We start from the raw sequence: 144179 nt of genomic DNA, 5'->3' as shown, positions 1-144179 counted from the left end.
GAGGTTTTATTGGGGACCAGTTTCCACATATGTGAGACAACCCCAGTACCAACTTGTACACTTTCTTAATAATATCAAATATTACACACATATCACTCTACCAGCATGAATTATCTTTATTACATATAACATACATGTTCCAAGTGTAATAGTGTAAGACCCTTCTCTTAGAGAGTTCTGTGATCACTGTGAGTTTAGGTTTTTTCATTTATTTTGAGGGAGTTTAGAGCAGCGGGACAGAAAGGTCAAGGCAGAACTAGTGGTGTTACCAATATAGGGAACGGGACATGCGTTGGCTTGTCTGGCCCCTGCTGCTGGACCAAATGGTGGCCACCGTGGTGTTCCATCCCAGGACACTTTTGGCTGGCTGGATGTTGCAGCTGGGCACATGGGGACAACCCAGGCAAGGCGGGGCTCAGGTGGCAGCGGGATGGAGCTTCCCCCGCAGGGGCTGCGCTCCTCAGGTTTCCCTCTGGTGGAGAAGCCTTTAAGGCTATGGTGAAGGACAGGAGTCGGTTCTGATGGAGGGTTTGATCCAGAGTTCTTATTCTGGCCCCCAGGCTTCTGAATGTAGCAGCAGCTCCAAGCAGAACTCTCAGACCATGTGGTTCCCTCTCTTTTACCTGGGCGAGGGGAGGGGAGAAGGGACAGGGAGCCACCAACCAGGTATGGGAGAGGAGGTCTCAGGGGACAAAGGACACCTGGATGGCCCAATGGCCCCGGGGGTGGAGGGCATCTTTTGAACCTGCCCAATCACTCAATGCCCTTCTGGAATGCCAGGAGTGACAGACAGTGCTGGCAGGGGTCAGGGTGGGGAAAGTAAGAGTGATGGACACACCTGGGCTAAGTCCAGATGCCTTCAAGGTGGCATCATGCTGTAACAGAGAATCAAGCAATAGCACCTCTGGGACAACCTATTTAAGAAAAAAGAAGTTATCGCACAGATGTAATTGCACAGATGTTATTGCACAGATGTAATTGCACAGATCACAGTCAAACAAGAGAGGAGTGAGAATATGTGAGAGGAACAATGCAGTCACCAGTCCCACTGAAGAAGAAGGGGGAGAAGGTCCTTCTCTTCCCTGCCCTTCCTTCTCCTCCCCTTGTTTCACTTCCTCCTTCCCCTCGTTTCCCTTCCTCCTTCCCCTCCCCATTCCCATTCCCATTTCCTTTTCTTTTTCCCCAAAGATTGCATGCAAGGAGAATTTTGCATCCACTCTGGCAAGGGGGACAGCCATGGGTGATTTTTCATTGCCAGTCATAATTTCAGAAGTCCTTCACACCAGCTCAGATAGGATTCACAATCTGCTTTTTAATTACTCAGTCAGTAATCTCAATAAATGCTTGTAGGACCTTTAAATTGGAGACAGACTTGCATGCCTTTGGCAGATGAGTTAAAGGAGAGAGCACGGTTTCCCTAGGCCAGGACTTCAGGATCCTGGGACCTGTTGAGGAGAGCCATCAACAGTGAGAGTTCATGACCTAACATGATGGTGATATTTTCTTTAAAGTTGTTTTCTGTAGGTGCAAAAAAAATGGTCTTCTTTTAGGGCTTTTAGAAAAGCCTATTAACCTAATAGAAAATATCTATTCTTTTTAAAGTAAGCTGTGTACAGAAATGGAAAGGGAAACAGCAATCACTGAAACAGAAAACAGCACTAAACTTGTTCTGAACACATATGTCACCATTTTTAAGATGGTGAAGGATTAAAACTTTATGGGGCTTTGCAAGACAAGACAATGACATAAACCCTTTACACCCTTTCCAAACTGAATGTTGCTTATTAGCTGAGGACAATAGGATCAAAGATTAAAGCAAAGTCATTGTCCAGTGTAAGAATGAATGATTGTATACTTCCCATTGAAAGACTTTTTGAGGAGGCTTGCTTATTCACAGAAATGGTTTTGAAAAAACACATTTTTTCATTGGGGGAGCCATGATGCTTTGATTCATTTTTGCAAGAAATGGACAAAGGAGAGAAAAGCAGAACTAAACTGGTAGCTGTTGTCTGATACCAACTCTATTACCATCTTGAACACCTAGAGCTGCATATGACACAGTGGATATTTAGGACTGGGTACAAATCCCAGCAGTTAAAAACTACTTTTAATTTTCTTACTGGTGCAGAGTAGCCATGGCAGCACGGAGCTTTAAAGAGAGTTGAAACCTGGCTTTGAATTGTTGATTTACCTTTGTGTGGCAGCCTGTAAGGCATGGCAGAGCGCCAGCTGCTCCATGAGCAGCTGCATTTGCTCTGGGACATCTGGATGTCTTTAAGACAGCAATGGCAGCTACTCTTGCCATCCTTACAAGTAAGTCAGACCCTGATGTTGGAAGGTATTAAAGGTCTTTGGGCCACCTTACCTTTTAAATTCTCTGTTTTCCAGAAGTTAGAAGCACCCCATTGACAAGTTAAATTTAAACCTGTGTGGGTCCACAAAAATTCTTTAGTATCTAGTATCTAAGTTAGACTGAAAAGCACATGAGTAGAAGCTTAAAGATGTTGTTCCAGAAAATTTTTTAGGTTCCTAAGTTCCCATGGTATTTTGAGATATCATTCATTCAGCTGTAATATAATAAATTCCTCTGACTCAGAACTGGCATTAAAATAGAAATGAAGACTCAGGAAGATGTTTTTTTCAATGGCTTGTCTTTGTATGAAAAAAGAATCTCAATGTTTTACTTTTTTCTTCTGGGAAAGATTTTTTTGAGAATATCTGTAAATTCTCTCTTCAGCGTAAGAAAGTAGTTCTTTTTTATTTTATTCTGTTGGGTTTTTTTTAATTTGGTAAATTTCAGCTTAACTTTGATCAGTGACATGCAAGTAGATTTGGTAAATAAAATTCTACTTTCAGCAGCTTAAGAAAATGACATTTGATTCACTGAAACAAACTATCAGAAATATTTTTACCTTCAAAATCACTAGTAAATTAATATTATTTTCCTGTGTTTTATTTCAGTACTGATTCATACAGATGGCTGTACCATGTAAAAGTGCCCATCATAATGCCAGGCATCTAAGAACAACTGAAATGAGGCTTCCCTTCTACTATTTTTATCAAAAATATTAGCTGAGACTTTAAAATCATTCCCTGAAATGAATGGTACAGTTGGACCAAATATTCTTTCCCTTCTACTGATTTCCACATGAGTTCCTACTATATTACTATATATGTTGCTTGCAATTTTTGCATTCTCAGAAAATAATTTCCAAGGGCTCCTAAATCATGTCATTTATAAATATTTGAACATTTAAGAAGAAAGTAATATGCCACCCATGTAAGGAAAGAAAAGGGGGTGGAGGCAGAAGACAGCAGGAAAATACAAGAACTAAAGGCACTAAAAATAAGATGGGAAGAATAATGAGGCAGAAGTTTGAAAAGTTAATGCCTGGTACTGTCACCTCCCTTCCTCTGCTGAGAGTTCCGACATTTAGCGTCCAGTCAGCAAAAAGTATGTACTTCTTAATAAATTCAATACAAAATCTTATTTTTAAAAGACCATAAAAATGGATTTCACTACTTTGCCAGATTTTGTTCTCTAGAGGCTCATGGTGTGACTTGAATTTCCTTCTGCTGGCACAGTGGGGTGACAAAGGAGGACTGAGGACTGTGAGCTGTACTGTAAAGGCAATGAGCATTGATTGGCATGATTGGCTCTTGTTAAAGGTGTAAGAGTCTCAACTGATTGGCTGGAGTCATTGTAATTGTGGGGTTTCTGCCATCAGTTGTTTATGGCATTCCCAGAAAAATACCCTGGTCGCTGAGTTTAGACGAGAGGAGTGATGGTGCAGCCCCAACAAGACCAGTGTTCGTGAAGATGTATATGCAAGCACTGATGATCATAGCATTGTCTCCCGACAGTGAACGTACATCACAGGAAGTGTAGAAGGATCACTATTATGAAAATTGAGTGACCTGGACTCCTTCTTGCTGAACAATATCTCAACCAGCTGTGGTCAAGAAAGATGGGAAGGCCTGATGGCCATTTGTTATAACCCTCTGGATAGTTTCCAGATTTTCCAGTTCATGTCTAGAGAGGGGATTTCCACTGCCATTTGCTAGCAGGAAGTGAAAAAGGTCTCCTCTCACTCCACAAAATCCCTTTGATCTCTAAAAAACAACACATCTGGTATAAGTACAAGCAACTTCTCAGTTGCCCAAGGTCAGCACCTCACAGGCTGCAGCCAGAAAAAGTAATTTTTCTTGGGTGAGTTATGGCCAGAGTTTGGAATTAGGAGAGCACATGGGCTGGCAGGGCTCACTTTCTCTGATGGTATCTTTTGACATCCTTCACATGGGATGGTGTCTGGGAGTGTCCTGGATTCTGCATCTTTGTATGGGTGGACTGCTTCTGTTTAAAGCATCAGTACTGATGTAGCAGGTAATGCTGAGGTTCTGGCCATTCATTAGGTGCTACTGGTATTTTTTTAGTAATCACTGTGCTATATAGGCCTCCCAGGGTTTATAACATAATTGAAGATGAAGACAATTAATAAAAAACATCAGCAGTCCCTTATGAGGAACAGAACCAACTATAACCATTACCTCAAAATGAAGGGTTAAGTTCTAACCTTATTCTAAGTTGGAAACTAGTCAATAAAATAAATCCTTAAGAATTTTATTCCTTTCCATCTTAATTCCCCTGTCTAGATTTCCTGAACAATAGCTTAATAATTTATTGCCTACCCACTCATTATTTTTTTCTTTTCTTTAACACTCAGGAGAGAGTATTTATGACACCCAGACTCTCCTTCCCACAACATCCTTATACATTTTTATTTAACTTAAAATTACTAACCCTTTCTCATTTAGTCTTCTGGTTGGAAAGAATAGTCAAGCCTGTAGGGCTAGTTGCTGCAAAATTAGTTCCCCTTGAACTAGTTACTCCCTTGCATATTCTGCAGGGTTCAGCTTTCAGAAAAAAAAGTGAATTTACATGGGTAGCTTTGTCGATTACAGCCTTATGTTCAGGGCACCACAGCAACGTGGAGGCATAGGCTGATATTCACTAAGGGGAAAGGTGAATGCACGATGAATAAGCCTGCTTGACATGACGGATCCAGAGCACCTAGCTTGTCTCTTGACAGGCATGTTTTGCAAAACATATCAGACATTGTATGAACTGTCACATTTTGAAACAGTCGTTTGTAAATCCAAGTCCAGTGCTCCTCTTGGTAGGACTCCAGGATCTGATATTATGTTAGAGAGTTCCATGGTCTTTGAAACTCATGTAAATCTATCAGCCTCTCCTGTGTCCTCCTGCATCTCTGTTGTTGGACTCCTGGAGATCCAGGATGAGGTAAATGTTACCAATAAAAAGGCAAGTTGTTGGTGTTTGTGTGACATGTGCTTGTATCACTTTAAAAATAAAAAAACAAAATTCTCAGAAGTGTGTGACTGGGAAGAAATTATGTGTGAGGCAGTACTTCCATTGCGCCTAAGCTCCATGAATGTTACCTCTATTTGAAGATGACATAGTTCAATTGCTTGAGTGAAGAAAGCAAGCACTTTTGGAGCCAACAGCTATAATTTCACATTTGTGGACTGGGCAGAAGGACAATTTTGTTTCCTGAGTATTTAATTATCACAGCACTTTCTTTTTGCCCATCTCTTTCACTTGCCTGTCCTGCCTCCCCTGCTGCCTCAGCCTGGTTTATTTGATTTATTGCAAAATCACTGGGGAAGCTCAAGTTACAGCTTTGAAGTACACAGTGACTTAAGGGTCCTTGGCATGCACACACTTCCCCTGTCTAAGTTGCATCAGGCTTTGCCCACTCTCAGAGAGGCCCTTTCCTGAGTAAGGCAACAGAGTTTTATAGCTCTTGATCTTTACAAATTACCTGTGGGGCATACACCAGACTTTGGATTTTCAACTCTCTAGATTTTTATTTATTTTTAGGTATAAGCCATGCATAGCAAGGTTAGATTTGAGAAAACTAAAACAACCCAGAGCTAACAATGGCTGAATTTTATGCATCTGTATGAAGTTATCCAATTAACATCCTAAGCAATAATAAAAGGAAATACATTATGCAAAACGATGAATGAGTTCCTGTTCTAAAAATTTCTCTTCTCTGTTGATGGGCACATTTGTTTTCAAATTCACAGATGAGACTTTCCAAAAACATAGCTGTCTTATAAATCTTCCACATGACTCTTTTTTTTGAAAACATCTTCCAGAAAACCAAAAGAAAGAAAAGGTATTTATATACACAAGTCCTCAGAGTAACATTGAAGGAGATTTACACAATTCAGGACAGCAAGCATAGAATTGCCATCATAACACATTTTTCCCCTGGTGAAGTGGTTGCTTTGGCAATTTTTTTTTTCTATTCTATTTAATGTGTAAACAACCTTTCATTAACAGTAGTTAAATACTCAAAATAAGTTACATACAAGATTGTTTTGTTGTCACTGCATATATATATATGAATAACTTTTTTTAGCCATATAGAAATATACAGGTTATGTTTACAAATGTGAATTCTACCTTACTCTTAAAAATCTGTAGATTGATTTTGGTTTTTTTTCAAGGTATCTGAGGTAGATGAAGTTGCTTAATAACCTCTCTAGCTCATTGGAACTGAACTTGTTATTATTCTCTTGAAACATCTCTTGAAAGCACAAAAACCTAATCTAGATTTTTCAATCCTTTGCCATAGCAGTCAAGATGTTTTGCATGACAAAACTTATTTCTGCTGATGCTTTTCATAAAAGCAGAGGCATGATTAGTACCACTTTGTTCCAGTTAGTGTAGGCATCATGTGGTAGCACTTGGTGAAGCGCTTGTAGGTTGGATTTATAACCAAATTCCAAGCATCAGAGTTCATGCTGAGGAGATATGGAAATATTAGAAGTACATAAGTACTTCTACATGAGTACATATTTCAAGAAACCTATTGTACTTTCCATGCATAAGTCCTTAACCTTGGCATAGTGTAATAGCTTTTCTCAAATGAATTGGCAGCCTAAACTAAATTGCCAGCCTATATAGATATTTGTACATAAAAATTTTATGTTGTTCACAACTAAAAAATATGAAACATTTGGAAAATACTTAGAAATATGTAAGTATCCCACTTACTAGCACTTCTAGGCAAATCATCAGTGCTTCCTTGAGTATTTGTTTCTTGTGGTGTACAAATTGTGTAGGGAATGCTGGACATAGCAACATTTGACAAGAACACTTCATCGGAGTCATGCTTTCCTGTCATTCAGAGTGCTTGAGCTTGAACTCTGCTGAGTTCAGGAGGCAGTTTGTTCTGGGTCTCAGCAACTGCATATGATGCTCCCTTTCCTTAAATATTCAAATAGCAATCGGCCTGCATGAAAAAGTCTAGGTAGCTCAGGTTAAAAAAAAAAACAAAACAAAACAAAACAAAACAGTTGTTTGTTGGACTCTGACTCCTATTTTTTATTTTTTAAAATACCCGACAGTTCAGGGACTAACTAATTTCAGAACTTCTCTGAGAGAACCCTGCTGAGCATCAAGCCTCTGGGGTGCGAACAACTTGCCACACACATACCTTCATGCCCACAGCACTCTGTGTACACAGCTATTGCTTTCAGAGACAAGAAGCTGATGTCTCTTGGAATCAATTTCTGCACCCTGGAATTATTGAAATACAGCCTGTCTTCAGGACCCTCTCCAACCTTGTGCAGGAAATGCTGAAGTGGCCGTAAGCATGCAGTAGTTTGAATGCCTCTGCTAATTTCAATGTTGATGAAACCTTACCTTTTTTATTTCCTCTGCTTTTTCCAGGGTCTGCATGGGCAATGGTGAATTATAGGGACTATCTAATTATTAGCTAGGGACTAGCTAGTTTAGCAAGATAAACTGTAATAAAACTAGAAGTGTAACACTTGGTTACAGGATGTAATGAAAACATAAGGACTGGTGACATACAATTTTTATGTCTTCAAGGTATGCTTAATATTTGAAAACATAATTTTCTTCAAAAGAAACTTGTTAATCTACTGTTAGTGTTCATCAAGCTCCATGGAAGCCAATGAAGATGATCATGTTCTCCAGTCTGACCTTCAAAATCTGTGAATTTCTGAACTGTCTTTTGTAGCAAGTGGTTATTTCACTCTACTAAACTAGTTCTAATTATTTATATTTATCATAATAGGTGAACGAGACTTGGTTTTGTGTGAGCCCATGAAACGAATCATCTCCTGTTGTGTCCCACATGATGTTGAAATCTCTCTTTCCAGAACTTTCAGAATTGCTCCTGAGGGCAGACAGAAGAAAAACCATGGGATGCTTTTCCTACAGCTGCCTAGCTTGGATTTCTGTGCCAAGCTGCCTGTAGGACAGAAGCTCTTTTCACTGAGGGAAAGCACGTGCTATTAATGAGATGTACAGTAAAGCATTTTCGATTCCAAAACTATCCCAGAGGGAGGTGCTTCAAGGATTAATGGAAAGCAAAACACTAGTTATCTTGTTAAAATTTCATTTACTATCCATCTTATCAGGACTTAAAAATATGAAAGTAATTTATGTTTTCAGGATGTGTGATATTTCATTCTCTGGAGTGGTTGTTCCTTGAAAATTTGCCTGATGAGGTAAAAAACAAAGACTTAATAAGAGAAGGAATTATCTTTATTTAATGGTAGGGACTTCCTCCTCAATGTTTGGGTAGTACTGAGGAAAAGCAAGAAGGATTTTTCCTTTAGTTGAAAGAAAAGCACTAGATAGTTAATTTTGTTTAACCCTGAATTTCTTGAGCACTCCAGGATAGCTCCCAAAGTTAGATAGGTCAGCCAGGAGAATAAAAGAAGCACATAACAGCCTTGCTTCTCATTTTCCCTGTTGTTTTCATGAGCAATCTCCTATCCCCTGTGATATCAGCTAAAAGAACATCCCAAAGCATGCCTTAAAGACTTAACAAATCAGCAGAGGATTGTTTTCCACTGAAATTTGCCTTTGGTCTTTAGGCTTCAGTTTAGCTGAGGAAAGTATACAAGATGATTTTTTTGGAAATCAGAATTTTGGGGCAAAATCTTTCAGCTTGAATCTTTTCAAAGTGTACTACTGCTTGTTTTCTTTAAACTATTTCCAAATAACAGATCTGTCAAAAATCAACATTTTCATGCAGATGGAAGCATGTTTTTTTCTATGAGAAGATAAAAAGGCCCAAGGGCATTCTCAGTAACAGGAAAATTATTTGCAGTTGGTCAGACAAGCTGTCTGACTCAGGTAATCTACAGTTCATTGGATCATATGGTTGAAACTGAAATCCAAGATGAGACACTCTGTTCAGTTAAATGATTTGTAATGTTTTTTTTGTGCATGTGTATGGACCAGCATGTGTGTTTTTCTGTGAGAGAATCTAGGATTATTTACTCTATGTGTGCTAAGGTGTCTGCAAAACCTTTGGACAGCAGCAAACCAAACTGAAAAACGAAGCAGACATTTCATTCATCAATCTACTTTAAGGGAGGAAAAAAAAAGGACAAACTCTTTCAGAAAAGAAGACACAGATGTTCTACATTAAAAACCAAGAGAATTGGGATAAATACTCCTTTAGCAGATGACTAGTGTCAAAATACATGAGACTGGTATCTAAATAACTACTGGTGAATAAAGTCACCAAACAACTCTCCTGAAAGAGGGTGAGAGATGTGTTTAGCATTCTCACTGGCAATCACCAGTGGTTGTCCAAGTGTTTTCTCATCAGCAGGGCTGGGAGAGGAAAGATTTGCTTTGTCATTGCTTGACTCTGGAAGTAACAGGAGAAATTTTCAGTTATTGTTTATACTGTAGGTGTAAACCATATATCCCCATTGGAAACCAAAGTCATGCAGTATTAAGCTGTGTGTCAGCACACGGTGCTAGATGATCCCTGTACTGAGATTTTGTTTCTAAATGAGGTTTAAAGACAAAGGCATGGAAGGATGTTTATCCCAATTGCTGCCCTGTGATTAAATCTCTTGGTCTCTCACAAATTAACCAGTGTCCTCACCAACTTTTGCAGGTGGTGAGACAAAGGAAAGTGTAAACCCAGTCTAATCTGGGTAGGAAACTATTCTACAAGACTGTTGTGAGGCAATCAGCAGAACTGACTTCTTCACCATAAAAGAAGTGACACAGCATTCCCTCAGCAGTACCCGACACCAAGCCACAGGCTGGGCTGCTGGGTTTTGCTGCTGCCCTGGTAGCAAATTGCCTCACAATGCAGTGGAGGAGGGCAGGAAAAGGACCAGGTCTTAAGCTTCAGTGATGCTGGTCTATTTTTTCTCATCTTTCCCCCCTAGCCAGGCAACTTCCCTGAACAGTTGCTTACAAAAAGGTCCAGCAAATCTTTAGTTAATGCCCACATGTGCTTCTGATTATCTCTTCCTCCTCCTCCCCCTCTGCTGAAAACTGCGGTTTGTATGCAGCTCACAGAAAGCAATCAGAGGAAGTACAAGGCTGTTTTAGGGAGCTGCTGATTTTCTCCAGTTGGTTCTGAGCATAGCAGATAAACAATACTTGTACATATATAACTTGTATGTAACTTTATTGAGCATTTCTTCCTGTGCAGGAAATTAGCAGCAAAAAAGTATGGTCACAGCAACAATGGCATATCTTTAATCATCTCCTCTCATTGCTTGGTCCAAGAACCGTGAGAATTTAAGCTCTGCCTGTAGACCACTGCCATGGGCACCACTTGGGAGCTCAGATCTGAGTCTGATCACTCACTTGAAGAACAGGAATTTTGCTTCACCGCAGCATCAGGCTTTCATCATATGTTCAAAAATTCCTGGATACCTCCAGATTTTTTTCCTATATTCCCATGTTTACCTGTGAAGTCGTCACCAGACTTTAGTGAAGTAATCAGCAATGCCAACTTCTTCACCAAAAACAAGTGACTTGGCTGCTCTCCATCATGTGCTTGTAGCAGTCACAGATACCTGGGAAGAGCCACAAGACTCCTAAGTCCTGACTTATAAAAAGCTATATTTGAAGAAGTGGCAGGTACTCATGCACAAGTTTTATGCTTGCTCTTTAGGAAAAGGTTTCTTCTCCCCAGGAAGGAAAAATTACCTTTGAGGAGGAGACAAGATTTGCCAAGAAAGAAAGATTGATAGGGAGTGATCCTGTACTTAAAACAAACATCTTGAGAGCTAGAACAGAAGTCAAAAGATTGGTGGTGGTGTGTTTGTATGCCCTGCATAATAAATTCCAAAACTGACAAAAAACGAGCTAAAGGTCACAAATGTCAAAACACCATTTCCAGTCCTCCCTCACTACTTCATTCCCTGTTCAGGAAAATAAGTAGCTGATTATTATGTTACAAGACAAGAGTCCAAGAAAGGTCCCTCTTGGGCAATTGTATCTCATCAGATGGAATTGCTTGGAGATAGTTTCTAACTGTTGCAGCACATGTCCTTCCAGCTGTATGGAAGTTTTCCCTGTTATTTGTATTATAATAACATTTTATAATATATTTTAGAAATACTTGGAGTCCCAGCTGTCATAAGATCTTCACCATATCGTTTGAATGGCTGGGGAGAGATTATCCTGTGGTTTTTAAAGCCTGCATATGAACAATTCAAAATACATTACTCAGGGATCCACTAACTCTTCCCATAGTATGGTGATAGCACTGGTTTCACCTGATCTTTTAGGTGCAAGTATATGAAATTACATTAACAAGAATTTTTAATCCACCCCCTTACTTCTGTGAATAGTATCATCTATAAGCACCACAATCTGACTTGAAACTTCTGATGGATTTTCCTGAGAGAAAACAGCTGTTGACTGAAATTTAATTCTTTCTGCTTGTGTTTCTAAAAAAAGCCTAAAGCCAAAAAACCTCTCAACCAAAGTTTTTGTTGTAAAATTTAAATACTCAAATAAAAATTTTTACTGGTTTACACTGAAAATAAGGTTTGTCAGGAGCTTCAATTTCATTTTCTTAAAGAGAGCATGAGAGAAAAAAATTTATGATTTCTACAAAAGAAAGAATTTTTTAAAAGTTCCATGTCTGTTCAGAATTGTACATTAACTTGTCTCTGGTACTTTCAGAAAATACCCATCTGCAAGTAATATGTTCCCTGGTGGAACTTACAGCCTGACTGGAGGGAGGGAGGGGATGGTGGGAAGGGGAGCAAAAGGAGAGTGGACATACTCTCCTCCAGTGATTGCCCCTGTTTTCAGTCCCAGCACTCAGTGCTCAGTCCTGCCTTGCTCCAGCCTTGCCACATGCTGGAGCAGAGCTCCCAGACAGCCTCACAAAGGGCTGCCACAGCACGTCCCCATCTGATGTCCATTACCGTGGAAAACGTGCCAGCCTTGTGCCGGCAGCAGCCAGCACCCTGGAGCTTCTCCTGCTCGACAAAAATACTGAGCAATCTCCAGCGCTGGACAGCATCCAGCCTCCAAGAGGGCTCGGAGAAGTATCCTCTTTGAAGATTCTGTAGGTTGCTGAGATGATGGATCCTTGAGAATAGCACTGTAAAACTTGCTGGTTTTACAGCAAGTGCTGGGGAGTCATTACCCAGTGGAAGATTTATGGCATTATCAAACAAACAAGCATTATAAAAATGGCATCATCAAACAATATTAGAGGAATGAAGATAAAAGTGAGCTTGTCCACACACCTGAAGTCTACCATGGCAATGCATTTTAAGAACTTCATGTACACCAGGTGTGAGTCATTTACTGTGGGATGGAGTTACTTGACAGCAGGAGGAGAGGAAGAGGAAGAGGAAGAGGAAGAGGAAGAGGAAGAGGAAGAGGAAGAGGAAGAGGAAGAGGAAGAGGAAGAGGAAGAGGAAGAGGAAGAGGAAGAGGAAGAGGAAGAGGAAGAGGAAGAGGAAGAGGAAGAGGGAGAGGGAGAGGGAGAGGGAGAGGGAGAGGGAGAGGGAGAGGGAGAGGGAGAGGAAGAGGAAAAGGAAAAGGAAAAGGAAAAGGAAAAGGAAAAGGAAAAGGAAAAGGAAAAGGAAAAGGAAAAGGAAAAGGAAAAGGAAAAGGAAAAGGAAAAGGAAAAGGAAAATTTCTGGCTTTGGAAAATTTATCTCTTTTTACTTGTCTTGAACCAAATTATCAAGGATACGAAATATTAATACGGGTTAAAAAGTCTTAGAGTCTTGCTTAAACAGTTACATTTACTTAATGGGGTCTGGAAGAATGAGAAAATACATAGTGATAACTGATTCTGTTATCAGGTGAGAACCTGGAGCATGACTTTCAATAGTGTCAACCCCTCTAACTTACAACACAGTCTCCCTTTTTCACTGACCTGTGTCTCTAAGTCCTGTTTTCGTAGCTGAAGAACTGTAAGCAATGGCTGGCTTTGCATAAAGCAACTGCAAATTGCACTGAGCCTGATAGAAGCACATTACACCCAAACTTCACTCCTTGAGTTCCTGACTCCCTGTGCTACTGCTGTAGCATCTGTCAACAGAATGACTTTGACGCTCCATAGAGAATTAATACCTGGGAGGCTGGGTTACAAAAACAAATGAACTTTCAAATTCTGCTAAATGGAAGAAACCAGATCATTAAGAAAGACAGATTAACGTATTTAGTCTGACAACAACATAAGTAGCCAGAGCATCATCTCATCCATTAAATGCTGCCTTCATTTCCATTTCTGCTATAATTCTCTTTTCTCATCAGTAAGTGCTCTAGTTTTGGTAGTGATACATAAATTTTAAGGAATTTAGAGATTTTAGAGGAGCTAAGATTTTAGTTAGAGATAAGCATTACTAGAGTTAATTAAAATAAATGAGGAGGCCTTGATGAAGTTAAGAGTTAGTAGTTAACTAATAACTGATTGCTTGTCAACACAATGTTTAGTTATCTGGGTTTATAATGAAAAACATAGAAACTGACAAATAGCTTTTAGGAACATAAGACAATTGTGGGCCTCCTCTGTTCTGAAACCAATTGAAGACAAGGAATGGGAGTTCTACCAAGAGTTCATAATTTGCATTGAAAAGGTAGAAAGGAAGACTTCATTTACTTCCTCATTTTGGGACCCCTCCCCATGAAAGGGACCACCGACCCATTTCAAGGAACAAACTATGCATGCTTAATAGTTTTTGGAGTAATTAGCATATGAAGCGGGGAATGGGATGTACCAAAATTATGAATATGTATTTGTATTTTGGGTATTCAATACTTGTATGGATAAAAGGGCTCTGTAATCACCTGGAAGGGGTGGTGTGTATTCGGGAGCTATCCCACACGCTGCCCGGCATCGAATAAACATACACTTTCTAACTTTAAACTGTTAGAGGGTTTTTGTCCATCACAGTTGCATATTGCTACTGGACCAATATTCATATTTCTTTAATAATAGAGATCTGTCAAATCTAAATTAAAAAGCCATCTATCTGATCATACTAATTATTAAAGTTTTTACAATATGACTCTTTAACTGTCCTAAAGCAAGATGGGGACACCTCAAATGCAAGTTTCCGAAAGCCTTTGAGCCCATACAAAAAGTAGAAGAATTTAATACTATTTTTTGTAGTTAACTATATGAACTATATAACAGGAGAAAACTTCCAAATAAGATTCAAAACCTTGAATGCCATAAAGGAATGCCCAGTTGACACAGAACCATACTTTGCCTGGCATGATCTCCAGAAACTCATGTTGACCGGATTTTTAATATTGGTATTTCGGGTCATGTCCAGCTTGTCTCAAGTTTTAACCTTCTGCTGTTATCAAGTGAAGAATCTAGTCTGAGGCAATGTGAAGGAAATAGCTTATAAGCACTGGGATTTATTGACACTTCCCTCCTTTTCAGGTGATTTCCACTTTGCACATTTTAGGTATAAATGCTATATATACCTAAATGCTATCAGAATTACTGTGCAGCTCATGCTGAACGTAATATTAACACTTAGATGAAAGACAAGCAGTGTGCATAACCTGTCTTCAGAGAAGCCTAAATTTAAGCATAGGCCCTATGACTACAGGTAAAAAAGAATTCTTGAAAAATAGAACATGACCTCTGCTTAATTTTTGCAAATCTGTGGATACCCAGAACCACCACACCACTAATGGTTCTCCATTTTCTGAGGAGCCAGTATAAGAGGGCAAACTGAGTTGGTCCTTTTCCCTTAAAGAAGGCATGAGTATAGTTCTTCTGCTTCCACAGGCTGCCCCTTTCTAGCAAACCAGCTGAAATGGAGGTCTGCCTTCTGTTTAATTCAGATGACAATGGATGACAGCCTTTAAAGCAGCTGGGGGACAGAAGCAGTCATTTAACTGTTCCCATCATGCACAGAGGGAATGTGATCACGTGCACTGAAACAAATAAACAAGATATGCATTTCTGATAATGTCTTTTAATTGTGCCAGGGTTGAAATATTGGAAGATTGAACTGGTTTTACCTCTACCTGTGAGATCTGTGCAGTATGGAAACAGTATTGTTACTTCACCCTTTTGCACAAAACATAAGTACACACAGAGAAACATTTCTTATTATACTTAATATTACAACACTTGGCTCCTGTTTGCCCTTATTCATGCTTAACATTGTCGTTTTAGGCAGCAATATGAATAGACAGTATAACAAAGGTTTCTCAACCATTCAGATTTTAAAACAAATTCTCTTTGACTGTCTCCAGCTCCCTATTGTATTAGTAAATGTTTTAAACCCAGATTTGGCGCAGGACTTAGAGACAAGCCTATAACAAAAAGTATGTTTACTTCCTAGTATCTCCAGTGCTTTTGAAACTAAGCATGTTTACCATTAAGTATAGGCATGAATCCTTCATGAGTGAGTGGTGTATAACGTGTTCCAAAGCCTTGTGGAGTCAACACAAAGAGTTACATTAATGCTCTTAGTTTCAAAACAGACCCTCAAAGAGAGAGCCTTGCTGCTTCAGTGTGGAATTTACCAGAAAGGAACTTCAAACTGCACAGCAAAAAACCCCAGAATTTCTGACGTTCTCTGAGAACCTGGGTTTGAAGTGATGATAAGACTGTCTTAAAGCACTTTTCTGCTTTATTTTGCTGTCTTCACAGTCCTTGAGAGGTGAAGCTAGAACAGAGTCCAGCATTTCTGGAAACTGAGTCTTCATAGTCCACAAGTAAATAAATTGATCACTTTTTCCTGTAGAGACAATCCACTAGAGTGCAGGCTTTATCCATAACTAAAAGAAAAGAAATAGTCAGGACCTCTTTGTGCTCCTCTGTTGCATGTAGAACAGCCAAAGATAACCAAATGACTCCATAGCAGAGAGAAGAGCATGGAGGGGCAGTGTACTCCTATTTCCAGGGAGATGCTGCTGCTGGCAGGTCCTTTGGCTGCATGCCACAGCACAGATCAGCAGCCTTCTCCCACAGTGTCCTCTCTAATTTTAGGGTTTGTTGCAAGTTTTGCTAGGAGTCTTCCTCTGAGTCCAGCTCATTCCTAATTCCTCTACTTTGCTTCCCCTTGGTACAGGTCATGTTACCTATGGGTGTTGAAAGTTTGTGTTTCAAGTAAAATTTATGTATACTTTTGTCCAAAAACATTTTTGAGAAATGCAGCTTTGCCAAAACCCTTTGTTTTATGAAAGTACTTCAAACTCAAGAAAACATTCCTTTTTCCCATTTTAGAAAAGATACTGTAACCTTTCATTTCTCCTAGCTTTTTTTTTTTTTTTTTTTAATAAGAAAAATCTGCTTTTTATCTTTGTTCTTCTTCTACTTCTTGCTTTTTTCTAAACACTTATCTTGGAAAGTTAGGAAAGAGCGTTGAAAAACTAGAAGGAGAGGGATGGGAGTAAACAAAGAAAACGGGGGGGGGGGTAGGGGGGGGCGCGGGGGGGGGGGGGAGGGAACCCTCTCTCCTTTCCCTATCCTCTCCCCCATGATTTTTTCTGACCTGTGCTCTCTCATAGAAAAAGAAGCAGAGCCTCCAACATGTTTATAATTTAAGCCAGCTTCAAAGAAATAAATGCAGGGCCCTTCACATCTCCCTGCCCAGATGGGCAGAAGTGGGCTGCACGGCTACATAGCCCCCTACCAGACAACTTCGAGTCTCCTGGAGCAGTGACCTGGGAATGTCAACACCCCCAGTGTCTCAAGTATCTCCCAGGCCCGTCAGGATGTCAATTTCCCAAACTGGTCTTAGTCCCTCAGTCACAGCTCTCCTGCTGCCCCATATTCTTCCTCAGCAAGGCAGAATAAGGCCCCTGAACTAAGCCCACCAGGTTTTATGTAATCCCATTAGACGCACATGTAGTGTAATTTGCTGCCCTTGTGAAAAGTATGAGTGGTTTTGGATTGTGTGCCCACAAGCAGAATTTAATTTACAGGTCTTCTGGACAGTCTTGTCTGGCTATTAGTAGCCGTAGAAAGGATACAATATTCTGTGAAGCAAAATACTGTGTTTCACCTACAAGAGCTTCCTGCCATGGTAAATTTCAAGGCGACCAGAGAGTTTGGTTCAATAGAAGTACAAAAGCTCAAGGCAACAAAATTTCATTTTTCAAATAACAGTGAAAAAAGTACAAGCAACCGTGGGTAAAGTACCTGAACAGGTCACCATGACATGGCAAAGCTACCTCTATGCTTATAAAAGCAGTGGAAAATGAACTTTCATCACTGCCAGTTTATGAGGCTGCCATTAAAAAGTAATTTTATCTGGTAGAGTAGGTGTTTAACCCTAGCAGGCAGATAAGAACCATGCAGTCACAAGAGCCAGCTGCCTCTGAGGGGACGTGGAGCAGAATCAGAAAGAAAGGCAAAACCTGTGGATTGAGGTAAGAACCATTTAACTATTGAAATAAAATAAAATAAAAATAATATTGTAATGAAAAGGGTTGCTCTGGTGAGGAAGAGGTTAACTTTCAAGAAAGAAATGTGGCTGCAGATAGAGGGCTAACAAAATACTTGCAGCTAGCTTTTTGTATAATTAAGTTCTCAACTTTTTTTTCTGCTGCAACACTTTAGTGGGTGCAGCTGGTACCACTCACACACCATCCCGCTGATTCCTGTGATTTTGAAGCTCAGTGGATGGTAGCATTTTAGATCTGCAGCAGGCCGATGTGTGGGTGTGGAGCTGGCAGCAAGCTGTGAAGTGCTACCATTTGGTAGTCATCTTGTGGAAGCCCCATTATTAACAAGCATGAGTGCACATCTATTGTGCTACGAACATTCCTTGGATCCTTTTGCTAATTTCACACCTTGATTCTTTGTAATGATCAAGGTGCCTTTCAGATTTTGTGAAGTGTAGACTCTGGTGGTGCCACTGCTCATTTCAGTCCTGGTAGATAGATTTGAAACTGGACCATTACTTTCTGTTTTGGCAAAATTAATTCCCACCATTAACACTCATTGGCCACATCTGCTGATTTTATATCTCAGTTTCTTTCTATATTTCCATCATCTGGTTTTAAAGATCATACCTTTATGTTTGACTGTCAGTGATTCTTTTTTGTTTATATTTTGTTTTATTCTTCCACACAATTACTGGACTGCCACAGTTTGGGCTTGATGTCTCTGTTCAAACCTCCTTGCTTTGCAAATTGACAGAAGACAGAGAGAAAAGGCATTTCTGCTAACTAGAAGAGAATACAATAAAAATTAATTTTGCCAAAATTTCATTATTTTTCTTGTTGTCTCTGATTTTTAAGTTACTCTGTACAAACAATAGAACTTTGAGATGTCTTCAGGCTGCTTTAAATAACCATGCAACTTCTTGGACCTCAGGTACTCAAAGTGATAGGAAAAGACTATACTGAAAATTGTCTTTGAACAATTCTAACTGTATTTAGTGCTCTTGCATAGAAAACCTAGTGTCTTAAAATTTACCTCAGTCTCAAAGTCCAGTGAGACTGGGGTTTTTGCCTGCTGTTTCTATAGAAGTTCCCATTGTTACAATATGCATAAAGATATTTGTATGGTTTTATTCTACATTAGGTCATGGGGGAAATATTTTAAAAGAATGGGCTATGAAGACTACACATTACTGATTTTTGGTTTGGGGTTTTTTAAATGGAATCTACATTTCTAGTAAAGTCAATCTGTCTAACAGCATTTAAGACAGGTATTTTTACTGCATCCTGTAATAAGAAAGCCATATAATGTTCAGTATGTAGTTCTAAAATTTGGACTCCTAATGCCATTTTCTCTACTTCTGCTGTGCAGCTTTTTACTTGGGGTTCAGAAAAGCCAGCAGTTTCATTTTTTACTGTGTCCTTTATTACAAAGGGGATTGATGGCTCCCCAGTCCACCCTGGCTGTGTGCAGGTGAGCGAGCAGAGGAGGCACGGCTACCGAGGGATTCACCAAGAGACTTGCACCAGGCTGTGTGTGGAGGTGTGATTGCAACAGGAGTCTGGGCTGGAACAGAAAGCCTGCACATCTCCCCTCGTCTCTCCTCACTGCCTGCCCCACTAGACGTGCTGAGGGGTCTGATGGTGATAGGTACCAGCCCAGCCCAGAGACCCCTGCAAATGCAAACCTGCTGCAGATGCCGTGCACACACCTGCACTGAGCTGCTGGGATATAGCAGGCTGAAGCAGAAACAGACCTTCAGAGAAAAGAACGAAATTGCATGTTGTCAGGAGGGTGATGGAGAGGGCTGGAGAACAGAGGGAGAAAGCAGAACAGGAAAGCAGCTGGCTGCCTTTTTTTATTCTGCTTTTTTTTTCTGAATGGTTCTATGCTTCCTCCAGCAATGTAAGATGTGCTGCTGAGGTGCTGAAAGGGAAGAAGAAGGCATAAATAGAAAGGTGAAAGGGACGCTTGATAAAGGAAATTCAGACCAAGGAGAGAAAACCTGGAACTGTTTCAAAGCAAACCTTCCCCTAACTATGGGGAGCTGGCCTGTGAGTCTGAACAGGCTATGTAATTTGCTGTAGCTCATACCCTCTAATTTAGCCACTAGGTGTATTTGTACAGAAATACAGAACTGAAAGCAATTCAGAGCATGTCAGGAAGTGGAGTATGTGTTTCTTGGGACTTTGTCTGGTTGAAGTACACTTAAATACCTGTTTGGGAATATAGGTTTGGCAAACAGTGTAACCCAAAAAAGGAAGAAAATTTATTTTTACTTCAGAACTTCTCAGTCATTAGTGAACTGTGCTGGAAGTGTTAATGAATTACCATTTCAGAAGTTTGTTCAGAAGCTGTCATCAAAATGTAGCAACAGTAATGTTTAAAAACCAGGGAAAATTTAACTTTTCAACTTAAGATTAATCAGAGGAGTATTGAAAAATACCTGGAGGTGTAAAATCTTTGTTTTTTGCAGGATTTGCATTCATCTGTCAGGCTTTTATTTTTTTCCTTTTATCAAGCAGTAATTCATAGATACCATCATCAATCCTATAATTTACAGTGGGACAGCATACAGAGACCAGTGATGTTAACAGTATGATTATCCTGTGCTTCCTTCTGCAATCACAAATAAACCACTGTAGTGTGTATTGCAATGAGAGCCTGACACTGATTTTGTGGGGCTTGTCAGCATTTTGCAGCAGCATGTTGCTGCTGCAGGGAGGGATTATTTGTATGAAGCCAGTGTCCTCAAGTGTGCTAGATCCACACAGTGAGCAATGATGAAGGAAGCACACAGTAAAACTCATGTTTGAGAGACAAAAATGGAAGAAAGAAATAAGAAACCACAAATGGGAACCAACAGGAAAAGACTGCAAACCAGCAAGATCACATCAATCAGGATAAAGTGCTGTGCTTTTGACACCAATAACCTCACTCTTTCTTGGTCCTCCAGTATTACCTCTCTCAGTGTCATTTCCTGAAAAGGTCAAATTTCTTTACCTAAGTCACTCTATTCTCACAATATTTCACTCACAGATGTTGCTGGTGCTCTCCACATGGAAACGAGCACCCTGAGCCTTAAAATAAAGTCACCATACTCACCATCACAAGTGTGAAATATCAAGCACTGTCAAAGTGCTAAATGCATTCGACTGGAGCTCACATCTGGTTTAAGGAGATTGCACCTGGATCAGCTACAAGCTTTGAAATGGCTTATTACTGGGGGTACAGTTTGTGCAGGAGTGGTGGAGAGGTTTTTCATGTATCTATACACACAGGCATGGGATTTTAAATTTATAATAGATACAGGGGGTTGGTTTGTTGTGGTTGGAGCTATTCTGTATTATTTTTTAATTTTGCTGGTGCATGCTAGAGGACAATGTTAAATGCTGTAGCTTGTGAGAGTTTTTATAGAATTTAAATAAAAAACTCATTGAGGGGTTATCTGTCCAGCATGTCTGATTAGACAGAAATGGATATATAATTGATAATTTTTTATATCATTCATATATTGGTCCAAAGTTAACTGTTATCAATTTGTCTATGGTTTATAGGCTGTAGTTTTTATGTTGTATCGGTAATAAATTAATCTGTAGTTAATAAATAACTGACATAGTTGCAGTATGTGTTATTGACACAGGAATATTTGCAAATATTAAAGCAGCTTAAATAATGCCTGTAAAAGCTTTCACTTCCTTAATGTCTGGACTAAATGTAATCATGAGTCTCCTAATGGCCTGGAATAGTGTCCTTTGTACACCCAAACACATAAGCTTATGAAGACGATAGGTGAAGGAAAAAGTGGTGTGGTTTACTGAGGAATCCATTTCTGGCTGTTATGTTTACTTGTAAAAGATTCCCAACATGCTGAAAGGCAATTATCTGCCATTGGGTATGTACTGAAAATCTGTGGCATGGCAACAAAGACCATAATTTATATTTAAGAGGACAGGGTCATGGCTGTGGTCACTTCCTTGGGCTTTTGATCCGGGTTGTGGATGGAGTGGAAATTGCTGCAATGTGATGGATGATCTTGGGCTCCCACAGTAGGGACAAACATTAGTAGGGGCAAACATTACTGTCAGGGGGTTGGGGTCTGAGCATGGTCATTAAAATGTAAAATTTTAAGTACTTCCATGTCATCAGCAAGAGTCTAATAGCAAAAAAAATGAACACAGTTAGCTTTGCTTCTGCCTCTGTGAATGTGGAGACAAAAATGGTTTATGCCCAACTGAAGGCATAGTCAACCAGAAAGCATTCAAGCAAACAGAAGCACCAAAATTACTCCTTTGGTTTTAATCTCCATTCTTATCTACAAGACACCAGAAGAGCTGTTTGCTGAAGTTGTTCTAATGACAGGTTGATACTGTCATGATAACAAGAACCTATCCCAGCTTAAACATGTGAACTTGGGTAAAGAGCACCCCTACAGTGCAGGAGAAACTAATGGTCTTCCCTCAGGTTGACTGCACATCTGAGGATCTGGGTAGGTATGGCCTCCCTGCAAGGCTTTCTGGTTGTCATGTTGGTCTGAGACAGTATTCTCAAGGACTGCTAATCTCTCAGTCTTGCTTGCTTTCCTGAGGTTAGGGGATTTTGTGTTCTGTTATGAAATCAAGCTCTCTAAAACACCATGAGTTTTCTAAATCTAGAAAACTCAGATTTTCTGATGACACTGTGGTGCCATCCTAGGTACTGGGAATGTTCAGATTTGTCTCCATTCTGGATGAATTTCCCCTTCATTTCGGGATGATATGAAATATTCATGAATAAGTTAGTCCAGGCCAACTTGTAGCTAATGTGCTTAACCAATCTTTCAATATGTTTAATGTTCATCTACACCTCTTTTCTATTCAAAATTTGGAGCTCTGTTCCCATGCACTGGCTTCCCTGAAACTTGTGTCACTCAGCTGATCCCTTTTCCTTCTGTGTTTCACATCCCATGGGACAGTTCACAGTCAGAATGCAGAACAGCTATTTTTTGCAATTGTTCAAGGCAAAGATGTTCCTTCTCCATGCACAATTCTATAGTGAAACACCTGCAGCCTGGACAAGAGCATCCTGGTACTTAGTTCAGCCCTCACAGTGCTCTGTTTATTGAAGGCCATTTAAAATTATGAGGCTACAGCTAAAGCTTGCCTGAGGATAGTTGGAAAGGCCAGTTCTCTACACATCCTCATCTAGAATCTGCTCTTTCCAACAAGCCCACAAAGAACTTCTCACTGTTGGCACCTTCCCCATGTTTCCTGGGGTTGAAAGAGGACTTGATTTACATTGAGTTTCAAACTAAGCAGATTGACATCAAAGCAACGGAAATCAGGCCCCAGTAAGTGGTTTATAAATGCAGCCTAAGTGTTTTGACTCAAAACAGTTCTTTCAGTGAATTTGGAGGGGTACGTCTGTTGTCCTTATCGTTGTTAGTTTCTGCCTTGAAAACACTGAAAGGTCACTCATGTGAAAACCACTTGGGGGATCACTAGAAAAAAAGTTTCCATTCCTGAATGAAACCCTTACTGGTAGGTTTATCCTGTTCTTTTTTTGCATGGTATTACTTGGAGAGTATAGTAATCAGAACAAGAAAGGTATGTCTGGATTCTCTCAGAGAAGCCTCCTGTGGGCTGTATTGTACAATATTAAGGAACAGAACCTCAGTTTGTGCATGCTTTTCTCATCCCGGATGGAGAAGACAAGGCTTTGCCCTTCAGTCTTTGCAAACTTTGAGACTGCTTCATACTCCTGAAAAAAGAGCTTATGCAGGGGCACCCAGTGAGGACCAGATGTCTGATTCATAAAATACTTAACAGAAATAACAGCAATATATAAGTTAGTTGGATGCTCGTTTTCAGAAATGTGCTATCTCTAGGTGTGTATGTCTAAGTTCTCAATGACCACATTTCCTTCCAAAGCTGAAAGAATAGTGTCTTTTTGTAGTACTGGTGTATCTACTGGCTGCACCAAATAGCATAAAACAAATACAGTGTTACAAGGAAAGAGGAAGAAAAGGCCAACAACTTTTCACATAACCCTTTTGTGTAATTGAGTATCTGAAGCTTCATGGAGTACATGTATATAAACATAGTACAGAAGAGGATAAATGAGGCTTCAATAAATATTTTATGTTAAAATTTACCTAAACAACAGAATTATTTAAAATCCAGTCTTCATTCAGATTTGACTTTTATAAGTGGATCTGGGATATCTGATCAGCTGAACTAGAAACAGCAGGGTTTTTACTCAGGAACTGATGCACTGAGGTGCTCAAAAGAAGCACTGTGCCTCAGAACCGTCTTGCCTTCTGTCTTCATCTGCCTGAAATGGCTGAGTAGGCACAGTGATGTCACCTTGCTGATGTGACCAGCTGGAGAAGGAAAAAAAAATCCCAAAGGAAGAGCTTAGGCTTTGATAAACTGCAGTAAAGCATGAAGTCCAAAATCATAGACGTGCTTCTGTCTCTTTCTGCCATTGAAACCCTTCAGAGATGGACACCAAGACTGGCTTGATGGATATGAGAGTAAATGCAGAAGGTTGTGCTTGCACCAGAGCCACTGTCCACCTGGAGGGAAGGTGTCTGCTGAACATGTGCAGTGATGTGCTTTCTGCAGGAAACATGAATCTCCAGAAGCCTGCATCTCCATTTCACAGAAATATGTGGAATAGCAATATTCCATATTAACAGTCCTCTCCAGAATGGAGGCGGGTTTTCCCACATGCTATGGCAATAGTGGGACACTAACACTGTCTAACACTGATGGCTCTTATTTTCATCACAAGCAGAAAGACAAGATCTGCTCATCTGTGGCAAGCACATTTCTGTCTCTCTCAGGATATTCCTTAGATGTGCACAGAGAGAAATAAAGAGAAAATAATTTATCTTTATGTTCCTTGTTTTTCCCATGTGGAATGTGTTTGTAGAATTTTTTACCTGGGGTGAGTGCTTTATTGGATTCTGGTGAGGATTGTGTGAGCCTGATGGCCAATCCAATCCACCTGTGTCAGGACTCTCTAGAGAAGGTCACAAGTTGTAAGTTAGGTATGGTAGGTATAAAAAGTAGGTATGTAGTTTTAGTATCTTCCTTTAAATAGTATATTAATAATGTATCATAGGATAATTACAATAAAGAAATCATTCAGCCTTCTGAACTGGAGTCAGACATCATAATTTCCTCCCACCAGGTTCACTTGCATTTACAATACTCATCCCCACATTAACGAATGAACCAGGAGAGATTTTCTTTCACTCTACCAAACAAGCCTATGTAGAGGCTCGCAACAGGAAATCATTCTGGTACAGAATGAAATTTTCTGTGTATCTGTTCTCAAAATATTATAGATTTGGTAAATTTTTCTTTCAGTTGCAGTTTATCTTTTCAAAATGTAAACTTCAAACCGTTCTTTTCCCCTGAACTTGACTTAGGAGAGAACCTCCAAATAACAATAATTAAAAAAAAAAATCAGTCATGATTGAACCTCTTCTTTGAGCAATGTTGCTATTAAAACGTTACACTTTTTAACAGCCATAAGGTAATGTCATACCCTTTTTACTGTGGCTAAGAACAGTCAGTGCACTGGAGCTCACTGATGAAGTAAGTGAAACTGTATAAATATTTGGTAAATTACTCATCACAATGGGCAGTCTGTCTAAGTAAAAGCTTGTGTTATAGTCCAGACAATACTGAGAACTTTCTAGCACTGACCTTAGAGAAGACATACTGTGTAGCCCAAATCCAAACACAACCAAGCTAAGTGCAGGCAAACCAGGGATGCTTTCCTTTCATTAGAATTTCTCCCTGACCTCTGGATGACAAGGGCATAGGAAAAGGAAGCAATTTTTCTTCTGTCCTTGGGGAAAGAGCATTCGAAAGAGATTTCCTGTGACTGGTCTACATCATCTCTCTGGTGCCTGATGTGAAACTCTGGAAGACCACCTTTTTTAGCATCCATCATAAGCATTTATTCATTTTTTCTCCATGAAGGGCCCTGTAAAATTCACAAAAGCTTTAAGTGGGTACTGCAGGTAGCTGGATGGGATCAATCAAAATATTTTAGCACTTTGAGAAAAGAAGTGTCTTACTGGAACAATTGTTCCAAAGTCAATCCTTCTGATCTCCTTAAATTTTAAACTATTTGCCATATTTTTCTTGTCAAAGGGTGTAAAGGTCTATTAATAAAGTTCAGAGCTATATTGTTCTTCCTTTAAGTGCTTTGTTGAAAGTTTGAGAAGGCCTTTTTCTAATCTTATGATACATTTAAAATATATTTAGCACTTCCATTTTTGTCATTTTAGATTACCACATGCATTACAGAAATAACACTTCTTATGTACTTCCAATCCTTTTGAGTTGTGGCCTGTTTAATCATGGTAAGGCCATATGCCAAAATCTTTGTTCCCAGAGTCACAAGTTCTCAGGGAGCCCTTGGCTATGACCAGCAAGCCAGAAATCAGTACTGGATCTCTTCAGATTTCGCTCTCTGGTGATATCCACAAAAGGGCAATTCAGGATTCTGTATATCCTACCAGAAGGCCTTCCTAATGTGCAGCTTACTGCACATTAGAGCTTCCTTTTTGTCCTACCTGGATGAACAGGATTCTTCAGCATTCTCTGTCCTCTTTCCTGTTGTGCAAGTTCTTGTACTGTAAGGAAGCACCCACCAAGAGTATCATGGTTAACCTAAGTGTTTTACATGTTAACATAAGCAATATTATCTTACACAGAGTGCCAGCTGTATGAAAAGAGAACTGAGATCTTTTAAATATGGACTCATTTTAAACATGTTAAAATGAGACTAACATTCTAGTCTCGTAATATTTCTGAGAGAAACAGACAAGAATTACATTTAGGGGGATGTCAGGCTGCAGTTTTTGTCAGGGTAGACATTAGAGTCAACATTAGGGCTTCAAGGAGGCAAAGAAACAACAGGTAATGTTCACAGGCATCCTAATTTTTTCTTTCCTTAGTGCAAAATAGGAATGATAAGATCATAGTTTCAGAGGCTTCACAGATACAGCATTAATAATAAAACTAGTTGTAATTCTGGTGAGGTATCAGGATGGAAAATATGGCTTGGCTACAGGGGAAGTAAGGACCTGAAAGCAGATTGGAATACACTAACATTTTGAGTTTCACAAAGAAACAAATTTCTGGAACTTCTTTTAGGAGTCAGGGAGATGAGGAAATACTAGAGGTATAGTGAAACTGGGGAATTCAGGAAGGATCAGTGTGCTGTGCTGAGAGCTGCCATCAGCCTGGGTCCATATTTTCTGGTTCAAAAAATTAGTGGTGTTATAATACCAATACTATTACCAAGGCATCTTAATATGATTTAGGCAGCTAGAACCAAATGGTCACCTCTGATGAAGATGTTCAGGACAAGTTTCCAAAGGGACCTACAAAGAAATATGCATCAGTTACAAGGATACTTTTAGGTCCTCCTCTTTTAGTAGCCTGTAAGCTGTGTCTGGGGGATTATAATTAGAATTTAGACTTCATAAAATTGGTTATGTGGTAAGACAGATGTGTTTAGAACAATCACCTAATTACTTTTTTCTTTCATGGTTATAATGAGATTAGTGTCAAGAAAGAGACACTTGAAGCAAAGAAGGCATTTAAAATTTCCAGATAATCTTGTTTAGAACTATTGCTAGTCACTTGGCCCCAAAATTACTTTTAATTCTGGATTTCATGTGTATGACTTGGACAAGTGTCATGTGTCACATGTTGGTTTAGGTAGGTAAATGGAAGAAATTTGAAATAGATCCCTAGGTATGTAGGAAGTTAGTATCACCATGATGCCCAAGATGTTTTGCTCTGAGGTTCATACTTATCTATGATATATGGCTCATATTTAGAGTATTCCTAGTGTTGGAATTAGCACTGTTGTGGTATTTGAAGGAAGAAACAATCAAGGAAGTGTTGACTTCTGCTTTAACGTCACTGAACTAGAGTTTCACTTGCTAAAAATCCTCTACAGAGGATGATATTGAAGTTTGGGTTTCACAGAGATCACTAGACCAAACATAGAAGTGTTGCTAAAACAAGGGGTGTAATTAAGGTTGAAGTTCAGGGTGGGGATAAAACATGGAAGGAAAAGAAAAGTCTAAGAATAGGACAGTAGCCTAAGTTAGGACCTTCTGTGTCTTGCTGCATATTTTTATCTCTTGGGTTTGTGGTGTGGTTGAGGCTTTGTCCTAGATTGTTGGTGCTACTCCATTAGGAAAAGCGAGACAGGGAAAGACTACCAAAAGAAAAAAAAAAAAAAAGAAAGCAAAAACAGAAAACATAAAAAGTCAAGTTCAAGCAGCTCATGGACAGTGTTTGAACCTTGGCCAATGTTTTCTTGCTGCATTCTCCTACTCTGAAGCACAATCCTGGGCACCCACCACCCTCCCATTTGTCCCATGGCTCTTCCCAATTTCCTGGTGTTAGTGGCCCAGGCAGGGAGGATCCTGGGCTCTGCTTAGGAGCACACCTAAGGCATATTGGAAGCAGAATATATTTAATATTTTAATATTCCTCAAATATTTATGGATTAAAAATAGTAAGGGGACAAAATTTTGCACTATTCCTCAATTCTGCTGAGTTATGTATTCTCTGCTTGTGACTCCAGTTTAACACTTTACTTTGATTTCTGATCCTAGTTGTTAACTAACCCATCATTAATTTGATATGTAAAAACACTACAAGACAAGTGCTGAAGGAGCTTTTATGTTAATTAAATGGCCTTTAAGTATGATGACACTTGGTATTTCTGTTTATCACAGTCTTGAACCAAGACATAACTCTCATAGTACCCCTAGATACAGCTGTAGTCTCCAGACAGCTGAGAATCTCAAGCCTAAAATATGACAAAGATAATTTTGGACATCAATCCTCAAATTCTCATTGCAGACCACTTACCATCTTTTCGTTACTGAAACCTTTGAATAAGCAGTCCAACATTCTGGAAATCAGAGTTAAATTAACATAAACAAAAGATGGCATATATAAAAAGGATTTGAAACAAATGTTGGAGAAATATCCTTTCTTTATCAGAAATGTACTTGAAAGTGAATGCTGGTTAGATTTGCCACCCAAGCTTTGCCAATGAATGACAAGTTTAAAACTGAGACCCATGTTGTAATCAATCACAGATTTCCTTCTTCAAGATCTTCATGCTTTATGGAAAGACTAGCCCTTATCTGAGTATCAAAGCAAAGGAGGACAGGAAATTTAAACTATTGCATGCACTCTTGTTGGAAACAGCCCCCAGGATATTAATATATTTTTGCATTATAATGACTTCAGAGAAACAGTGTTTTTTTTTATTTCTTCCACGGCCTAATAATACCTAGAAAATCTAAGTTTAAAAGTTAATACATGCACCTGTTGTGCAAACAATGTTTTCTTTAGAAGGCAGGTGGTGTACTGTACAGGTAAAAATATTTGGGGATTTCTAGCAGGGAGGACATATTTCTCAGCCTACATTTAGACATGAAACCTGGAAGCTTGAAAAAACTAAACATGTACCAAAGTCCATGTATGTGCAAGATCTCAAACTCATCTGTTTTATCCTTCATTAACCAGAACTCCAATTTCTCATAGACTGAACCCTAACTCTGATATGAAGGTTAGCCTCCATAGCACCAAGACAATTTCTAAGATTCAGGGTGGATACATGAGAACCAAGATGGGTGAAATGTCATTACTCTTTCTGTAAAATTTGAAAAAACCTTCTAAATCCTCAAGGGGGCAAAAAGTAGCCAAAATCCTGCAGGGGAAAAAAAACAGCTCAAAAAGCCAAATCCATAAGATGCATGTCAAGAAGATGTGCAGGAGATAAGAGGGACGTTGTGTTCCTTGTGTTCCTCACTCTCATTTCTGTCCAGCAAAACCAGTGAGTCCTCCACTGGGCCCCATGTGACAAGAAGCTTTCGTCCTCCCTTGGTGGGGGAGTCCCTGGTGTTGGCTGCCAGCATGGGTGATCCATGCTGTGAGCAGGCACTCTCTGCATCCCCTTAACAAAGCGCATTCCCAGCTGGATTACTCACACTCCACTGGCTTCTGTTTTTCTTCATGTGCACTCATTTGCAAGCCATTAAACAAGAGACATAAAGCTATCTGTAAAATTGGGTCACGTGTGTACTGCCCTGTCAAGCCACTGGGTTTGCCAAAAACAGGATTTTCCAGCCATCATAATTGATATTTTAAAGCTCCATCCATGACAAAACTAACAACAACAACAAAAATGGGGGGAAAGGGAGGTAATGAAAAAAGAAAAACATCTCCCCATTCCAAAAACCTGTGGTGCCAAGAAGTAAATATGAAGTTAATATCCTGTGACATGTTTTTGATATACCATTTTGATGTACTGTTCTTCACTGTGACATCTAATTTCCAACACAAGCTGATGTTTCTTACTATGTTTAATTCTTTTCTAGCTAAGATGCATGTGGAAAGACAATTCTATTTTTTAAAGAATACTGGCTTCATGCAGCAAAAGCATCTTCTGCGCTGAACATGAACTGAGCCCTGGAATCAGAAACTGGATGAACATTTACTCAAATCATATGTCAAACTGGCCATCACTGACAGACTCTGGACATACAGCACCTCTTCCTTTCCATGAACTGCACATCCTTTCTGAGCTCAGGGATCCGTCTGGCTTTTGGGAAACCTGTGTCAGGTTAAGAAGGACTCTGGAATGATTAATCCCATGAGGCAGGAGAAGCTTTAAGAGCAGTGAGGGAATGAAAGCTTGCAAAAAGGGTGTCTTGGGAATATTTTTGTTAAAAAAGCAAAAGATTTATGCCCCTGCAAACAGGAGATTTACCCTGATAAGTGGGCAAATCCAAGCAATCTAGCTATGAGTCCTGCTAGCAAAGTAGGAAAGAGCCTTATACAGGACAAAAGGGAAGAATGAGACAAGTCAGAGGTTATTCTGACTCACACCTGGGAGACTTTACTTTGTGGTGGAGGAATGCCCTCAAAAGGGGAGCAACATTATCATCCCTGTGTACAGATTTAGATTTCACTAGAATTTGTGCGGAAGTAATGAATTAACCCAATAGAAGAGTTTAAAAAAATAAAACTTTTGCTGTCCCTTTAGGGTTGCTGTCACCCTGCACCAAGAGGCTGCGGGACTAGAAATATGGTGGGAGCATTGGGTCTGGGCAGCAGGACTGGTGCTGTGCTGCTCACCCAAGGTAATGTAAGAGCAGTCAGTGAAAGTCCCAGCCTGCTTTACTCGGAATGGTTATGTACTGTCTCTGTGCAGACTATGAACAGCATCACATAATTACTTTTAAGAACAGCAGTCTAGAACCAGCACTGTTAGATGTGTGCCTGTTGCATTGCACTACAGCGTTTCCCCTTTTCTGCCCGTCTGCTATCTCTGCTGCAGGACAAATGGAACAGGGATACCAGGCAGAAAGCAGTGAGGTCACAAGTGTTTTATCCTTCCTTTCTGTGGAGTTGCATTCTAGTTGGCTGGGACCACCATGGGAGCACACTGACAAGGTCTCCATTGTGAGCATGCTCTAGAGAGCCAGAACTGGCTGTTTCATGTGAACCTGGGCCAGATCACAACCATGGGCAGAAGCCATCTGAAATTTGAGATGTTTGGACCATTCTGATGACAGATCCAGCTGTAGGAAAAATTAAGATCTCGCTTGGCTCCCAGGCATGCATGTGAAAAACCTACATTGGCATTATCCAATAAAGAGATAAAACAGGACCATCAATTTAGTTTTGCTCCTCCTACAGAAACATGGTCAGTGCTCCTCCCAGTGAGGTGAAGCTGCTGCTGAGCAGGCATTTTGGTCTGAGTGATGAAGAAGTAGTCTGCTGCGAGTGCTATTTTAATTAGAATTAATGTTTTTGGCCTTCACTCTACCAGCAAGATACATTTGCTCTTTTATAAGGTAAGGACAACTGAGAGATCTGTGTAGCAGGACACATTGTACACATCATTAGCTCTGCGGTTTGGATATAATAAGCTAATTTCAGCTGCTGCAGCTCTGCCTCTGTTGCTTGTGGTAAAGTTACACTGGGATAAAATTGAGTCAGTGCTTTTAGCAGTATCTCTAACATTCTTTATTATTTGATGGATGGGGCTAGAGGCATAATACAAGATATTTCATTTTCTCACTGATTATTATTTCATAACATTCCTTTGCTAGGTGAATGTCTAGGTGGAAAAGCCAGACAGGGCTGAGCCTACCCCCACTTATAGCTCTCCCTAGATTGAGAGCAGCCCTGAAGAGAAGGGATTGGGGGTGTTGCTGAATAAAAAATTCTACATGATTCAACAATGTACACTCACAGCCCAGAAGGCCAAGCATGTCCTGGGCTTTATCCAAAGCAGGGCAGCAGGGGAGAGAGGCGATTCTGCCCCTCTGCTCTGCTCTGGTGAGGCCCCACCTAGAACCATGCATCCAGCTCTGGGGTCCCAGTACAGGAAGGACATGGACCTGTTGGAGTGAGTTCAGAGGAGGGCCGTAAAGATGATGGCTGGAGCACCTCTCTTATGAAAACACTTGGGAACATGGGAGTTGTTCAGCCTGGAGACGAGAAGACTTCAGTAGTAGCACCTTCCAGTATATAAATGTAGCCTACAAAAGAGTTGGAGAGAGACTTTTGACAAGGGCATATAGTGACAGTGATAGGATATGGGCAATGGCTTTAAACTGAAAGAAGATGGGTTTAGGTTAGATATCGAGAAATTCTTACTGTGAGGGGCTCAGTGCACTGGCATAGGTTGCTCAGAGAATTTGTGGATCCCCTGAAGGGTTCAAGAACAGGTCAGATGGGGTTTTGAGCAACCTGATCCAGTGTAAGGTGTCCCTGTCCATGCTGAGGCAAGTTGGAACTAGAAGATATTTAACATCCCTTCTAACCCAAACTCTTCTATAATTCCATGATTTTGGAGGGATGAGCACGCAGGTAGACAATGCCACAGCACACCTGCAATACCTCTGCTATAGTCCTGATTTTTCAGACTGCTCCTCTGGCTCTGCCACAGATGTGTGCAACCATGGGAGGATCACATACTCCTTGCTGTTGCTACTTAATTCCTGTTCTGCAACACGGAGCTTTGGATAGCCTTGGTATTCACTACTGAAAATGTTTAAAGACTCCTCTGGTTGAATGGACCATTCCAATGCCACTTTTTATTTTAAGATAACATTTCCATTATTTCTAGTATCTATGACAGAGGTCATCTTCCTGTGCCATCAAATAATAGACAATATTTTTTTTTCTGACATGAGAGGAGCCTGGAAGAAATCCTCATGTATTTCTCAAAAATTTGATAACAGAGTTAGTTTCTAAGCATGGAAATACATATGACCTTAAATGTCATTGTGGACTATCTTGCAGATATTAAACACTACTGCTGACTTCAGTGTGTAAGTATTCAAAGGGTTCCATATGGGGCATAACCTTTTTGGGGAGTGATTATAGAGCTTGTCTTGTAGTTTTCTGTGCTGTGCTATTGAAAGTTGGGATATGTAACTAAACTAAAGCAATAAATTTTTCGGTGAAAGAAACCTTACATGAGACTAAAACAGTCTCATGAACATGGTTAAAATACCTTAACAAGGCAGAAAGCCTGTGTCTAAATGTCTTACTGTCATGTATGTATTTTCTTTGTTGTTGCTCAGAACAAAAACCTCACAACACGCATGTGCACACATATAAACACATACAAACACAAAAAATGTTTAATGCTATTTCATTGTGAAATAATAGAAAGCATGCTACTCTTGTCCATGGGAAGATGGTCAAACCTGCTGCCAGGAAGAAGAAATGCTTTACATGTAGAAAGTGTAATATGTACCTAGGAGTAAATCATGTATGTCCAGGCGTACTGTAATATGCACATTTCCAGGCAGATTTTGCAGTCACAGTGAACAGTAGTAAATGTTCTGCTAATAGGAACAGGAACTGGATCAGACAGGCAGTGATGTCTTAGTATTTTGAGATTTACAGTGTGCAGGGTCTGAAAGAAAATAATTCTTCATTACTGCTGTGAATTTGGATATCATGCAGGCAAAAAAAGGGTGGAAACTACTTCTTGTGTCATCCTTTTGCGTTCAAACACTGGTCAGAGGCAGTCACTCCAGACAAAATGCAACCCTTTTAGGATATGTTTGGAATTTTTATCTAAAGTTAAACAGCTTTATCTAAAGTTTGTCCTCTGATCCCCAGAGGATTATTCTGAGAATGGTTATGAGCTTTAGGGTCTCCCAAAACTGATCCAGAGAAAAGTTGGTCACTTGCTTGGTTCTGATAGCATTTGTTTGACACTGCATAAATTCTTGGACAGCTGATAAAATACCATGGCTCAAAATAGAAATCTGGCAGTCCAATGAGATGGTCTGTTCCCCTTAAGTTGTTTTACAGGGTAGTTTATGATAACCACTGAGAAACCCACTGAAACCAAATTGTTGAACTGTGTAGCTCTCCTAGGAACAGTGTATGTTTATGACTCTGGGCCATATTCAGATTACAATTCTCTTAGTAGGATGGTTACAAAAACAGAAAAATTGTCTTTGGAGACATTCAGCATGACTTTCCAAGCCAGGTTTTCTGAAACTGCAGAATGATGATGATGATGATGATGGATGAAATATACCTGTCCATTACTAAGCTTGTGTGTGACCTTTGATGTCCTCATAAGGGAGAACTGGATGTGGGAGTGTTTGCAGAGCTCAAGCACCTGAGCACCATGCTCCAAGAAAGCTGTCAGGAACCTTCCAAGGCATATGGATCTTCCAGAGGGAAAATATCAAAGTTTTGTAAAGGATTTCTCAGCTGCTCTTTAGCTGATAGATGATATTTTAGCTTATTTACCATCTGCAAGGACAGAAATCTTTCTTTTTTTCCTAATTTTCTTATCTTAAAAATTCTCCTACTACTTTTTCTCATGTGTCACTTGGTAGTTTTTATGCCTGGAGGTAATTAAAATTTGTACATATATGCTTCTATTCTGAAAATGAGAAATAATACAGGAAAAAATAACATGTAAATATAAAATAAACATTATCTTTTTTCCATTTTTCAAATAATCGCTATGGGTATTTTTAAACTCATCCAGTTTTGAATAAGTATTCCCTTTTCATCTTCTTGAGGAACTGGAGAGCCTCCCTCTCCAAATTCAAACAAGCCATTAATAATGAAACTTACATCTGAAAGATCTTTATTTTAACATGTAAGACAAAAGAAAATTAACACTCTTCCTTCCCACATATATTAAACATGTGTGGCATGTCCCACCAGCCAGCTGTCTTTCACATAATTGTGTGTGTGCTTGGAGCCACTGATGCTAAATATGTGTTACCTCAGTGTGACTTTACCGATGGTTGTCAGTGCAAGGTTTACTGGGAGGGATGGCACCTCTTATTAGAGAAACACATCCACTACTGACCAAAAATAGATCAGGTGACAGGCACACAAGCTTTCTCTATATGTCTGAAACCAAAACAATAGACTAGATGCAAAACATATGTGGAAATTAATGTTCCACTTCCATAATTAAAGACATTTTTTGTCTGTAGCACAGGGTAATATCAACAAGGTTAGAGAACTCTTAATGTCTGGGAGGGGACACAGAAAAAGGAGGGATTCATTTTCACCTATAGCTAGTCATTTCTGAAGTGGTAAAGACCATATTTTTTGTTACATTTTTAATATAGATTGGGGAAGACTATAGAGGTGTACCCTACATTCTGCCTGAGTCAGTCCAGGCATTTCTGTGCTCTGAAACACATTTTTTCCAGACAGGAAGCTGAAACAACACGAGCTGATCAGATAATGTTCCCAGATAGATCATGTACATAGGAAATGGGTCATTAGTCATTATTATTCAATGATCTTTGCAGGACACTCCTTTCCCTTCTTCATCAAGGCTGCGGGTTTCATACGGCACATTCACTTCTGCACCGTCTGGGGGTCGGCATTCCTGCAGGGTAATTGGAACCAGCTGTTTACCTACAAAAAAGAGAGACAGAAGAGGTCATGAAAGTTGATTTTTTTCTAGCCAGAGATATCCCTTTGGAGATAAGGATGGCTTTGACAACGATACTTACTGTCTATTTGTCATTATAACTACTGCATCATTTTCTTTTCCTGGACATCTACAAGGACTGGTGGCCCTATTTCTGTGAAGAGAGAGTGCATTTAAACTCTTTTTGGCAAACAGCAATGACTTTTTTCCTTTCCATAAAAGCAAATCTGTGTGACTGCACTCTCAGTGCAGTTGGATGATTATATACACAAGCATTTTCAGGAGAGGTTGAAGAAGGCGTTAACAGTGAAAGAAGACACTTAAAGCTAAACAGATTCAGCTGGGGGACAAATCCCTCAAATTACTTGAAGCTCAGGAAGCCTTGTCAGGAATGTGCATTTGCTTCCTCACTTTCTGAAAGACAAAGAAAAGCTACAAGAAAGTTTGGAAATATTACCTGGCTTCTCCTGCAGACAACTAAGAGTGCTTAATTTAGAGAAGGTGCATTTGCACATAAGCCTTCAAACAGGTTCCAAATGATACAACCATCAGTTATTTTGTGCATGTCTTAAGGAGATGGGAGGAAATAATTTTCATTTTCATCCAAAAATTTGAGATATGAAGCCTGCCTAGGAGGTAGAACAGGGGACATAGCAAATCTGACAGAGTGGCTTTGAGAGGCAGTAGGAAGGAAATTATGGTTTCATTGCTTTGTAGGGAAGCAACTGTAGTGCCACTGCAGTATTTTCCCCTGGTGAAAATACTCCTTGGAACTTGCCTGGGGTGTTACAAGGGTCATGATGTATAGAGTGAGTGAATGTGCAGTTGGCTGGGCTGAAACCTCACATCTCAAAAAGCTGTGTCGAGACAGAGGATCTGGGAGAGTGAGGAAGAAATACCTGAGAGTGGATGAAATCTGAGCTGCAGCAGCAAAGCAGGAGAGGAGAGAGCTGTAGCCAACACTGTCTTGCCTGTACAGAGGAGAGCACAATGAGCCTCAAGCAGCTCTCAAACACTAGGTTGGATCACTGTTGGTCAGGACTACACTAGGAACCTGTAGACTCTCTCAGAGCTGGGAGTGGTGCTTGTCTGCCTCTGAGCCAATGAAATTCTGGTTAGCATCATGAAATGCATACAGATTTCCACAGCACAAATCAGGAGGTTTTCCAGACTTGGGGTGTTGTTGGGTTCCATCCTGTCAGTCACTCTGTGAAAGTGATTGGTCTCTTCAATCACTATGGTGGCCTCCTTTTTATTTTAGCAGCTTACCTTGTGTCCCTACAAGGGGACAAAACATTCCATGTTTTAAGGAAGAAGCACCATTGATGTGCAGATTTCTTTAAAATTATATTATCAGAGTCCTTAATGTTATGACATTTGTTCAGAAATCTCAGGAAACTTCTAGATGGAACTCAGTCATGTGGAATTATAATGTAACTGATTCCTGCTAGTAACTTAAAGAATCTCTGTCCTTGGCATTTTCAGCAAATTACAATCAGCAGTTACTTCAGCCTTAAAACCCTTACCTAGCCAGGATTTCTGAGACTCACCACAAACTTTGCTTTAGACAAGCAAAAAATTCCATGGGAAAATTAAGGAACCACCAAGCTTACCTAACTGTTTTTTCAGCACAGCAATGCAAACATCAATTTATGCTTTGAAAAGAGCTTGATCTATGTCTGTAACAACAGCTCTGTGTTTGATCCACTTCAGATGCTGCTTCTGAACTTCAGCAAAAGTATTCATCCATTATTGATTTTGTGGCAGCTCAAATGCAGGGTATTTTTGTATCTTCTCTGCTTTTCTCCTTAAGCATTTGTTACTTAGCCAAATTTCACAGATTGATATCACTCTATAAATGAATTCTGCAATGTATGAAAAAGACAGAAGATGATTGCAGTACTGAAGGGCAGAGGCCTGCAAATACTGTCTGCTATCCAAGCAATAAGTTAATCAAAACAAATACAACAGTTTATAAATGGCCCAAACTTCTTTTCAGTATCACTGATGCCTGCCCATAGCTGGCCTGTAACAGGTGATGAAACCATAGGCAATGACATGGAGCTGGAGTAGTGGGGTTGGCAAAGCTTACCTGCCAGGAGTGAGTTATTGGAAACAGTGGTCAATGTACCAAGGGATGCTGACATGGAATTTACATGTTTTTACTGAGTTCATGATATTTCCCTGAAATAGAAAAGTAGACATGAGTAATGCCCACAGAAATCACATACAATATCTGTCAGGCTGACTGATGCAGGCTGTATCAATATATTTTTCAGGGTGCCTTGTAGCATGCCTCTTTCTTATAAGTGTGGGGATTTTCTGTTTATATAAGTGATCTATGCCAGCAGCATTCCGATACTGTATGTGTATGTTAAAGAGGGGAAAAGTCTTCAGCCTGGTCTCAGCTCTGTAGCACATCCACCACAGGAGATCCCTTGAGCACTTGCTGCTACTGCAGGTGTGTCCCAGCTCAAGGGCAGACAAAGCATGGTAACACTCTCCTACCTTGAGAAATACCAAGACATTTTATTTACAGCAACCTCTTACTTAAAAACCTGCCCTATAGTACTTGAGGAAGGAAACAATGAAAGAAATAGTGTAAAATATTCAAAGAGGAAAGCACGAGACAGGAACTTCAGAAGTAGTTAAGTGGTTCAAAGCATGCTGCAATTACAATGGAAGTTTTAGAAGGAAGTGAATGAAAATAACTACTCTAGCATTCTTTAGATAGTCTGCATTACTTCAGAAAAAAATACATTGAAGCTATATCTTTTAATTAAAAATAATAAGATTCCAGGGAAAGGAAAACCCAAAAAAACCCAACCAAACAAACAAACAAAAAAAACCCACAAAAGAAAAAAAAAAAACACACAAAAAACCCAACCAACCAAATAAACAAACAAACAAACAAACAAACAAAAAACAACCCAGAAAAACCCAAAAAACCCCCAAAATCCCACAAAAACCCAAACAAGGGAGCAGGATGTAAGCCTAGCTGAAGTTAAATAAACAGCATAACCTAGGCTTTGTTTGCAATCCTGGAAGACTGAACACAAGATAATGCAATGTGGGTAATAACCGTTTAAGAGTTTCAAAAAATAATGGGTTTGGAATTAAAAAATAATATAAGGGTAGAATGTGATAAACCCATGGAGATCACTTAGCTCTGCACTTGAACTGTTGAATGCAATGAATACTTTATTCATTGGGACTATACTGGATAATTCAAAACATTATTACATTCCATATGTCTCTGTGCTATGTCATATGCCAAAAATTGTTACTGTCTCTTTAAGGCCTGTTAGCTGGAGAGGGAATTGTGGCACTCAGGAAATGCCAGACCTTTTTTAAGGTCAGCGGTGCTCAGGCAGGAGCTCTCTTGCCTTTATCTTTCATTCTTGTTGGGAAGCTGGGATGCTGCAAGGCACAAGCCTGTTTTTCCTCGTTCTGAGCTCCCGCCAGGTTGTTTCACGCAGGTTTCTGAGCAGCAACCCAAGAGTCTGAACCTTGCAACCCTGAACTGTTTCAGGCAGATTCCACAATCCCTGTCTGTAACCTGGATCTGGGGCCGTTGAGGGCCAAGCCACCATCCCTCAGTGCTGGGTGGGACCATTCCCTGTCCCCTGCAGCACACCAGCAGCTCGGCACCACTGCTGGCCAAGGGAGAGGCAGAGAGGCTGGCACTGCACATTGGATGAGTTCTTCTCTTCCTGACTTCCAGACACCAGAGCCTCTCTGTCTGTTCATCAGCAGAGAGACTGGCAGACAACAGCCACCACCAGAGAGACTGAGGGGGCATTTCCCTGGTTGTGGACTCCAGCTTTTCTTTTCATTTGGTCCTGTTTGCTTTTGTTTGGGAGTTTTAGTCATCTCAATGGCCTCTCCTTATTGGTATAAAGGGGAGTGTTTAAAAATAAAAGGGATGGTAATTAATTTTGGAGTGTCTGTCCCTTAAATTGTATTAAACCCAGACAGACAGACTGTACCCTAAGAGCCCAGAAATATTTAACATATTGTCCATATTACTACCCACTTGAATCCCTGCTATGCTTTGTGGTGTTTGGTATGTCAGATGTTTAGACCATTGCTGCTGCTTCCTTGTGAATGGCAGAGAGGTCACTTTCAGACCCACAGGTGACACAGATCCCACTAGTCCTGCTCATCATCCTCTTGCAGGCAACATTTCATAAGTGGATAATGGGGTGATGGTTGTTGTCAGGGCTGGATCATGAGCCTTGCAAAGTGAACAGATGCTACATCACCTACCTGGGTTTGAGAGATGTGATTTTGGACTGTGTCTTGTAGGTAAAACATCTGACAGTGTTTTTTTACGAGGGTATTGGTAAATCCATTGCAAAGGAGAGATGTTTTCGCCACTACATCACACAGAAGACTTCGGCATTCCTGGGGTTGCTTTTACTTTTCTGCTGAGTACTGATACCAGGTATGAGTTCAGATTCCCCTGTGCTCAATTTCCTACTCAATCAAAGGCATTTTTGTTACTCTGACCAAGGGAAAGTCCCAGCCTGGGAGTACACACAACTGAAAGTGGAAATGGAACAAGTCCTTGGCAAATTATGTTGCCCATCATGAAAACACTAGGAATAAAAAAAAGCCAACAAAGCCAAAACCCCCCAAGAATTCAAAAGCTGGAAAGTTTCCAAGAAGCTGTACCTCATTACTGCAGACCCAGGCTGGATGCTGAAGCTGTCAATCACATATTTTTCTTGCAAAAGTCATTGCCATCAAGCTATGTTACCTGTTGTGGTGTCAGCGTGAGATCAGTCCAACACCACCAACACCACCGCCATGGCCACAGGTGCTAATGGTTACCCCGATATTACCTCATTACTAATTAAATTGTGCAACAGGCTAGGAGCACTCACCTCACATCCCTCAACAGAGGCTTGCTTATGTGGATGGGTGCCCCTCAAGCTGTTTCTGCACTGGAAGGGAATCAGTGGCCTCATGTAAAAGACCTTCTTAGTAGGGTGGCTGCAGTCAGGGACACTAGAAGGCAAGTAAAGCAGATACAAGTCGATCTGTTCCTTTGGTCTCCCCAGATTTTTCAACTGTCACTCTATCCAACCTGCTGCAGCAGATATCATTCCAAAACACTACAAAAATCCTGAAAAAAAAAGCCTCAGGAGAGCTACATTAGAAGAAAACACCTTCAACAACTTTTGGTACTGTAGTGTAGTGACTTCCCTTTTTTTTATTTTACAGTTGCTAACCCTGCAGCAATTACATTACTCACATTTTTAAGTTTTTTTCACCACCTTGAACAGTGGAAACGTTGTAAAAATGCATTTCCTGGGGCTTCACTCATCCTCATTCATTCAGTGTAGCCTCAAGCAAACAGCTGCATTGGACACAGGACGAACAAGGATAAATACAACTCAATTTGGTAGAAAAAAAACACAGGGGGAAAAAACCCAACAATAATGTAAAAAAGTTAGTGTTTCTTTTCATTTTCAGTTTGAATTTTGGAGTACATTTATTCACCACTTTTGCCCACGACTGCATATCTTTGTGAAGGCTACAATAGCAGCAGCAATGCTGTCTGTGAAATTCAAGAAACAACTTCATGAGTGGAGATGGGCTTATGGCTCTGTACAGTACTTGAGAAAAGGTGCAAAACTTACCATTTTTGATGACAAGCAATCAGCTCAGTATCATAGCACCACAGAATTCTTCTGATTAAAATACATCAATCTAACAAAATCCATTTCTTACTGTGTCAAAACAAATATAACACCTTTGTGATATATTTAACTTTTCTAAAGAGTTGTTCAAATGGATTTGGATCTAAGACAAACCCTAAAAGAGATGTAGTCTCAATGGGAATTATTTTTTTATTATGTGATCTAGGAATTGCTGAATTTTTGAAAATATTTCTTACCATCTCTGTAGAGTTTTGACAAAAAGGTTCAGGACTGAGATGAGACTAATGTCTCCTGATTTTTAGGTGCTCCTATTAGTTTGTATCCAGTGTGAGATAGTCAGGATGTGAATTGATGAAGTGGTGTAGTTGCACTTGTGAAAATAAAGGACACTTTGAAATGTCGAATTTGGTGGTGGTAAAATAATGGATTTGGTCCTTACACAAGGACTGTCATGACTGTTTTATTACTCATTGCTAGGTTTCTTATTCCCTTTGCCCATTTGATCTTAATGAGACCCACATTGCAAAAACATCATGCAGTCTGTAGGGAATACATACAACCTTGCATGTTTATTTAATGTTAGTTACTTCAAGACCACTAAGGATGAGGAGAAAGAAGAAGGTTTGATTCCTGCATGTGCAAAAGTAAAGGCATATACAAGCTGTGTTATGAGATTAAGGATATACTTGGAATTAATTAGTTTCTGCGTTGCTTTGAGAATATTATATACTGGTCTTGAGGAGTGCTGCTGATGTCATCTGCCATGAAAGCACAGCTGGAGCACAGCATGAAGGCAGCAAATCCCTGAGACAGAATCACACTCCTGGTATTTCAGCCATGGCCACGTGTGGTTTTCTGGCAACTGGGCTCTTACAGAAAGGAAGTTTGTTTGGAAGCAGAGACACAGATCTGCCCCCACAGGTAGGAGGTATTCCTGTCCAAAGGCAGGGTGGCCCTCAGAGCCAGCGCGGTGCAGCCATGCACTGGCCCTCACACACTTAGTCAAGCCATGGTCTTTGGGGTCTGTCTGCACCTGCACGCTGACATTGGCATAAAAAACTATGAACATTTCTCACGTCTGTGTTACAGAGATGTCTCTGTGCCCCAGCAGGACAGAGGTACCAACAAAGCATGTGGAACAATAGACCAAGAGCAGCAAAGAGGTGAGGAATGATGGTCCCAGTTTAGCGACAGGAAGGAAAGGCTTAGGCTGAAATTATATCACTCCAAGTCCTGGATATTGCCTTGAAACACAGGCTAGGAATCTGAGCTCTGAATTATGGTAAATTCCCCACTTGGCGTGTAAATCCTAAGTCAAGAAGCTCTGTCCTAGGGTAGATCCTAACAAAGGAGTAGAGAGAAATACTTGGTTGAAATAAGGGCTAGCTGTAGGTTTAAAACTTGGAAAAGGAAAGTTTAGGTCAGGCAGAGCTCAGTATAAATCAGAATTAATTAGGCTGTACATTTATTCAGGGCAAAATTACAACTGTAAGGGCACAGCAGTTTTCTACAGTTTTGCTTCACATCTTGTTGATGAGAAGCATAGACCTTTCCACTAGTTTCCTTTTCTTATGACACTGCTGTATCCTGAGTCACTGTCTGAGTCCCATCTTCTTAAGACTGGACTTAAGACTGGACTTCCTCTAACCCCAGTGCAATAAAGAAGCTTTTGCCTAGGAGCCTATTAGTAATATGGTGGTCTTTTCAGAAGTGGAGGCAATTTTCTCCTGCTTCAGCCCTTTCATCTTCTAGATCTTGGACTGAGCATTCTCTATATTGTAATGTGAAATGATGTTAAATTCATTATATTGCAGAGATCTTTACTTGTTTTGATGGTTATGCTTTCTCTTTCCCCATTCCTTCATAAAAGAGCAGCATGTAATCTGTATTTACAGCTCAGTAAAGTCATCTTTCAATTGAAATTTGGCTGCACTGTGAATTGTTCTGCTCTTTTTTTTCTCTTTCTTTTCCTGCACAGCTGGAAATGAATTCCTCTTCAGTCCTTTTTGGGATGAGGCGAAGAGTGGTGAGAGAAAAAAACCCAAAACTGGCAAGGACAATACTTGTTCTAGATAAAGTGAAATAAGCTGAAGTTAAACCAGTGGTGTTTCCTCTTCAGGGTTAAGCTGACAGTTGCGTCAATACTGGACTCATGGAGCAGCAGCTGAAGTGTGGGGACATAAACTAGAAATGTTCAGCAGTTTGGTGAGAAGGGGGTTGGCTGCTGACCAAAGGTTTGGGCACAGGGCTGTGAAATGAGCACACACCCTCTTGGCCTAAAATGGGGGACAGAGAGAAACACCCTAGTGTTTCACACTAACTGTGGCTGACCCCTCATTTGCGCTCACTAGAGGTGGTGAAGCCGGGGTGTAATAACGCAGCCACCTCCCTCCCTCCCTGGGAACAGGGTAAAAATTACAGCTCTTAAAAGGCATTTGACACAACTGCAAATGATGAGAACACACACTTGAAGTGGCTGAGATGCACAAGACTCCTCCTGAAACATGGCTTGATGCTGCAAGGAAGCTCAGAGTGTGACTCAGAGGCGGCTCATCCCCGTCACCACCATCAGGGCTGCGGGACGCTCGGCAGGCAGCGATGGACTGAGTCACCAGCTCCCCCCCACTTTCATGAAGCTCAGAGGGGAAGAAATTAAATCAGACCACGAATCCAGTGAGGTTTTATTGGGGTTTTTCTTTTGGAAAGTATGCTGTCGGTTTCTCTTAGGCCTGAAGTTTTTCCACAAACCATCCAGCAGCTTCCCTGCCTACTTTTTCAGCCTGCTCATTGCACATATACTAGCTTGAATGTGTATTTTGCTACCAGCTCAGAAAAAATAAAGCTCAAAATTAAGATTTTAAACTTACAGGCAGCAGCAGCAGCAGAACCAGAAAAACAGAAGTACTGGCTTAATTACCCTCAAGCTGTTCAGAGTAATGTTAAGTGGCACCAGTTGTGAAGACTCCCAAGGTTACCAACACACCTCCTAATTGCTTTGAAATTCTCCACTCTTCTTGCAAGAGAATTCACATCTGCAAGGGCTGGTAAAAAGAAGTTTGAGTAGTCTTTCACAAAGAGTGAAAGGCAGGCTAACAAAATGGGGAAAACCTGTATCTCATTCAAGGCGGGACATGGTAATTAACAGGAAATCCCTGAGGTTCCATAAAGCTCAAAAAATACTAACTCAAACTTTCAAATTAAAAACTCTGCTATTTTCTTCTGTTGGGCAGCATACTACATGCTTATTAGGACACAAATCCTGTTATATGTAAATACTCATAATATTCAGTAGAAATTAATAGGAAAATGCACTACAGCTCTTTGTTCTTTCAGCAGCTCCTTACATTGGGAAAATCTCCTTGCAGTGCATACTTCTTCTTGAACCCCACAGTCTTGATCTGTGTATGATGCTTCCTTAGGCTGATAGGTAGAAATGGCACAAAAAGAAAATAAAAGAAAAATAACAGAATATAAGCAAGATCCAAAAACAGAAACTTGGTTTTACCCCATCTGCCCTCTTTGGGCTGTTTCAAGCAGTGAAAGGAGAACTAGAAAGTTTAGAAGTAAGAGATTGTCCATTCTTCTTATTTACAATGGTTCTATATTGATTTAATTGTTTAGATAAAAATATCCCCAAGCAATACTGGCCATATAGACAAAACATTAAAAAAAAAAAAAAGAGAGGGAAAAAGAAGCAGAAGTTACAGCTACTGGACTTTAATTAGATTCACTGCAGTGCAAAACCCTTTAATGGTCAAAGAGAAGGGGTTAGCAGTGAAATCTTGAAAAGGACTGAGATTCTCACTTGAGTCGACTACACTATGAGAACATATTGCACCATACAATGCTTTTCTGCCCTTTGATACAAGTTTTTTCTCTTTGTAACAGATCCATTTATTCATATGTAACTTTATAGTGTCATCCATAATTTAATCTATATTCTCACAGTTCTTTATTCCCGAACATGTTTACTTGCCATTTTTTCCCAGAGCTCTCCAACAAACCACTCAAGCAGAACAACATACCAACAAGCCAGTACAGTCATATAATGATAACCATAACTTAGAAGAAGTCTGGCATTCCCTGCTAAGCCTGTGATAGCTGTCCCCTGAATGCCAGCAGGAAAGGATAGGTATTTGTTTCTGTGACCTGTGTGTGACTGCCACACCACTTATTTTGGGTTCAAAGAAACAAATTTACACTGCAATACTGAATGTAAAAACTTGCCCAATGTGATATATTGGGTTTTTATTCTTCACCCACAATCTTAAAATCCTCACTGCATTTGCAAAAGTGCTTCAGACCTAAGATTCCACAGCTGTTTTGTTTCCTGTATCATCACCTAAATTACCAGTTCAACAGGTGAAACTGTTCAGCTGTCGCAAAAGCATAAAATAACTGGTATCACCCATGTGTGTGTGCAAGGAGATATTTTTCTACCACCTACGACATTTCCAGTTTGCTGTGTGTGAGTGCCTCTGGATTCACTCCCAGTAGAGGGCAGAAATCAGCACGAGGTTCACCAGGCATAAATTTGGTATCCTCAGGTTTTGCCAGAGATGTTCAGCAGAGATGCTCCCAGCCCAAGATTTTGCATTCAAATGAGATTTGAGAGAGTTTGGTGTTGCATGTGGTGCTGAATTCATTATTCACTGCAGTAGCAGTACTCTAAAGAAAAGTTCTTCATCCAAACATCACCAGCTTTTGAGCATATTGCAGTTTGAACTTGATTCTTGTCATCCAGGTCTCTCTCAGCTGTACAGTTCCTTGTTTCTAGAGAAGTGAAAAGCTTTTTTTTTTTTTTTTAAAGCACTTTTTGTAGGTAATGTATTTCTAAGTTCTTAGACATAATGCCATTATATGGTCTGTATAGCATACTGTTCAATGCCTCCTTTCAGGAGTATGGTACTTGTAGCATCTAGATCCTAACAAGTCAGAAAACAAAGAAGGAGTTATATTTCAGAAAACAATGTCTGTGCAAAGCAAGTACTACAGGGGCCCAAGCCTTTTTCATGCAAGCTATACTTCCAGAAAGCAAAGTTAAAATACATATGTGAGAAACTCCAACTTGGGAATGAGCTGTCTTTCAAAGCCATTCTTTTTCCTCTTCTTTTCCCATGAGATCGATTCCCCATATATCTTTGCTTTCATCTCCTGCCTACTGATGGTGACCCTGTCACCTTTGCACTAGAAAAATAAAAAAAACCCACAGAAGGTGTTATTTCTACCTCTGAGAACTACTGATGATCTCAGAGAGGCCCAAGATTCTCACAAGGGAGCAAATTCTCTCACCCTGTTCCCTGAAAAACATTTCTTCTATAATCTGATTAAAAGATTCGCACAAAAGGTAACACATGACTTGTATCTTCTCAAAAAAACCCTGAGTTTGTAAGTAAATTATATTTCTAAAAATTATCATAATTTTCTAAATATTTGGTTGTTATCATTAATATTGTGTATAATCTAGAGTCACTGTGGCTCTTGGTTTTACCTTCTCTGTGATCTTAGTCTTGCAGGCTTCATTTCATAAGAGCACTTTCTTGTTTAGGCTTGGCAAAATATGAGATGAAAGATGGACCTATGCATTTGCTTTGCAACGTTAATTCTGTGCAATTCTTACCTGCATCTCTTTACCTATGGTAATTGTGGCTGAGGAAGAAAATCAATAGCTGAACACCTTCAGCAGTTGAGGTAAGAAAAGGTCTTCAAATAGGAAGGAAAACAAAAAAACCCTAAAACGTGTCTACAATAAGAAGAGAAATTAACATTTTTCTGTTTTAGAATATAAACTGGGTTCCTCAGTTAAAATGAGGAATAAAACACCTTTCATCAAAAATTCTTATTTCTTTATATTTTACAATTGTTTTTTCTTATTTGCATGCAGCTAGACACTGTGTATCAGATTAGCAGTCACAATCCTCACCTGTAAAACAGAGAACTGTGGTTCAACAAGACATTTGGAAGGAAAACTGGGAGATGGGGTCTTCTTTGGTTCTGCTCCTATGGCTAAAAGCTTATTTCTGACAGCTTGAATGGCAGTGGAGTTCAAGCTGGGAACTGCCTCTTCTGAAATATTTTGCACATGTGTTTCTGGGGGCAGCTGCTGTTTGGAAAGAGAGGCAGGGAAGGCACTGCTCTCTCACACCACACACCCTCCATCCTTATCAGTGGCTTATAGATCTTGGTGACTGCATCTTCCAATTTTGCCAGGAAAACCATAGCCATAGGTGAGTCTGAAAGAACAGTTTGCCCACACAAGCTCACCTGGTTTAATCTACCTTTCTGCACAGTTTAGAGCAAGGGTCCAAAGGCAGCAGCTGAAAACATCTCTGCCCTCATATTAAATGCCACAGAAGCCTCACTGGCACAGGAACTGATACCTAATGTGAGCTGAGCTGTTGATGTCTCAGATACACAAGACTTCCTTTTGTGGTACAAAGACTCATGCTGCAGTGCAGCTCTGTGTGTGGGAAGTGCACTGTGGCCATGTAATAACCATAAGTAATTGCTTGGTCATACATCATTTTGCAAACGAAAGCCATTTTTGTTCTTCAGTGGCAGTAAGCTAATGAGATGGCAGGTGATTTGCCACATGATGCTAACCCATTTGGAAACTTGAAATGTCTTATAGGGTCTGAGAAAATTTATGAATGACATTATGTGTCTCTATGTCTTCCCATCTCAAGGATGATTAGACTTTTCCCTTCCCTTCCCTTCCCTTCCCTTCCCTTCCCTTCCCTTCCCTTCCCTTCCCTTCCCTTCCCTTCCCTTCCCTTCCCTTCCCTTCCCTTCCCTTCCCTTCCCTTCCCTTCCCTTCCCTTCCCTTCCCTTCCCTTCCCTTCCCTTCCCTTCCCTTCCCTTCCCTTCCCTTCCCACATAAGTGGGTGCTCCTCTTGCTTTTCTGCCCCTTTTGATGTATTTCACCCTTTAGGCTTTCTTCTGAGCGCAGGACTGGATCCATGGCAGCCTCCACTCGAGCAGGACTGCCTGCCAGGCTCGGGAGCCTTCCATCAGGGATAATTTGCGAGGGAGCAGCCTTTGTTCCATGGTGTGGGAGCAAGAGAGGGCCAGCCTCCTCAGGCTATGAGCAGGGCAGTAAGGACAATTGTAAGGGTGAGCTGTTTGCAAGGTTACAGTGATTTTTAGTGGGGACAGCAACCTGAACATGTATTGATTTAATTGTTTAGATAAACAATGATGACAGCAACCTCAAGATGTCTGAAATACCACAGGGATCCTGTAATGGGATACAGGAATGCCGTTATCCTCATTGACTGGCTACAACTGGAAAGACATATGATTTTAATTTTAGCTGGCTCTGCACCATTTCAGAAAGAGACTTACAAGAGTATAAATAGACAGAACAGCTCTGCAGACCAGCCCATTGAAGTACCCCAGAGCATAACCCTCCTCCCCCAATGCCACAATATAGGACCGACAATAACATCTGATGGAACACACAAAAACAACCACAGAAGGGTTTCATGCTTAACACATAAGATTTCATGTATTATTTTCCTGTCTGAGTACATTTGTGCCTCTCCACTGAACAGCCAGTGTAAGATAAATGCTGAACTAGGCATCCACAAGGCTTAAAAAAACAAAACAAACATGTAGGCTGCCTTCCAATGTAATAATTTTGTTGGATCCTATAATGGATATTTTGTCTGGGTTTTTTTTGTTGGTTTTTTTAATTATATTTTTTAGCAGGTGCTCTTTTAGGGTTAGTATGGAATTGGAACACCATGATTATACTGAAGAAGACAGCTGAAATAATATTCATATTTCATGTGGCCAAATAAATGATAGGCTGTCTTGATGAAGATGGCCCTACTAGTGCAAACGTGAATGTTTCTGAATACAGCAATGACAGAAGAGAAACAGAAAGTAAGTCTGTAGCATTAAGAGGATCCAATTTGGACTAAATTAGACTTATTACATTAGCAGAACAACTACAGAAGAGTGTCTGGAGGTCTAGAAAACCCCCCAAGGATAGTTTGTCATTGGTGTATCTCCTGGTGTCCAGAGCAGAAAGGATGCCGTATGCTTTGTGAATTAGTCCTGCTAGCCAGAATCAAGGCACGGAAGGGAAAGCATCTAAGTTCCATGAGACATTTTTAAGACATTTTTTATTTTATTTTTTTAACTGGCTGTTTTGTCTATGCAGCCAAAATCTACAAAACCAATAAATACAATTTTTAAATAACTTGTTGAAAGCACTGGTCAGCTTCCTCACTGTAGGACTTTCCAGTTTTTCAGTCATGGCTGATACATCTGACTGTGTAAATATGATATGGCTTTCTTGATAGGAACTAAATACTCTTTAAAAAAACAAAAAAAAAAAAAACAACCCAAAAAAAAACCCCACTTTTTTTTTTTTTTTTTTTTTTTTTTTTAATCTGACACTGGAGAAACCCAGAGCTTCACAGAGAAGACAAGGCTCAGTCTGAAAGCTCACACTGGAGCGAGACACTAGGCAACTTTGCCTCTGGCTGATATCTTGTTGTTTGGAAAGACATTTAATTGTCCTTAAATTTTATTATGAAGAATATCTTGAAACTGTGAGGGCAGAAAAAGAACACAGCAGGAGGACATGTGGCTCATACATCTTCTCAGTAGACCAGCATTCTGCAAAAAAATGCAAGCAAACAAGAGAAAAGGGGATTTTATTGGTCTTGAATTGCAAAGATCTTCTTTTATATCCCCCAAACTAGATTTGCCAACATACTGTTCTGTGTTTCCTTACCCTTCTTTTACTTTTTGTCCCTGGAAAGGAGAGTAAAAGATATATCTATCAACCCTTTGAAACTTTTTCAGCAAAATGCTACCCCACCCCCAAGCTTGGCCACTGCAGCAAAACTTAACCTGATGCTGTTGGTCACTGTTTTCTGTTGTATGAGGAGATCTGAGTCTCTATGCAGTACCTAGAGAGGATGACATAAAGATTGTACAGAGGCAAGGCACTCACCTACTTTCTGGACTTGTCTGGCAGGGCTCTTACTGTCCAGCATTCCTATTTCTTGCCTGTGCAAGAGGGGCAGTTGTGATGCTCTAGTGCATGCAGGGTTGTGAGTTGAGTGACATTGCAGGCATAAAAGCACTCAGACCCTGCAGTGAGAGAGGTCACAGTGCTTCAGACAGGTCAGCTAAGTTTAAAATCCTAAGGGAAGCCTTACCTTATAGAGACTAATAGGGATAAATAATGAATGGCTGCAACTTACCTAGGTACAGGTAGTGTCTAGTGTCATATCTGCCTCTGCAAAGCAGGGAACAAAGCAGCAACATACTCTTTGACATGTGATGTCATCTTAACTCAGAGTCATAACCCAGCGGGAGGATCCCTGTGGGAAGCTGGGTTATGCTTTTGTTTTTTGATCATGGAGATTGTGAAAGTGCTGCTTTGTGCACACTGGTACATATGTGTGCATTCAGAAGCACACTTGTGTTCCCAGAAATGCTGTGACCTGTCCGGCCAAGCTGGGGAGTCACAGGCCACTCTCAGTAACCCCATTCAGCAGGCAACAAGTAAGTGCCCAAGTGATACAAGAGAATTTGCTTCCTAGGAGTACTGAGTTACTTTCACTTCACAATTGGTCAAGTTTACCTTCCTGAAGTCCTACTGGAAAAATCAACAGAGTGTTAGGGGTTTGTTACCTTGTGTTCTTCCAAAGTATTATCTGGCAAAGCACAGCACCAAGCAGGTAGCTGCCTCCATGAACCCATCAGTAAGGAATATCAAACAGAAAAAGATAACTGATGTTTACTCAATATGATGTTCTATTTGCCATATTGATAATGCTTCAGTGAAGACAATGCTCTGTCTCAACAGTTACATTGCTTTATTATCTGAGCGCCAGCCACTGCTAAAAATGCAAAGACAAAGTCACTTTAGGCTTTCACAATTTAAAACTGTCAACTTTAGCCATAGCACTGCCGTACAAAGGACACCCTGAAATGAAAGTACAATCACCAAGATACCCAGAGAATGTCTTTGCAGCTCTCAGGTAATGGTTCCTTGGGTTCTGCAGGGTCCTGCTGTATTTAATGGTGGATTGCTGGAGGAAAGCACTGGGTAAAGAACAACAGAATTATGAGAAGTTGCTTTTGGAGGATCCTTCCTCAGTGCCTGATCACAAAGCTACAGGGCCCTCAGAGTTCCTTCTGATGGCCATCCCTGAAAGCAATTCAAAGGAATTTAGCTATCCAAGACAGGAAGCACACGGATTAGAAGACAGAGAACAATTACTTGCACTGGCAAAAAGCTCCACTGTAACCATTGAAAAGTAACTCAGGAGTCAACACAGCAGTGCAGGATCTCATAACAGTGTATGGGAATAAACTCACCAGATTCTCAGGTGCTGAAGCAGTGGAATCTCAAGGAGACCAGGAACAGCCATCACCCATGAGAACAATGCCACCAAAGTATGGCAGGTGTGGGTCAAAGTAAGAGGGAAGCAGTGTTCCAGTGTCATTTTGGACTTATTAATTCCTGAAGATATTAAGAAGGAAAACCTGCCTTAGGTATGTGTTATCTACACAAGAGCATTGTTTGTGACTAAATAATATATTTACAGCTTAGTGAAGTAGCAGCTATACAGTGTGAATTGGACTTCAGTTACATAAAAGACCTCACATGTACTGAGCACTGTACCTATTAGGTTTCTTAGGGAGAAAATGGGAATTATTTTTCTCCAGCATATGTAGATAGCACCCAGTAAGCTGAGGCTTGGTGACACAGCAACAAGAAGAGCTGCTGAGCTACTCAACTGACCAAAGAACAAAACTGTATTAGTGAGGACTACCACAAACCAAAAACTGGGGTAAACACACACAGATTCTTCCTCAAGGGAAAAGAAAGGAAGAACGGATGAAATGCAGCTGCATAAGATAATACAAATCAATAATAGTAATGATTAGACAGTGAAAAACTTCCTCTCATCTGGAAAAATGTTCTTCTGACCTTAGGTTCACTGCATGTTGAACTTCTCAGCAGCAGGTACACTGAGACCTTGCTTCCCTTCAGAACAAAAAAAAAAAAAAAGATGCAATGGTAAATAGAATAGTCATCTTTCTTCATATTTTGAAGTTTATAGAAATTTAATTACTAAGTTTCAATTCTTTTTGTATATAAAATTATATTTCCTGGATATTTTTTCATTAAATATTAGTATTCAATAACTGTAATAATTCTGTTCTCTTCTCCAATTATCTTTTCCAGTAAAGATGTTTCAGCGTCAACTCTTTAGAAATTAATCATAGGGTATTTCTGGAACAACCCGAATTAGGTTTATCAGTGAAAGAACAAAGGTGTCACTGCTTAAATTATGGCTGGAATTAAGATTAATTTGCAACTTGTGAAGGTCAGGGCTGTAGAGCAAAATTAAATGTGCCACTGCAAATCAGATCCACATTAAGTTTATGAGAGCAGACATTAGATTTTGCAATGAATAATTAAAGATTTTGTATCTCTGTCTCTAGGGCAAGCATAAGTTTAGGAATAGAGTTCAGGAAGAAGCAATCAGCATGCCAGTCAAGAGACTTCACAGAACAAGATCTTAGGTTTTACAATAACAAAATTAGGAACTAGAGAAAGAACTCAATTTGAAAGATCTAGCATTAAGTTTATTGAAGAAGAGAGTTTACCAAATAACTGTAGTAGAAAGCTGCACCATTTTAAGAGAGGGACTGCAGAAAATGAAGCAAACTATAAAGCAAATATTAATATTTAAAGCAGAAAAGGCAAGAAAAGACAAGAAAATAAAAGGCAAGATAAAGCAAGGGAAAGGCAAGGCAAAGACAAGGCAAGGCAAGGCAAGGAGAAAGAAAAAGGAAAAAGAAGGAGGGGGGAGGGAGGAAAAAACCTTACAATCAGACAGGGAGTTTTTAAAAAGTAAGGAGTTAGAAGCCAAAGTAAACTCTACCACTTTTCCAAAAGAAAACAAAGCAAAATAAACCCTTCGTCATTCAGAGTCTGTAAGAGTTAAAAAGCTTTCAAAAGGAAAACATGACATTTAAAAATTGAAAGGTTACTCAAATGAAAATACAGGAAAGTTTTGAAAAGGGATTGGGGCAAATAGACAAATGACAAGTCTGTCAGTTCGTTCTATAGTGCATAGGGAGGATGTCTGGAGCATCCCTGACAAAACCAGGTATGTTCCCACACCTCTTCTCAAAAAATTTAGGACAGTACATTTCTTTTCTAGAGTCTCTGAGAAACTTCTCATTCGTCTCTGTTCATCAATAAGGCAAAAGTTATATTCAATGAAGCTGAATCAAGGGGATATTCATTCATATATTCATTGTATTCTGCCCTGTCCTAACACTCTCTACCATTGTAAAAGTCCCTCTCCCTGTGTTTTATAGCCCCTTTTAAGTACTGGAAGGTGATATAAGGTCTTTCTGGAGCCTTCTCATCTCCAGGCTGAACATCACTGACCCTCTGAACCTTTCCTCATAGCACAGGGCCTCCATCTCTCTATGCACCCTTGGTGACCTCCTCTTTACTCACTCCAACAGGTCCATGTCCTTCCTGTGCTGGGACCCCAGGGCTGGATGCAGGGTTCCAGGTGGGCTCTCACCACAGCAGAGCAGAGGGGCAGAATCCCTTCCCTCCCCTGCTGCCCACGCTGCTTTGGATGCAGCCCAGGACACGTTTGGCTTTCTGGGCTGGGAATGCCCATGGCCAGGTCATGTCCAGCCTCCCACCCACAAGAATTCTGAAATGCTTCTTCACAGGGCTGCTCTCAGAGAATTCTTGTCCCAGTCTGTACTCATGTCTGGGATTACCCTGAAGACAATCCTTCAAGTAGAAGAGGTAGAAACTTCATTCTACAGGATACCATTTCAATTTATGCAATACTTAGCTTAAGATTTATTTTTTAATTTACTAGAGTGATATTTAAAGAAAATGGCAGCAATAAGGAGCAAGCAGTAAATCCAGGACAGTAGATTTCTGCTTCCAAAAGACAGAAATACAAATTTCACTAGGCATCACTCTGTTATGTCTGAGTCTATGTCTACTGTTAGTCCAGGTACATTAAAGAACAATCATAATAACAATAATAAAAATATAATGGGAAGCCAGAACCATAGATTAAAAGTTTGGGCTGAGATATATAAGTGCTCAATAGAGAAAACTATGCTAAACCCCTTTTGCTGACTAGTCCTCAAAGCATATTTAGAGTAAATTGCTTTTTTAGTATTGTAAGTTTAAATTTGAGTTTGAGTTATATAAAATGCAGAAGTTCTGAGAAAGCCACAGAAGTTAAGCTGTAGCAATTTCCAGAATAGTGAATTTATATCTGAGAATGAGGTGCTTGCCATGAGAAATCCAGGAAAGTAAAAACTCACAAAGTGACAAAACTCTCTTTTAAAAACACATCTAGGACACATGGATTATTCCTATGGATTACTATGGAGCACCAAATGGGCACACTATGTACTCCCCATAAAGAACTCCCTACACCACCTCTCTAGATCTTAAAGCAGTACTGCAGTCAGATGATGGCAATGTCTACCTCAATAAGGACAAAAGTTGCTATTGGTAAAGTATATCCTCAGTAGCAGAAAAACCTACATGGCTTCATAATCAAAAAATTGGCAAAATTCCCCAAGGGGCTGGATCTAGTGTTTGCTTCATGTTTCCTGAAGCTGTCTTCTGACTCCAAAGCAAACATGATTAAGATGGCTATGATATGTCTGCATGCAATTGCAGAGCAAACTGCTCTTAGTTTGTTCTCTGCCAGTCTGTGACTTCAAAAGGTTACCTTACATTTAGCTAAGACATGGAAGCTCTGTTGCACCAGGATTTGCATACTCTCAATAACTCTGCAAGAAATTATGTTCTTTGCCATGTGACACAGGAGGTTAAAAGCACAGGTTTTTCTTATTCCTGAAGCTCATTTTTTTCTCTCATAGCAAAAGCAAGAAATTTTAACTCTTTATCAACTGCAGCTGATCCTTACTATAGAATTAATTTCTTTATTAAACAAAATACTTTTTTTTTTTTGTTAGTGTTGTTTATTCCCCTCTTAACACGGGACATGTGGATTGGATCATCAGAGTAATTTTTTTCTAATACTGAGGGAAAACTTCCACCTACAGATTAGAATGGAAGGGCAAATTTTATGCAGAGCCACCCTTACAGTTTGCATCTAGTACCACTTGAGTCCAGACAACTCCAAAAGGGGTTTGTTGCTGTAGAAGCTATTTCTGTTGAAAGGTTTGTGCCAGTAACACAGGGAAGAGAATTTTGATGGAAACGTATTTTTATTTCCTAAAAACTGCCACCCTTTTTTTTTCCCCACAACATCATCCCATGTGACTGGAACTCTGGCTATGAACTTTAAGAGCTAAATGGGAAGCACAGATAGTGTCTAGAATATATTAGTCATGAAGCTACTCAATTGTGGATTATGAGTGTTGGTGCAGTTCTTATTTCCATATTAACAGTTTTCTCAGCATTCTTTCTCTAGAGCATTTCTTAGATATAGGATGCAATTCTAAGGTGCCTCAGACTGGGCAAGACATTAAATTAATATTGGATGAAGGGGACACAGGGAACTAGAAGGATTTGGACTTCTAACAGGAAGAAGAAACTAAATTTACTCAGAAACTTCCCATGATGAAATTCTGTAATTCTGGATTTTCTTCTGAAATTACAGAGAATTTTCTGTATCTTTTGAGTAATTTCAAGATGAAGATATGAAAATAGAGAAGGGATTTTTTTTTTATTAGACAGGAGCAATCTGTGCTTCCAGACAAATTAGTCTTATAGAATAGCCAAATCAAGAAGGATTTGTTTTGTCCTAGACCAATTGCAGAGTCTAAGAGATTCTGTTAGACATCTGGATATTTAACTGCTTTTCCAAACAAACTTCTTTTCCAAACTGCTTTTCCAAACAATTGTACTAAATGTATTGAGGCTACAGATTACTCCTGACCATACACAAATTGCTGCTGAAGTTAGATAGGAACTTGCTGCGTTCACATATTTGCAATTGCTCCATGTCCTCATGGAATGACAAAGCAACAGGACATTAAATCGCATTAAAAGTATTTGTGGAACTGTGATTTGTTACGCTTGTTACCTCTGACCTGCTCATAATTCATGCTGAAGGCATAGAGCTCACTCTTACCCATGACCCTTTCCTGTGGTAAGAGTCTTTGTCCTGTGTTGCACTTGCATGCATGACTTATTTTCCCTATACCTCAAAAATATTGTTGACCCGATGCAACATATTGGAATATCACAGTTCCTGAACAGCATCACATCCTTTATGGAGGAATCTTTAATCTAGAGATTATCCCATCCTTTCCTTGCTTGGAATGTGACTTTACTCTGGAACATGAAAGGATGTCATCTCCATTCCTCTCTGCTGTGTTCCTGGTCTGAACCTAGACTCATGTCAAGATGCTTTAGTGACAAAATTATTATTTTTCATTGTCTTTTATTCTATCCACCACTCATGAGCCACCCAGGGTAACTGAGAAGGAGCTACCTTAAATTATTTTTTCTACTTTGCTGCATGATAGTTGCTCTGTAGAACATGCTGTGACTCTTGGGGGTGGTGCTGTGCAGGGCTAAGAGTTGGACCTGATGATCCTTGTGGGTCCCTTCCAATTAGTATTGGAATATATTCCAACATATTCTGTGATGTTGTGATTTTGTTGCTTAGTTCATTATATCAATCAAATTACCAAAGTGGCTGTATCATTGAGACAAACAATATCCAGAGAAACAGACTTCTAACTTCTTTGTGCATGAAAGAGATTGGGCTTGTTTTCATCTTATCGATTCTGAGAATACTGAGAAAAATTTGGCTGATGCACGTGCTCTTAAGATATTAACCATTTTAGCTGATGGAAGGGGGAAAAAAAATGGTGGCTTGTATGCTGGAGGAAAATGACATGTGTCATAAAAGACATACAGCACTCCACTGAGTGAAAAACTTGCTTGTGCTAACAACTGGCAGCCGCTTCCTAACCTTCCTAGTTTTTGATAAAAGAAAATATTGCACATGAGCAGTTTTCACATTTTCCTAGTGTTTTGGAATCCTCATTCAATTCCTTGGTGGCACAAAGTTTCTGTGCAAATCTGTTGTGCAGAAGCTGCTGAGGTCATGCAAGTACATCAGCAACAGTTCTGCATGCATGCAATAGGCAGAGCTTTGTTCTTTGGGCTGAAGATCAAGGCATAAAGGAAGGAATGGCTTGTTTCTTCATGGATGAGCCAGAGACATAAAATTACCCTGTGTGTGCATTATGTTCAGTGCAGGATCATAAGTGCCAAAAAGGGGACTCTTGTGGTGTTCTTTGAATGAAGAACAAGCAGAAGGCTTATTTATATGACTTCTGTTTTCAAACCATAAGAAGATTTTCCTTTAAGAATCGGTGTTCTTGAAGATACAAGCAGAGGCTGAAAAATACAGACTATTTTCTGTTCTAAACAGGAGTTCCCTTCTGCTACTGACTGATTAAATACAATGGTAAAATACAGCAACCCAACTGTTTGGAGTTCTAAAGATTGGAAGGATTTAATTAATTTTGGGATAGTCAGTTATACAAGTGCAATGTATAAGTCATAATTAGTTGGTGAAGCAGTGAAGTAAAGCAGGAGTTGCATTCCTTTCTCCCTCTGCTAACAAGCTTCCACAAAATGAAAAGACTCAAGGCTGAGGAAATGCCCATTACAGAATGTGCTCACCTTTCCTTGCAATACTGTGTTTGTCCCACCAAAGCCAGGTGGTGGTTTGGCAGTGTTTAAGTGTTGGAAATATGAATGCTTGCAATGGCAGCTTCGCCTGTTGCTTCAGCATAAATAGAGCTTTCAGTCCTAGGTGCAAACCATATTCCCTCAGGGTCTGCTGCCTGTATCACAAGCTGACAGAGGAAAAATGTCCATCAAGCAGAACCACCTCCCACAGAAGTCCACATGTTCACCACATGTTTTCCTGCCTCACCCTTTGAAGACTCTGCTGGGAGCATCTGTAAATGTTTCCTGTCCATTCAGGGGAGGCAGTGAATTCTCACTTCCTTGAGTCAAATCCTGCAAACTTTGCAAGAATCAAAACCTGCTACTGGTACTGGCTTAGACCTCCAGTGTTAAGCAGCACCAGGGGATGGGCTGAGATAACCTTTCTCCAAAACAATGGACCTTGTGTTAATAAGGAGTTAGCTAACCTGGTGTACTGAAGTGATCACAAATGAATATGAGAAGCTGACCATCACATGCTATACATGTTCACCTGTTCTGTGAATTTACAAAATAACTGCTCAGAAATGCCACATTGCAAAATGGATGGGAAAAGGAGTGGATAGATGCAATAGAACTGCATCCACGGCAAGAGTTCTCTGTAACCTTGCTGGCTAAAAGTCAGTGGCCTTAAGAGCCATCATGAAGCTATGGCAACTCACCTGTCAGTGACTTGTGGCAAAGAAATCAGGAAGTGTATTTATGACAGTGTCCTCCAGAAGAATAAGCACACTTCTTTTGATTCTGGCAGAGGAATGCAGACAACACAGTCAACTAACAATAGCTGCAATTTAAGTTTTACTTGGATCTGCTACTATTTTATAATCAGAAAATTATTCTGTCATGTGAATAAAGAGGGGTTACAGGACTCCCCACAGTGATAGCAACTCAATGTGTGCTGCTGCCACAAGATAAACATATTCAGCCTACTATCAGGTGCATAGATAAGAAGAGGACCTTTAGAAGTAGCTTGCATGTGTTATTGTGATGGTTGTCTTCCCTTTTAGCTTCTCCCAGAGGCCCTTGAAAGCATTCAGGAACTTAGCTCTGCACATGTACAGCCCGGGCAACTGGAAGATGCATGATGGTTCACCTCTTCAAGAAACTACTAGATGCTGAGCACATGAAAAAGGTATGAACATAGGTCACAGCCATGGCATAACATCTGCCTTTCATCACTTGGCTGGAAACACTGGAAATTTTAGTTTGGCATATATCCTACCAAAGAAACATCTATGTGGAGTGCATGTACTGTAGGCAGCCATACAAACACAGGCTGCTGAGACAAGCTGAATGAATGAGTTCAACAAGGCTGAGTGCCAAGTCCTGGTCTTGGGTCAGAACAGCCCCCTACAGTGCTACAGGCTGGGGACAGAGTGGCTGGAAAGTGGGGTTGCTGTTCGGCCTCCAGCTGAACATGAGCCAGCTTGTGCCCAGGTGACCAAGAAGGACAGTGGCATCCTGGCCTGCACCAGCAGCAATGTGGCCAGCAGGACCAGGGCAGTAACTGTCCCTCTGCAATTGACACTGGTGAGGTCACACCTTGAGTCCTGTCACCAGTTTTGGGGCCCTCACTACAAGGAAGATGCTGAGGTGCTGGAGTGTGTCCCAGGAAGAGCAATGGAAATGGGAAAGGGTCTGGAGCACAGGTCTGATGAGAAGTGTCTGAGGGAGATAGGGCTGTTTAACTTGGAGAAAAAGATGTTTGAAGGAAACTTTATCACCCTCTACAACTGCCTGAATGGAACATGTAGCCAGGTGAGGCTTGGTCTCTTCTCCCAGGTGACAAGTGACAGTACAAGGGGAAGTGGCTTCAAGTTGCACCACATTCAGAATGGATGTTAGAAAAAAATTCTTCACTGAAAGGGTTGCAAGGCATCAGAACAGGTTGCCCAGGAAAATGGTGAAATCACCATCCCTGGAAATGTTTAAAAAATGTGTGGTAATGGTGTTTGAGGACATGGTTTAGTGGTGAACATGATGGTGGTTGTACCTTTACAGCTGGATGATTTTAGAGGTCTTTTCCCACCTTAATGATTCTATGATCTAGCCCTTCTTTAATGATCACTCCTGAGAAGTTGTGCACTGTGACACAATGAAGCAATGAGCTGTACCTAGGGACATTTGTGCTGTCAAAAGTGTAGAGGCAGTTTCCATACTTACACAGCACCAGTATTAATATGCACACTGACACTGTCCATCCCTGACAAGTCTTAATATCAATGAAAAGGAAAAGCAGCCACATTTTTAAGGGGTGTTTATGCTAAATCACTGTTTACTCTTTCTCAGCAGCACTTTTCTTTACTTCTCTCTTCCTTATTGTTATGAATAACAGCAGGCAAGCTTCTCTAGAACCAAAAGAGTCAATAAAAAAGATTTCTCCAAGCTATTTTAGAAGCTTTGAAAGCCAGTGATTTGTTTTGCATATATCTAAAGTGGGCTAAGTAGATGTATCTAGTCTGTACAGGGCTAGGCCTGTATTGAAACTGTTCACAAAACTTTCCATTGATTGCTACTTTTACTTCATAGAGTGCAGCATTTGCAGAAAACTTTTCAGATTAGATACATTTCACAACTTGTTTCCAGACATCATGGTTCTTGCAATCCCAGTTTGGAGGATTTTGACAATAACTTTGTGTTGTCAGTATGTTGGAGGGATCTCTTTTTTTTTTCTCAGCCATCGCTGCTGAGCTCTGCCACTGTTTCATTTAAGTTGTGGATGTCACATATCCTTAGCATTAGTGCTACAACTTTTTTGACTGCTGCTCTGTTGTTTTTCATCTTCTCAATACAGCTTGTATTACTGACATTTCTATTAGAGTGATATTAATGATATCTTGGCTAAGATCCCACATTTCACTGGAAATTGTATTAAGGTGGAACCAGCTCTGTTTGGAAGTCCCATGTATTTTTTTTATGTGTTTTTCTATCCAAATCTGTGGATGTTTTGCACCTTTGCTTTCAATACACCTATTTATTCTTTTGCAGATTGTCATTTGGGAGAAAGCTCTGTGTTTACCCACTCCACTGTAATTTCTGCTTCAATCATTGGTTCTTCACTAACTTCTTTTGTTTACATTTGCCTGCTCTGTCTGCTTCCTCAGGCACCTCAATCCCCCACCTGGAGTTTTTCAATGTGTTTTGCAAGAGTTTCATTGTGGTTTTTTCTTTCCTGAGGAGTTCTCCATATCTCTCTGTTTCTCCAGTTCTTGCTCACTAAATTGATACCCAGTTGTATCACATACAGCTTGATGTCTGCTGTATCAATTATTCTTCCAGTGTGCCTTTTCTCCTTTCTCTCCATTCCTTTTTCCCCATTCCTCACTGAAGAAGGAGCTTCTTGCAGCACTGTCTTTCTTTTCCAGTACATGTTCTTTCTTATATTACTGTATCTACTCTGCATTTTCCATGATATGACTTTTTTTTTCAGGAACCTAGCTGCAGTTTAACTCAGCTCTCTCTACCATGAAACACTCCTTAAAATAAAATAATTCATTTCTGAGAACTGACTGTTCCTCTTACTGTGACTGTAGGAACAAAAGTGCAACATGATCTTCTTTGTCACAGAAATTATAATGCCTTCTGGCTGAAGGACAGGAGTTCTGTTTCTGCTTTGTGGGTACTCCTGCCAATGCTATTTGTGCTGAGCAGTGTCTTGCTCAGCTGATTCTGGCCTTGAAATGAAAAGAGGAACCTCTTTTGAGAATGAGGAAGGGCAAAGGGATCAGTCCCAGTGTTATATATTTATTACTAAAGCTTTTGCTCGAAGTGCTGGACAATCTTCATGAGCCTTAAAAAAAAGAAAAAGACCAAAAACACTACTCCAGAACCATAGCATTAGGAAACTGTTCCATTAGGAACTCAGCAGGAAGGTGAAAAGTTTAAACAAGTGAAAAACAGGGTAATAGACAGCCGTTGGAGATTGTGGTGTAGATGCATTTGTGCAAAAATATTAATGAAGTACATTGTCAAAGACATAATACCTCTAATTCAGCCATATGTAAACAGGCACAGTTTCAGATGAATAAACTGAACTTCACCAACTTAAACTCTGATTTCTTCATGTGTTTGTACACAGAACCTGCATTTGAGAAAGGAGGGATTTTATTGGTGCATATTTTGATACATATCAATCATAGAAATCTTTGAGTTTATTTTTAAAGTATACTTTTATTTTCTGTACTCAGAGCTGGACATATTTTAGACAAGTCTAGTTTCTTCTTTCTGGCACTTGGGAGCTCCCCAGGTTTTCAACTGCTAGCTCTGACAGCAATTACATGGACAGCTTCGAGCAAATCACTAAATCCCTCATTCCTTAATGAACAATACACCTCTTCCCTGTCTACTGCTCTCTGCTTATTTAGAGTGAAAACTTTAGAAAGTATGAATATCTGTTCATATCTGGCACAATACAGTCCTGATCCCCTTGGGTGGAGCCACAGAGGCAGGAGAGATGCTGCTGCAGTAGAAAGAGTTTCCATATCTACCAGCAAAGGACTAAGATGCAGTGGAGGGTAAGCTAGCAGGTCAGAAAGAAACAAGCACTTTATTAGCCAAGACTCACAGGAGCTTTCAAGCAACCTATTGTTCACTAACAGCACAAGGCAAGGGCTACACAGGCTAAGATTAAACAAAAGAGCAGAGATGTATAATTCTTGGTGGATTTGGTTTGGGTTTTGGTTTTTTTCAATATAAACACAAGCCTTTAAGCACTGCTATGGTTTGGTCTTGTTTACATGTTTATAGCTCTCGCTCTCCCACTCCTGCTGATAAACGATCCGATCCCTTCTACCAAGATCAGTACTAGTGGTTTCCATCAGAGCACACCTCTCAAAGACCCAAGAAGGTGGTATTGTCTGCAAATAACACCGGAGGACATTTATTACAAGAGATATTCAGTATGACAGAGGTGTTTATTACACCTAGCTTGCAAGTCTCTTTCATAGTAAACTGACTGGCAACTTGAAGTAGATGCAGATAAAGGAGGTCGGTGTAATTTGAAAGGAAGAGACCCAAATGAGAAGGAGGAATGTGTGTCCTTTGGCATGTACATTTCTGCTTCAAGCAGTTACCTCAGCCATTGAAAGGCAACCTACCTCTTCTCACTGAAACGTTCAGATACACAAACCATGTATTCATCAAATCTTAATATGAAATCCAAAGTCTTTTACTTGTTTTGCCCTATAGGCATGACTTATTCTAGATTTATAGGGCAGGAGAGATTTATGGCATCACCAATTACTCCAGCTTTAACAAAAATGAAAGAGAAATAAGCTTGATTTTAAAATATTAATCTTAGGTGAGGTCTTCAGTTATGGTCTAAACCTTTTTTTAGAAAAAAGCACAAGTCATTTGTGCTGCCCCCACATTCCTGTAGCATATAGATGACTGGAGAGCACCACAGTTCTTGGACTAAATGGAAATTTTGACTGTTCTCCAGATAATGTTGTTTGCAAAAGGAAATAATGAAACCCATGGGATGATATTGAAGACAAAAGGCATTTTATAATTTATTGTTATTATTATGCTATACATTTGATTTTGCCAACTTCAGTTTTCTTGCTTTTTAATAAATTTTTGCTCTAGAATTTCATAACATTGCACAGCCTTCCAACATTTCTGCTGTATACCCAGTCTTTTCACGCCATGTGATTCAACAAAAGGCATCTCCTTAACACAGTTTTTCTTAGTGGCAGCAGCACACTGGCAGTGGTGGAGTCCCAGGAGAGTCTGATAGCCAGTTTTCCATCTTTCGTGTTGTCCCCAGCAGCAAGATATCCATATGTCAAGTGCTTCATGGACCAGAGGAGGGGGAATGTTCAGAGTCAGCCTGCTTCCAGATTTGCTGCACAGTGGAAGGGGAACTTCATGGGTCAGAGCTGTGCATATTTGATGGTTTCCTGGTTTTTTACAGTTCTGCCATCTGTGAGCCACCAAGTCTGCCATTGCATAGAGATTTTACAGAGTGGATGTAAAAGTGGGTGGAGCTTTTACAGAGTGGGTCCAAGCTGTGACATGATCATTCAAATCCCAGCATAGGATTTGTTTTGCTGTTGGAGATCAGCTGCCTTTTATTGGAGGCCCTTATTTTTCCCCCATGTTCTGTGGCCCTGCACCACACATTCTGTGTTCTTCATTGCTGAGGGTCAGGCGTGACACTTCCACTGCCAGTTGGGGCTGTGATGCCATCAAGGAGCTCCAGTTCAGGTCCTATTTGTCATTATGGCAGTTTGCACAGAGCTGGAAGTGTGCAGCACAGACTGAGACCAGGACAATGTCTGTGTCAGTAAGAGTGCATAGCAAGAGGTGGTAAGTAGTAAGGATACTCTATGCCAATGTACCTTTTATGTTATTTGAGACTCCAAGCCAGGAGTCACATGCTTCCAACAGCTAAAGATATATGGAGTGGCTGCATACCAACTGCACTTTTGTTGTTTGCTTTAAACTATAGTACTTGTGGGTTCCACTTAAAACTGATATTTCACTCTTCTGGAGACTGTCAAAACCTGATTTCTGCCTCAAAGAGTTTACAAATCCCTAGTGTTACTTTGACCAAGTTTTGCATTGATGCATTTAAATGGAACATTTGAAATGAGAATATGTATTTTTTGACTGGAGGTACTAATTTCAGAGTTTTCGAGGCTTCCCTCTTCATTCCATATTCTTTAAACCTCTGACCATGGCATGTTCCAGTAATCACGGGAGCTGTTAAGGACTGCAGCAGGTGCCCAGCTCAGAGATGGGTCCCAGAGCTGCACATACCACCTTTCTTCCCCATTTGTCCTCCCTCCAGCCTAACCTTCACTACTCCATGTTGATAAGAGTTTCTAAGGATGGTGACTTTTTAGGAAACAAATACTTTTTTTACAGGCAGCCATTCACTATCTGCCTGAAGATAATCTTCCTCCACATAAAATCCATATGTGGGTAGAAGAGAAGTACATTCACTGTTTCTGGTAGAGTCTTAGAGGCAGAGTGGAAACTAGAATGGGATGGTATAGATACAAAGAAGTATGTTCTCATCATGCCAAGGATGCTAAATTGAGCTTTTCCTGTTCTGCACAGGTTAGCATACTTACTATGAGAAATAACCTCTTTCTTGTACTCAGAGTATTTTGTATTTCCAGCAATATAAAGCAAATAAATTTTTGGCGTAACAAAACCCAAGCTCCTGACTCAGTAGGGAGCTGAACAGGCAAGTCCTGCTGCCTTTTATTCTCAGGCTTCGTCCCAGGGAGTACGGGTATTTGTTCTCCTGAATGGGCAGTGTGAGAAGTTTTGCAATTTGAGGAGCAGCACTGTGCACAGTCCTCGCTTGAATGACTGACCAAAAGAGAATCTGGAAAGCACCAGTCCTAAGTCACAAGGAGCACTTTGCTCCAGGCTTCCTGTGAATGTGCTAAAATACAAGGCTATATTCCTATTTTGAATATGAGACAGTCACACTCCTTTCAGGTACTAATGGGAGTCACAGGTCAAGCTACCTAGGCATGCAGACAGTGGTGCAGATGCCTGCATATAAAAGCCCCTTAAATTATATTGACCCCTTACTGATACTGAGAACTTGATTTTGACCCTAAACATTAACTCATCATTGCCTATATGACCTCTGTACTTTGTGGTAGTTACTGATTTCTGGAGTTCACACAAGCTACGCATGTGGCTGTGTGAATGACTTCACGGTCTTCTTATTATTAGGTACTACCTCTCCAAAAAAATGTAAACTTTCACTTAGTGCAGTAGGTAAAAACTTGGTTGAATCAAACTAGGCACCAAGAATGGGTCACAATTCAAAAAGGAAAAAGACAATAATAGGGTCCAGAACAGTTTGGCTGAGAATATATTCTTTAATGTGACAATTGTAAAAGTTATCCTAGAAAAGTTCAGGAAGGCATAATAAACCATGGTACTCAAAAGGCTTACTGAGCACATTGTACAGATTGTAATTTAAAATTTAGAAAATGTACACAATGTCAGTCCTCTCATAAATATTTTTTAAATCATTTTGCATCAGGATTTTCCCAATCTCTCGCACAATAGGTAACTTCATTATTCAGTGCTTACAGGATCAAATAATTTCACCTTATGTGAATTGCAAGAAGATTCACTACCAATCAACAGTGTTCACCCTTGTCTGGGGAGAGCCCAGAGAAGTGAATTTCACTTGACTCATCCAGCTGCTCATAGTCGTCAGATACACCTTAAAGAAAAAAGATAGATTCTTTGCAGTCACATAAAGGAAATCCTTTTTTTGTCATTGCAATTTTCAAAGACATGTATTTTTTACTATGTGTCAGAAAGTAGGATGCATTTCTAGGATGATGGATCAGTGACTCAAGATGGTACCTGGGGGACTTTTTCTGAAAATAATGATTATTTCTGCTTTTTTCCTGCTTATATCTTTTTCAGGCTATGAATCTTGTCCAATAAATGCCACCCAACTGGAAAGAGGCACAATGATATTGCTGTTTTCATTGATTCAAGCCTTACTCCACCTGAGTCAGGAATAATTTCTTTGACCAAGAGATTGGGTCAAATCCATGGCTTAAGCAGTTCTTCCCAGCTAGAACAAGTTCAACAGACAACAGTCTGAACAGGACATGTTTGTGAAGCCTTGATGTTATGTAGCTTAAGAAAGTGGACACAAGTGTGTGCAGTTCAGTGGTAAGGCTCCCAGTATACAGACACAAACAAGCTTGCACCCTGACCTATTTCTTCCCGTTCAACCTTACACATTTTGAAACTTTTTTTTTGAGAATTTTTGCTGAGAAGGGAAAACATCAAATTTCAATATATCTGTGTAACTGCTAAAGACCAAATTTCTGGTTGAGCAATTTAATAATGTGGGGTTTTAGACACTCACCTGTAAGGCAAATGCTTCTGCAGTTCCCATTAACCTTCACAGGACATGTATACCTACCTCAAAGAAAGAAGGCATCTTTGTTTCCAGACTTCTTGCACAGCTTATGATCTGGAGACTGAATTTTGGCCCAGAATGTTCTGTGGACAGGTTTCATAACAATTTTAAGAGATCAGTCTCAAGCGGTATATTAAAGATTTCCTATTGCATTTGATTATTGGATCCACTTAATGATCATTGAAATGGTGCATGTTCTTTATTAATTATAAAATAATTATAAAATAATTTTTAAATCACATTCATAAAAATTACAAGTATTCTGCTGATGTTAAGGTCAAATATTCAATTACAAGTTTGTCTCCTGATTCCTATAGGGAAAACAATAATGCCCATTTTTCATTCATTGTTCATTTTCTGGTTGTTAATTCAATCCCAAAACTAGTGAATACCTTTATCTATTCTACTCTATTGAATAGTAGTAGTGGGTAAAACCATACAACATGGGCTGTTTCTAATTATACTCTCATGTTTCCTCCTAATGAACAAAAAAATCTCCATTTGGTACGTTGCCTGTTAACCTCTGTAGAGGTAAGTGCCTCGTTCCTGTAATGCAGCACACCTTTTTCCCTTCCATTTAGAAACAGTTATTAATTTCTGGTAGGCATGATGTTTCTTGTTCAGACTGATGCACAATCAAGCTGGCCCTTTTCACTCAATATATTACATACTTATGTACTTGAAGGCTCAGGGAAAAGTAATTAAGTCTGACCACGAGTGTAATAGCTGCCACAGAGGTTGCCTTGGCTACTCATCCTTTGTGTGCTAAATTGATGACTGATAAAACATGTTTTCCATAAAAATATATGCTCTTGGCTTGCAGATCTTAAGCCATGGTAGAACAAGGACTTGAATTAAAATATTGCTAACTGTATGTATCAGCAACCTATATTATTCTGCCTACCAAACAGCTTATTTCTGTCATGGTCTAAAAATCCCAGTTCTGTGGCAGGAAATTTCAGCCAATATACTCTATTGCCAATTAACAAGTTGCTAGTTGCCGACTGCGTACTGTGAAATAAAACAAGCAAACATACAGAGAAATATCTCAGCTTTGGGCCTGACATCTCTCCTTCCCCTTTTTACCCTCTTTGCTGCACTCAGCCTCTCTGACACGTGGGTGATGACACAGGGGACTTGGTTGTTGTTCCTGTACTTTTGCTTTTCTCTCTCCTGACTTCACTGCCTCAGTGCAGGGTCCTGCACAGGCTGTATGCCCTCCTGAGCCTCCTCCCTGCCCCTCCTGGTTGACTCTCTGTTCTCTGCTGTTTGAGAGGCTCCAGAAGGGAAAAATTAAATACAAAAATCTAATGGGGCCCCAGGTTTGTTTTATGGCACAGCTCAAAAGCCAGAGCTGGAGCTATTTTTTGTTTCTCCCAGTGCTGAGGAGGTCACCATCAGGGCAAGTATGTCTCCCAAGAGTTCCTATGGAAATTACCATGCACTTTGAATACCTTTTCCTACTGAAAGAAAGGAGAGCTGGGCATCTAGAAATCTTGGGAAATCACAGTCCAAGCCAGCCAAAATCTGGCAGCTGGTCAAAAAAGTAGATGTGCCACCAAGAAAGCTATGTTTCAAAATATTTCAAAAATACTATCTTTTGAAAATATAGGGTTAGACTTCCATCAGGTTTAAAGTGGCTTTAGTCATTGAGGTCAGGGACTCTGTCCCCCTACTTTGCTGGCATTAAACAAATGGCTTTCTACTTGTTTTCCATTGAAGTGCTTACTCTCCCTGCCTGATGAAAGAAACACAAAGGAACTACAAGAACAATTGCAAACAAATGCTGCAAATACTACACGTGGTATTGTAAACACAAGCAGTGATTCAGCCCTAAATGGCAAAGGGAGTAGCAGGCAACCAGGCCTTCAATTATTAACTAACAAGGCTGGAATGACCCCAAGATTTTCCTCTGTGCTGGTGAGACAGAGCAGGGGCATTTCACTGGGTACCCAGGATCATTGACTGGGAAAGCAGTGCTGTGGCAGCCAGCCACCAGAGCATTCCTAGGGGTGCAGGAGCTGGATTACATGGGCTTTGCTCCTGTGGAGCTGAGAAAAGTCTTCAGATGTCTTGATCACCCTAGCTTACTTTGTCTAGGTAGGGAACTGAATCCAAACCTACACATCTCTTTCCACCTGGGGTGCCCTAGAGTGTCCTCTCCCCCTATTCCAGAAAGACACAGAAGGGTGTCCTGCAACTTGCATGTGTGCCCAACACCTACAGGATGGGTGTTAGATAATCCTAACAGTGTCTGTAGAACAAGTAATAGGATGGTGTGAATACCACTCTTATAGCTGGACATAATTTTCTGTCCTTTAGTGTCCCTGAGACATGATGCTGAAGTTCAGGAGAAACAAACATCACAGAGCATCCCAGGAAAAACTTGGAATGTTCTTCTTAGAGAAATGGAGTGCCTTGAAAAATGGGCTTCCAGCTCTGTTATCTGGTATCCATGTCTCCTGCCTTCATGCTAAAGGAGGGTTAACATGAGAATATCCCCCTGCTACCCGACTTCTGCTTCTTTCTTGGTGTGGCCCTGCCCCAGAAAGCAGTACCAGAGATAACTAATTCCTACCAACACCACCAGGGGTTTTGAGGAGCTAGGTGGAAAAGGAGGCAGAGGAGCCCCAGGGAAGAGGAGAACTTGTCTCCAAGGGTCTTGTGGGTAGTCTGCATCCACACTTGTTTACTTCTGGTTTTTCCCTCCTGTTTTTTCTTGTTTTGCTTTTTTGTTTGGTTTTTTGTTTTTGTCTGGTTTTTTGTTTTTATTTCTTTTACTCTAATTTTAACTTTCTTAATAAGTGCAACCTCAAATGGACTGAAATGGAAGTAAAATAAGAAATAAGAGACCTGGGTCACTTCTGACACTAGGGATTGGAGTCTTCCCAGCCTTTCGAAGATAGATGTATAGCAAAAACCCTGCTCTGACAGGAAACCTTTACTCAGTGCTATATTATAATATTCTAGATTTGATATTTTTTATTTTTCCCTTTAGGTCTGTTCAGACATGAGGATCAGCAATGAGGCACAAAGGATAGAAATATGTTTGTTACCAAGCTACACCAGCCCTTTTTGTGACAAAAAATGTCTGCAGAGCCACAGTGAAGATAGAGCCAGTGTTGGAGTAGAGCATTGGAGCAGAGGGAAAATTTACAGAAGAGACGTGTAAGCCAGAAAAATTAAGCTGCCTGTGGTAACATACATATGAAGTGGGTTCCTAGACTGTTCATTAATTAAGCTTGGAGACCGGAAAGATTATTGCAATAGGAATTATGGTTAATAAAGGAAGCATCTGCTCTGGCGGAAAAGTATATCTCTTAGTGCTCGATAGTGTTCCTGTATTTGCACATATCTGGAAGGAATTTCTCCCTGCATACCTACAGCTGTGATTTTCTTTTGTCCTACATAGCCATCACAGGATAACCCTGTTGACTATAATGGAGTGTCACCTGGAATATATTTTCCTGCACCTTGGAAGAAAGAACATATTGTGCATGGATTCCGCATACATTATTTAAATTAAAGAACTAGGAAAACAGCATGAAATGTATTTATCAGCTGGACTGACAGAGGTGTTGCACACCTGCAGGTCAGTGGAAAGTGGGGACAGAGGCATGTCCTCTTTTGCATTCTGAGGAATTCTGAGGTTACTGAAGGTTTTTAATAGTGGTGCAATCAAATCATTATAAGCAAAAAGCTACAAAATCAAATTCAGAACAATGAATGCATCAGTTCATTAATGGAACAGTTCCAGCCATCTGGTATTCATATGTTCTACACTGGGGCTGCTATTGTGCAGACATAAATGACCCAATCTTACCTTCCAGCAAGAGCTTTCATTAACTAAATATATCCAAATTCTTTATTGTTCAGCTAGGATTACAGGTCCTATCCTGTGTTTTAGAAAGTCTGCATGTTGGGGGATTTTGTTCAGTTTTGGCCAGTTAAATCTCCAATCCCACACTATTTTCCCCTTTGGGCTTGTGTGTGTGTTACCTATCCCACTGTGGACATGGCACCTCTTGGAAAACTTTTAGTGACTTCTGCTGCTGAATCTCTAGAAAAGAGAGAAGGGGTCAATTATTGTTTCAGTAAAAATAAAAACACCTAGTAAGAAATAGTGTCAGTAAAAATTAAGACACCTAGTAAGAAATAGTGTCTCTTGAAGGAAAAATTCTAATGTAGCACTGAGTTTTTCACTTGTCATTGTTTACTTTTTTCAAATTATAGCTCCAGCACCTTTTCAAAGCCCACAGAATTCCAGAATGGGTAAAATTAGAAAGGACCACAGTGGTTCATGTGGTCCAACCTCTCTGCTCAAGCAGGGTCATCCCAGACCACATAGCACAGGATTGTGTCTAGACACTTCTTGAGTATCTCCAGTGTGGGAGAGTCTACAACCTCTCCAAGCAGCTTGTTCCAGTTCTCAGTCACTTACAGAGTAAAGAAATTCTTCCTCATATTCAGGTGGAAATCCCAGAGCATCAGTTTCGATACTTTGCCTCTTGTCCTACTGCTTGGTACCACTGGCACCACCAAGAATAGTTTGTCTCCCTTCTCTTGGCACTGTCCCTTCAGACCCTGAGAGGTCTCCTCTCAGTTGTTAGTTCTTGAGGCTGAACAGGCCCAGCTCCCTCATCATTTCCTTGTAAGAGAGGTGTTCCAGCCCCTTTGTTGTCCTCTGCTGGACTCACTCCAGGAGCTTCATGTAAGAACTGGCATTTAAAAAGACCAAATTGATGTACAAAGTTATATACAGTACAGAGGCATGGCACTCAATTTTTTGGTGTACAAATATCATCCATTTCAAAATGAAGGGACATATCCAGGATAAATTATGGATTTTAGATGCAGTCTATTGACTCAGAATCACTGTTGGAGCACAATTTTATATTTATTGGACCTTGCAGTTATAGCCAAAGGGGCAGGTGCTGAAGCAATGGACCCAACAGCTGCCGCTGCACTAGCTGGAGGTAAAGTTTTCCTTGTTGCCCTGTATCCTCATTAGAAGGGGGATTTCAGTAATTTAATGGCAGACCAGAGCCCTGTGCTTGATGAAAAGACAAACCAGAACAGCATTCACTATCTAGTTGTCCCTTAACACCCTATAAACAAAGGTTTCTTCAACAACCTGGAAAACAGAAGGCTGAATGAGTAGCAGTATTCAGGCAGCATAAAGGCAAGGCTTCCCTGAAACAGCCATGGTGACCCAGGCCCAGGCTCCAGCACCGGTGTTCCATAGAGCTAAAGGACATGTGAGAGTGTTCAGTGCTGCAGCCATCCCGTGGGATGGGAGATGCCCACCCAGCCTCCCCCCCTGCCTTCCCTCCATGGAACCTGCAGCCATCCGTGAGCCTCACCACAAAACCATAGCTCCTCCTCACTGTCTCGCCTCCCTCACCACACTGAAGCCACAACCAGTAGCTTCCTGGCCTCCCATCCAGGAGCCTCCTGGCAGTCTTCTGCCCCCATGCACGCCCCAGACAAACCCCAGATGCTTCATACAGCCATCCGCTCTCTTTGATGCATCTCATGTGATTCGTAAGGCTCTTAACAGTAACACAGAGGTTTATGGTTCTGTATGAGTTGCTACTGGATTAGTTACGTATGCACTGACCTCCTTTGCATCTCTGGCGGTAACTACCTGAAGCATCTTGCAAACCCTAGTCCAGTCATCTCAAGGCAACACAGATGTTGCAAGTGCCAGGACAAACCTAAACCTTCTTTCATAAAGACCCCTGAGTTTTGGTCACTTGGACAGACGCTGCTCTTATTTCTGGTGTAGGCATTGTCTAAAGAACCTGATCTGACCTAGATTTTGCCACAGAAGCTATGAGAATCAACCATCTCCTCTGCTTTTGTGGATATAGTCCTAATCCTCAACATGCTCAGGCACCTATGGGCACCCATTTTTCCCTCAATCCTGGCCTTGCAGTCCTGCTGTTAGAGATTTGGCATGAGCAGAAAGCTGTGAAGACTCAGAGCTTGGTTTCCAGGAGCACAATGGTCACATTCACTTTTCAGCAATCTGCCACTCTTCAGAAGGATTAGGATATCCTCAGGTCCAGACAACAGGAGGCTGAACCAGGGAGAAACAGAGTTTCCATGGAAAAAACTGCTCTTTTGCTTTGAGAACTTAGCAGTTTTAGAGGAGTTTGTGGCTCACAGAACATCATGCACTGCTGTTGCATCATAGCAGGAGTCCCAAGGAGACTGAACCAAGGCAGAAGCACTGCCACAGAACAGTTCTGTGCGAATCTGTGAGATTTCTGATGTGTCTGAAGTTTCTCTGGAAACTTAGAGTCTTCTGCATCCTGTTCTGATCAGAGATCCCCAGCATGTGAGCACTGGGCTTCAGCGGGTACGTATGTAACAAATGAGCAAAAAGTCAAACTCCAGAGAGTGCTTTATTATTTGTGAATTGTTGAAGCTGTTCATTGTAATGAATACATGCTTTAGCAATCTGTGACTCCCAGAAATGGTGGGACTCTAAGAAATAAAATCAGATCAATAAAAAGTGAAAATACTCTTCAAGGTCTCTAATTATTCTAATGTCAGATAGTGTTGAAGCATGCCATTTTTTCCCACAGGAATTAGTAGTGATCTCATTGAACATTTTGTTCAAAACATCCATGGCACTGAAAATTTCCAATCCAAAATGAAATTATTCATTGCTTCCCACACCAGAGTATGCTGCATGGAGAAATGACAGAGTGAAGAGACACCTTAAGTGTAAATTCTCATAATTTTTTTTAAAAACCAGAACAAAATTAAGTACCAGACGTACTTTCCAGGCCCAGACTGAAGAGGAATTAGATGTTTAACTTTTATGGGTTTGTATGATTAATCTTGCAGCCACTCAGTTGAAACTTTATGAATGCTGAGAATGAAGTATAGGTATATCAATGTCTGCACATGTTAAGCACACTTATGATTTGAATCAATTCACTAAATTGAGCACACGGAATTTACATGGTTTGTTCTGAAAACAGAAGTTTTTCCAGACAGAAAGATGTGAAAACTACGTCCCTATCTAATGCAATTCAGTACATCTGTGTGTGATTACATAAACATGTCTCAGACCACAGAGCACCACAGCCAAGTCTCATAGCAGTTACATTCATTAAACATCAGACCATGTGATCTTCCCTGAACCTTCAATATTTGCCTGTTTGTAAGATTTACTGAATATTCCCTATATTTTCTATTTAAAGGAAGAGTGGCTGAGTGAGAATCAATGACATTATCCTTGAATAAATGACAAGTCAATGTTTCAGGGCTGAGCAAGCATGCCTGAAGTCACTAACAGAAAACAAATGAACTGAAAAAATCTTGCTGCTTTTACATCAGTTACTGAAAGAGGACTTAAACACAGTTTTCCTTAAACTGTGATCATTTAACCTTCATATAACTCCATCTCATGCACAGATCAGCCTTTTCCCATGAGCTCAGGATGCTACTTTCTGCCATTTTCCTTCAGGGATCAGTAGCTAGAGTTGCTGCAGAGGACATCCTAACCAGTACTTTTTGAGTAACCATAGGAATGCTAAGCAGAGGTGATTTCCAATTTGCAGATGTAGTAGCCCTTAGCAGCAAGCACTGTCTTACTGAAGAAGACTTCTACATGCCTGAGGTTGTAGGTCTCACCCACAGAGATGTAAATCTTCTCAGATCACCCTTTGGTTGAAGTTTTGATTGCTTTCAAGTTAATATTGGTTCTTATAGCAGTATCTGGCAACTGGCTGAGGACAGGACAGATTTTGTAGACAAGTACAGGCATTTTGCATCCCAAAAAGATGTAAAATCTGGTTTATAATGAAGATACAGCAGATATGCTGCCACAGGACTGGAACAATCAGTTCTGCATTCTGAAGACCTGCTCTCTAATCAGTGACTCATGTATGTCATCCCTTTTCTACCATCAGGAGAGGACACATGCAGTTTGAGCACATTGTTTCAAGACTGCAGTTGTCCAGCCATAGCCCGTGCATAGGTGAGAAAACTACTAAGGCCTGTCACTTTAACTGGTGTATAGATGCTAAGCCATCTATTAGAGCTTGTAACAGAACATGCTTTTTGGTCACTTCTTGCAAACACTTGGTAGCTTGCTTTGAACAGGTAGGAGATGAAATCCAGCACTTTCTGAAGTTAATAGCCTGCTGAGTACTTCATAAAAATTTTCAGCATTGAAGTCTAGTCTCAGAACAAGATTACAATGCTGAGTGCAAAAACCAAGGTCTGTGTGGTGACAACTTTGTAAAGAGAAAGCATCTCACCAGGCATGACAGCAAGAGACTTGCTCTCACTGATGCCAAAACCTTTGTTAATAACCATACCTGTGAAGCAATACCAGCAGCTATAGCAGACAGTGTCATCACTGTGTTGATGGCACACAAGCAAAGATCAGACTTGGGAATGGTCTCTGTTGCTTTCTGGTTGTTTAAGAAATATGAGTGCTTTAAGTGGGCTTGGTGCTTCATAACAGGCTTTTGTGCTGCTGGAGGCACCGATGGCTTGCATAGCTGTAGGTAACCTCCCTAGAAATTTCACTACAGGGTTTAGGAATGCTTAGCCATTTCAGCTACTGAACTCCAAGTATTGTGCAACATAGGTCTTTTCACTTGATGCATGTGTATGCAAAAGTGACCTCTAGATGCTCCAGCAAACCAATGAAATCAGACTATTTCACAGTAAAAACTTATGGAGGGCAGGGGGTGGGGAAGAAGTAATTTGAGCCTGGTTTTGTATAATAAAATAGTTCTAATCTGGAAAACTCTGTTGTGCAACCCTGTCCCTTTCCAAGGATGAGCGCTGGGTGAACCTGCAAATTGACTGTTCCTGTGACTGAGGCTCCCAAATGCCGATGTCGGCAAGAGATTCGAAAGTTTCCCAGGACCAGAACTGCGGCTGCTGCAGAAACACCTGCACACCACCACCGCGCAGACCGAACCCCGCGCCCTTGCCCGACGTATCCTCCGCGGCCGGCCGGGCTCTGCTGGGGAGAGCGAGCGGCCGAGCGCCGGACACGCGTGGGGCCCGCGGGTGGGGCGGGACGGGCACACCTGGGCCCGCCCGGCGAGGCGTGCGGGCGGGCGGGGGCGGAGGGAGCCCAGCCCAGCCCGTCCCGTCCCACTCCGCTCTCCTCTGCTCTGCTCCGTCCCTCCCCGTCCCACCCCTCATTCCTCCCTCCCTCCCTCCTTCTCTCCCCTCCTCCCTCTCCGTGCGCGCCGGCGGCGGCGGCGCCGCGCTCCCTCCAGCCGCGCCCGCGCAGCCCCCGCAGGTAAGCGCAGCGCGGCGGGCCGGGGGCGGAGCGGGGCGGGGGTCCCGCAGCTCTCGCCCGCGAGAAGGTGCCCGCTTCCCATTCCGCTTCCCATTCCCCGAGGGCTCCGTGCCCGCGGCGCTGTTCGCCTCCTCTCCTTGGCTGTTTTTCTCGCCTTTCCGAACCTGGTCTCCGTCCCGTGGTGCGCCGGGCGGCGCGACTTGTCGGGGTCCTCTCCTTCGGGATGGGCTCGAGTGGATTCGAGGCGTCGGGTTAGGCTGCTATTCCTGCTGAACTAACGTCTCCGGGGCCGGCCTGGAATAAGTGATGGGCACTTGTTTGATTAAGGAACACTAACAGGACTTACTTAGGATCTGGCCTCGTATTTTCTTTTTCCCTTTTTTTTTTTTTTTTTTTTTCCTTTCCTCACCCCTTCCACCCCGAAATCTCTTTGGATTTATTTATACCAAATTAAGGCAGTGGAAAAAGTCCTGGATAAAAAATGGTTGCCACCGCTCTCTCCTGACTTCCTCAGTCTTTCGGACGAAGAGCCTGCTCAAGTCCGATGGGAGCAGTGTCGGTGTATCCGTGGTGTTTACAAAGGTAAAGGACAGGGAGAAGATGAATGACAAGCATAAGGGTGTGATTTATTAGAGAAAGACCGGGGGCGGGGGGAAGCAGGAGGGAAGCTAGAGGACAAAAGCCGTTAGCAAACTGAAGTGAGAAGACAGAGGTGGAACCAGAGGGACCAAGTTTCTTCCTCTCACTTATTTTCCTATGTTCTTTTAAAATAGCTCCACAGTGGGAACCATCCCAAAAAACTGCTTCCTATGGAAATATGTGAAAAGTTTTCATTTTCACAAAAATGTTGGAATGTCTAAATTTAATTTTCTTGGGGGTATCTCTGTGAAACAAGCTCACACCTTCATGATTTCAGTTGTCTGTGAATGTTAGAAGCTGCCTAAATCCCCCTTTGTTATTTTTTTTCCATCCTTATTTGCTCCAGGTTTGGGTTGGTTTTCTGTGTGGGGTTTTTTTTTTTTTTTTTTTTTTGTGTGTGTGTGGTTTTTTGGTTGGTTGGTTGGTTTTTTTTATTGTTGTTGGTTGGGATTGTTTGGCTTTTTTTTTTGTTTGTTTATTTTTGGGGGGGGTTGGTTTTTTTTTTTGGGGGGGGGGTTTAAAGTTTTACGGTAAAGTAATTTGGGGGAAACCCTGTAGGCAACTTTTGCTCTCAAAGTGTGGGGGACTTGGGGTAGCTGCAGTCTTTTTGCCACTAAGAACTGTTGCAACTCTTCTTATCTTTTCAAAGGAAATTTTTGCATGCTAGTTCAGGTTTGGTGTGTTGTACCATTTGGTCTAAAATGAATCACTCTCAGGTCTGGGAGTCATGTTTCCATGTGGTGGCCAGGGCTGTGTGCCGTGCAGCCTGTTACTCTTGTGCAAGGATAGGCTATACTGCAGTACTAAAATAATATTTCTGGCAATTTCAGCAGTGGACTGAAGCAATGCTCTGTGCACAGGCGTAAGTGAAGCTCTGCCCTGCAGCTTGCTATTGCTGGCCATAGGCATGCCGCATGTTTTTCCTTAACTGATACGGGCTCAGACTTACAAAGCAACTTGATAGCCTGTATTTTACTGTTGTTTTTATTAAATATTAACCACACAAAATTAAGTGCTGTTTTGTTCCAGAATAGATTGACAATGTCTCATCCTGTGCAGTTGTACATGAACTGTGGTTGTTTTCTTTTTTGTACGGTAAATAACCAAGAAAATGTTATTTAGGAATACTAAAGCACTGCTGCACAATCAGTGTGGTGCTGTCTTTATCACTCCCTATTATAGATTGCAGTAGTTAGACCCTTGGCTGCTATAAACCTTGTTCTGAGAACTTAGCAGTAGTGGTGCTGGTTGAAGAGAGGAAATCATTGGCTGGTGTCTGCTTTCTCTTCCTTTGCTCTTCAAAACAAATATTGAGGGTCAAAAGGTTAAACAGCTTTTGAGACGAAACACATGGAAAATGCAAAATTAAAGTAATGCTACACTGTGTACCCAGCTTTAATATGTGAACTCCACGTGTAAGTAACAGACAATCTTATCACTGTGAGCAAAAATACTTTATGGTCATGTGGTTTTCATCAGTAGCTCTGGAAGACTGTTACTAAAATATAATTCCTTCTCTGCTTAAAAATGGGAAAATTAAAAATATGTCTTTAACTTGGTCTTATAGTGTCACACAGTTGAACTATTTGGGGAATCCTGGTTGTTGAAGAAAGTGTTTTGCTCTGCTTTGTACTTATATGGGATTCATTTTGATATCTCTGTAATGAGCCCTTAATAACACGTTAATGGATAGTTAACTGGTTGTCAGTGGCCTATCCATATTGAGCTTGCTTTGTCTCATATTCAGAGATTTAGATCAAAAGGCAAGTAATTTTTCTGAGCACTTTATTCCTTTGGGAGACCACCACCATCTTCCCTTTGAATACCCAGCAGTTTGAGCACTCTAAGAGGTGAGCTGGCTTCTCCAGATGTCAGAAGAGCTGGCTTTGAGCACCTCTAGGTGGTGACCTGCCAGCACTTACTGAGCAGTGTTGCTGTGTATCTGGCTTTTTTTGTCGTATTGACGCAGAGAAAATTGAATGCAGCTCTTTTGCCATCAGGGCTGAGTGGGGAATCTCTTCACAAGACATTGCTTATGGTCTTGATAATGCTCAAGGATATGTGAAAGAATTTGAGAGTGGTAACCAGTACTGTGTGGCAGTTGTCCTTTTCACTGTTGTTTCCATCACAAAATTAGAATTTGCTACATAAATGAAATTTCCTCTCTTTCAGAAAGAAAAGTGCATGTAATTTAAGGGACACTTAAATTCAGCTTAAATCCATCTAATTGAGATATTTGAAGTGCTCCTGCTACACATAATGCCAGGGTAAAGAAAAATAGAGCAATCGATATTTGCTCCCTCCAGCATCTTTAGTTATTGGATTAGTTCTTTTTATGTTGTGCATTTCACTGCTTCATCTTTCACAATAGTCTGTATTATTTTTTCTATCAGTTTAGTAGAGTGAAAAGAAAACCAACTTTCGAGAAAACAAAGTGTCTTTTCTTTTTCCATCTTCTCATGTCCTTGCCTTTAAGATTGCTTTCAATTTCAGTGTGGTCCTCATTTGTTGCCTTAGGAGTTCTAATAATTTCAAGGGAGAATGCTAATTTCTAGAAATGCTTGATCATGAGTGACTTGAGACAGTAATGGCTTCAATTGACAGTGGTTATATAGCATCTGATGTGTAGGTGATACTGTGGAGATGTGGCACTCCTCAACAATGCTGCATTAGGGCTGAACTTACACACTTCATTTTATCCCCCACGTGTTTGTCTTCACAGCTCAAGCAGAAGCTTCAGGTTTCATCCATGGCCCATAAATGTCAATGGCAAACCTGTATTGGCACTGAATGACTTTGGATCAGGTGCAAGGTTGATGGGTTGCTCTGACAGAAATAGAAAATTATTCCCAGGGCAGAAGAAAGTTCTGTCAAGGAAATGAGAGCTGCTGTTCTACTTACATATCAGGGAACTTGAATTTTGGCTTTCTTAATTTATATTTCAAGCTTAGTTTCTTTGAAACACATAGCAGCATTGCCTGTGCATACTTGACTTTCATTGATATACTGGTACAAATGACAGTGAACATCTGTATGTCTACTACCTTGGTTAGGTTTTTGTTGAAAATAGGGGAGAATTCTGAGAAGTGCTTGTCTTTGTGTACCCAGATCTCTCCTTCTCTCCTCCACTGGTGTTTCTTGACTGCCTGGCATGCTTTCCATACTCCCAAGCTGATTAACAGCACACCTGGCCTGCAAAATCTTGGTAATTGTTTGGATGAAGGTTGTACTCTAGGATCAGTTTTCATTTTTTAATGACTGCTGTCTCTAATTGTCAAAACACTGTTTCTATTTATGCAACATTGAGCACCAGAAAAGAAAAGAGCCTATGTATTGGTGCTGGTTTTGGTAGTATATGTGTGTCCCCATCTCACATGGCAACTCCATGACCATGACATTTCTCTTATAAGCTCTTGACAAACATCTTTGAGGTGGTTAAGGCATTATATTTCTCTACAAAGGAGCAATAGCCTAGCTTGCATTAGTGCATAGTGTCCAGAATTTCTTGATAGGCACAGCCTGGAATAGTTTGTGTACCATGTTTTTTGGTTCTGTCTTGATTTCCTACTGGATCTGGATCCTTCTTGACCCAGATACTGTAGGTAGTTAGGTTAGTGCACATAAAGAAGAGTTCATTGGTGCCTTTACTCCAGAAGTAAAGAAGTATTTCTTCTTAAAAAGAAAGTGAATCTTCTCGCTTTGCTTCTGGCAGGCAAAAACAGCCACAGACTTGTGGGGCTGCTGTGGTTCAAGCAGTCTGGGTAAGGCATGCCTGCCCCTGGCAGCAGCACAGCCAGAGGGAGAACCACATCCCTCCTCCTCAAGCCACTCCCAGGATAAATAGCCTGGACAGGGTTCTGGCCTGGGGTGGGTAAAGTGTTTTTCTTTTTAAGTTCCTTGAAGATTTGTTCTGGTGGACTTTGTGATGCCTGGCTGCTGGAGAAAAGGGAGCAAAACATTGTGCCTTACTGTTTACCACTCATACATTGCAATGTGGTCTGCTGCTGAAATGATGGTAGGTGGTGTAGATCAGTGGCACAAGAAATGCCTTAAATTGCAAAAGTGGGGAGTCTGGATCTCTTTTAGAAGGAGAAATATTTTTGGATTTATTTTAGATTTCTTTAACTTGAAAGGCATTGGAACCTCTTTTTTTTTTTTTTTTTTTCTTTCATGTGATATACTCTAGATAAAATTCAGAGGTCCTCTCATTTTGCTTTTTAAAAATACAAAGGTGATAAATATGAGAGACCAATATTATCTTTTTATCTTTCTGGTTTTGCTTCTGCTGTGACTAAGAGGCCAACACCTCCTGAAGTGGATATTTTAAACTGCTGAAAATAATGTCTATGAGTTTGTTAATCATGTATGATAATTCTGTTTGGTGTGGTCCTCATGTTGCCATATTACAGACCATTCTGGCTTTTCTGTAAGAATTTACATGTCACAGTGACCTTGGGGTAGGATGGATTTCACAGGCACTTAATGCAGTACATCCATTTCTTTGCCAGCTAGAAAATGTATTGCATATTGCAGTGCTTGCAGGAGCAAGCTTGAAAGCATTGGATTGACATCAAAGGCAAGATCTTTCTGTACAGAATGCTGGAGATTGTAAGAGGGGTAAAAGTCTGGCAAAGGAAATACATACTCTTTTTCATTGCAAGCCCCTTTCCCTCCGTCCTCTCCACTTTTTTAGGGTGTGTATGGCACATATGAAATTGTGCTGGTACATTATTTATGGGAGCAGACATTTTTCTTAGAAGATTTTTTTTGCCATTTGAGGATGATTATTTTCACCCTGGGTGGAAACATATAGCTAAAGTAATATCCATTTTTTATTAAGAAGAATTTGGCTACAGCGATAAATGTTGGATGGGTATTGAATCTTTACAGCATACAGAAATTTGTATCTTTTTTGAGTAAGTGGGTGATTATTTAATAGCAGTGAGCTGAACATGAATTCTAGCAAAAACTTACTGGGATCCAAGCAGAGAAGAGAGATGCTGTACAAGTCATACCTGTATTTAAGGTGGTAATACTTCAGGTTGGTGTTTGTAGGAAAGGAGAAAGACTGATAAACTCTCAAGCTTTCATAGCTACATAGCTTTCAAATGTGGCAATTGTTATTTTGTCTACTGTGAAGGGGTTTTGATAAAGGGGATGTAGCCACTGGATTTCACTAAATGTTTAGTCTTTGATAGTGCAGTCTGGTTTTGACCTGTTGTGGTTGTTAGATCAAGGGAGCTGGGGTAGCATTTTATAACTGCAATGTGTGAAGGACAGCATGCCTCACCCAGCCAGGATGTGGGTGTCCACAGCCAGGGTGCTTGTGCAGAAGAAAACTCAAGTTTGTTTGCTGCTCCATTCTGAATTAGCTTTGCTGGCATCTAGTGAGGTGGAAGGGCTGAAGGAGGGGTGGAAGGCTCTGTGGGTGCCACCAGTGCAACTTTCACTGTCCCTTCAGCTCACAGCACAGAGGCCCAGTGGGTGGTGAGCATCCCTACCCTCCTGCTGCTTGGGATCAAGGACAGGCAAATCATCAGCGTGGCACAGCTGCAGCTCCTGCCAGTTGGATGGCTGGTGGCAGGAGACCTCGGAGGAGGACTGCAGGTTGGTACCTCAACCCAATGACAGTGTCAGGAAATGGTCATCTTGCCCCTACGTGTTGCTTTGCACTGGAGGGACTGTGGTGGTCATTATTATGGTCAGTATTTTTTTGTGTGTGCCTGCATTAGGTGCTCACTGATTCTCTTGGTGGGATAGGTTTTCTTGTGGTTACTGTTTTTTTTTTGCACTTACTGCAACAGTGGTGTCACTTCTTGAGTGCTGGAGCTTTTAAGGTTTCATGGTTGCGTTACTAACCATTTTTGCAGTTACTTGTAACCAATATGAAGTATTGAAGATATGAAGCAGCAAAGGATGGCAGTGTGTATGTGTGCTTGATGTTCTATCTGGACACTTCTGAGCTCTTTCATTGATACTCCAGCTAATATAAGTAATTTGTGCACTTTTGTGCATAATTGAGTTGTTTCAATGCCTGCTGTGACAAGTGTGTTTTCGGTGATTGTACATATCTTGTAAAACTACTGATCCAGTCTCCACAGACAATCTTCTTATGAGTTACAGTGGAAAGCATTTCATGAGGTAGTGCAGCTGTAATGTAGGATGTAAAGGGAAAATTTGGCTAAGGTTGTGCTTATAGGAGTAAACTTTTTGGCACGTTTCTGTAGTTGCATGCTAACTTTGAATATATAAAACTAATTATTGAAGTAAAAAGCATTTGGGAAATTGGTAGGGGAATGTTAGAGAAGCATAAATTCAGACTGATAATGATAAGCTTGTCAATCCCAAAGGAGAGTACAGTGCAGCAAGGTCTGTATTGCTACTGTGTTGCATCTCAGTGACTATTGCACTTGGAAGGTGTCTGCAAATGTGTACACAGCCCTGCTAAAGTGTTGTGTGTTGTACTGGCAAATTTTTAGTACAGGAGAATAGCCTGAACAGTCCCTGCGTCCGTCTGATGATGTCTCCAGGAATTTCTGTCTTGTCAGGATGACCCCCACTACTAGTAAGTGCATGATGTCCTGTGTGCCACAGTGACACTGGGGTATACTTGGAGTAGTGTTTGAACAGATGTTAATCATCTACATAAGCATTAGATTTGGTTGAGGAGCAAAGCCTGTGCTTTCAGTAAAGAATTCATTGGGTTTTTCAGCTGTTTCTATCCACATGTATCCTTGTTTGTTGTTACATTCCTGCAGACACAAGTCCAGTGCATCAGTAGTCATTGCCTCTTCATTCCTCTTGCCAAGGAAATGGAATTCACAAATTGTTTTCCTGAGATACCACAGTGAAACTAACCACTTCAGGGAAAAGGATGTGTGGATAGGTACCTAGCATTCACATCTTGAATGTGAATTGTTCTTGAAAGATACCGTTATAAATGTCTATCGAGTTTATTGGTCTTTCTGTCTTTCCTTTTCCTTTCTGTTCCTCCCACAAATGTGTCACACGTGGAGAGCAATTCTGTGGAAATGAGCCAGGTATCTTTGTGCTGCCGTGGGCATGGCTTCTGCAAGGGGCTTTGAGAACTGTCCCAGTGTAGCAAGCAACATATCAGGATTGCTTTGCTCCTCCTAAATATTTTGATGGAACTACTGAAAACTTTACCTCAGAGCAGTGTATTTCCCTGTCCAAAAGCTTTGCAAACAAAAGAAGACTTTTCTGAATTAGTATTTGCTCCCCATGTCTTTTATCTTCTTGTTTACAGTAGTTACAGTGTCCTATTTCAAAAGTCTCTGCTAGTGGGACTGAAAATTGCTGAGACTTCAGGGTATTACTATAATCAGAACAATCCTGGTATTAATGAATGGACTAAAAATGGGTCTTTAGAATTACTCAATTTTGCAGTTGATAGGAGTAGCATAGGTTAATGCCTGCTTCTCCAAGAAGTACAGTGTTTCTGTTTCCTGCTTTGGATTGCTTAAGTTTCACATGCAAAAGCATCCTAGGAGGTTCAGCCTAGAGGAAAAAAAATCAGGGGGAGATGTGCAAGCTGATGACAATCTGATGATAGGAGGGAATTACATGACTGTAGAAAACATAAATGTCTTAAAAAATATATGCCTAATAATAATATGACCCTGCATATTTCCATCTCCAATGTCTTTCCCACAGTTTCTTGCCATCAGTTGCACAGATTTTTATAACCAAGTTCTGTTTGAGAGTCTTGTTTACAGCTTTTTCAGTTCTTCTTTCTAAATTGTTCCTAATATGCTATGAATATTAGGAGGGGATCTGTCTTTGATATAATTTGGTAAAGGTAACTGAAAACAGTTACTTTTTCCCTCAGAAAGTGGCACAAAAATGTAGGAACAGCTTTGGCAAAAAAGCCACACCCTGCTCCTTTTGCATCATGAGAGAAAGGAGAAGGGGGCGAAATACTGACTTTTCTTGGAGCTCCCAAGATGAGGTGACATTTCTTAGTTGGTAAGAAACCCGAATGTGGACTTGCCATGCATCTGCCTATTGCAATTGTGCCAGAAGTCATTCTGTGCTCAGTTTATTCCCCTTGTGGTTTCTTAGCAAGACCCTGCAAGTGTCATCTGCTTGTATAAGCTGTGTCTCCACTAGAGGGGGGTGCCAGTATTGCTGCAGTGGAAAATTTTGAGGATTTGGTAAGTTGTGGTGCTTTACTCTTCCTTCTTGCCTGGAAGTGTTGCTGTTGGGTTAAGTGGAGTATTCTTGGAAGAAAGCTGCTTCAAGACTGAAGACTGAACCCAACGCCAACTACGAACCAAGTAGTAGGCGTTGGGTTACTCCAAAACACTGTCAGTTCTGCCAGCATGCTATAGTGCATTTTTGTATAGAATTATAGAAGGATTTGAGTTGGTGGGGACCCAAAGGATCAGCTAGGTCCCAAGCCTCTGCTACAGACAGACTTTCCACTAGACCAGGTTGCTCAAAGAGCTGTGCAGCATAATTTTGAAGAGTTCCTGGGATTGAGGTATCCACAACTTCTCTGGGCAACCTGTTCCAGTGTCTCATTGCTCTCACACTAAATAATTTATTCCTAATATGAATCGATATATACCATCTTTCTGGGTCAATTACCCCCTGTCCTATCACTACATACTCATGTCCCTTTCCAGCTTTTTTTTATAAGCCCTCTTTAGATACTGGAAGGTGCCATAAGGCCGTCCCAGAAAACTTGACTTCTCCAGGTTGAACAACCCCACTCTCTCAGCCTGTCTTCATAAGAGAGCTGCTTCAGGCTTCTGATAATTTCTATGGCACTCTCTGCACTCTTTCTTTTATTCAGAGATCCAGAGCTGGATGCAGTACTCCAGGTGGGATCTCCTGAGAGGGGAGTATAAGTTTGGCTGACCTAGGAGAGTCCACTCAGTAGTGGGAGGCTGAAAATCAGACCCAGCATGCCTAAGTGGGCTGTGTCAGGGATGAGAATAGCATTGCATGGGCCTCAAGCTTTGGTGTCATGGACACAGCTGGTGTGTGCAATTGTGGGATGCCTAAAAAGTCTGGTTTGTGGGTGGATTTCAGTACGTTCTCCTTTTGCGGCCTGAATCCCTTGAACTTCTTAGTTTATTTGTGTGGTCACAAAAAAAAAGTCTTAGTGGTTCCCAAGAAATGCTTTATGGCTTATGCTTTTGTTACAAGACTGTCTGAAGAAGACTTTGAAGTGTGTATGTGTTTAAAGTTTGTACCCATGCTAATGTGCACCAAGTTCCAATGGAAGAGCCAGAGGCAAACTGCTAGTTAGTTCTTATTTTCTTTTTTATTTAAGAATAGTCCATTGATATGGAGTTGTGCTTTTGTCCAATAGGATTGTTTTTTTGCCTTTCCTACTCCTTAAAAGATGTGCAAAAGGAGTTTATCTAAAAAATGATGAGATAGTGCTTGGACACTAGCCTTTCTGTCATCATATGTGTTAGAAGATAGGGTTTTTTGATTTTGTTCTGTTTTTACATCAGTTCCATTCTGCCTCCTGGCTTTCTGTTTTCACTTGAATTTGTGGCATCTCCCAAATATTCTGATTGGATATTTGTTGCTTCTGTTGGGCATCGTATGTATTGAGGACCTAGTCAGAGAAGCTGAATAATCGCCGAAGCATGGTGTGAATTTACAACAGCCTACTTAATTCATGTGACCTCTTGCATGCACTAAGAGCCTGTCTGCTAAACACAACTCAGAGTTAATCCAAGTCAATTCTTAAAGTGAATTAGTCAAGCTGTGAGCTAATCCTCTGTATTTACCTGCTTGTTCAGATAAGCAGCAGCCTAAGTTGCTTTAAACTCCACTTGATAATTGAAAAAAGAAGGGTCAGAGGGAAAGGTGATGAAATCTTGTTGTTTTCTTCATATCTCTGCTTTGAGGATATATTTCAGTAGTGCTTTGCATTTATAAATCTTGAATTTATAGAAAGATCAGCATAAGCTACCCAAGGCCAAAACCCAGTACTCTGCTGCAGTTCTCTACTAAACATCCCTGACAAAGCCTGCTGCTGCTGCCAGGGTATTTTGCAGAGTGCGTTTCTTGGTCAGTCATAAAAACTATCCCACAAAAAGTCCAACCAGTTGAGTTGGCATACTGTAGACAGTAGGGACCATGATGCAGACTGTGAAGACTAGGAAGCCCTGTTGACCTCTGCCAAGGAACTATTAACCAGCCCCAATTTTACAGAAGGGATTCACAAATTGAGTGTATTGTTCTCAGCACACCAGATAGTTGCATGATGGACAATAAGTAATTCCCTTTCATTTGTCAACATCGGGATTTTTGTTGTCTTGAGCTACTCCATTTTGACAAGATCAAAGGTAAGATCTTATTTCTGGGTCACTGCTGTCCATCAGATAAGTTTGTTTGTGGCCTTGGGAAAGAGCAGTGACGTGAGAATAGGGAATTTAAATCCTGTCATTAAAATAATTCTTCCTTATTGTTAATTCCAAGTTATTTCAAACTTAATTCAGGTTAACTTTGCAAAATACAGTACTGCAGAAAGTGTATGGAGAACAGTCAGTTGAACCAATGCATAAATATTTCTGAAGGAGAATGACTGTTATTTCTGGTTTGAGGGATTGATAAATAGTTCCAGTGTCTGCATTGGTGGTAGCCTGAACCATGTTAAGCTACTGCCTTACAATCTTAAATGTATTGTTGTGAGTGGGGGTAATAGTTGGCAAATTTCTATTTCAGATAAACTAAATTAAACTCCTGTTTGTGTATCATTGGTCATGGCGCATGCAGATCTATACTGAGGTGGTGCCTTTGTAATTTGTGATTTGGAGTTTGGCATACTTAATTGTGAACTTCCTTGGCTTCAGCATTTCCAGATTATTGTATTTTGTGGTGGTTTATATTCTGCCTGAAGATTGAACATCTGTTTTGTGGATGTGGGGTAAAAAGGAAGTATTCGTTTTAAGGCTGGCCCCCTCAAAGCTGCTTAGAGAATTGTGACATTTTGTTATCATCCAGCTGTTTTTTTTTAATCTAGCAAAAGGATATTTCCTGAATGTTTAAATACAAACTTGTTTCGAAAGAGTGCCAGCCTATTACTAGTTTTCTGAGTTTGAAACAAAAGGTGGAGTTTACAAATGGAGTCTCTGTTGCTGATCCATAGAAGTGTTGAATTTTAATTGCTTTGTTATTTCTTCTTGGAAACAAATATTAAAATTGTTTTTGTAAGTTGTTGAGAAGATTAAGTTCTTGTACTTTTTCTGCTAAGGAGTGATAGTTTGGAGAAAAGCATCCCTATTTCTGATATGGTGATTTATACCTCACTAGAATCATAGTCATATTATGACTTGGAAGAGACCATAAAGCACATCCAGTTCCACACCCCCTGCCATGGACAGGGCACTTCCCCTAGACCGGGTTGCTCAAAGCCCCATCCAGCCTGACCTTAAATATTTCCAGGGATGGGGCATCCACACCTTTCCTGGGCAATCTGTGCTAGTGCCTCACCACCTTCACAGTAAAGATTTCTTCCTAATATATAATCTAAATTTACTCTCTTTCAGTTTGAATTCATCCTCCCTCCTCCTGTCTCTAAATGGTCTTGTAAAAAGTCCCTCTCTTTCTTGAAGTCTCCTTTCAGGTCCTGGTAGCTGTAATTAGGTCACCCTGCAGCCATCTCTCTTCCCAGCTGAACAATCCCAATTCCCTCGGACTTTTCCTATAGGAGAGGTGCTCCATCCCTCTAAACATCTCCTCTGGACTCAGTCTAACAGGTCCATGTTTTGCCTGTGCTGGAACCCCAGAGCTGGATGCAGGGTTCCAGTTGGACTCTCACCAGAGCAGATCACAGGGGGATCTGCTCACAGGAGAATCCCCTCCATCCCCTGCTGTCCACACTGCTTTGGATGCAGCCCAGGACACGTTTGGCTTTCTGGTCTGGGAGTGCTCGTGGCTGGGTCACGTTCAGCCTCTCACCCACCAGCACCCCCCAGTCTTCAAGCAGGGCTCTCGATCCATTCATCCCCCAGCCTGTGTTGATACTGGAAGTGTTCTGACCCAGGTGTAGCACCTTGTTCCTGGTCATGTTAAATCTCATGAGATTTCCATGGGCTCACTTCTCAAACTTGTCCAGGTCTCTCTGGATCATATCCTGACCTTCAGGTGTGTCAACAGCACCACTGAACTTGATGTCATCTGCAAATTCGCTGAGGGCACACTCTATCCCTGCAGCTCTGCCATTAATAAAGTTGATACAAAATCCTTTGCCCACTATTATCTTCTTTAATTGTTTTAATTACTAAGCAAAACAATAATGAGAATATTTTTGGAGCAAAATTCTGTCCACAACCCTTGCAATTCCAGAGTTCAGAATAATTTTAATGAGCAGCTCCTTGATCCGACACTCTTTTTCTCTCCTCTTTTTATTTCTTTTCTTTTTTAATAACAGAAGAAACAGAAGAGGACAAAAACGTACCATACTTTCTTTTATACACACATGTGTACACACTGCTGGCAACAGCTAATAATGTATCTTAAACGATGAGCTATCTATAGTTACTTTGAACTTTTCTCCTCTTCATTAACTACAAATTTCATGTCTGTCAGAAGAAATAAACAATTTTAAAAGAGTTTCATAAACTGCTTTGAAATTACTTCTTTGAGGAGTATTTGGTATTATAGATGTCAGTATGATGAAAGTGTATATTTAGAAAATAGTCACATGACAGCAGCTTCATTGTGATTGTGCTATGAGAGACCATCCATATTGTTGTGACTTGTTTACATAAGCCTGAGCAGTTTAGCATTATTTTCCTGGAGTTGGTGTCTAGGTGTATTTTAACTCTTTATTTTCTTGTGATTCTAGAAGTTTAAAGTAGTAAGAAAATGTTGAAATCAGATGATTGCATGAATTATTACTCTGAAATCTTTTTAGTTCTTTAAGTTGCTTGAAATGCAAAAATTAAAAATTCACGTTCAGGGATATATTACTGTTCCAGTATTTACTAATTAAAAAAACATTATGGAGCTGCTGCTGTAAGTTGTTTCTTGAAGATGGTTCTGTGGCTAGCAGAGATGTTTTAGATCAATTTTTGTGCGTCTGTGTGTTTGGTGTGATTATTTTACACTGACCTGTTCATTGTGCTGAAGAAGCTCTTAATAAGTCCCAGGAGATATGCATCTACCAGCCAGCATCCCTTGCATTGAGGCAGATGTTCATTCTTTTCCCCAGAGGGTGGGAAGAAATTCTCCAGCTTCAATGAGTGGCAAAGAAAGAATCATCTCTAAGCAATTCCTAACAGGCAAACACTTATGTAAGTCATTAGAAGAAGCTAGATAATGACCGAAATAATTCTAGAGGTGCTGAATAGTAATGGGAAGGCAGACTGATGTGTTGGCTTTAAAGGGCAAACTGCAGGAAAATGAGGAAGCCATGTCTGCATGACTTTTTTTGAGTTTTCAGACAAAGCTCTGCTTTTCAGACAAGTACAAGGCTCCAAGAGAAGATGAGGTATCGTTCTGGGTTTAAAAAACAGCAACAAAATGCTCCCCAAGAGATGGGTGTGGAATAGATACAATATGGAAATAATCAGGAAAGGAGGTTTAGCAAGTGAGAGAATTGCAGAGGATGGTGCAAACTGACCTAGGTCAGGGAAGTATGGAAAGGATTCTGGAAAAGGACAACTACATAAAATAAGTGGAAATTTTGTCTGTCTGCAAATGAGATTAAGTGCCTCAATCTGTAGCAGAGAAAAAGGTATCCTGTGTTTAGCAAGGAAAAGGAGTATGATTAAGTTTTTGAGAGTCATGACAGTTCTAGCAAAAAAAAAAAAAAATTGAGATGTTAATAGAAAATTAAAAGTGTTTCTCTTTTGTTTTTTTTTTTCTTTATTTTAGTAAATTTTTTTTCATCAGTATGCAGAGAAACTTGATAGATTAACTGCTGCTGATGTGAGTCCAGTTTGTATCATAACTGACATGACTTAGGGTTAGTGTGTTCACGACTTCACATGTTACAATGCCAAATTCTATGGGTTTGTCCTTTCAAAGTATGTTTTCTGTCACTTAATAAAGTGTGACATTTTCTTTTCTCTCCAAAATCCCAAAATAAGAAAATACACAACTCCAAGACAAAAACAGTTCCTGAAAGAATGAACAGCTTGTAATTTTGAGAATAATCTACTCACTTATCATCTGGAGGTCCTTTCTAGGCCAGAACCTCAGAGCATGTAAAGGAGAAAGGTAGATGTGTAATTTAATTGCAGTCTCTTGAGTTGTCTGCCCTTAAGTGGAACCCAGTGCATGACTAGGGTCAGTATGCTTTTGTTATTCTCAGAAGGGGTATGAGGCAAATTAGAGTGGCATATAGAAAAGACTACCCTGCAAGGTAAAGGCTTAAGGATATTATACTATCTACTTGTTTGTTTGGTTATTTTCATTGAAAATCTGTGAAGAGAGGTTTCTGTCCTTTTATACATTCATATTGCTCTTCTGCTTTTATTTGGGGATATGGGCAGGCTCTCTCTCTAACCTTGCCCTGGTGGGGTCACTGTAAAGGATCTTTGCTGAACCACGTTGTTCATGAGCAGCAGATGATTTCTCTGAGGGAGTTCAACTGCGTGATGGTACTATTTTTTTGTTGTTGTTGTAAATTAATTCACTGTGTGATAAATGATTAAGGTGACAGGTCATTTCCCTAATCTTACAGAGGGGAAAGAGGACAGTTTCACACCACATTCCGTCTACAGAGTTTGTGGAACTATTTTGGTTAAGGAAGCTCCACTTGGGCATCTTTGCTGAACTTGCAGGCTCTATTCTGTCATGGTAAGCTTTAGCAGGAATCTTGTAGTACTCACATTATTGAGGCCAGAACAATGATCTTCCCCAGATTAGCCACAGAGCTTCTATTCAACATGGTTTGAATGACGTGATTATTTTTTTTTCTTGTTTGAAGCACAGACTGCACTGTGAATGCAAATGGATTATTTGTGATCCTCTGTGGAACCTTGTGTTGTGGAAAAGTCCTACTGAATTTAAGGGCAGTTTTTAAAATTTGTATGGAAATAAATTTCTAGCCTCATCACTACTGAATTCTTCATCTTTTTTCCTTACCTAAGAAAGGCTAACAGCTGTATTTTGAAAGTAAAGACTGAGGTAATGGAAACTGGAGGTCTCTTTTAGCCCCAGGAAGTTGCAAACTTCCCTGCAGAAGCTTTTAGAAAGTCTGAAAATCTTTGAGGTATACAGGTGTGATTTGGTGGAACGCAAAAGAAAAGATAGGAAACATGAGTTTCATTTTTTTTTTCTTTTTTTCTGGTTAGTAATACACTTTGGGACTTCTGCATTTTAGTTTGATCTTTAAGTGAGCTCTTGTGTTTGTTTTGGTTTGCGTATTTTTGTCACATGCTTTTCAGGTACCTGGGCATCTTGAAGTTAAATTTTCCAAGGTGATGTCTGTTATTTCATTTTGATTTGCTTAAATAAAAGCTGAGTGTTCTGGCCAGCTGATGTTGCTTCAGTAGAGCAATCTGCAAGCTGATAGACAGCTAAGCATGCTCCTGTCCTGCTTTTAATTCTGTTCATGGCTAAAGAGGTGGTTGCACTTAATATTATAGCTGAATGTATGCTTTGGTTGACAAATTGCAATCAAATCAGGCATCATACCAACTCAAAAGTAGATGTATAACTTATGTGGAACCATAGCAGAAATAAATCTCTGACTATTTGTTATATCACTGAATCACTAACAAGACAATTGTTTAGGACATTATCATTCCAAAGTGATAGCAGTGGTGTAGGCATTGCCTGTTTTGACATGTTCAGTGATTGGGTTTGATGTGTAACTGGAAGTGTTTTTTGTCCTGTTTTTCTGGTTGCTGAAGTCTTAAGTGCTCAGATTGCTGAAAACAAAAAAAAAAAATCCTACAAAAACACACACTTGTACACACAAAAACCCACAGAAAAACAAGAAAAATAAACAAACAAATAAAAAACCCCTCCACAAAGCACAATTTTAAAAATTATTTTTTAATGACAATGAAATATTTAAAACATTAAATTATTCTTGTTGCAGGTCTCTTTCCCTCTCCTTCCCTCCCTTTCATGCCTCAACGATATTTTGTTTAGCCAGTTTCTCTGTTGTGTATTTATTGTTTCAGGTTGGAAAACGATAATTTTTAATAATTGTGCTGGCTATGTATGTGCTCAAACAGTGCAATACTTCAACAACAGGAGTTTTGTGAGCAGAAGTGACCTGGATAGACATTGATGCTGTTGGATTAATGTTCTCAGACAGGGAAAGAAAATTCTGATCTCTTAAACAATATCTGAAAGGAATTTACATTTAATGTAAAAGTGAATTAATTACTGACAACCACAAAGAAATTACTAGGTAGGTCCCTAGGGGGATTCCTCCACAGAGACAGGGATTTGATGGAAAAATGTTTATAAATATAAATTGATTGCCAGTTGTGGTTTGGGTAAATATATTCACTATGTTTTGGGGATGAGGTATTATTTATATAAGCATCTTTTATTCTGTGTAATTACTGCCTGTCTTCAGTGCATATGTAAGAGCTTTTGCCCCTATACAGCATGCTAGTCCAACAGCAGCATTGTTTCCTGTGAGTATATCAGATTCTTCTGCAGAAACTTATTTGTTAATAAGCTCAATTTTGTTGTACATTCAGTCTGTCTTTTAAGTCTTAAACTTAAAAATCTTGCCAATTTCTTAGGGCTGATAGTAACTTTTGTTAATTTTGTAACTTTTTGTAACTAATACCAAAAGTATCCCACTTTTGATACTGGGAAATGGCAGAGTCAGGTATGTTTTACTATGGGTTTTGGTTTTGTTTTGCTTTTATTTCAGTATTTGCAAGGTAGAGATTTCCTATTGTGTCTGAACCTTTTCATATATTAGCAAATTCCATTCTATTTTTCTAGAAAGTGAAGTTAGACTAAAGAAATGTCTGTCTCTACTGGCAGGGACTGTTTCCAGGGGAGTTTATGGTGCAGCAAGCACAGGAAACATGGTGAGCTTGTCCCTTGTTTTTGGCACTCCCCTTCTAGACTTCCACGACCCCTCAGCAATACTTCACAAATCCATTTTCACAGTGAATTTATTCATTCTTATGAAGAGCTTCCAAATGGCAAGAAGCTATAACTCTGTTGTTTTTTCAAGCAGTCTGGCCAGTGATTAGAAATAGCAGACAGGAAGGCTTTAGGGGTGGACATATCTGTAGAACTGGTCTTCACTGGGATGATGGAGGTGTTGAATGTGCTGTAAGAAGAGGTGTAACTTGTGCATTTGGTTGGTAGTTGTACCAGTTTGATAGTGAACCACTGAGAGATTCCAAGCCAGAACTGCAATTTAATAGGAAAATTGAAATAAAGGCAGAAAACACGGCTTAAATTGACAGAGTCAGAATACAACCTGACACTGGTGGTAGCAGTCCAGTTGAATGGTGGATTGTGGTTCTGTTGAAGTGGTGATCCTGAGTAGAGTCTTGTCCCTCTCCAGTGGTGGTTGTGGAGCTCTTGAACTCTGGGAATCCAGTGGTAGATGCTCTGGTATTCCACACCCCAGATTATGTCCAGGTAGGAATGCTTGGCTCCTTCCCCTGGGCAGAGCATCTCAGAAAGGGATGATGGGATGATGTAATTTTATGACTCATGCAGTGAGTTCAATGGCCCATTAGCAGAAGATATCCCTCAGAGAGAGCTATCAGGGGTGAGTCATGGAAGAGATAAAGAGCACTGCTCCACCTGGTTTTAACAGCTTGATTACACAGCAAGATCATATAAGAAATCCAAATCACCTGAAGTAATCATGGACTGGTACAAAAGCAAAAATTTCAGATCATCATCAAAAGTGGAGGAGGAGGTGGTAATGGTGATGTGCTGAGGAGACCATACCATATTATCAGCTATGTTCTCTCTTTACTGACAGTTTGTGCCATATCTTAAGGCTATGTCAAAAATTAAAAGCTGCTCTATGGAGTTGTGTGTGGCAAGTTGCAAACCTGTTGATGGAAAAGTTGGATCATGTCAGGTTGCAGAGCTTAAAGCCATCCAGCTGGCTTTGGATATCGCTGAATGAGAGAAGTGGCTGAGGCTCTATCTCTGCACTGACTCATGGATGGTGGCAAATGCTCTGTGGGGATGGCTGGAACGATGGAAAAAAGACAGTTGGCAGCAGAGAGGGAAACACATCTGGGCTTCTGAATTGTGTCAAGACATCTCTGCTTGGATGGAGGAGTTGCTATAAAAGTGTATGCTGTAGATGCACATGCACCCAAGAGTCAGGCTTGTGAAGAACATTGCAACAGCAGATGGGCGGCTCTAACCATGGCAGTGCCTCCCAAGTTATCCATGACTGTGGGCTGTGTGCTGCCATCAAACAGGCCAAGAGAGTGAAGCCCCTATGGTATGGTGGGCGGTGGTCCAAGTACAGCTATGGGGAGGCCTGGCAGATTGACTACATCACACTGCCCCAGACACGCCAAGGCAAGCGCTACGTGCTCACCATGGTGGAAGACACCACGGGATGACTGGAGGCCTACTCTGTGCCTCATGCTACAGCCTGTAACATCATCCTGGGCCTTGAAAAGCAGGTCCTACAGAGACATGGTAACCCCCAGAGAACTGAGTCTGACAACAGGACTCATTTCAAAAATAGACACCTGGCTCAGAGAGCATGCAATTGAGTGGGTTTGTCATAATCCCTATCATGCACCGGTCTCTGTGAAAATTGAGCAGTGCAATGGACTGTTAAAAGCCACATTGAAAGCAATGGATAGTGGGACCTTCAAACATAGGGATCTACATTTAGTGTAGGCCTCCTGGTTACTTAACACTAGAGGCTCTTCTATTAGAGGTTCTACTCTTTGAGCTGGCCCTGCCCAGTTCAAACCTCCATGTACTGTGGAAGGGGATAAAGTCACTGTAGTGAATATGAGAAATGTGTAAGGGAAGATAATTTGAATTGGTGCTGCCTCAAGAAAAGGCAAACCCATCCATGGGATTGTTTTTGTTCAGGACCCTGAGTGCACTTGATGGATAATACAGAGCGATGGGGAAACATGGTGAAGGAAAAACATGGTGAAGGGAAAACCTGAAAAGGATTTGCTTTTTGGATAAGAAGAGTCTGATTTATTTGTTGCTGAATGATGCTGCCACTATATGTCATAACTTAACTACCAAGGACAATGAGTTTGGATGCTCCAGAAACACCAGTTTTGAGCTCCTCAGAGCCCACAGTCATGGACTAAATGAACACAGGAGAACATCTTGGAGGGATGGCTACTGACTATGGAAATGATATCTGTGTTTGTGTGTACCTGTATATGTACGTGTGTAAAGTTGGAAGGTGAGGTGTAGGATTGGGGCATGATGCAGATGGCATAGAATAGGGGTGCATGGTGCTTGTTTGTTGGCCAGGACAGAGTTAATTTTCACACAGTAGCAGGGAGGCGTCAGAGCCTGGAGCCCTGTCTAGGTGGCTGCTCTATACCAGGCACATCATCATAGGGGGCTGGAAGTTAGGGAATCTTGCTTCCAAGAAAGAGGCAAGGCTTGAAGTCAGGAGGAAAAATATGGGCACAGAGGGTCTATGCGTGTTTCATTCTCTCAGGGGCAGGGTCAGTCTTTGAGCACTTTTGCATATAAATCACATTCTTTATGTATACTTACATTACAGCAACTTATTGTTGCTGTTACTCTCTTTGTATTCTTATGTCATTGCTTTTTTGTTTCCAGTAAATTGGTCTTATCTCAACTTGAGACAGCCGAAAAACACCTGTTGTGCTACCTATCACTTCAACAAGTAGTAAAATGAAATGCTAGGCAGGACAAGTCATTGCTGTTGTTCTTCCCTGGGTGGTATTCATCTTTCTTTGTGATTGATAAGGCTGCCCTGGTAGGGTGATGCTTTTATTTGTGAGCTGAATGAATGAATGAATGAATGGCAAGCAGGATTTTTTAGTGAAGGCTGCCAGAGGCGAGTGATGGAAATTAATACTTTCAGATGGCAAAAATTCAGATGTGACATCTGGAAGTGTAATGTTTGTGTGAGATCTTTTTCTTACTTTCTCACCTTTTTTACATGGTGTTCAAATGTTTTGTTTTCTCTGATGAGTTTACAGGACCCGTCTATCTGGGATTAATTAGTACTTTACACTATATGCTGAACAGACTTCAGACTTTTTTTCTTAGTGTTTTTTTTTCCTTTTTTTCTCTATGATGCTCTGTAGTAAAAATGCTTGTTTTCTCTCAGTTTTGTTTGACGGGTAGGATTCAAAGCATACCTTTGGTTTTGGTTCAGACAGTATTCTCTAAAGTCAGCCTCAGTTGCAATTTTTTCCTCACCTTCATAATCCAAAAGTGACAGCATTTCAGGATTAAGAGAAAAGATTTTAAAATAAACTAACAATGACTGTTGTAAAGTAGATGCAGTGAAACTGCTGCTTTTAGCATATCATGAGAAGACATGTCTTCTGAGATCATATTTAAGTTAAAGTTGCAATAGCTCACAAGACATTGATGAGATATGTTTTTTGAGGATTTCAGGCTGGTAGAGCTTTACTGAAAATCACTGTCAAGTTTCAGAATCTTCCCTAAGTCAGAATTCCAAGCTGATGCTCTCTGTTTCCCTCATCTGTCCAGAGATAAATGAATGAATTTCAGAAAATTAGTTCATCTCTCATTTTTTAAAGAAAACAGGAAGCCTGAAATTGTGTTTGTTCTTTTACTTTGTGAAGACAATCTTGGAGATATGCTGCAGCTTCATTTTCTGCTCTCCCCATGAGTATAGGAGAAGAAATTTGGAGCAGGGAGTGGAAAGAATGAAGGGTTACTAGCAAGAACTGAGTAGGAAAGAATAGGGGTCACTGGAAAGCTATATAAAGATGGAAAAAGTGATCCTAAAGCTTGGAAGATGAGACAGCTACATGTGACGCAAGGCATGTGGGGATGTGTTGAAATGTGAAGCAGGCATTTCAAGATTATGCTTTTTAAGAAGGAGGAATAATTTCCACGGTGGCATGCAAAGGCTGAGTTTAAATTAACAAGACCAAAAACAAAGACATAACTGAATCATAAAAGCATGTGGAGCATAACTTCCCTACAGCACTTATCTGTTCTTTCTTGGCTTGTTAAGTGTTGCCGTTGAAAAAATAAACTTATGGCCAGGAAAGTTACTGGCATTGTCTGTGTAACTATAGCATTCCTCAGTTTGAAAAATACCACAGAACTTTGGAGTAATTTTTGGTACGTTTATTGGATGCTGATTACACTTTGCATGAGTAGATTTCTGCCATGAGTTGCAGAATAGGAAGTGAAGATGAAGACAGCAATCTGTGTATCTCCAAAATCCTTTCTGTGGTGACTAATTTGTGGGTTGTGTTGTATATGTCTGGTCTCACTAAGGGAAAAAGCCAGTAGTTGTCTTAGTCTAGAATTTTTAAATGAAATTATTGTCTTGGACATTTACAGGGGTTTCCCCCTCCACCTCTTGTTAGTTTCTTTTCTTTGCATGCAAGAGTAGGAAAAGAAAAGAACATATATATAGAAGCTCGACTGACCTTGATAAATATGATAACTATGGAGATAACTTCATTCTGTTGAATCAGCTGAGCAAATTTTACAGTTTGGTATATTCATGTACTGCAAATCTGTGACTAACTGGAATAAAAGGCTGTCATATTTATAAGGCATAGTATGTAAGCTGGTTTTTTTTAACAAAGAAGAAAAGTTCATGTGATCACTGAAATGAGGAAATAAATGTATCCTGGATTCCAGCAAGTAATTCTATTGGTATTCTTTTGTGGGGATTTTATTTTTCCTTTTGTTGCAGGGGAAAAAGGTCAACACAGTTCTAATATTCTGTAGGTAACCATATTTCCTTGCAAAAGAAAAGCAGTCTATGTGTTAGCCTTCTTGCTGATTTCAGTTTGTGTGAGTTTAGTTTGTGTAGTCAAGTGAATTTTTTTCCTGTTCTGGATCAAATTCCAGTATACCTTTTGAGACTTCTGCAAATCTATTGTAGGTGGTCATGTCAGCAAGTGGGGCTTTACAAAGTCGGTCTGGTTTTGCAGCAGCCCAGGATCTTGGGTGTTGACTGCCTACCCAGTTTTCTTGTTATTCTCAACAGGTTTTTTTCTTTCCTGTTAGGAGTAAATATCAGTATGACTAGAGTCTGAGGAAGGGCTCCTGTGTTCCTACCAAGAGCTTACTGGTACAGAGGAACAGTGCAAGGAAGCAGCTGGGGCATTTTGAGCTACCATGGATATCCCCACTGATTTGCTGCCATCATCCATGATGTCCCAACCTGAGGTGATTGAGGTGAGTACACCACAATGAAACTCTAGCAGGTGAACTGATTAAACCTTTTTTATTTCCTCATTGAATCCTAGCTTTTTCTCCTCTCTCATTTTGAGTCATCAGGGGATTTTTCTGGAAATACTGTATTAAGGACAGTCATCACTTACCAAGAGTATTGTTATACTTTGACACATGACATTGCTCTGTTATAGTACTATTTGTAGCAGAAAATGCATGGCAAAATGTGATCTTTATTGACTCCATGTAGGTGATCACTGTACTACAGCTTGATTTTTACTGTGTTTAATAAATACAAAATAGAGGCTGTAATGTGGATAAGTTGGAATAATAGCAAATGAAATTTCAGGTTTATGTTCTTAACAGAAAAGTTTTACGTGAAAAGCAATAATAAAATTAATAACACATTTATTATTACTAACACACTAATCTTACTTTCATGAAACCACAGTGTGTTTCAGACTCATGTATAAAAGTGATTTCTTACCTTCATGTGCTAAACACCAAGTGCTCTAATATTCTGACAAAGTAAAAACTACAAGCAGAAAAGAAGATGCTCATAACAGTCAAGATTTCATTTCATAAAAGCATTTTCAAAGTCCTTTTGACTTCACAGAGACCCAAGTGCCTGTTACAACTTAAAACATTTAAGGATGTGTCTTTTACTGAAAAAGACACCACAATAAGTAAGGTACATATTAGAAAATTGTACATTGAACATTTATTTTGATTATTTTTTGTTAGTCTTGTTTGCTCTAGATTCTTTGGCTCAGGAGACTATAGCTCTCAGCAATATGCACTGAGAAGCACCATATTTCAAAGATCCCTAGACTCTGAATTTAGGAAAAAACATGTCCATTACTGGGTGATGTGATTATGAGCTATATCCAAAATCTGCTTTTGAGAAACTTCCTAGTGCTACTCTTCCTCACATGTATTTTTGTTGCTTTTTGAGTCTCTGTTAAGGTTCCAGAGGATTTTGTCTCTTTATGGCACAGTAGAATACCTCATAGGAGGTGAATGCTTCATACCTGTGTCCCAGGCTGCATAGTTACTGCCAGACTCCTCTCCCTTGCTGGGGAAAGGTTCCTGCAGGCCATCACCACACATCTGCACTCCTGTCTTTGTGGGTTACCTCTTCACAGCCTTCTTTATGTATATATAGTGGGTTGACCTTGGCTGAGCACCAGCTGCCCATCAAGCTGTTCTATCAATCCCCTTCCCAGTGGAACAGGGAAGAGAAAATATGGAAAACAAGTTGAAGGTTGAGGTAAGGCAGTTTACTAAAGCAAAAAAAAAGGTGAAAGTTTGTGTCTGTGTATATAAGCAAAGGGAAAAATAAATCAATCTCTACTTCCCATTGGTGAGTGATGCTCAGCCACTTCCTGGGAAGCAGGGCTTCAGCATGTGGAGTGGCTACTCTGGAAGACAAATAGTGTAAAATAACTAATGCCTCCCATTCCTCCTCCTGCCCTCCCTCCACTTTTGTATCTGAGCTGACATCATATACCATGGGATAAGGCTTTGGTCAGTTTGGGTCAGCTGGCCTGGTTGTGTCCCCTCCCAGGATCTTGCCCACCCCCAGCCCCCTTGAATGTTGGAGACACAGTGCTGATGCTCAGCAATAGTCAAAGCTGAGCAGCAGCTGGTGTGTTATCAGCACCTTTCGAATTATCAATGCAAAGTGCAGCAGCACGTGGGGGCTGTTAAGGGGAAATGTGCTCCTGCTCAGCCAGACTCAATATAATCTCCACCCCTTATTCCATACCATTTATGTCACACTCAGATCCCACATAATTAATGTATCTTCTAACTATTCCTTTTTATTTATTTCTCATGACTGGAACCCCTTCTTACCCACACATACAACTTAAACTACATCCTTAAACCATCTCTCTACCAAACATACATTTTCATTAACTACTGTCCCCTACTGTTTCACAGAAAAATATTATTATTATTCTGTTTCATGGGCTTCCTTCATCCCTCCAGATCTCCAGTCCATCAGGATGAGTGGTCAGGGGAAGTGATATACTTGATCACTGGGCACCAACACCAGCCTGGACTGGGTTGTCATCACATTCTCCTTGCTCCTCACAAAATTAATTCTTCATCAGTTCATGTCACTCCTGCTACTTTACTTCCTGCAACATACAGTTTACACAACAGAATATTCTTCCTACAGGATTATATCTTCTTGAGGCACATACCATGCCTTTCCATCCTTCCACATAATCCACCAAATCATTACCCACCAAGTACACCTAGGTCCTTGGGCAAAAACAATCTGAACAATGGATTTGTCTTAGTTTAGGAGAAACCCATACTGACTTCCCCAGCTACTTCCCTTAGGTATTTCAGGGAACATATCTCCTTCCACAGTGTGAAGAGATTTTATTTGAGTAGGACAAAGGCAGTCAGCAGATACCAGCCAAATGGCTTCTGTTAAATTTGCATCCCAGTGATTCCATGCCCCATTACCTAATGTTCTTAACATGGTCTTCAGCAGTCTATTATACCTCTGAATCTTCCCAGAGGCTCATGAGTGATAAGGGACGTGATATATCCATGCAATGCTATATTTCTTTGCCCAAGACTTCCTGATGTTATTTTGAAAATGAATTCCATTGCCTGATTCAATTCCTTCTGGTGTACCTTGTCACTACAAAATGTGTCTCTTAAGGCCTGAGATGGTGTTCCAAGGAGTGGCAATGGTTTACAGAGCATGCTTCCAGCCAGACAGCTATTGCCTCTACCATGGTGAGTATGTAGGTCTTGCTGTGGTGTGTTTGTGGCAGTGGTCCAACATAGTCAATTTGCCAGCCCTCACCATATTGGGAACCCTGCCACCAGCCTCTATTCCAAGGAGATTTCACTCATGTAGTTTGCTTGATGACAGCATGTTTCATATTTGTGTGTATCTAAGGATTGTTGTTCACGACAAATGACTTCTCAAAAGGAGAATAAGAGCAGCTATAATGTGAGAATGAGCAAAAGAAAAGCTATCTGTTGTAAAGGACTTGATGATCAGCATAGTCACCTTTCTGTTGTATTGAATACACATATCCTGGGCCTACAGAGAGATTTTGCTGCCTGGACTTAGATCACTAGGCCAAAGACTAGAAATGAATAGGTGATTCTAGTCATTAATTAGTAATATAGAGGTCTCCCTCCACACTCAAATTTTAGAAACTCTGCTTCAATGAGATTTGACTTGGGAGCCAAAAATAAATTACAACAAGAAGCAGTAGAAAGACTGGTACCTCAGTGTAGGGGATTATAGTAGAAAAAATGCCATTCTCTCATGCTCATGTTATAAAAGTAGGCTCAGAATCGGTATCTGTACAAGACTTAAATGATTAATTACATGAATTCCCACATCTCAGTAAATCATTGTGGATATGATAGTTGATAAAAGTCATATAAAAGTCTCCTCCCAAGCTCCACTGGGAGCCATCTATATGTTTCTGAGAGTAAGGAAGACCTTTTTAACAGGCAAGGACATAGTGAGATATGTATGTAAAGAGACAATTACAAGATTAAATATTGAAGTAAAACACTTTTCATACTTGGACTGTATGGGCAACTTTTGCTTTTCATGTCTGGAATGAATTTTTGGATACAGTTTAGAAAACAACATCAACTAAATTTTCTCCCCCTGTCCCAGAGGACATTATTTTGCTTTTTGAAATTGAGGAGGTGCCACAATGTGCTGCAGAAGAAATTTAGAGACTAGTATTTTAAGGAAGGATTTTTTTTTAAACTTGGAAATAACCTTGCATGCCTTTTGCATGAGCTAGACGGCATCTTACTTGCAAAAGAGCTTTCGATTTTACTTTTAATTTTCTTTTTTTTTTTTTTAATACATATTTTTAAACTTTCCTTTGGCATTGCCAGCATAGTTGGCTTCTTTCACATTTGGTCAATTTAGACTCAGAAGTAAATACTACCTATCTTGCATACCTATATATGTATATGCATGCATGTTTACACATTGCAGTAATAAATACTCCTCTGCTTGCCATCAGTCCTTTAACTTCACCAGGCAAACAAGCTTATTTCCCCTGGGAGAGAATCTCAGAGACTTCAGCAGGACCTTTTTTTTTAAGCCAGAGCACCTTCTGATAGGTTTTTGCCTTGGACTTCAATCTTACAGCTGCTCATTGTGGCACCACAATAAGAGAAGTTCCTGTTCATTTAGTGGATTAACAGGATCCTCTAAATGGATGTTCCCAAGATTTGTTCTCTGAGTCAGGTAATAAAAGGCTCACATTTTGAAAAAGTTTTGGAAACTCACTTCTGGGTACCAGATATGAAATTACTAATACTGTCTTAATATTCTTGCATCAACATAGGACCTGCTTCTGGTGCTGCTCTACAACCCTCTATCAAAGCAATGCATTTCTGTAGTCATGTTTCTTCATACCCTCCCACCGCACTAATTTGTTCAAATCTTCCTTCTTTTCTACCCCCAGTATCTTGTTAACCAGACACAAGAAGTGGTGAGTAAGAGCAGAGGCACCCTGGTCATGTGTAAAGGTAAAAGATAAGTAAAGTTTCAAGGTAGTTTACCTGTCCATAGCTGTGATTTGAGACAGAAAATAGTTAGGGGACAGCATTCACAAAATAACAAAGAAGTCAATGAAGCAAAAAAATTCCCAAATATGCTTTTAGCTTTTTGCAACAGCATTTCATTGTAAGGCAGAAAAGATCTCAAATTAATCACAATAAATCACAATCTAGTGACTTCTGATTAGCTAAGCTGTACTGTTCATAAAGAGAGCGAAATAAAATGTAACAGAAATTTATGATTTTTAATTTGGAGATATTTTGTATACATGTTATGACTTCATACCTCAAATATGCATAAGTAAACTGATCTCATAGAAACCTGACTAATCTGACAACATTAAATAATTCTGTAAGAAGCATTTAGCATCCCAGAGGGCTTTGCTGTTTGCAAAAAGAAACATCACAAGTGGTGACCCATACTGATGAAAGCATTCTCTGAAGTGATTAGTATTTTCTCTCTTTGTGAATGGCATGAGATGAATTCTGCAGTAAAAGCTTTGAATAAGTCATGATTTGAGCTCCAGTTACTTAATGAACCAGGGACTTCCGACAGTGCCTCACAAATGCTTAAAACAAGAAAACAAAGAAATTCATCATTCTCTCTGCTTTTGCCAGCAGTGGATCCTACCAGCCAAATACTGGGAGCAAATGAGTATGTTTAAATAGCTGCCTTGCAGTTGTTTCAAAGAGAAATCCAGAGCAGTTTTCATTAGAATGGCCTTTCATGGCCAGAGCCAAAAACCATTTCTTGCACTCTGTGTCATTGAATACATCTCTATTTTCTACTCATTTTGTTGGAACTGGAGTGGACGAGATTTAAATTATCATTGCCACAGAATGGTTATCCTTATCATGATATGCTTGAGAACAGGCTGCTGTGAGCTGGCACAGCTGCTGTCACCCCTTTCCCCAGAGAAGTACAACAGAATTTGCATTTTGGATTTGGTGCCCAAGTTTCTGCAGTCAACAAGTGTGTAGATCCCCCTTGAACTGAGTAAACAAATCAGCCTTGTTACCAAAACAGGCCTCTTGTGGTGGTAAATACAGCAAACAGGAGAACTAAAGGAAATGGTGAGGCTGGAAAAAACAATTTGTGATTAGAAGTATATCCACCCAGTTACAGCCATCATAGGGGAAATGAAAATACCAGCACACTTTTTAAAAAAATATATTTTTCTGGGTAAGATTACTGGAGGTGCAAAATGCATCTCTGTTTTGTTTAAAGTAGACCAATAGTGCCTTAAAGGTAACTGCTCAGTAAAGTGTGAATGAGTTAGTTCTAGAGACCCCATTGCTTCTAAAGCTCTGAGAAGCAGATTTTTCTATATTCTGTTTATATATTTCACAAATACCTCAATATATCAAAGCAAAAGAAACCCAAATTTTCTAACGTATATTTCATGAAAGAAATGTGGTTGCTGTACTTTATTGTAAACATAGAGTATTCTTCTTATTTCCATCTGTAAATCTCTATTTCCAGTCTCAAAATGAAATTTGCTATGCATTTTGCTTGTAGGCTAAACTTTCCCAAGTGCTCACTTTGCTGGTTTGCTTGGTGAGGAGTGATGGGGAGTGTGCCCTGGAGCTGGAAGCAGTCCCAGTGTAGCCCAACAATGGTTTTTCAGCATAAAATTGCTATCTTTGAGCTGCTGTAGCCAATACTTAACTCCTAGCTTGGTTGACTAACAGGGCTTAAAGGATGCACGTTGTAAATCATTTAATGATTTATGCATGGAAACTCATTTGGGATGTTACAGGTGTAGATTTTTTTCCCCTCTGGCTGCTTCCCCTCTGGCTTTTGAAGTGCACAGATAGGAATTCTGTGTCCTTTACCTCTCTCCAGAAAACCCCTCCCAAGGTGGTTAATGTTCAGTAATGGTCTATCCTGCACTGCCCTCATCCTCACAGCAGCATTCAAGAACTCACAGCGGTTTGCAACTGGGCAACTGGGGATGAACTGGGCAAGAAAGTGGAGCAGCCCAATCAGCATCATGGCAAAGACATTTTCTGAAGACTTAAGAGGTGGAATATTTCAGTCACTAAATGACATGATGGAATATAATTGTCTTCCTGTGTCTTCCACAAAGCCACAAAATGTTGAGCCTGTGCTCATGTTTGGCTAGTGTTTGTAAAGCTCAGCTTGTCATGAAAGCTACCCCAAAGGAAAGGAAGTTTTAAGAGTTTTGCAAAAGGCCTTTCTGTACTTTGGAACACTTGGGCTTATGTACCAAATTTGGGCTCAGTATGGTCTACCTGCTCCACAGCCAATTACTTTATTTATGCAATATTTCCACATTACACTGTTGGGAAGACAGATGAGGGGTGGCAGAGAAAAAACGAATTCTTAATAATCAACATATAAGCACCATTCTAGGACTGTGAGAGAGGGTGTGATGATGTACAACTATGCTCTGATTGAAACAGTCTTCATTTCCTCCTCTACTGGAAAACTTCCCTATGAACATTTATGTAGTACTTGTGAGGGACACAGCACATCTGAAAATGCTGGGTCTGTGGAAAAGGAGCAACAATACAACAGGGTGTGAAATGTTGGCTAAGTTGTGGATAGATGAGGTCACTCTATCTTTTTGTCTTCAATTCTTCTTTTAAATAATTCTAGCTTTTAATTTCTTAAATCTCCTTTTACTTGCAGAATTTTGGAAGGTCAACAGCCTCACTGATTTTATAGCCAATCTGTGAAGGTCATAATCGTAGTTAATAAATGAGATCTGTGTCACTTGTGAATTATACCCTCCAAGAGTAAAACTGCCTCTTTTCTCACTGTTCCTGGTGGCTGGGTCTCTTTAATACACTGAGTGCCTAGAATGTTGAGCTGCATTTTCAGGTACAAACTATAGTACCATTTCTAGTAGTTGGGACATTGGTCAGCTCTGAGACTCTGTAGTAATACACTCTGCTACAAAATCATCCTAAAAATTATTGGATGCACTAGCTCTTGCCACATGATCCTTAAGTAACTTTATGCTTTAGGATGTTTTAATAGCATTAAAGGGATCCCCTTGCAGACAGATTAATTTCCTCCTGTCTTGTCAGCTTTGTGAAGGCCAAAATTAATCTAGTGAAATGAAGTAACCTGCTGTGACAGAACCACTCCATCTTATTATACAGCTTTATCTTTAAATCTGTTGAATAGTTACTTTGAGAGATGCAATTCTGAAAAGGAGGAGCCATTCTATGCTGGTGGTAGGGTTTCCTACTTCCATTGTGCAGACAAAAAGTATGTCTGTGCATGAGGCTATAATGAATCAGGACCCTTGTCTTGTGACTTCATGATTTTTTTTTTTACTTCTGCTTTTATCTTTGAAGGAAACACATATTTTCGGCTTTATTTTAAAGCTTTTCTTTCATGTTCTGCAGTTTGAAAAGTAGTCTATGTTTTTCATTAGGTCATGGAAAACTGTTTTTGCTAATTGGATTTTTTTTCCTCATCTGTTACAACTTTATTTTCGTAAACCCCATGTTTAGTACTTGTGGGTTGATTAAGTATTTACATATTGATTCAATTATGCCTATACTTACTTGCTTATCCTTATTTTAAAGATATTCTTAATTTATATCCTTCTTTGGGAATTTTGAACTTGAAGTCTTTCAGCTTGACTCCTTCTGGTATGTTGGTAAACTTAAGATATTTACATAAGGTAAAAGCAGTGGCACTGATTTCCATTTACTGCTGCTCTAAATGTAAAAATATAAAACAGTTATTATGGTTTCATAGTCTTAGTTTACCACGCCAATATTAGAACAATTAATTGCTTTTCATCGCCTCTGTGTTCTGGGTAAGAAAACAGTGTCATATGGAAGTTAATTCAGCAAAAGACAAAAAAGAGAGGAGCAGAGTGTGTTTGGAGAGTTTAGGGTCAAGATATTTTTAAGAGATTTCCTGGATATGGATTTTTTTTTTTTTTTTTTTTTTGTTAGCTTATAAGTTTGAAAAGTGCTGTAACAGTCAGCCTTAGTATTCAAAGAATGTTCCTCTCAGCTTCTCTCAACAAGAAATAGGTACACCCATGGGTACTGGGAGTGGGGAGACAGTGACCTGCCTTTTTTTTGTTTTCTGGATCAAGGAACTCACCAAAGCCTGAGACTGCAGAGGTGTTTGTAAACTGATCACCTTTCCCTCAGGCAGCTCGTGCTAATTAATGCTTTGTTTAGGCAGGATCAGGCAATGGTATTTGAAAACTTTTTGATGTTTGTTTTCCACCCCAAGCATGGCTCCATACACAGTCCTTACCAGGTGAGCAGCTCTCACCAGGTGAGCTGTCACTCACCACAGATCTGGCAGGATCCAGAGATCCCCTCTCGCCTTCTGCTCCAGGCAGACTGTGTTCTTCACTGCTGTCTCTGCTCCAGGAGGGACAGACAGTAATGGGCTGCTCTCCCAAGGACATCCAATGGTCAAGCTGCTGTGGATCCAAATCCTCATCCTGTTCTTTAGGGTGTGTTGCACAGGTGGTGCAGAAGCAAGATTAATCAGGCACAAAACGTGGGAAAGCTTACATGAGCTCTTCTTCCCTGTGTTCCCACTGGCATCCTTGTGCTGTGATCCCATACAACAAGAGGAGAGGAGACAACCAGGCAAATAGTGCCTGAAAAGGCCAGTGCCAAGGTGATTAATTGAATGATTAGTTGCTGAAGAAGAGTGAGTTTTATTTATTAAGCCCTGGTGCCAAATTTCCTGGTCTGTGTGCACTGTGCTGTAGTTATAACTATGTCTCATGATATTAAGAAATTGAGTTCTATGTACTTGTGATTTTCTTCTTTGATTTGAGACAAATGTGTCTTCGGTCATCTTTATACTGTGAGAGAAGACTTTGCTTTCAGCGTACTTTTAGTGCATTTTCCTTTATCTGTCCTGTTTTATGACTCAATGTTTACTTCTTCCACATAGATGCATCCTAGAGGTTTAGTTAACATGGGCAATTTGCAGCTCAGTTTGTTTTAAACTTCTGTTGAGATATACTGAATGGATGAGGTAAATCTCTGGGCACCACACATCTGGCTTACACAGGCAGTGAAACACTCTGAGTGAAACTTCAGGAAATTAAAATATAAACTTCCCTGCCCCTTTTCCTGCAGAGGCAGGAGAGGGGATGGGGTCTGCCTGCTTGCATATGCCTTTGTGGTATGTTAACACTTTGAGTACTGAGAGATAAAGTGCATTTCTCTCCTGCTTGGTTTCCTGCTTGGTCTTTCTCAGTCAGCATCACAGCTAAATGTGATGCCTTAGGATTTTTATGTTTGTCACCTGGGAGGTCAGAACCTTCCTTTAAGATATACCATGGCATCCAAGAAAGCTGATCATCTGGAAGTTCCCTGCTGGAACTTTTGCCAGCAAATTCTCTCATCTTCTTCTCTTCTTTCCCTTGGTGGGGGCGGGGAGGGAGGGGGCTTGCAGGGCATGAAAAGATTACTTTTGCAGAAGGTCCCAGGTTTTAGATTAGAAAGCCTTAAAAATAAAACTTCTCCAAAATCCCTTACATGAACACAACATTTTGTCTGTCTTCAAAATGAGAGAAGCAGCAAGTGAGCTTCATGCTAACTTCTCTGAGATTGCTCAAGTGCTGTCAGACTTTTAAATTGAACAAGTCTGGCTCTGTAGCATTTTACATACTGTTATGTGTGTACATACATTCCATCTTGGCTTGGCATTTCATGATTAAGTCATTTTTTTTCATATTTTGTTTCAGATTTCAAACAAAAAGGTAGGAGAGAATATTGCACAATCATGGAATAATTCACATTTTAAGCCCATGTGCAAAACAAAAATACCAAGAAAAAAAAGAAAGAAAAAGAAAGTAAAAGCATAATACTGGCCACATTTTAAATTTCTGAATAAAAAATATATGTTTTTTCCAGGGGTAAAAGGCCTCATTCCATAGGAGCAACAGCAGAGTGGCAATCATTACATGTGGGCAGCAGACATCTGAAAGAAAAAAAAAGTGACAAATACACAGGCAAAGAGAATTTATTAAATATCACAAATATCCGCTAGGTCCTGCCTCCAGATATTCCTACAGAGACTAAAGATCCTGTGCATTACATAATTAATGCAGATGTTGGCAAACTTTCATAAGGGCCACTAATTCATTCATGTGACTTCCTCTCTCCCTCACAAGGTCTTTAACCAAAGAATTAAAGCCAGATGTCTTGTACCTAGGTCTCCTTTTGCTAAACGTTCCTTATAAATATTTTTTATATGCAACAAATCCTACATGAGAACTTCCAAAATTTCTTAAATAATTAAGGCTAAAAGGCTTCAAACCCAAGGGCTGATATATCCTAGAGAAGCAATAAAAATATTATACTCACTGTGCTGAGAAACACTATTTCACTTTTTATTATCCTGGGACTGCAAATGTTTCTGGTCAATGTTTAGGCTGGAGGTAAAATCTTTCTTAAAATGCCTTTTTCTTTAACGTAATTTTAAACATCATGTAGTCCATTTGGGATATAGGTGGAAAGTTTTGTATATTGCTTTATTGGAATTGGCTTAATTGCATTGACAAATGTAGAAATGAAAAGAAACAGCAACAGCTTTGGGTAATTCTAAGGAGATCTTTATCAGACACTATTTTCACTTGAGTCAAGTTACAAATTTTGTTTCCCAATTCTGTACGTTTTTGTTTTCAACAAGAGGGTTAGTTTAGCCGTAGCACTTCCTGCAGAGTAACTGGAGCTGTCCAAAACCTGTGGTTAACTTTGTATGTTTTAAGGGGAAGAAATTACCATCTTTAAGTGTTGTTGAACTGTTCCTTCATTGGGCTTCTTACCTGCATTGCTAGAACTGGTCCTGTTTTTGTAAAAATTCAAATTTAGTTAATAAGAGTTCCAAAGCAATAAAAGCAGAGAGACAAAGGCAGATCTTATCAAAAGAGACTTCGCTGACATGTGTTTCTTGGTTTGATTTTTTAAATTATTATTTTTACATCTTTGTTGTTTACCCATGCTAAACAAGGAACCAGGATGTTATGCAGAGGAGTTTCTTTTCTTAAGGTTTGCCTTTGGGAATTGCACCTTGAGTAACCGAATGGAACTGGAAAAGGAAACTCATTAGGCATTTTCTTATAAGCCAACAGTTTTATCCAGAATTTCCACATTCCAGTGGAATATGGGCTGGTTTGTTGCCCCCCTAACTGTTCTCTGTGGAGTACTCTGCAAAAAAAATTAATCATGTGTTCTCTGATGTAGCCACAACAATAGTTAATGCAGGAAATAAGTTGGATGCTTTTAACAATAGTTAAGCCAAACATTTCTTTTCTTATTTCTTGGCTCACTCCTATTTCAAATTGGAATAAGTCAGTTTGGTGAGTTATAGTTAAAAGCATTGTGTATTTTAAACCATTTCTAGAAATGTGGATGGTGCTCATAGAAATGCTATGTCATGCTTCCTTTATTGCACATAAAAGCACTTTTTATGGACATACGTTATCCCTCAAAATATACTGGCAATTTTTAATTAGGGTGTTCTTCCCACATTTTAAGGCAGGACAAGAAGGAATACCCATGGTGGAAAATGGAATGAGTTAAAACCTGCTTGGAAATGTAATGCACATTTCCTCCTCTTTGAAGGACTATTCTTTCACTACAGTCAAACAACAGTTCTGTGCACTGATAACATAAATAAGGTGTCTAGCAGAGTTAATTTTTCTTAATTCTGAGTTGCATGCCTTTAACAGAATCTCTCAGCAGATCTGCTTGGCCAGAAGCTTGTTTTCTATGCAACTTACAGCTACATCAGAAATCATACTGTCTCTCAGAGCAGATTGAACCATTTCTGGTTGTTTCTAATCTGGTTGTTGTTACTAGATTCCTCAGAGCAATTGTTTGTGAGTTGTGGAATGCCATTTGGTCTGAAACAATAAATTTGTTCTGAAGCATGTTCCTTTCCTGTCCCCCTCCCCACTCTGTGTGCATGTCTTAGCCATGAAGGCAATCATATGTTTTCAGTTCTGATGTCATTCTGGGTTTTTTTTCTCTCTCTTTCTCTCTTCTTTCAGTCCACAGCCATGAGTGAACCACAGTGCTACTACAATGAAACCATTGCCTTCTTTTATAACCGAAGTGGAAAATATCTAGCCACTGAATGGAACACAGTCAGCAAGCTTGTAATGGGACTGGGGATTACCGTCTGCATCTTCATAATGCTGGCCAACCTCTTGGTTATGGTGGCTATTTATGTCAATCGCCGATTCCACTTTCCTATTTATTACTTAATGGCCAACTTAGCTGCTGCGGACTTTTTTGCAGGGCTGGCCTACTTTTACTTAATGTTCAATACAGGACCCAACACTAGAAGACTGACTGTAAGCACCTGGCTTCTCCGTCAGGGTCTCATTGATACCAGTCTGACAGCCTCTGTAGCCAATTTGTTGGCCATCGCTATTGAGCGGCACATTACGGTTTTCCGAATGCAGCTGCACACTCGGATGAGCAACCGCCGAGTGGTCGTTGTCATTGTTGTTATCTGGACTATGGCCATCGTCATGGGTGCCATACCGAGTGTCGGATGGAACTGTATTTGTGATATCACCCACTGCTCCAACATGGCACCTCTCTATAGTGACTCCTACCTGGTCTTCTGGGCTATTTTCAACCTGGTCACTTTTGTGGTCATGGTGGTCCTATATGCTCACATCTTTGGGTACGTTCGCCAAAGGACTATGAGAATGTCCAGACACAGTTCTGGACCCCGCAGGAATCGGGACACCATGATGAGCCTCCTGAAGACTGTGGTCATTGTGCTCGGTAAGTGCTTACTTTTCCCACCTTGTTACCCTGCGCTGTTTCTTATAAGGTGACTTCAGTAATGCATAGCCAGCTCCTGGGGGTCATCAGAATTTGGAAGACACTGGAAGAGGTGCAGACAATAAGAACACTCAGAGTTCACTACTGTGACCACTCGGACTATCAAGCTTTTTTATGGAAGTTGATGTGACTTGGTCACTCAGCCCTGTAACATGAAATCCAGATGTAATGTGGTGGTTTTTTGCAGCAACACATACTTAAAATCTTTTCTAGTAACCTATTATATAATGTTTGTCCTTTTGCCTTTGAAGATGCCAAATGACTTAAAATAGTACAGGGAAGGTTCGGTATTCCACTGAAGTATCTGTTGTCTCCTTTTTGCCACCCAAAAGGTGTTGTGTGTATTCATGTGAAATTCCAGTATGTGGAGAACAGTCAGGAACTACAAGCTATTGACAAAAAGATTGTGTGTTAAGCAGGACTGCATGTACCCAGTTCTATAGTGTTTGGTACATTTGCTAATACAGGAATGTAGCATATGAGATACTGCTGTGCTTCAGCACACTGCTCAGGAGGTGCGTAGGCTTCAGAGCTCAGCATGAGGGCAATACAATAACACATTTTGGATTCAGGGGGTTATTGTAATTTTGTGAAGAGCTTACTTGGGTTTTGTTTAGGGCTTCCAGTTTCCTTATGCAGAAGCACAGCCTAAAGGCTGAGTACTGCTCCCTGTTGATCTTCTTTGCTGTTTGTTATGTTCTTTGTCCCTGCAGATGATAGTGAGCTGAAGGCAGCGAGGATAGTGTAGGTTGTCTCCTTGTCCCAATATGTGTTCTCACGTATTAGGTCTTCCAGTACAGTACATGGATCTCCAGTTATCCCAGTACCCTGTTGCATCAGATGGTGGTCCTAACAGTTCATAAATACAATTGCTAGGCAGTCCACAAAGCCCAAAACTTAGCCCCATTTTTCTCCTTGACATTATGGTTCCCATAGGTTTATGCTGTGACTTGAGCTTTCTATAACAAACGTGGCAGAATGGTGTCAGAGATTCAGTGTGAGTCACTGTGTCAACTCACTTTTTAGTTTCAGAATTTACATGTTGTACTCTGACCTAGTGATTTGCTTTTTAACCAGAATATGAATTGTGCAGTTAACAAACCTGTCAAACCATTGACAAGATGTATTCCTCCACATCCTGTTCCTCCCTTCAGGGAAAGAAGTTTTATGAGTTTTCCAAGATTGGTGAAACCTGTAGTCGTTGGTGAAATCTCTCCTGATCTCCTGGTGATTCAAAAATCTGTCCATTCCCATCTCCATGATTCTCATGGCAGAAAGCAAGATGAGGTTAAGAATACAAAGAAAATTTGGGTTTTGCAGTCCTCTTTTAGGAAACAGTTCTCAGTTTTCCATCCTGAAGACATTATTGTTTATACAGTATTTCCTATGAGGTGAAAAACTGGTTCAGATTTAACAAAAAAAAAAAAAAAAAAAAAAGGCAAAAGACTCCAAAAACAGCTACTACAAAAATTGGATGGAAAATAGTAGGCGCTTCTACCAATGCAATGTAGAGTTGTAGCAATAAACAGTCACTGAAAAAATAGCAAATGTCAGCTAATCCCAAGTATGTAAGGTACTAGAGGCATGTGTATGCAGCAGGAAGGATTCTTCTCCTGTGAGAAGAGGTCAGAGGGAAGATGTACAGGCCACTCACTGTGGCCACAACAGCAGTGGTGTACAGAGAACGTAAAGTGACCTTTTTTTCTCTAATAAGTATAATTTTTCAGGTATTGTTTTAAAAAGAGTGAAACAACTCCAGGGGGTAAGGGGCATTAGCTAAACTGAAGATGAATTCAGTATACCTGCACATATAGTTTAGTAATACCTCTGATTCCTCATAAAGGTGGGATTTTTCAGGACTGCATGTGGCACGTGTTCAAGCTTTCTTCAAAATTTAAACAGGATCTTATTTCTTGTTACTGCTGCACTTCATTCAGTGTTTTGCACACACTGTACTTAAGTATCTCTTCTAATCTGCATAAAATACCATTTACAGAAAAAGATAACTTATTATTTTATTAAATCTGTTCAAAGGAAACAAAAATGCTCGTAAGTTGTGACACTCTTTGTCATTTTTGCAACTCCCACCTTGGTATTATTTTGCAAAGGGTTTGGGTTTTGGTTGAGTTTGGTTTTTTCCCTAAGCAATGTGGTTTGTAGACGAAAGCAAGAGGAGGTCAGTCATAGGCCTGTAGTGTAAAGAAGCAGCAGCGCTTTCACCTCCTTACCACCTGGGAGGCACAGTTGCAAGATAAAGATGGTTGGGAAACACCTGTGAGTTTGTTGTGTAAATTCTTTTAATTTAATAAATAAATAAATAAATAATAGACTGAAGTCAAGAATTAGACTTTGAGGTAACCACAGAGACTTTGGGGGAGTTAAATATTTGTGCATCAAGGTGTTACCAGACTGCTATGTACACCATGAGAAATTTTCATTAGTTGCCATCAGCTGGGGAGTACCATCCCATATTGCTGAATTTGCACTTCAGGTGAGGATAGTTTTGTGATTGTAAAAAAGAAAAGCTAAGCATCACTTCAAAGCACTTCTGGGCAGCAGATATCTCAGATATCAGTAGGTATCTCTCAAGCAAACAGTGTGGTCAGCGTGTTGATCAGGCTGGTGTGGTGGTGCTCTATCACTGTTTGCAGTCTAGTTTTAAGTCTGGCTTAAAGTTTTCTTAAGCAGAAGACTTAATTTAAAGGGTCATACCTCCTGAGTGCCTTCTTGAAAAGATAGTGCTTCAAATTTATCTACTGGAGCTTGGGAAGGGCAGAAAAGGTGAGTGTGTTAGTCTGCATGGATCAATTTGCTGAACATTTATCTCATGTTATCTGGCTTTTTCTGCATCAGTGAACCTCAAAAACATGGAGGAAAAGAACCCTTGCCTTTCTTAATGATGCAGATTAGGATAATAATGCATTATTCAATACATTGGTTTGAGGCCGAAACCAACTTTTTGCAGGAAGTGAAGCTGGGAAGGAGATTAGTTTAATCTGAAGATGCCTCTCCCTCCTCTCTTTCCCCACAGTCAAGTGGGGAAGGGAACTGATTTGTGTCAGCCTACTTTACACAGGAGAAGACATTGCATTTTGGAGGAGAGGTAGGGTGTCCTGGGATTGAAATGAAAACAGAACTGGGGCTCTGGGTAAACCTGTGAGCATTGGCAGAGGGAGGCAAATCATTCCTCATTTTAGAATCTTTGTTAAAATGCTGCTCAGCCGTAAGTAACCCCACTGTGAATTGGGCGGCAATGAATTGTTCATTTGACTTTTAAACTTCCATAAACGGGTGTCCTGGAGTTGTCCTGCTGGCTGTAATCCCAGGCAAAGCCATGCTGCTGCTGCAAGCAGAAGAGCATCTTTTCCCCTGTCTGCATTCTCACTGTGTTTTGGGGGCAGGAGGGGGAGGCAATAGCACAAGAGCTTCTTGTTTGTTAGCTGCCTGACACAGCTGGCCCTCCTCATGCCTTGCTGCCTTGCTCCAAGAGGAGAAGAGCTGCCCCAAAGGGGTGCAGTCCTCCAGGCAGTGATGCTGTCAGCGTGTGCGGGGAGGGTGCCAGCTGCCTCTGACAAGAGGGTGATTGTGTGGGGAGGGCTCTGGCTGCTTGACGCACTGACTGGAGCGGTCAGGATCTGGCACACTGCGTCATCCCACAGAGCGGGTGGGATGCTGAATCCTAGGAACAAGTCAAAAGCAGAGAACAGATTTATTTTTTTTTTTCCATGCCCTCTTGTTTTTTTCCTCGAGTAGAATAGTTTAAACAGAAGGAAATGATTTCATAGCTGAGCCTTTTCTTTTAACAAGGCTGCTTTTGAGAGCTTTCAAAAGTAACAAGGAACATAAAGCTCTTTCTCTAAGCCATGCCTTTCCTTTGCATTGGAACTAAGGAAGGACTGATCTGTGTACTGCACACAGCCATAAAATCATGTCTGGTTTGGCTTGCAGCTCACTGACACTTTGCCTTTCACCACCACCATGTGTTCCCTTTAAATGAGCAATCAGGGAACAGGCAGAAACTGAGCAGATACATCAGCTGAAACTTGGCATCCTCTCTTCAGTTCTCCACTTTTTCTCATGTTACATTTAAAGAAAAAGCTAAACTGCTTTTTTTGCTGGGGATCATAGTTAGACTCTGAAAGTATTTGTCTGGGCTGGTTGTACGTTTGGCCCAAAAATGGATGACAGTATCTAACTATTGTTTTAAGAAGTAGTGAAAGTACCAAATTAAGGATTTCAGAGGCCAGGTCTGGATAAACTAGCTCTGGTCTGGATTTCCTTGGCCTGGAATCAGTCATGAAAGGCTAGGGTCTTTCAGGTATTTTCAGGTGTATAACTATATTTGTAGAGAAGTACTGGCTTAGAATGTTACAGGTGGAAAGTTAGCCTGTATTTCTCTTGCCTAAATGCTGATTAAATAAATATCCGTCCTAATTTGTCACATCTCGTTTTTATGGTGTGGATAACTCTGCCACATACCTCCATATGCATCTTTGGTCATTCCTCTTTATTTAGAATTTAGACTGTGAGATTGTGATATTGAGGGTTTATAACTGAATTTCAAATAAGCACGATACCAACAACCCTTCTTATTTGTATTTTACTAATCTTGAAGATTAGCCCTCTATGTTGGGTGAGTTCTCAATGTTGTTTGGCCAAAATTAGGCATGCCTATTGAGCCAAGAACCACAGCTAGCCCCCAGGATGCAGGAAGACCAAACAATGAATTCAGAATTGTTTACACTTTTTGTTCCTGGGAAGTAAAAAGACACTTAGGACTTTCCTGCCTGTAGAATCATCCACTTTGTTTGCAGGAATGTGGTTTACTCTGACATATTGGGAAACTAATATGGGCACAGATAAAAAAGGTGAAGGTTCTCCTTGTATAAACTTTGAGTTTGTATAAATTTTGATTTAAAGGAGCCTCACTGTGTTTGAAGACAATTCTTTACTTATTATAATGAAGAAATAAATGTAAGAAAAACATCTGGAAGTTCAGTATAAACATCTGGAAGGGTAGAACTGCTCAGCAACAGCATTTTTCCTGTCCTCTCTGCAGCAGTTATGAGTTGCATGAGATTTATTTTTGTACTTTTGTAGCTTTTATTTCACATCTAGGTACCAAATAGGGTTGGAAAACAGCAAAAAACTGTTAATGCACAAGAGTGTTCATATATGCTCTAGCTACACTGTTGAAGCAAATAAAGTACATTATTGGTAACTAACTTTTCTGAATGGTTGTTTTGACATGCAGTCTGCACTTCACTCCCTTTTCCTTCTTGTGCAGTAAAAGCACTTGTTTATCAGAAGAATATAAAAAGACTATGAAATAATGCCACAGCCTGACTGACAGCACATGGTGTTTTGACAGAGGCATATCTTTATTTCCATATCCCTCATGCAGCATCAGTTAATTAACTGGAATGGTTTATCTTTGTTTGCCTTAATACTTAAACAATAGGAAATACATTTCATCAGTTACCAAGGCTGTGGTCCTGGGCTGAGATGAAGATGATAATGTCTAGATAGAGCTTGTTGATGGTATCACTCAAACTTTGACAGACCTTCTCTGCCCATGGAAGCATCAGCCCTCTTAGAACAATGCAGCTTGTAAGATGATCTTTTGGAGAAGACAGGGTTTAACTCTGAGCCCAGTGACTGTGAGACAACCTATTTGCCTCCTCCTTGAGGAGTCCTGCTGCCGTTGAAAGAGATGAGCTTTGCAGCATTTTTCCGAAGATGATTGAAATTGATGATGTTGTCTTAGCTTGGGGATATTCTTCCACCAGGTAGCAGTGGCCTCATGAGGAAAAGAGCAACATCCAGTCAGGTGTTTTTCCTTGTAATTATTGCATTTTCCATAGAGAGTTGGGCTGGGCAGTAACATCATGCTGTTCAGATGAGAGCAGCATTTTTCACAGCTTCTTGCCTGGAAGTAGTGCAGTGTGAAGCCATAAATACTGTGTTACCCTGTGGTCTGCACAGGGGGCCAGTTCAGAGTCACCAACCCTGCCTGACCCCCACATCACAGAAATGTCACTTGTGTGTTGATTTAATCCTGACAGAAAAACAGGGCAATAATCTCTGTACTTGGTGCAGGCAATACAAGTCTGAGCATCAATGACTTTCTGTTCTAGCACGCGGGTTGCAGTTATGTGTAGTCCCAGTGTTTTTAGATCAGTATATTTTAAATGTGCATAAACTGTGAATTTAACCCTGCAGTCAAGTAAACTGGGAAATTGTTGGTGATGACTGTAGCTTAAATGGAGAGCTCATAAATTTAAAGGATAAAATCTTGTTTCACAGTATGGAGAGCAAAGGTTTGTAAAATGCTTTCAGAGATGCAATGTGACAGCAGTACTTTCAAGCTGTATCACCAAGTGAAATCTTGATTAAAACTATTATTTATAGCACACAGTATCTATCCTTCTGGATTTTGGCTGACTTGGATTGCTCCCTCTGCTCCCTCTGCCTTAGGAGTAATTCTGATTGCTCCTCAAAAGCTTCCTTGTGGGAAAAATACAGTTTAGGGAGACAGTGGTTTCCAGGCCTTGCCATTTCCACTTATTGTGTATTATGTATTATCCTCTTGGTTTTGTAGTTGTATTTTTTTATTTCCCCTTAATTTTTAATTTCCCCTGCATCTTAATGACATTTTAGTATTGACTTGAGTAACAGCATGCTTATAGCTTATCAGTAGATGAAGGAGAATAAAAGTCTTCATAATTTTGCATATATTTGTTAGAAGGTTTAATTGTGAAATCATTTGATTTAATAACAAGAACTTTAACTTTTAGTCAGTGATTCATACAAGTGTACTAATATTTTTATGTTTGTAAATGTAAATATCTGTATTGTATTTTCTTAATAAATACAGCTTGATTGCTATATTAGACAGGTCTAGCACTGTTTTCTAACAGGAAGACAAATTTCCACAAAGAATTGTTAAAAATCAGTTCGGTTTGATTTTTCTGGTTAAAATAATGGAGGCATGAAAACTTGCCAAGGATATATGTACATTATTTATGTAGTTATGCAGTGATTGTAGTGTGTTTTAAAGTTAACACCCTTTGAAGGATTTTTCTTGATAGCTTGAAATATTTCATGCTGCTGGTAAAAGCAGTACTATGTGTGTTCTGTCTCAAAATATCAGTCACTGTTCATTTTTATTGTCATTTATAGTCCAGCAAATGAATTCTGGTGGATCTTCTTGAATTTTTTCTAGCAGTCCCAAACCAAATCTCTTCCAGTGAGAATGCTGAAAGGAAAAATAATAAGGAAGCACAGGATCTGGAAATGAGAGTGTGGTCAGTTTGTTTGGGTGGTAAACTTCATAAGTAGCTTTCTTTTCCAAAAGAAGCCCATGCAAGCTCCACTTGATGAAGCAGAAGATACTGATGCTTTGTATCCAGGCAACTCTCTCTGAACCCAGAGTATGTCTGGATGTGTAGAAAGTCTCATGCTAAATGTTTTATTTAATTTCTTCACTGACTCAGTTAATGTTATTGCATCCACAATTAAAGCTGATACATCTGTAGTAATTGTCTTTTCTCTAAAGTATTCCAGGTATCCCTACGGCATTCAATGCTTTGCGCTGGGGAATCCATTTAGAAGTTTTCTTCTTCTTTCTCCCTTCAGTTAAGAATCAGAATTATTTCTTTTCATTCAGAATCCTTTGAAAATGCACTTTGAGGACCTTCCATCATTTCCCAAGACAGGAATGTGGTTTTATTTTATTTTATTCTTGAGAGAGAAAAATGTCTCTAGTAAATACATTCCTTTAAGTATGATGAAAATGAGGCCTTGTTTAATAAAAGTCTTTTCCCCTGACTTCAGTATAATTTATTACCTTTTCAGGGAAAGAATAAATTTAAAGGGCAGATGAAAGCTCTCTTCATTTTTCCAGGAGTGGCCAGAAAGGGGTAAACTTTAAGTAGTTCTTACACTTCACCTTTTGATTAAAAAAAATTATAAACAAAATACTAATTCTTCTTGCTTGCATAGGTTTTGACTTTTTTCAAGAAGCTTCTAAATATTAATTACAATGGCAAAAATAGGTATATTTCTCAACAGGCCCTGAGAACTGATTTTTATTTTTCTTTAATTTAATAATAGGATTAAAAATCACACCTTGACCTTTAAAAGTAGAATTCAAGCTTTTCACTTGGATCCAGGTAAAATTAAAAAATGCTGACTTACTGCAAATCCACACCTAATCAAAATTAATTGGTAACCTATATTGCCCTGAGGTCAGACTCCACTTAACAGTGCTCCATCCATGAGTAAGTAATCATCAACCTCCACTTCTCCAAAACAATGTAGATGGGCATGTTTTGTGGGTCATTTGCTCTAAAACAGAGACCTTGGTTAACTTTGCTGAATACCCAGGGCAGAAATTGTTACCAAAAAGAAATTTTGAAAATCAGCATGTACAAGATGGCTTACAGTGAAATGCCACCACATGACCAAGTCCTGCTGATCTCTCAAAATTTGAGAATTTTGAATTTTTTGGAAGAGAAAATGGGAGTCCTTTCTTTAGAAGAGGCAACAATAGTGCTTTTTAAAAATGGCTACTCACACATAACATAACATTTTGGTCCTGTAGAAAGCACATAGTTGCATGGAGAATTAGTTTCTAAATGTTTTGCTTATTTTGTTAATTCCTTTTATGACTTTCCAGATTATATTTCTTGACCCCTCAGCTAAAACTGATACATTTTTGTCAACTTCTAAAGGAAAGCATTTGCAGTCTGAAGGTACAGGGTAAGGTCTAAGTCCACCCACTATTTTCACCTTTGTCTTTCCCATGTTTCAGCAAACACCACCCAAGTGCTAAATTTACAGCTAGACCTCAGCTTCAGAAATTATGTGAACAAAAACGCCAGATGTTAACTAGTCTCATGTAAAACTGCATTCAGTGATGCACTGAACTCTTGTTTGTTTCCACCAGTGCAAAGTAAGCACTGACAACAACAGACTGTTTTGTGCAAGAGAAGCAGTGAGTAATTTGGGCTTGTTTTCTCTGGGAAAATCCATGAAAACAGAAGAAAATAATTTTTAATATCAAATTATTTTTGACTTTATAATTTCAATGAAACTTTGGCTTTTAACATCAAATCACAGAGTTACTGCTGAAGGCAAAACTTGCTGAGACATTTGAGGTACAACAGCCAGTCAGTGCAGTGGGAAATGGTCAGCAGTGGTTGATAGCTTTCAGGCAGCAGCCATGGATCTGTCCTTCTAGCATAAGCATGAAAAGAATGTTCATCAAAAAGGCTTAGTTTCTGCATTTTGAAAAATAAAGGTATTTAGAATCTGAATGTGGAAGGAAAATATGATTCGGAGTTCTTCTGGTGGCAACAGAACACCTTCCTATTTTCATGTTTCATACTCATGGGGATGCTGTCACTGAGTTCATTGATGGACTACTTTTACTTTATTTTTTTCTTTCAAAGATATTTTTAGGGTTTTTTTCTTCCTTTTTTCTTTTTTCCCCAGCTTGTTTATTATAACTTTCTCTCAAACAACTTACACATTTTGATGCCCTTCTTTAAAGCTGGAAGCAGCAATTGCAGCAGAAGATCCCCATCCTTTCTGTAGTTCTAGTTCGGGAAAACATTGTGTCACACTTCTACTTTCCTCAGCATAAGAAAATGTCTCTGAAATTCATTTTCTTGTATCCATATGGAGAAATGCTGAGGTACTTAATTTCCATGCTCTGGTGTTATCCATCAGTCTGCGCTATTTAGTGATGTACCGGAGCAAAGGGAATTGCTCTAAGTGAAAATCCTTGATTTCCAAACCCACTAGCAAACAGGAGGGATTTGAACAGGGATTAGTGCTCTGAAGTTTGTGGATAGGGTGATGTAAAGTTTTGCAACTGGGGAAGTGAGAACTTGGTCTGTAAAATTACCCCAGACATCTCTGCCATGGGGGTGGCCATCTGCTGCTGTTAGGAGAGTATCCTCTTGTGTGTTGCAGAGGTCAGAGTAATTCCTTGATGTTGGCATTAAAAGTCTGTGAGGTTACTATAAAGAAAAAAAGTTGAGACATGTTTGAGAGCAGTGAGAGAGTAATTCTGTTGCATTTTTTTCGTGTTTGAGTAAGAGCTGTCTGCCTGGGTCTTTCTGTTTTAATAAACTACTTGGTATCTGATTACAAGTTTGTTAATGTAACCATAAATATGCAAGAACAGTTAAGATTTTTGAAATATCTTCCTTCATTAAAGAAGTAATCTCCTGAAGAAAAGGGAGGGGATTTAGCTGTTAAAAGGAAGAAAAGCTGCCAAGCTCTCCTGGATTCTGTACCTTCCTTGTTCTTCTAAAAGCAGTTTTAAGGGAACTGTTTCACATCTTCTGGTATTGATATAACCTTAGAAAGAACTTGTTCTGACATATGGCATTGATAATTCTCATCTTCTCTTGTTTTAAGTTGTTTTAAGGTGCTCATTTTTTACTTTTCTAGTAAAGCACAAGGAGTAATTTAGAGATGAATTTTCTAAGCAAAAGCTCAGTATACAGAGAGTAAAAAACTATTGTGTAAGACTATTTTCGTTTTGCAGAATGGTTGCTACTTTGTTCATAGATTAAAGTTGAAAATGTTGGGGGACATAGTTCTAAGGGTGCTGGGTGCCCAGGGATCACTGCTGGCAGTCTGCTTGCTGTCTGATACTCAGCCTTGTGAACACACCTGGCCTTCCAGATGCATTTTATATTTACCCTCCTTCAGCAAGGAGAGAGTAATATCAGAGTATGTTGTAGCATAACTTCTTTCCTATTGTAGTCACACACACATACACAAAGAAAAGGTAAAGTGAATGCATATTGGTTAATAGACTGTAATGCCCCTGTAAACCATAGGAACCGAAAATGGTCCTTCATTGAGGGTGATCTGCATCTGATCCTTGCCTATTTTGCCAGAGTTCTGCAAAAAATGAGTTGTGTGAGTTTCTGTCTTTCTAGTAGAAAAGCTTGGCTTGGTTCACTCTCTGGGAAGGAGGGATCAATTTCAGTAAGCAAACAAAGCAAAGGATTTAGTTTTAAATAAGTAATGTAGCATTCTTTGGAAAAACTTTCAGCCAATTGACCCATCAAATACCTGAGTGCTGTACTCACCATGTGTAGTCCTGTTATAAAGCAGAAGGCCTTCAGGTACACTGGCCTGGCACCAGCAAAGAGGGTGAGAGGTGTGGATTAAAGCCATATGCACTCCAGAAATACTAGCTTTTAAGCACATTCCAGAGAACACGTTACTGATTCCCTATGAGATTTTTCTTTTATTTTTTTTTTCTTTTTGATTCTTCACCCTCTTGCCTCCCCTTTCCCTCATTCCCATCTCTTCACTCTCTTTATTTATAACTTTCTCAGCATTGCCTTGTCCCAGTTTGGCTGGCAGGCAGGAGCACCATCTCTGACAGCCAGCTTAATTGCCAGTATAATTCATGGGAGCCTGAGTTGTCAAAGAGTATTCTGGGGCTTTCACAGCAGAGACCACCCTGTCCTGGAGTACTGGTGTCCCAGCTCACATGCCTCACTGAGCTGGATTGGGCTGCCAGACTGTCCTGGCTTGTGGCATGGCACAGAAAAGCAATTCCAGGCCTATTCCCAGAAAACAAATTGTAGCCACCTCCCTGCAAACCAGTATCATAGGCATAAATATCCCATATATATATATATTTACTCTTAGAAGAAAGAACAAACTTTTTTTTTCCTGAATTATTGGAACCAGGTTGTGAAATGGCAGGCCCATATATTCCATTTTAACCCTGCCAGTTCACCATTAGGCCTCTGATTGATTTATCTGTCTGATTGTAGGAGAGAAGTACCTTGGTGGGAGGAGTATTGAGTACTTTGCCTGCTGGGTAGGCATACATTTGCTTCCTAGCTTCCCTGACTATGCTGGGAAGTTTATTATTACAGTCTATTAACCAATATGCTGATCCAAGAAAGGGGGGGCACCAGGATGCAAAAGAGCCCGCTGTCTTTGGCCACTGGCCAGGCACAGATCAATTTACTATTGCTGCTGAGGTTTTGGGGGTCGAGGGGTTGGGTTTCTTTCCTTGGCTAGCTCCTTCTGCATCCATGGGAGCTCAGAGAAACCAACCAGGGCTGGGACACATCCTCTGGTTAAAGGTGCAGAGGCTATATGACTTTCCAGGGCTATAATATCTCCTCAGTGCTCTGGGAAACTCAATATCAAAAAGATTTTATATTTTATTTTATTTTATTTTATTTTATTTTATTTTATTTTATTTTATTTTATTTTATTTTATTTTATTTTATTTTATTTTATTTTATTTTATTTTATTTTATCGTTGTCTTGTACTTCCAGTTCCTAAGTCCAGGATTGATCAGCACTAATTCAAAAAGTAGATTGCATAGAAATAATTGTTGGTTAAGGTTTGATCCATAAGGAAATTGAACCTGTTTGAGTATTTGCCATTGGGAGAGACGTACATCCAGAGATGCAGCAATATTCTAGGATGCAGTGTATTCAACAGTGCCTCAAATTCCAAAATCTCCTGCATTTAAAATGAGCTGAGAGAGCTGGCCAAAGCACAAGTTCTGCATTTGTCTGTATAAACACACAGATTTCTCTGCAAGTACTGTTGAAATCTTATCAGAGACATGAACCAGGTTTCAAACCCGGCCTTGACCTTGACAGCAGTGATTAAATACATTAAAACCTTGACCACAAAGCATTCATAAGTATTTTACTCACTTCACTTTAAAACAATTCACCTTTCTCCCCAGAGTTTACAGTCTCCTGCATCCACAGACTACTAAGAATTACCCTTGATTCCTAGAGTACAGAATCTTGCAGAATGTCTCTTATGGGATGCCTTCATGGCATATTGCACTGTTGAGTGCGGATTTCCCCTGAAATAACAAAGAATATATTATACTTGCCAGAGGCTTTATTAGAGAAGCTTTACATCCTTTTCATTTGAAATTCAAGTTCGCTGCCTCTTTTTGCTGCAGTTGCTTTCAAACAGAAGAGATAAATCTCTAACAGATGCAGCAGTTTCACTGAGTGTTTTCCTCAGATGTATGCAAGAAAGAAGAAGATACAACAAATTAAAATGCCAGCACAAGCAGAAAGCTTCTAATACTGTTGTAAAGAGTTAAGTTGGATTTTTTTTAACAGGAAGTAGTGTTAGTACAGTGCAAAGGCCCTAGTATCCTGATATAATTGCCTTAAATATCTGCATGCATGCAATTTTGAAGGCAGCATTTTGCAGCAGTGTATTACGGTAGGGCTTCTCTGTGTGCTGACATCTGTGATAGTAAGAGATATTTGTTGCCCCATCTTGAAACACTACCCTGCACTTCCGTGACACAGACTGGCTGCTTTCAAAAAAAACAAGAGAAGTCCATATACTTAGAAGATGGGTAGTGTATTTTTTTGTTGTTGTTTAAATACCTCTATTTCTCACATCTCAGAAAAATTAAGCACAAAGTTTTTGGAAACACCAGGGATATTGCCAGCTTTTTAAAGACTTGTGAAAACAGTTGTTAAGCACTAGGTTTTGAAACTTGATGAAGCAACATGAGAGGTATCAGTAAGAGAAATATCTGGAAATATTGAATGGTTCAGTAGTTCAGTTACTGTATGAATTGTTCTTTAATTTAGATGGAGGACTTGTGTTCGAATATTTTCACCCTTTTTGATTAAAAGGTGTGTAGGCATATTGCAGTTTGTGTCCTTGGTATGAGGGTTTACCAGGAGACCCATTATTGCTGTGATCACAGCTGTCCTCTTCATGGCAGTGTCTTCTGGCTCCAGTACTTGCTTAGAGTTCAGAGCACTCAAGAGATGATAAAGACACTTCTATGGTGCTGCCATACTAAGAGTAAGTCAAACCTTTCTGACACATGAAGGGTAAAGATATTTAACAGGGAAATAAACGCCCTTGTGTTCCAGCTGGTCTTCAGATACCAAAGCTGGTGGCAGCTGGGCTTAGATTCTGGGTCATAGACAATTCCACACTAACAGAAATACAGAGGCAATGCAGCACTCTAAATCCAGCCATGTTCAATAAGCCCTACTCTTATAACAGACTTACAGGCAGAACAATACCACACAATGCACTGTAAGCCTAGTCATGCCCAGTGAAACCTCACAGCCAGAACAAAAACGTCTGATGGCATTCAGTAGCGCTCATGACCAGGTACAAAAATAGTATCATTTCATGAGCAACAGAGATGTGGGTTCTTCTTGGATTGCTCATGATCAATGCACTGAAAGCATGCTTGAATACTTAAAATACAAATAATACAGATGACAAAAATGCATTAAGTTGCAAGGTGAGTATATGTGCTAGATGTGTGATGACAATAAGCTATCTTTCTGAATTTCCATTTGTATAACCTTTAGTATAGCTGAGTCTGACCCAGTAGGTGTTCCTGTGGATGAGGAGCTGTGTACAGCCCACTGACTGTGCCTGGATACATTGAGAAAGGACAGCTAAGGATAAAGATGGAGAGGTGGCAAGTTACAAATGGCTCTCTTCTGCCACAAAATAACTCTTTGGATTGTCTCTTTCCATCTGGTGAACACATCTCAACACAACATTTCTCTGGAAAAGATTGATTTATTTTGTGTCCATAAACTTTTACATGTGTCTGTTGCAGTATTCTGCAATGCTCTTGCTGGCATTTCTACCTCTGTCTCTCCCTTTCCCTGTGCTCATATGGCAACCTGGTGGTCATCCACCTATATGGTCATCTCACTGCTTATCTCACCACTTATCTCCTGACAATTTATACTACAATCAGCAAACCAACTTATTTCTTTACTTATTGATGAGTTTGCTCTTGCCTGTGCACTGCACCATCTACTGTGAACATGTGAATTTTCAACTGAAAAAAGCTTGCATTGCAGCAACACCCAAGCTTAGACTTCACAGTTTTATATTATATAGCCACAACTGAACTGTGGGAGATCTCTGCATTCAGCCCTCTCCCATCAACTCTGAACTCCTGCACAAAGTAACCCTTATGGATATGGGAATTAGTCTGTCATGCAGAATAAGAAGGAAGAGATTAAGAACATCCAGGCTGGGGATCAGTTGCCCTTTTTGTTGGTTTTTTGTTTGTTTCTTTTATGAATGAAATGTATAGCTGTGTCTGCAGTAACATGCTGCCAAATATGGAACACATCAAAGCCAGTGAACAATCAAAAAGGTGGATTTCAACAGTTGCAATTTTAATCTGTAGGGACCTCCCCTGGCCCATAGAGAAAATAAGAGATCCAATTCCATCTGAGATAGTAACACTGTTTATTATTTACTAGAGCAAAACTCTCCTGTTTGCAGGAGGGTAAACGGGGTGCAGCAATACTGTTTCTTCCCATTCTCATTCATTCCCTTCCCCAGACATACACACCTCGGATTTTACAAAACCCCATGGTTCAGGTAGTGATGCAAGCTTCTCCAGCCATGGGTCAGGTGGGAGGAGAGTAGAGTTGACATAAAAGCCGTGTCAATAATGGGGCAGGGTGGCTGGATTGTAACTAGGCTGATATCTTGGGCAGTGGAGCATGAAACTTATCAACTCAAGAGACTCATATGGTATTCCAATGCTGAAGGGTTTGCAGAGTGCTCAGCCAGCTTCACACATGAGCTCCACAAAAAGTGGATTAAAGTAGCAGGGAGTGAAAACTGTCCTGCACAGACTTGCCCGACACCTGTAGCTTAGCCACTTCATTCTTAAAGGAATTCAAGGTGGTGAAACTTGAATGAGCCTTCTCTAATAAATGCAATTAAAAGACAAGAGGACAGACAACAAAAAATATAATTAATGAGTGCTTGTTTTTAGAAAAAAATGTACTGGAAATATTGTGAAAGCAACAAATTTGCAGTCAGTCAGTCTGTTCATAGCTACATATTTTCATGCTTAATGAGCATGATTACAATATCAGGGTTTGGATAGCATACAACAGCAAGAACACCAGTGACAGTAAAATCCTTGTGGTGTCACTGGATGCCTGAGGAAACTGAATTCTCATTATTTTGAAGGACAAATAAGATGCCTGAGGAAACTGAATTCTCATTATTTTGAAGGACAAATAAGTGGGCTTATCCCTTGTTGCTTGTTTCTCCTAGAAAACACCAGGGACAGAGAAATCTCTGCTGCTTTTCTCCCCTCATATCTTGCAGAACAGTTAGAGCCCAGCAGATAGAAAGCTTGCAGTGGTGGTTGGTTTAGCTCCTCATTATTTAAGGCACAGCTGTGATCAATCTCCAGGCTATAAAGTTTATAAGAAGGAGCTGGAAGCATGGGCTTTTCCTACAGCACTGAAAAGGCCCCTCTGCCTTTCATTTGTCCCTCATTTAGCTAGCCTGACTTTGGTGTGGCCGCTGCTCTGAACTCTGGAAAAATGAGGAGAAGCCAGCAAGTATCACCAGGAACTTCAAATGAAGTCCAGCAAAATCTGATCTGAGTTTGCCTCAGGGCTTTTTCTTCATGCATCTTCCCTACACACTGCTGCTGTGTTGGACCTTACCTCAGTGTTGCTTGAATATTCCATTGTTAAAACATTTTAAAAGAAAATAACGTCATCTCTGAGTGGTGCCCTTCAGTGCATTGCTGAAGAGTTAGGAGAGTTTTAATCTTTTCTGAAAAAGGAAAAAAGCTTTGTATTTCATTTAGAATAGAAGAGTACTTCTTAGAAGCAATTGATTTGCTGAACAGAAGGATTTTGCAAGCGATTTTCTTACAATGTACTAATTGCTTGTTTATCTCTTTTTTTTTTAAACCCAAAAATTCCTCACTGGAGGGCCTTTATGCCTGGAAGGTCTCATTTTATCTCATGCAGTTTCCTGTTTACTTTAGACACAAGCCTACAAGTATCTCGTAAAACAAAATAAAAAACCACAATCCTTGAGAAGTCTTTCAGATTCATATATCAGGATGTCTGTCCCAAAATAGTCTGACTTGAACTACTGTGCACAATGATGAACTAAAACATCAACATGAGCTAAAACTGATCCCACAGGTACTATTTTGGGGGGTGGAGGGGGGAGGTGTTGGAGGAGGAATACTCAGTGGAAGTGCTTTGATTAGTTAGCATTGCAATAAAACATATTTCCTTTGTCCCCAGGTTCTACTCCTGGGCATGTGCTTGTAATATTGAGCAGTGCTGGTGGGCACAGCCTTTCTGCTTGGTGTGGTGCATTATTTTTTTTTTAACATGGAACAATACAAAAGCTGGGAGTAGCAATTTAAGCAGGTGTCTTTTTTGATCCTCTCAAAATCCTCTTGGTCCTGTTTCACCCCCCTCTGCCACTCTGTCAGTTTACTGCTTCCTCAGCCCCTTAGGTGGGCTGCAGACATGTGCAGCTGCTGAATGTAATGCAAGTGGAAATGGCTTTTGTGGTTTGGTAGCAGTCTTGGTCCTTTGCTTCCTCTTCCATCAGGCAACAACAACTGATGTGCACTAATTTGGTTTTCCGTTTCACAATCCTGCATCCACTGTATTGTTTAAAGGAGGACACAATACAGTAGATAGCCTATGCATACTAAGACCTTCTTTTGAGGACTGATAACTTTGCCAAAATTTCTTGTGGGTTTCCACAGAGCCTGGAGGAGTCTTTTATTTTCCTTTCAGCTAGCTTTCAATGCAGCCGTAGGGATTGCAACTGTTTGTTTTTGCAATTGCTTGTGGGAGTTACAGTGGAGTTACAGTGTCTTTGATGGCTGACTCCCTGCTTGTATGCTGTCCCCTCCCTTGGAGCAGATATCCCATCCCTGCACCTAGAGCTTGTTCACACCTAGAGATAGGGCAGCATGCTCCACAGACATGCTTGGAGATGGCACAGGATCCCCAGAGGGGATCCCAGAGGGGATTAGACAGCTATAAGGGCCATCACATGAGACAGAACATATTAGGCTTGCTTTCTGGATGCTTCATCACAGTCTGCATGAAGTCTCAGGCATTCCGAGTGTGAAGCAAATACTTTCACAAGTAGTTTCTCTCTCAGCAGCCATGGTGTGATCTGCATTGTATGTCATTACCTGTCACATCTGATGGAACTGTTACTGGTGGTTATTTTTAAAAGTAGAGTTCTACTGTACATAATGGCAATCTGCTTTTTCACTAGATCAGCTTGGTCTGCATCTTAAAGAGTTGTTTAAACTGTCTTTTCTGTTTTGAAAAATTCTAGACTGTTTAATTTTCAGCTGGCAAATATTTTACTTTGGATGGATAAATCCCTCATTGCTTGAGGATTGAAGTCTGTGGCAAGCAGAGAGTGCTAAAAGGGGAGAGTTTTCCTGCAGGAGCAGCACGTTCACTGGCAGATCCATGGGTAGTAGCCGCTGTATAAGCACAGCCACGAGCTCTGCCCTGGCAGCAGCATCTCTGTGTCACTGTGAGATACAAGTTGGCATTGCCCTTGGGCTGAAGACAGGTGACAGAAGAAAATTATTTCTGTTGTCTTTGACAGCTTCATTAGAGAGGCCAAGAGTTCAGTGGGAATTCTTGCTTGTGCCTAGCAGCAGAAAACCTAGGACAAAGCCAAGGAGCAAGCAAGGCATGCTGCAGAGAAAGCACCAGTGTTAACACCTCTGCTTTCCTTGCATGGTACATAGGGTCTGAATCTAAATTACCTTTGTCTGGTACTTCTCATGAACACCCCTGAAAGAGAGGAAAGTGGCTGGGAGTCAGCCCATTTTTGGAACAGACAGTTATTTCAGATTTCTGCTGGTATTCAATTGAGAGGATGGGAGTAAGGGAACTGAATGTTAAGAGGCTTAGCACCTTTTTTTTTTTTAACTTTATCATTGTTGTCCATTGTTATATATAGCCAAAACCTACAATCTTTTGTAGGGACACTGGAGCAAACTGCCTGCCAGAGGTCAAAGGAGTCACATTCTCAGAAATTTCGCAGATTGAGAAACCTTCAAAAAAGCATGATAGTGTGCTTTTTTGTGCTTTCAGAGGCTATTTATATGGCAATCTTTAAACTAAGCAACCAAGGATACAGTGCTAACACAGTCCAAGCACTACTCTGAGGTGCTTTTAGATGCCATACTTTTCTTAGCAGAGGTTACTTTTAGAACAGGAGAGCAGACTGCCAAAGGTAGAAGACTGTTCCTGTAAGCCAGTGGAAACAGGGATCTGTTCTGTAAGCCAAATCAAGCTCACTTAACCCAGAGCAGTTTTAGTGACTAATCCTCTAAATGGATGAGATGGGGCCCTCATTTGTAGTCATGAGGGTGTAGCTACATAGCCAGGGTTTTACACCAGTGTGTACTGCTGAGAGGAGCTAGCTGAAGATACACCTTTTTCTCCCCCAGATAATGCATGGCAATGTGATTCTTGATGATATGACTTGAAAGAGAGGCTAGATTCCTTTAGAGCTCTCATCTGTGTTTGCTTGAAAATTTTAAATCAATCTAGATTCTGATATGGTAAATTAGTTAAAAAAAAAAAAAATTACAGAGAAGCTGCCCCTGGAATCCATCAGCAGCAGTGAAACATTTCCAGTCCTGTTCACTGAATTTCTCATTTGAAGTATGAAAAATACTGTGTTACTGCACTGAAATTATATGCAGCAAGACAGCAAGTATCTTAATGGGGAATCCAGAGGAATCTGTGAGAGCCAAAAGGTAGCTGCATCCCTTTAAATATAGTCTCATTTTCACAGTGTGGAAATGCAGAATAAAACCTGTATTTTCTGCCCTAGATACCAGCCTCATCTAGATAATTTTTAACAGGTACATGTAGAATTAAGTACCAAAACCCAGAATTTATCCCTTCAATAATCTTTAAGTATATACTTGCCACAATCAAAACACAAGTGGTTCTTCACTCAGTGCTTCTCCTGTGATATGCAATGCCACATTTGTCTTCTCCCCTCTGTTTTAGCAGTGCCACTTGTAGGTGCCTCTCTGATGGTCTGATAGCCTGAATAATGTCTGAATTACCTTAACACTGCTTTGGTGCTGAGGTGTGCAGGCAACTCAGGTAATAGTTCTGTTCATGTTCAGTCTGTCCAAGGCTGCTTTTGTTTTAAGGCAGTAGTTTGATTTGTTATATTCTGGTGAGAATTAGAAAGGCCTTTCTAACTCGTCCAAAGGCAGGCAGATTTTTCCAAGCAGATTCATCCTAGAGTGGTATTCCCATATCCAAAGGGCTTACCCTGTTGTCCACTTCACTTTGGAGCTTGTGTTCTTCATTTTCTCAGAGAGGCACAGCTGCCAGCATGGATTCTGCTTCTTAAAACCATTTTCTGTGACTGATCTTAATACAATTTCCTCAAAGGATGTCTACCACAGCTTAACCAGATAGCTATAATCAGATAAATGCTAGCATGGCCATACAAATTAAAAGCACACACAGTTTTCTTGCAGTTGAGATAGAGCTGGTAACACTTATTAACACTTTCTCCTACTCAGAGTCTGGTATTAGCATGTTAAATAAAACAAATTTTATTCCTATTAAGGGAACCGACTAATAGGAATAATATTTTTTCTTCTAATATTATTCATTTAATCTTATGTAAGAATCAAGGCAGTCCTTTACATATTAAATTGCATCCATCCAGACTTCATCTGAAATCTTGTGTTGCAACTGGAGTTTATCCAAACATAATGCCAGTAACACTTAATGTCCTTAACAACAAAGGAAAATACAATTAAACAGTCTCACATAGCAAAGTTGTTTGATATCTGCTAAACACGCTGTATTGTTTGAGCCTGGTGTTCTGATTGTATAGCAGAATACTACAGAAGTTATATGGATTTCTGCAGGAAAAGTGGGCAGAACAAGTGGGCTTTTTCAATATGGCCATGAATTATTTTTTCTGTGATTGGAAACTGCAGCTGCTAAAAAAGCAGCAAAACACCCAAGTTCCAAACATACTAAACATACCTTGCAGAAGTAGGCAGAGTCCAGTCTGCAAGCCCTGCTTGTAGGGTGCCAAGCAGTCCTGCCCTTGCCTCACATGATGTCTTGCAGTGAGCCTTCACTTCTGCAGAGGCATCTTCATGTTTCAGGAGACCTGATGACCTCCAGCTGCCCCACATCTGGGACCTGAAAGCCTCACCCAGACCCTTCAGACAGAGTCTTCTTGCTGTTCAGGGGGACGTCTGTCCCCAACCTGAAGTCCCAAGTCATTCCTATGAGTAATCAGGGCCCCTAAAGAGAATCCTGAGTTTGGACTAGGGTATGTAAACAGGTTGTCCTGCAGCCAGAGACACAGTACCAGAAGCCTCTTATCAGCTGGGCTTACATGTTCATTTTCCAGCCAAGCTACCAACACTGATTTGGGACTGTAGAAGTATTTGTTTTGAAGTTAGAGCATAAAGACTTGTCTAGAACACCAGAAAATTGAAACAGACACCAAAATTTCCCCTGTGTTTCAGGTTTTTTGGCAACAGAGAAACTCCACAAGGACTAATGTTTGTCTTTACACAGAGATAAATAATCAGATTGCTTTGGCAACAGCCAAGCTTTTATTCAGATGTGAGTTTCACATATGTTTATGAATTTAGAAAACAGTCAGAATGCTGACCACTGCCATTTAATGACTTCCTGTTTTTGTCTAAAATGCTTTCTATAGATAAAAGCCTTATTTTCTCCCTTTGAAGAGGAACAGTGCACCATTTCTCTCCTGCAGTTACTAGATCAGGAGCAAATTCCATTTTTCTTGTTTTGAGGGATTCAGATGGGTACAGATAAGCTGAAACAGGATTAAGCTTTTACTTTTCTTTTTGGAATGCATTTTGCACATCCCTCTTCGCAAGTTGTTCTTTAAAACAATTACAAGTATGTTCTAAAAGAGGACTATTCAAACACCTTTAGTTTGCAGATGTCAATTGAGAAACCTTTCTGGTCTCCTCCATTTGCATTAGCACCAGAGTTCGCCTTCAGAGATGTCAGCTATGGAATATTTGAGGGTGGCTGGATCAGCTGGCCAAACACCAGTACACTCAATTGCAAGACTGCAAGCATCAGTGCAGACATCTGCAAGCATCAGGTGGGGAATTACATCAAGTGTTAACCTGGGGCTAGAGTTTGGCGAGCACCCATGAAATAAGCAGATCACTTCTGGTGGCTTGAATCTGGTTTCATTTTCTCTTCAGTTAATTTTATTTTGTTATTGGTCCTCCCTGGCCTTTTCTGTCTTTTTGCTGTTTCACACTGCCAAAGCTTTAGATGCTACAGCGATACAAAAGTGCTTGGAGAAGTATTGGAAACACATCAGGTGCCAGGCTCTGTGGAAGGATCACCTGGTGGTGTCCAAGTGGGAAGACATGCAGCAGATAGGGAAAGCCAAGCAGAAGGAAAGCCAAGAGTCCAAGTGTCAGCATTCTGCTCCAGCCTCCATCACATGCCAGAAAGCACTCGGAGCAGGAAGCACAAGGTGCTGCAGAGAGCAAGTTCACAAAGATTCCCATAGCTGTCACTTGGGAGTCTGGCTGAGGAGAAACCTATTCTTCATCGCCTCTGGTCTGGATTTGCAAAGTGAAACAGGAAGAGAAGATGAAAGGTGTTGACTCAGCCTGAGATAAGGGAAGGTACATCACTGTAGATGCAGCCCTACCGATCACAGGCATTTTGGGTCCACGTATCTCCATCACCATCTCTTCAGAGATGGTGGTCATGCAGCTAGTGATGCCAATGGAATTATCGGCTAATGGTTGTTGTCAGCTCCCTGTATAACACCCTAATAGGTCAGATGTTTCTTCAGTTGATCCTCTGTGTAGCAGGTATGGCACCAAAGTGTGTCTGGTTTGAAAGAAGATTGAGCTGAAGATTTCACCAAAATATTTGTGTGCTGACATGAGTACTGGAAGACAGCAGGTAAAGCAGAGGCCAGTCTTTAGCAAAGGAGTCTAGGTGCTAGCAGAAGTATCATTGGTAGTCAAGATGTTGTGTCCCCCTAGAAAGAGTTTTTTACTTTATTTTTTCTGAAATGAAAAAAGGTGACGAGGACATGAACAGACACACATGAAATACTAAATATTAAGGCCCAGAAAGAGGTGATGCTAACACATACAGGACTTCATTCTTTGGGGTCAAGGCTTGTTGCTCCTCCCAGCCAGAGCACAGTCAGAGCCTGAAGGCTGCTTTCATGTTAAGTCATTAACATGTTTTAAACCAGACAAATGTGTGAAGATGGAAGCAGATGGATTCCTCAGAAAAGGGATGGTTTGTTGACAAAGATAGCCATGCCTTAAGCACCAAAAAATTCTGTGCACCTTCAAAGGTGAAGACAGATGTTTGAAGCAGACGCATTCTGAATTCCTGCTGAGAAGAGGAAACACATTTTTGAACAAGATGTGATTTCTCTATTCCTACACAATCCAGCCATTATTTTGTACAAAGTCTGGCTAAACTTGCTAGCTGAAATTCCTAGAACAAGATTCAGCAAGAGGTTGGATTGTGCACATGCAGGTAACTGTGGAAAGGGTAGGAAATCAGGGATCTGATGCAATAATAGCGTAACCAGTTTATTCTAAAATGCCTTTACAAAACATGGGTACAGTAGACTGAAAAATCTCCTAAACCTGTCAGTTACAGAATTCATGTGGAGTTAAGATATTTGATAAAGCTGAGCATAGGGTTTTATCTAGAACTTGCACATTTAGAGCTGCTCAGCTCCTGGGAGACTAGAACATGGATCCCTAGGGAGGGGCATATATCGTGTTATGAAAGACAAGCTGCTGGCTTGTATCACCCAGCTCCTTTCATATGCTCTCTAGGTGGTATTCTCTCTTATGTGTTCACATCCTCTTGCTTCAAACCATCTGAGAGAAGTATATGTAAGATAGTGTTGCATGAATATTAATGTAGATTTTATTTACCTTTGCCCTGTTTCTCATTTCCTGTTTTACATTGCTATCCCATCTTTCCTTCTGGAGATATTTCCTTTTTCTTTCACACACAGTCTCACCAGATGAATGTTTGGCTTGAAACACAAAGGCACCCAAAGTGTTAAATCTCCCAGAGGCATGTCAAAGAAGGCAGCATTTTACAATCCTTCAAAAAACTGCAGGAGTGTGCTATGAACCTCTCACTCTGAGAATTCATACAGCTTCCTTAAATAAAGATACCTTGAGTAAATGAAGCTTCTGATAGCACCTTATTTAACCGGTACCCTGTAGGCAGCTCTTCCCCACCTGGGGTATTTTTCAAGGGCTTTCCTTCACTGTCGTCCTCCTCAAGTCTTTTGGAGTCTGTGGATGGAGAGGCAACTGTTTCACATATAAAGTTCTTCAGAATTTGTCAAATTTAGCACACAATTATTTAAATCTATTAATCTGATCCAAATGTGGTAGTCACATTTTATTTCTTCACATGAAAATTCCATGTGTTAAAACAAACATTGCCCCATGTTAATTATTTCCAGCAGAAAATGCATAAAACAAGAACAATGTTTTCATCCACCAAGACCTATTAGCTCTATTGTAATAGTGTTGTGTCAAAATTAGGAAAAATTAGGTCAGACTAGAATTAGAAGAATCACTCCTACACTCTGTATGTTTACAGCATGATAAATGCTCTTCATGATCTTTGGCATCTATAATCATTCATTTTAGATTTCATGCTGTCGTGTTTGTGTTGGGGGAAACAATGCATAACTGTAAATAGGCACTATTGCTTGCAGTATTTATCTCTGTTTGTGCTATGCACAAGATAATCCTCAGTGTGATAAGGAGGACTATTGATACAATTTGCAGATGGCTAGGGCATGAAGTGGTGTAGTTGTGTTGCAGCTGATGGGCTTGCACCTCAGCTAGTATAGCAGGTGGCTTCCCTGATGAGGATGTGAATTTATCAGAATGTGAAAAATGCCAGGCACTTCTGCAGCCCTTTTTGGCTATGGTTTTGTTAATTAAAACAAATCATTCTTCCAGAGCACTGCTTTTAGCCTGCACCAAGTGCAGAAGGACTCTTCTCTGTTGGTAGCTGTGATAACAGTGATAGCAGTGATGTTCAATGTCCTTTCCTCTCTCAGACACTGATGTCCCAGAGGAAGAGGGGGTGCAGCTGCCTGTCACAAGTACCACTCTGAGGGCAGGAGGGGATTTAGAGAGGACAGCAGATGGACTAGAATAGGAGAGCAGCAACAGCAGCAGATTATAAATGTTCCTGTAGTTAGCTGTTGTCTTTGATATGCTAGTTCCTTTTTCTATTCCTGTAATCTTAAAAAAACGGCAAACACAGGAGAGATTTTTTTTTCCCTTCTCTCACTCACTAAAAGAGGCCCTTTCAATATTTTTCCTCTCCACATAGACTGAGGAATTTGCAGGGTGAGTGTGAGCCCATGCCAGATATCAGGGTTAACACACAAGATGAATAGAAGAGAGCACATGAGAGGGACACAGTGTGGTTAAGGTAGAGAAAAAGGGTGTTTCAGAATAGGTGTGCATTAACAAGAGCTTCATCCCTCTGGAGCCTCTGAAGGACAGCAGTGTGTGACTTGGCAGAAGCAGAAGTGCTTCTTTTATTTTGCTCTTTTGAGTTAGAGGAAAACAAATGTTCACAGAATAAACACAGACATAGGCTCTCCAAGGCAAAAGACAAAAACCCCAAAAAATTTAAAAAAAAAAAAAAGAGTGCTGCTTAGGAAACACTTTGCCTGCTAACACAAGAAGATCCATGAGTAGCCATCCAGTCTGGTATCCTAGTAATGAGTCACTAGTTCATCAGTGTTTATTCTTATGTAGCTTATTTATTTTCTGCTGCCGGTTTTTGGAGTTGTTTTCTCTTTTGTTCTTGTACTCAGTGATTTTTGTGTGATTTATCATGGCTGGTTTCATATGTCTACTGCCTACAATAGTTTTTGCTCTCTTGCAATCAAACCTTGCTGTGAGGCTTTGTCTCATTTACCCAAGGGTTTCCAACATCCAGCTGCCATGGAAGCATAATCTGCACTGATGCACTAGACAAGGGTTCTAAACAGATGAGATGTAGTCATATCACGGACATTGGAAAGCCTCCAGTAGGCTTCTACCACAACTCTGCAAGACAGACAATGCACAAGGAGTTGGAGTTTCATTTCTTTTTGGGATGAGAGGTATCACACTTCAGCAAAAGATTAGGTTAGGTTATAAATGCTTTTTTATAACTCATTCCTGCTGTAAAACATGTTTCTCAGTCTGCAGGGACCCTTCAGTCTTGTAAGATGTGCTATTTCTCTGGTTCCTTCAAGCTTTCCTGTCTAATGGCTAGCCATTCACTTCTGATGGACATTCAGCCTGATGGGCATTTCTTCTTCACCCAGCCCTCTGTGGTCTGACCCTCAGAACAGACCTTGGCCATGCTCCATGGAAATGTTCCTTCTACTGCAGCTGAAGAGCTCATTTAGCTTCTTGCAGTGCCGTTGCCTTTCAAGGACTGTCAGGGCTGGAGGTAGTGTCCCAAGGTGCTCACTGTCCAGGGAGCAGTACTCTTCAACCACCCAAAGACATAAAGTCTGCACTTTTTTTCAAGTACACTGGGCTCTCCTAGTACTGTAGTATGACTTTGGCATTTCCACAAAGGTTCAAGTTACTGAATGCAACAGGTCTGTTTTGTATGTCATTGTAAATTAGGTTTGACCAAGTTTGTAAAATTATAAGATACCCCTGCAAATTACTAACAGTGTACTTTAGACTGCTCTGAGTTCTGATTCTGAGCAGAAAATCATCAATATTTTGGTGTATGCTTAGGGCTTTCCAGTATATGGCAGCAGGAAGCTTTTAGCTATCACTGTTTTATTTAATGTGTTATTTTTAGATCTTCGTTCTTGGTGAAGTCAATTCACAACAGATTTCTGGGAGGGGAAGAATTTAATCTCATTTCCAGCTTACTTCAACAAATATTCTAGTAAGAGGAAAAAAAAATAAATTAAATCATTGTTTTACTTGCGGAAAAAGAATTCCATGTTTAACAGATGAAGTTTCCTAAATCTGAAGTATTAAGAGCCTGACATTTATGTTTTCCTCTGTACCTAACTCAAACACATCCTTACTGTGAGTGATGCTTCTCAGTATTTTCCGGTGTACCTACAGTTAAATAAAAAGTGAGCAAAGCTGAGGCACTGTCACCATTTACAAGCATTTAATAAGCTGTCAGAGCCATTAGCATGGGGGGATGTTTTGCTAGGAGCAGAAGAGTAACAATTTGCATAGTGGTGACTTCCATCCAGAGCTGGGTGGGAAGGCAACTTTTGTTTTTATCATTTTTCAGTGTAACTTGAGCTGCACAGAGCAATTAGTTGGTTGCTCAACCACAGTCCAGTTTTTCTTGAGTGCAGCTAATCAAGCGTCGGCACGTAGGTTATCAGACCTGTCTGAGATACTGAAGAGCCTAGAGAGGCTCAGGAACTCCATCTGAGACAGGTGTTCAGTGCAGTGGATTTTTCTGGATGACTTTGGAGCTTTCTCAGGAGCAAATTCCTATCTGCCTCACCACAGAGCTTTTGGTTGCTGTTTCTAACATATTAAAAATTATGCTAACAGAATGTTCTGTTGGTTCTTAGTAACAGATTTAAAAAAAAAAAAAAAAAAAGGAAAATTGGAAGCCTTCAATTCCAGCTTTGAACAATACTATAAGAGCTTTCCTGCTAGCTCCATTGTTTCCACATTGGACTTTTCTGCTACAGGCCTGGTGAGGATGCTGTCATTGTCTTTTGTCCTTCAATGTAGATCCCATGACTTGCAGTGTTCCCATCTCTGATGTTGTTCTCCCAAGGCACCCTATAGTGAAGAAAATGCATGCTTAAACTAGAACAAAGTCAACATGCACAATTTCAACAGTGAGTGGTTGAATTTGAATTAATGACTTAGTTTCTGCAAAAAGCAGCTCAGCAGAGCTTTTCTGTGCAGGGGGCAGATTCTATCAGCATGGACAATACCGCAAATAAAGAGATTCTGTTTTCTACTCTTATGGCAACAGGTACAAGGAAAGGACAAAGGCCTGTAGTCCTACTCTTTTCTAGTACTGCTGAAATCCAAAAGAGGTACAAAAAGACAAAAGCTATGAAGTGGGTTCATGTGTTTGATGCCATCTCAGTGTGGGAGAGTTTCATCCCCATGCTGTCAAATTGCTGCCAGAGACCCTAACAAAATCATTTGGTGAAAGGGCTTGATGCTTTGACCTGGCAGCTGGCAATTCAGCCCCCAGCTTTTTTCCATTGGTGAGGTTTATTGGTCAGCAAAGCAATAGGCATTTAGAGGCACCGTTAGTTGCAAGCAAACTCAGTTTAGGGATGCTTTTTGATGTATAAAAAGCATGTGTGTGCAGTTGCCTGGTTGGTAACCAATGAATGTCACCTGGTATATATTGCAGGCTTGCAGACCCCTTTGGAAAATCTTCTATTTGATCTAGGTGGGTTTGTTGTCCAAACTGCACAGCTTAGAGTTGTCACTGCCCAAGCTGGAAATTGCTGGCACCTTCTTGGCAGGCTTGACAAAAAGTCTGTCTGGTGTGGGAACTGATTTAGGTGCTAGCACTGCAAGAGATCATCACTGTAATAAAAACGGGAGCAGTTAGTAAACAAATAAATACCACAGTGACAGGAGAACCAGTTTGAAAACAGTGCTCTCAGAGTAGTGCTGGGAAGTCTTTATTGCTTCTGCCTGTGCTAATCCTGCTCAGTGATGATAAGACATGGGTTTCCACCTCAGTAAAGCAGCCTGGAAAATCTCAGTAGCCCTGTCTTTGTTCTGACATGATTGGTGCGTAAGGGTTTCCCCAGCAGAGCTTATATTTAAAGCCTCTCTAGCCCTGCAAGGAGTTACAATCTTCCTTTAATTCAGTACTCCCAATAAAGTACAAAGCATTTGATTTAATTTCTGCATTCAGCTCTAAATTTTGTTCTGGGCTTTGTTCTCCTCAGAGCTTTGGAAAACAGGAAAAAGGAGGGGGGAAGCATTTTAATCGGTGTAAGACTCTGTGGCTTTGACGCTATTGAAGCCTGATGAGCCTCTGAATTTTGACTGAATAGAGCCCTAAGAAAAGAAGTAGATCCATTGAAGGACAGCATTTCAGTGCAAGAAGGATGTGTGTTTAGGACTTTCCATCACATAATGGCACTGAAATGGATTAACAAGACCCAGGCTTTCTTTCTCTTGAGAATTGCTGCCTGTGCCACTCCTTTTCTATTACTGATGCTTCAGTCACTGCACTCACAGAAAGGTTTTCTTTGTTATTATTAGTTTGAGAAGTAAATTGCAGTATTGTTTCTTCTGATCAAGAGATTGATTAGTCAGAGGTCTCTAGCTGAAGGGAAAAAATGTTCCTCATTATCAACTTTAAATGTAAATGTATTTGCCAAGCAGAGTTTCAGATGGTAGCAGGCTGGAGCTGGGGCTTGGGGGATGTGTCTTGCTCTTCTGATGTGCTGCCCATAACCATTTACAGATCTTTGAAAGGCATCCCTCACATCGGGTCAATGAAAAGAGAGTGTGGGAGCAATGCTCCTGAAAGAGAAAATTAACCATTGTTGCTTCAGTCTGGATGGTTCTTATGGTATTTTGACAAGTAATGGTACATTAGTATATTTGTAGACTTTGTGTTTTGTCCATTCTTTCTCTTTCTAGGTGCTTTCATTATCTGCTGGACCCCAGGATTAGTTTTGCTGCTCCTTGATGTTTGCTGTCCCCAGTGCAATGTCCTGGCCTATGAAAAATTCTTCCTGCTCCTGGCAGAGTTCAATTCTGCCATGAACCCCATAATATACTCCTACCGGGACAAGGAAATGAGTGCGACGTTCAAGCAGATCCTGTGCTGCCAGCGCAGCGAGAGCACCAATGGCCCCACCGAAGGCTCGGACCGCTCGGCCTCCTCCCTCAACCACACCATCCTGGCTGGCGTCCACAGCAACGACCACTCCGTGGTGTGAGCCCGCGGCCGGACCGCGGCCGGACCGCAGGCCGTGCTGCGGGCGGGCGGGCGCGTGGCCCCAGCGAAGGTAACCCACTCATGTTTTCTCAAACACTAACGGACTACAAGTGCATCTTTTCCAGACTGCCCTGTCCACAGGACTGGCCATGTTGCAAAGCCCTTGATTTCTACTTTGAAAAAGTAGAAGATAATTGCTTTGCAGAAGAGGCCATCAATAGCCCATGGAAAGCCTTGCTGAGACTTTGTTGGACTCTGCTGCATCTTGGTGCCAGTCTGAATCAACTCTGATTAATTAAGCTTATACTTGCTTCACTGCATTTACATGTAGCCACTTAGTATTTTTAAAAAGGGAGTAAAGGGGATAAAAATATGCCTATCATTTAATAGACATGTAATATGTATCACCATCAGCATGCTTGTGATGAACATTTTCTGTGCAGGGAGTAAAACTGTGCTCTAGTCTTTGTATCCTTAGTCACACTGTCATAACTACAGTAAAAAGAAAAGTATTTTTTTTCTAACACAGTCAATAGGAAGATGAGGAAACTGACTCTTCTTACCTTCATTACTGGTGTTAGAGGATGCATGTTCTGTGTGTATGCAGATTGTTTTAATTATGGAAAAAAAAAAAAGCTCTTTGTAAAGTCTGCCGGAAAGTAGAAAAACATAGACTGTATTCCAGTGTTTGTCTAGATTATGAAATAAACAGTACTTTAGTCACAATGTATATAAGGTTCTTCTTTGAAGTACAGTATGAAATTTGTAACATGTGAGAGTTACCAAGTTTTTTATGGATAAGTTCCTAAAGTAGGATACATCCCTAAGGCTCTTAAAAGGTTACAGTCAGGTTAACAGATTGCAAAAATTGTATTTATGGCATATTCTTGGAATGCTTTTCTTGTTCATGGCAAAAAGCATATGCATTTTTAAGGGCAAAAAAGAAAAGGTATGTGTTTATGGAACCTTTCCTGTAATTGAAAACAAAACACCTTCTGCATTTTTGCACTGAGAAGTATTCGTAGGGTACCATTCAAATGTTGCCTCCCTCATTTCAGAAGCAGTGGGCTACTAAGAACCAAGGCACAATTTTTTTTGTAAAGTTGACATTTTTCCCATTGCAAATGACTGGACCTTATTACCGATAATAGCCACACATGTACACTGTTATAAATACCTAAGCTAACAGGTGTTTTCTTTTTCATATGAGGCTGTTTTGAAGATAAATGTAATTCATGTGAATATCAGCTACCAAGAATCACTGATAGTAAACAAAACTCATTAAGAGGGGTAAATGTGAGCAAAGGTGAGATCCTGCTGATAAAAAACTTGGGACCTCTTTCCAAGAAACTGCGTGTTCTCCTAACAAAGTAAAATATATCAACAATAAATTCCTGATGCTGTTTTCATCATTGTAATTTGTCTCTATAACAAAAAGAAAACAAACAAACAAAACAAAAAAGGGGGGGGGGGAAGGAAAAAACCCACACTCACAAAAAAAAAAATAACGCCACAAAATGAAACAAAAAACCCAGAGATATATATATTCTTCATTGTACCATACTGAAATGTAACTTAAGGGATGATATTCTCCCATTTGGACAGGGAAAAAATGGAGGGTAGAGGGTCAGCTCAGCAAAATCCAGTGTTTCCAGCATCTCTTGCTTTG

The 144179-nt window shown here is 40.3% G+C and overlaps 1 protein-coding gene across 4 annotated transcripts; it reads left to right on the top strand.

Annotated features, from left to right (window-relative positions):
- The first annotated feature begins 76267 nt into the window (after nucleotides 1–76267).
- Nucleotides 76268–143919, top strand: LPAR1 (lysophosphatidic acid receptor 1). Of its 4 annotated transcripts, XM_077790314.2 has the most exons (5): nucleotides 76268–76327; nucleotides 76783–76909; nucleotides 99104–99274; nucleotides 111862–112609; nucleotides 142210–143919. In XM_077790314.2, the coding sequence occupies exons 3-5, from the start codon at nucleotides 99215–99217 to the stop codon at nucleotides 142509–142511; spliced, it is 1110 nt and encodes a 369-aa protein (XP_077646440.1). In that variant the 5' UTR covers nucleotides 76268–76327; nucleotides 76783–76909; nucleotides 99104–99214; the 3' UTR covers nucleotides 142512–143919. The 4 variants fall into 4 exon arrangements, with proteins under 4 accessions (XP_077646440.1, XP_021380684.1, XP_085422326.1 ...); XM_021525009.3 differs by lacking the exon at nucleotides 76783–76909; XM_085566200.1 differs by having other exon boundaries at nucleotides 76268–76909.
- The last annotated feature ends 260 nt before the right edge of the window (nucleotides 143920–144179 follow it).

This window comes from Lonchura striata, chromosome Z, assembly GCF_050655825.1.
Source record: "Lonchura striata isolate lonStrDom1 chromosome Z, ASM5065582v1, whole genome shotgun sequence".
Lineage (NCBI taxonomy): Eukaryota > Metazoa > Chordata > Aves > Passeriformes > Estrildidae > Lonchura > Lonchura striata.
Note: the sequence above shows the minus strand (reverse complement) of the source record. Positions and strands in the feature narration are given on the sequence as shown.

Coding starts and splice junctions, on each gene's coding strand:
- LPAR1 (XM_021525009.3), top strand. CDS start 99,215: ATGGATATCCCCACTGATTTGCTGCCATCATCCATGATGTCCCAACCT. Junction 99,275..111,861: donor CCCAACCTGAGGTGATTGAG/GTGAGTACACCA, acceptor CTCTTCTTTCAG/TCCACAGCCATGAGTGAACC. Junction 112,610..142,209: donor GACTGTGGTCATTGTGCTCG/GTAAGTGCTTAC, acceptor TTCTCTTTCTAG/GTGCTTTCATTATCTGCTGG.